The sequence below is a fragment of the Acinonyx jubatus genome, chromosome D3, assembly GCF_027475565.1.
Source record: "Acinonyx jubatus isolate Ajub_Pintada_27869175 chromosome D3, VMU_Ajub_asm_v1.0, whole genome shotgun sequence".
In the NCBI taxonomy this organism is placed as follows: domain Eukaryota; kingdom Metazoa; phylum Chordata; class Mammalia; order Carnivora; family Felidae; genus Acinonyx; species Acinonyx jubatus.
The window spans coordinates 87604607-87748785 of NC_069392.1; the positions used below are offsets into that span (position 1 = coordinate 87604607).

Below are 144179 nucleotides of genomic sequence, written 5' to 3' on the forward strand. Positions count from 1 at the left end.
GCCACTAGTCTACCTGGAATGCATTTTTATGTATGGTGTGAAGTAGGGAGGCTAATTTTAATTTCTTGTATATGAGTCTCCAATTGTCCCACACCATTTATTGAAGAGTCCATCATTTCCCATTTGACATACAATGCAACCTTGCCATAAATTGTTTCCATTATGCATGATTTTGTTTCTGGGTTACCAACTTTGTGTGTTTATAAATCAATGTTTTGCCCTTGAGCTAATTTCACACTGCTTTAATTACTATGGCTACAAAATTAGTCTTGAAAGTATGTCTGCTACCTTCTTCTTCAAAATTGTCTTCTCCATTCTTAGATATATAGTTTTCCAAATGGCTTAATTATCTTAAGTGTAAAACATTTTTGCAATTGGGTTGCAGTTAGATTGCATTTGTAGATTAACTTCTTGGAAACTGACATTGTTAGAGTAAGTCTTTCCATTTATACAAATGGTAACTCTATTTATTTACATTTTCTTTAATGTCTTTTGAGAAAGATGTACATTTTTCCATGAAGATCTTATGTATACTTTGTTGAGTTTATTTCCAAGGACCATAGAGTTGTTTTGTTTTGTGTGGAATTTTTGGCAGCTACAAATAATACATTAATTAAACTTTGTTGGTTTTTAAAAGAAACTGATGTTCACACATAGATATTTTATTCAGAAGCTTTGCTGAAGTCTCTAATTTTAATACTCTTCCAATGGGTTTGGGATTTTGATGTAAAAAAAATCATATCATCTGAAAACAACATTTTGAGAACTTCTTTCTAATCGTTATTCATTTTTTTCCCTTTTTTCAGCCTTACTGCAATACCTTAGACTTCCATCCGAAACAGTTACACAAAGTTCACAAATGGAAAAAAATTAAAGCATTTAGGCAAGCATGCACACTTAGATTATTAAATTATGGCAAAAAGTAAGGATGTGTTAACCAAAAAGTTGGAATGGTGGTTATCTTTAGGGAAAAGAGAGAGTTTTCATTGGAAAGGCAGCTGGGGACTTGTAGGGGTAGAAGAATACTGGGTGGGGAGTTATGCAAGGTTTTGAATTACAGTAATTCGTCAATCTTACACTTTCCTTCACACAGTTTTTCTATATGTGTTACACTTTAAAATTTTTTAAATATTTTTAAATTGTTTAAGAATGAATGGGATACCATTTTGTTTTCACATACTCCAGAACAGTTGGACAAATGTTGGTATGATCTGGTCCTTATGGAGAACAGAGTGAAAAAACAGTTGTAAATTCTTCGAACCTGGTGGATTTTTTTCAATACATGGGGTTTTGATTTCTGAGTTTCTTTAATGATTATAATTCACTCACATGTTCCATTTCTTATTAAATCACTTGGTTATATTTTCACAAAAATTAGTTTGCTTTGTTTTCCATTGAATAAATTAGTTCATAATCTTCTCATATTTTCAATCTGTCATATCCATACTTTTGTCCATTTTTTTCATTGCTAATATTATTTATTCTACACCCTTTGAAGGTGATTTTTATTTTCCTCTTTGTACTTCATTTTGTACTGTTTAAGTTTCTTACAAAAAAAAATCACGTATTGCTTTTATAATCCATAACAGCCTAAGAAGCCTACTTCAGCTTTGGGAGGGGAAAGTCAGGCATCTGGCATTCTTTCACAACGTGAAGCAGCATCTCATGAGGCACCCACTTCACCCTAGTGTCCTAATTAAATATCCAGCACGTCACAAGTCGGGTCTGTGAAAGTGTCCCGTGGTACAGGAAAATGGATGTCACATGGCACTTTTGGAAATACAAACAATGCGTGTCTAGGAATGATTATCAAAGCAAATGGATTCCCCTTCACATTTGCATCTTGCCCTAGAGAAGCCCCAACCTTGTGTTGTCTCCAGGACGAGAAGTGTGTTTACCTCAAGTGTTCACTCTCCTGGTCTCCCCCAAATGAGTATTTCATTGTCTCTGGGACCACTGTCTACTAGAATTAAATTTTTGGCAACAGCCTTAGAAAGGTCACTTCCATCAATGGAAGAAAGTAGACTAAGCTATTTCCACCAAACCCTAATGTTCTGAGGGATTGTTGGAATGCAACATATAGGAAAAGTATTTCATTTTCTTTTTTTTTTTATTTTCAATTTTTTATTTAAATTCTCATTAGTTAACATACAGTGTGGTATTGATTTCAGGATTAGAACTCAGTGATTCATCATTTACATAGGACACCCAGTACACATCCCAACAAATGCCCTCCTTAATCCCCATCACCATCTAGCCCATCCCCCACCCTCCTCCCTCCATCAACCCTCTGTTTGTTCAAGCAGGAGTCATCTGTGGCTCAACTATGACTTCACATGTGCCATGCCCCTTTAGCTGCATCTTAAGCTTTTATTTTAGATAGAAGTACCACATCATCTCGATTTAGCTTTACCTTGTATTTTAAGCTATAGAGTGTAATAAGTGAAAACGTCATCCTCATAGGTCAGTGTTTAACTACCCGTTTCTTTTCCACTTCTCAAAGGCAGACAGGCTCTCCAACTCATAATCCCATCCCCCCTATGCCACACAGTCTGCAGAGCTGCTAGACTGCAAGGTGATTCTGCAAATGACAGGAGCAGTGATGTATCATTTGTAAGGTTCACAGACTGCTCAAAGAGGACTTATCCCAATGTTTCTGAGGTGAATTCCATCCCAGTCACATACATCTCCCAGAGGTTGACTCTGGCCGAGGATTTCGAGACAGCTCATTCCCCAAACTGAAGCTATTAACTTCTTCGGACACACAGCCGTAAAATGTGCTGTGAGCGAGACTTGGGCACAATTTCCAGTATTCATTTGCCTCTGAAAATAACTTGCCTGATCACATAAACAAAGCACCATTTCTCTGATGGATATTAGTGGTTTAATTGTTTGATTCGAGCCAGGAAGAGACGCGTAATTGCATTCACTTCCACAAATTCACTGGGGTTGGACATTTGTCGAGACTGCCTACATGTAAAGGATGACATCGGTTTATTACTGTAATCTCTTCCTTTGGCAAACGTTAATGAAGAATGAAGCTTTCTCAGTTCAACATGTCCGCTCTGTGGGCGTTCTTTAGCATGTGATCTCGGTCATCAAGATCCCCTTCTGAATGACATCCTGGAGGTCATTGTGAAAGTGAACAGCAAAGTTAGGACCAGGACACGACGTCCTCCACTCCCTCAATGCCCAGATGGTTAGAGTAAACACAGTAACCTCAGTGCGATCACAATGCTCTTAACTTTCTAAAATTGAACGTTTTCAGCTGCACCCTGCCTTCCTCATCCACACATTAATGTCTTCCTCTAGATGCGTTCACGGTGTCGCTGCTGAGGAGGAGGGAGAGAATAACGCCACAGCTTTCCATACCATCTGCAGCTGGTTGCTATATATATACACCGGATTTCCGATCCCAGGATGGGCACAACTGACTTCCTTTCATATGGAACAAATTCTCTAAGATTCCAATACGGCAAGTGGAAAACAGAGTTATGAGCCCATTTTTAATTCACAGGGAGTTTCAATTTCCTCACTGACACTTGTCCGGAACTTTAATTTGAGCTCTGAAAATTTAGGCATATCTTCAAGTTAAATAGACATTGAAGGTTGAAAACAGGGCAATTACTGTTGAATCATAGGCAAATTTTATTACAGACTGCAGTAGAGTAAATGTTGTAGAGACAGGTAATAATTTGTACCTGCTATGTACTCAGTAAATATTTGTCGTCCTGGATTTAATAACCTGAGAAGGAGCCTGAATAAAGGCAGCTCTCTTCACTCCATCACAGCTGTGGCTTCTCCTGTATTTCTCAGAATCGGACCCCGTCCTCTACCAGACTTTCTAAGGGCATACATTAGCTCCACAAGGAATTTCTACTCTCGTTACCATGCGATTTGTCATATTGCACCAATGGGACAGTAAGAACACAGTTATCTACCTGAGGCTGAATTCCTGGTGGCCTTGATTTATGATTCAGAACTCTCAGGGAATATTTTCCCGGAAAATGAACCCTGTTAATGTGTCTGGTGGTAGGAGAGGGGAGAGGGAGTGTGCAGACACAATATATGTTTGTGCAGTGAGAGCTGCATTATGTGTTTGTCATTCCAAGTTACTCAGTCTGCAGTTTCCTCTACCTCCCATCAAATCTACACGGAGATGACCTCTGCCATGTTGCACTGTGCTTGTACTACACCACAGGCTTTTACTCGCATCACTCATTTATTTCTTCGGGGAACTCCATTCTGGGTTATACACAGCACGCAGATTCCCACCATCCAGAAAGCGCCCGACTGCCCACTGAGAGAACGCCGTATATTCATTATGGAATGACTGAGTGAGCATTTACGTTTTGGCATCAGGCCCCTGGAATGTTTACTTCCAGCCTTCTCCACCCAACGAGGCAGCGTATGCCCCAGCCCAGGGTGGCCCACCGGGGCAGCCAGGGCCCCTCCATCAGGCTGCGAACAGGTCAGTAGACTCCTTGGCTCAGACAGATCCTAAGAGATCCCCTGGCTAGGCTGTGCATGTTTGGAAGACAAGGAAGGACAGGAATATCCCCTGTATATACAGAGGAATGTCTCCCATGTACTATTAGCTGAGTGAGTGAAGGTTTTGTGAGTGAATGAATGAATGGATTAATGAATGAATATGTCTTAGAGTCCTTCTGCTAACAGCAGTTTCTCAGGGGGAAATGTACAAATATTACCTGATGGATTCGAGGCAGATACGAGAAGGAAAAGTCTTCCTGTCCTAACCAAATATTAGTACACAGAACTCTGACATCTGGTTATGACTTTCAAGAGGGACTTTGTATGTCTATTCAGTGAGCACTTGCTGAGTCTCATGAGTCAGAACAATGAACAAAAAGACGCACTGGCCATGCCTCCGAGTGCAAATCATCTGTTCCAAGCCTCTACTTCTCTTTTCTTGGGCCTTCTTAGGACTGTCCCATGCTGGGTCTCCCCAGTGCTCCCTCACCCCCAATCTTCTTGACCATTACCCTCTCCACCTGCCCTCACCCTATCCTTGAATTAAGAAAGTTATTTCCTGGGACGCCCAGGTAGCTCAGTTGGTTAAGCATCCAACTCTTGATTTCGGCTCAGGTCATGATCTCACGGTTTGTGAGTTCAAGCTCCACTTTGGGCTCTTCATTCAGAGCAAGGAGCCTGACTGGGATTCTCTCTCTCACTCTCTCTCTCTCTCTGCCCCTTTCCCGCTTGTGCGCTCTCTCTCTCTCTCTCTAGCGCGCGCTTTCTCTCTCTCTCTCTCTCTCTCTCTCAAAATAAATATAAACAAACTTGGGGAGCCTAGGTGGTTCAGTCGGTTGAGCGTCCAACTTCAGCTCAGGTCATGATCCCACGGTCTGTGAGTTCATGCCCTGCGTCAGGCTCTGTGCTGACAGCTCAGAGCCTCGAGCCTGCTTCAGATTCTGTGTCTCCCTCTCTCTCTGTTCCTCCCCCACTCATGCTCCATCTCTCTCTCTCTTAAAAATAAAGACTAAAAAAAATTTTGTTAATAAATAAATAAAAATAAACTTTAAAAAAGAAAAAGAAAGGGTTCTTTCCTGTCCTCTCCTTTGGTTCCTGAGGCTCTAGTGACATGGTCAGCTATACATGGCTGCCTGGAGACTGGCCAGGACTTCTCTAAGTGGGGTCCTCATCCAGGAGCCAATCAGAAATGCAGATTCATGGCCCCACTCCAGGTGTTGTGAATCAGAAACTCTGGGAGCAAGGCCCCTGATTCAGACATTAGCCAACACTGTGTGAACCCCCACTCTCATCTAATCCCCCAACACCCTCCTGAGACCCTCCCAGGTGAGCAACGTGGCTCTGGACAAGAAGGACAGCCCCGGAGCACAGGACAAGCCCTCGGGAGGCTGTGTCTCCCAGTGGGGGGGCTGTGGTGGGGGACATGAAAAGGTCACTGAGCAGCAAGAGTGATGACAGAGAAAGGAAAGGGTCCAATCAGCGGACAGTGGGGACACTGGGTCAGTCAGGATTCCCCAGAGAAACAGAACCAACAGGAGGCATACTTATGATTAACTTCAGGAAACGGCTCACTCCATTGTGAGGGCTAGTAAGTCCAAAATCCACAGGGCAGGCCTGCAGACCAGAAAGTCAGGTAGGGGGTGATGTGCGGTCTTGAGGCCGAATTCCTTCTCCTGCGGGAAACCTTAGTTTTTACTTTTCAGTGATAGATGAGCCCCACAAAGATAACAGAGGTTAATCTCAACAGACTGCAAGTGTTACCCACCTCTACGAAAGACCTTCATAGCAGCACCTCAGTTAGTACGCAGCCTGGCCCACATGACATGTAAGACTACCCATCACAGACACCAGAGACAGACCTCACTCGCAGTGAGATTTTCTGAGGACCGGGATCGGATAAGACAGTGCAATCTAAGACTGCAGTTCCCAGGGGACCAAAGTCCCAGCCGACGCAGAAAACCTGCAGTTTCAGCGTTGAGAGCTCAGCCCAGAGATCACACAGCTAGAGGGTAATGTCAGATAGATCAATTTTGCTGCCCACACATGTAATTGAGGTCAACAAATAGTTATTGAACAGCTACTAAAGACACAAAATTAGGCACCTTTTCCATCAGTAGCCAGACCTCATCGCCCACCCTTTCATGGCACAGAGCCAGGCCTGGGTGAGCTGGGCGATCGGCTTTCTCAGGTAGTGAGCATATCTTGTCATCTCAGAAACCGCAGTACCCAGTTCAGGGCTCTGGGCTGAACAGGTGCACAATCAGTGTTTGCTGAATTTCATTCTTAGGATCACTGGTCATTGTTAAGGAGAAAAAAGGTTTCCTCGCTGTGGTTTAGAATGAGTGCCATAAGGTACGAGCAAGAACTTGAACTTGAACGTAAAGTATTTGCTGGAGCTCAAGGAGAAAGGACATGGCTAAACACCCCCGAGCTCACACTGAAGTCTGAAACACAGAGTTTACTTTCATCGGCTACACAGTAATCTCACCCCTTTCACAGAATCCAACATATTTCAAGCCCTTGAAGGCAATCCTCAGTTTTCTGTCCAGGTTTCAAGCCCACACAGAATATGAAGGGAACAACTTCCTCACCTAGCCCAGCATCTACAGATTGGCGGGGATGATGCTGTACACAGAAGTAATGCTCTCTGTTGCTGTTAGGTTTTTAACATAAATCATAGTGATTAAAATGCATGGCTATACTTCCTAATTTAATAATACCCTTGAGGAATAAATGTAAATGGTAACATAAATCCATGAGATTACATTACGCGCTCTGCCTCCAGAATGAAACTCGTAACCTTTTCCTATTACCATGTGGAAGGTTTCCAATTTTGCTCCCCTGCCCCATCTCCCCCAATGAAACTAAGTTCTGCCATCTGGGGACTTTTTCTATGGAGAGTTTTGAGGATCTCTGTAAAAAAAAAAAAAAAAAAAAAAAAAAAAAGTTATAAATGTACCATAATTATCTCCTTGTGAAAAGAGAGAAGAGCCTACAATTTATGGTCGGGCATCACGCGGCCCTATTTTAGCTGCACACACAGCGCGTAGTAAATAGAAACATCAGCATAGCCGTTTTAGAGGGCTGCTTCAGAAACAAATTTCTCTTGCGTGACCACTCATTCCACTTGAGCAGAACAAATAATAGGGCAAATTAGCAATTTAGTTGTGGAACAGTAGCCAACAGAATCTTATTACAAAAAGAAAGTATCGTGTTCTGGGAAGATGGCTACCCAGGGTTTATAAATCTGTAAGGGATACCACTTAGTATCTCATTCCTGCGATTTCTCGTGCCCTAATCAAAGGCAAGAAATCAGTACATGTTGGAAAAGCACAGGAACCAGGGGCAACAGAAAACTACTGGGGTGTGGGCCGGATGTGAATAAAAGATCAAATAATTTTTATTGCAGGCTCCAGAGTCTAGTTACATCAGAATTTTACAGAGCTCATGCAGCTCCAAACTAAATTTCAGATTTTTAAATATTTTATTACATTATAGCGACATTAATAGGATTGCACATAAAATGTACTCATAATTTCGTGACTTCAACAAATCAAATTGCATACATTCGTCCATTTTTCCATCTAGTCCCTGTTACAAAAAAAATAGATAATTTTTGCTTAGCTTAAAGCACAATGCAGTGTGCTTTTAAAATCGATTCAGAATGTTTTTAACCTCACCATTTTGACCCTGAGGATGTGTAGTCTCTATTTATCAATAAAAACATTTTCCTCAGAATTACAGCAACATTAAATGCCATTAAAGCAACGCAAACCTCTGATGGGCTCTCTGGATACCTAAGTGAACTGTGCACAGTGTTTCCTTTTTCACAGCACCAATCCGTTTCCATGTAAATTTCACAACACAAATCTGATTCATTGATTTTTTGGTCCCTATCAAATTTTACAAATTAACATTTTTGCCACTAAGCATTTTCTTAACTGCTCATTATTTCTTCCAGGTCTAATGCTTTTACGTGAAGTTTCAGCTACCATCGGTCTTATTTTGTGCTTACTATTCGCACCAAGTCTAAATTTTCCTAAGAATGTATGCAACCAAAACATCACTGAAGCTAAGATGATAGGGTCCAAACATCTACGTTATTTATACGTACATTACATAATAAGACTTTTGTTTTTCACAGCTATAATCATCCAGGATGGACTAAAATCCCCCAAATGGATGTTAACAGAGATTCCTACACCAGGTTCCTCAGTGGATGTTTTAGGACCTGCCTCAGCTTCACTCTGAAAACAACAGAGGTGAGGGCCACCCAGGGGGCTCAGTCGGTTAAGCATCTGACTCTCGGTTTCATCTCAGGACATGATCTCACAGTTCATGAGTTTGAGCCCTGCCTTGGGCTCTGCATTGATAGTGCAGATCCTGCTTTAGATTCTGTCTGTCCCTCTCTCTCTACACCTCCCAGGTGTCTGTCTCAAAATAAATAAATAAACTTCAAAAAAAAAAAAAAAAAGAACAGAGGTGGAGCCAACTAGGATCAGACACACACTGTGTGCCTCCAGTCTGAGGCACTATGGCCCAAAGTCACCTTTTTTTTTTTTTTTTTGACAGTATTTAGAGGCACGTGTTGGCACAACATGGAGAGGAATACTCGACTAGAGTTATCAAAGGAAGGAGTGTGCTTCCTAACAAGTGAAGGTCCTATTTCTAAAAGAATAAAAGAAAGGAACTTGAATTGAGTCCCCACTGGAAATGCTACCAAGTGGAAGTACTACCCATGTTGTCTTGTCTTTTAATTGTGGTGAGAACACTTAGATCTACCCTCTTAACAAATGTTTAAGTGTATGATACCGTTAACTATAGACACTGTGTTGTACAGATCTCTCCAGTTTATTCATCTTGTATAACTGGAATTTTATACCCACTGAACAACTCCCCTCTGCCATCGCCCCAGCCCCTGGAGGCCACTGTTCCATCTCTAGTCCCATGAGCTTGACTGTTTTAGACACTTCCTATAAGTGGAATCATCAGGATTTGTCCTTTTATGACTGGCTCACTTCACTTAGCATAGTGTCTCCAACGTTCCTCCATGTACAAAAGGATTTCCTCCTGTTTTAAGACTGAAAAATATTCCATTTTCTGTATACACCACATTTTCTCTTTCCATTCATCTGTCTGTGGATATTTAGGTTATGTCCATACCTTGGGTGTTATGAGTAACGAACAGGGAGGGGGTCCAAACCTCTTCGAGATCCTGATGTCAATTCCTTTGCATGTCTACCCGAAGTGGGATTATGATAGCTCTGGAGCATATCATATGGAGGTTCTATTTTTAATTTTTTGAGGACCCTCTATACTGTTTTCCACAGTGGCTGCACCATTTTATATTCCTACCAACAGTGCCCAAGACTCCCGCTTTCTCCACATCTTCGCCAACACTTGCTATCTTCTGTTTTTTTCATTTTAGCCATCCTTGCAGGTGTGAGATAAGACCTCCCTGTGGCTTTGATCTGCATTTCCCTAGTGATTGGTGCTATCGACTCCCTTTTCATACACCTGCTGGCCATACGTCTATCAAGTCTTTTGCCCATTTCTCAAATCATGTTATTTTTGCTATTGAGTTGTAGGATGGCCTATTGTCTCCCGGAAGCCTTCTTACGTTGCTTTAGACACTGAGGTCTATCATCTTCCTGGAATGTGTTTTCTGGGAGTGGTGTCTTTCTTCCAGACAGCGATCTAGTTGTGCAACATCATCCGTTAAAACCCACCCTTCTCCCCACTGCCCCCATGTCACTGCCCTGATATCATACAACACGTGTCTGTGTCTGTTTCTGAGCTCTGCATTCTGCTCCAAAGTCTCTTCTTGTCTTGCACCAAGGAGCACTCACATGCCTTCTGTGGCTCCTACCAAGTCTTCTTACGCAGTAGAGCAGGCCCTGCCTCCTGGTGCTTCTTTAAAGTGACTGGTTACTCTCGGTTGTTTACATTAATACATATCAGTTTCTGTGATTTAAAGCAGAATTCTTTTAAAGCTTTCTTCCCTATTAGGCATAATTGGCTTTGTACACATGTTTATTTATGTTATGCTAAATACTCACTTAACATTCTTTTTCTCAAGTGTTAAACGTTCATGAAGGTCCTCCCACCTGGGGGACCACAGAACATGTGACCATATGCAGCACAGTTAGGCATGGGCTTTAAAGACCGGGGAACCCTAGCTCTGTTACCAGATGTGAATCTCAGGGCATTTAACCTCTCTGAACCTCAGCTCCTCATTGTAAAATGTTGTTAGCACACCACCTACCCCCATGGGGTTTTTAAAGATTTTAAAGATACAGGTAAAGCCTGTTACACAGTGCCCAGCACACAATCAGCTCTCAGTTTTTAAAAATGAAAGTTATTGCTTCATGGTGAATTTCTCACTTTCTCTCCAGCCAACAGCAAGCCAGTAGAGATCAAAGGTGTTTCATTTCAAGTGGATGGGCACTTTTCTGACTTAGACACATAGAAAGGAATATATTTTTTATACCCATTTCACTGTGACTCAATCATATGACTATATGTCAACCAGGGAACAAACATTTGCCTTTGGGGCAATTCCCAGAGTTCATTTCATAACCCCCCAGAGGCCAGAAGGTAAAGTGAGAGGGGTACCCAAGGCCAGCTGTCCAAGTTAGGGCTGAAGCAGTTCGGTAAGACACACGCACAGGTAAACCCAACCGCTGCACATTTCTCACAGCACACGTTCATCCCTGTGCGTCGTGTTCAGGAAGAAAACACAATTTCGCGTGCACCTGAAATGACGGATGTGTGAGCCCGAGTGCTGGCCTAAGTACCTTTGTTTCTCCTGTTCTGCAGGGCCCATCGCTGTTCATAGCTGTGCCCACACCAGCCCTTTCCTCCAGGACCTTCCTGGGGGGACTGGCGGACTTTGCAGGGGTGAGCCTGGGAGAGGCATCCTGCCGTCCCCTTCCTCTCCCCATGGGTAATCCTCCTGAGCTGTGCTCAGGGCAGGTGGCTTTCAGCCCCCGTGGCTTCTGCAGCCCAGGTCTTGTGTAATGGAAGTGCAAAGAAAATCCAGATGCTTGTTATTCCCTGAAGCCGCTGGACGCTACAAAACAATTCAACCACGTTGAAGCTGGATGATGGAACATCCCACAGACGACGTACCCTGGTGTGCGGGACCCACACTTTAACATCCAGCTTTGGATGATTTTCTCATGTGAACATTTTCTTTCTGCAGGGGTTACTGTCATTGGACTTGTAAGAGCTGAATGACAAGGACACGGCAGTCAAGCCACACATAAAAACCACCTGGCTGGTCAGATCTCTGGTCCGATTTTAAATCAGGCACGATTTTACATCTGGGGTACATCTGAAATAAAAATATGTCCCCCCTTATTCCACACTAGTGGTAGGCATAATTAAGTTTGCACCTGTTACTTTTCTTGAATTGATTTAGCTCCCTGAGCCTCGATCCTCTCGTGGTATTTAAGACATCCAGCCTAATTCCTCTTGCTTTTCAGACAAAAGGCTTCCTCTCAGACAAAGGCGTATGATCACTAAATGCTTTTATCTTATGTGTCTGACAATTTAATGTCACTACATATAATACTAAGATGGCCAGTCCCTGAAAAGGTTTATTACTTATGTTGGGCATGATGTGGGAGATTTATGACACATACTAGTATGTCTTAACTCTTGAGAAATGTCTCCACTTCACCCATTGTTGATTCCTACAGCCATGAAGTCAGATCGAACAAAGTGGGCACCTGCAGCAGGGCGGGTGGGGAGGGCTCCTGGTGAGGGAGGAAGCATGTACGGAGGGTGGTGAGGACATCCACGCCGAGGAGAGGTTGTAAGCGGTTGGTTTTGCCGTGGTCTGGGGCTTTTCTTAATGCTGTGGTGAGCCGGTCTTGAGCCTGGAGGCGGATCGGTCCCCTTCCTGAGCGACTGGTTAAGTCCACATCCCACCCACTTCCTTTACCAGAAGGGCTCTCACCCTCCGGTGCCACAATGCACCTGCCCGAGTGGCCCCGGTCCAGGAACCAGATAAGCAGGGACTGCCCCTGTGTCAGATGATGATTCGAATGTGCCAGTCCACGAGGAGCCTCCCAAACCTAGCTATCCCTACCCTGCTTTTCATTCAAAAGATGCCCTTCCGGCTCCAGCTTGTTGTCACCCTGTCCCCAGGTACAGCTCCCCGCAGGGCCCTGCCTGGCAGCCCTCCCTCAGGCCAAGTGGCCTTTTACCTATCTGAGCATCAGTATGCTGTGTCCCAGAATCAAGAGACCCTGAAATCGTATCAACTGGTGGCCATACCGTGATGCCTCTGGACCCACGTGGGGAGAGGGGGCCGCCGAGGCACGGCGTGTCGTGTCGGGGCCTGGCAGAGCATGCAGTCAGTGTGAGAAGGAGGCATCTGGCCAGAGGGCAGCAACGGAGAATGGGCTCAAGTGCTGTCATTCCAGGGGCGCCCGGGGGCGGGGTGGGGGGGGCTCAGTCAGCTAAGTGTGTGACTCTTGATTTCAGCTCAGGACATGATCTCACAGTTCCTGAGTTCGAGCCCTGCATCAGGGCTCTGTGCTCTCTCCCTCACTCTCTCTCAAAAATAAATCAACATTTAAAAAAAATAAAGTGCTGTCTTTCCAGGTTCCTCCATTGTGAATGCACTGTTCTGTCCTCTGCAACAGCAAGTCCCTTGTGGCAAGACGCTCTGAGACCATGTCCCTAACTTGTTCCTCCTCCTACCTTCACCCACACATTTTAGCATCCATTGAAGGTTCTTTGCCTCAAAGAATCTACCACAGTTTTGCCAAATGGTGAGGATGAAAAGCTTTTTGAAAACTAAAAATAACCTCAGAGACTTTTGTGCAGGACTTGAAAACTAAAGCCGCAGGGCCAAGTTCAGCCCGCTGCCTGTTCTAGTAAATAAAGGTTTCTGGAACATACCAGGGCCACTCACGTGTGCACCGTCTGTAGCTGATTTCACGCTGCAGTGACTCAGCCGAGTGGAGGCAACGGTCGCCGTACGTCTCGCAAAGGCTAGACTATTATTGGGCCCTTTGCGGAAAAAGGTTTGCCAACCCTTGTTTTTAGGAAAATACTGCGTTTGTGAGACAGACAAAGAAGGTTTGACAACTAGAAAAATGATTCTTATAAAAACCTGAGCAGATCATCAAAATAAAAAAGAAAATTCAACAGAAACATTAAAAAGCCAAATGGAGACAATATTACAGAAGCAGAACACAAGACTAAGACAGAAGGTTGGAAAGACGAGAGGATCCAAAAAGGATGATGACTAATAAAAGTTACAGAAAAAGATGAGAGAGAAAGTAACAAAATTTTTTAATCCAGAATTAAAGTACAAAAATTCTTAAAATGACCCATAATGAATGAAAAAGATTTACTCCAAGGCACATTCTCTTGAAATTTTAAAATACCAATTAAGAAAAGTGAATTCTAAAAACTTCCAGAGACGGAAGAAAAAAGGGTCACACACGAAAGAAGGACAATCAAAATGGCATCGTCTCCAACAATAACAACGTTAAGATAAAAAGCCATGAAAAAAATGTCTTCACATTCTAAGAGAAAATATTTGTTATCCTACCATTTGTACCCCATTAAACTATCCAGTAGACGTTTTCAGGAATTTGTAGATTTAAAATGTGTCTCCCATGTCTCTTTTCTTAGCTGCATGAGAATGTGTACCACTGAAAAAGGGGCAGAAATCAAGAAAGAGGAAGATAAGACTCCATAAAACAAGATTCTCACAGGAAACTTCCCAGGACGAGAGCCATCTAGCAAGGCTAGAAAGAAGTTTAAAACAAATAGAGGCAGAACTCTGAAAATGAAACAGCCTGGGGAAAAAAAAACAGAATTCATAGATTATTTGATACGATTGATTTAGAGAACAGAAAAACCACTGAAAAAACTGACCAACATAGGAAAGACTGAACAGAACTTTTAAGAAAATTTTAGGTTCACTAAAACCATGTAAGCAACATGGGAGGGCAGTTATTCTTCCAAGAAAAATACAAAGTTGTAAAAGAAAGAAGCGTGTGGCTCTATGTGACTCTGCAGAGAACGGTTAACACAGCCATAATCAACAAACCATAACAACTGTTATAAACCTGCTGTACTTGGTATGATGCAAGAGGGGACGTGGCTGGAGTAAAAGGGCTCATTTTACCTACCGTAGGTCAATAGGTGTCTACAACAGACAAATCCAGAAACTGCCAGAGAAGAATAGTATTTAGAAAAATGTAGACAAATCTCCGAAGAAACGGCTTTAAAATTTTGCTGAACATTATCTCAGACCCATGAAAGGGCAGGTGGGGTCAGGGAGGAGTCTTCTAGCAACATCTGGTGACCCGTGGCACACACACGTTGCTCTGATGAGACACTCAGTCGCCCTGTGAACGTCCCTCCTCCGCCTCGCTTCTCCTTGCCCGGCACTGCCCAGAGTTAGCTCAGAGTGAATGGCGCCCAGGCTCATCCAGTCAGAATCCATCCCTGCCTCCTTCATGCTCCCATAGCTGCTGCTATGTTTCCTATAATAATTTCTGTTGATTCAACAAATAGTATTATGAGCCTGGCATCCTGTTAGGTGCTAGAGATAAGAGTTGCAAACCAGACAGCACAGTCCTGCTCACGAGGCGAGCAGCCTGGCGGGAAGACAGACACTGCGCACACATTGGATTCAACATGGCCAAGAGTTATAACGAGATGCTCCAGCCTAGGAGTTTCCCCGCAGCACTGCCATCCCAGAAGTACCCGGCTTCCCATCCCATCCCAATACTGTTCCACTGCGGGTAAAGGGAACAGTGCCCTTCCTCTGGCTCCACCTCGCTTCCTGTGTTTCCAGGACACCCAGACCCTCTACCATTTAACCCAGTGAGTTCCACGAGTCACCACACACCGTTCTGTGCTCGTTTCCCAGTTCCATCCTGCGGGTGACACGTGACTTCTGCCACCTGCCTCTCGTGACATCTGGTCCTCCACACTGGCCAAGCCGCTGCCCCTCCACCAACCCCCCAACACTCACCCAGGTGAGGCAGGTGCTCCACACCCTGCTGGTGGTGCCGCAAAATGACACCATCCCTCGCTCTCAGCTCTGACACAGATTTCAGGTTTCTCCCTTCCCAGGGCCCCTGAGGTCGGGACGGCAGGGACGGAGTCAGGACAGGAGTCTTCTGTACTGTCGCATTTCTTTGCCCAAGAACCTGATATCTGTCCCGGATCTTTTATTGCACACGCACACAGGCGCGTACTTCAAAAGAGCTGATCAGATTGCTCAGGAGGAGAAAAACAGAAGACAGACAGGAGGGGGAGCTCCCCGCAGCAGGACTAATAAAGCATTTCAAAAGTCACTGCTGGGAGGAACCTTAAGTGGGTGATAAAAACATGATCAAAAATAATCTATACAATCTTAAACTAATTTAGAGCCAAATCCCTAAAAAAGCTACATATGCTTAGATACCTGTTACCTCTATTTAAAGCCCAAGTACCTGTCAGTTCTCTGAAGACATCTCTGCATAGGATGTGCTCACTACTAACTTAGACCCTCCACTAACGTGGGGGGGGGGGGGGGGGGGCGTTACCGCATTTGTATCACACTTTGCTCTTAAGCAGCAACAGTTTGTCCTGATGATTTCAGATACATCTTCCCCTGTGCAGTAGGTATTTTACTTTGTTTCACCAAATACTAACGTGGTTGCTGAATGCCAGGAACACAGCACTTTCTAAGTTTAATGAGGTTCATATTTATATACATTTTCTTATTTGAGGTTCTACCCAATAAGGGGAAAAAAAAAACCCTATCTATACAACATAAACACGCACACACAGTGATCACACACTTGCACATATACACACGCACAGAGTGATCAAACATACACATACACACACACAGTGATCACACACACATATATACACAGGGCAATCACACATGTATACACACACGCAGTGATCACACATGCACACACATGCACACACGCACGGTGATCACACACTTGCACATACGCACACTCACAGAGTGATCACACATGCACAGATACACATGCACACAGAGTGATCACACACACATATATACACAGGGCAATCACACATGTATACACACACACAGTGATCACACATGCACACATACACACACGCACAGTGATCACACACTTGCACATATACACATGCAGAGTGATCATACACATACGCACGTGCAGTGATCACACACATGCATACATAGTAATCACACATATGCACAGTGATCACACATGCACATACACACACACACAGAGTGATCACACACACATATATGCACAGTGATCACACAGATCTACACACACACAGTGATCACACAATCATATGCGTCAGAAGAATTCCTTGCTTTTTAAGTTGTATGGCAGAAGAGAAGCAGATATCTTTTTTCTTATTTTATATGAATTTTCATTGCGACGTTTTTAAATTTTAACTTAGTCCTCTACACATTAGCTTGAACATGACCCAGGAATCACAACTTCTAACATGAAAGAAAAAGGCATCAAACAGGCTACTACTTTATTTTAACTCCCAACACCAAGAACAGGACGATGAGTCCAAGGTAAACAAACAGCGACCCTGATGTGCCACCCGCTGCCAGCACTCAGTATGCCGTCCCAAACCAGCGGTTTATTTTCGCTATCCTCAGGTACAGGACCAGGCTGACGATGAAGTACTCTTCGGTCTCCTTGATCCACACCAGCTCCACGTGCACTCTTCCTTCCGAGTCCACATAGTCGACACAGGAAGTCTGTCCCAAGAAGCTGGGACCGTCAGAGGGCCCCAAAGCCCTCATGCGAACCGGGGAACTGAAACACCAAAACGGTCTCCCATGTTCATCCAAAAGAGTCGTGTCCATTATAGAACAACTCTACAAAATAAACACAAACATTCCTAAGTGTACGGGAAAAACGGCCAATTAGACCTGCTTCCCAGGTCTGATGGATATGTGCCTGGAGGGACAAACGAAGCCATGTCATGAAGGATGCAGTGGGAGGGGAGGGAGACGAGAAAAGAGAGCAGAACGGCAGGCGGAGGCAGAGTGCACACCGAGAGCGTGAAGGACGAGCAGCGGGCGGGGCGAGGGGCACCAGGGGACGGGGTCACGAGGGCGGCGGGCCAGCTCGCCCTCATCACCTCCACCACACGTGTCCGCTGCACAACAGAGCAACAAATGGGGGCGGGAGCAGTGACGCAGCACGGGGATGTTGGTGGTCCTTACACGCCCCCCCCCCCCAGCTACTCCTTCCCTCGTCTGGCACCAGTTCACTCCCTGCAGACAGCTGGGTCACACGGGGGAAGTTCGAGATGCACAGACAGCCTCCTCCGGTCCTCCCCTTCCCAGACTCAGCGGATGAGACCCAGACCCCGCTTCACAGACACAGAGGCCCCCTCCTCCTCTCCGCTGCACTTGACTCCCCATCCAGTCCCAGGAAGCGGGGCTCCTTTCCCATTTGGTTCCTTCTCCATAACAAATCACTTCTGTCTTGGGGGGGGGGGGGGAAGGGGGAGGGGGAGAGGAGGGGGGAAGTGTTTTATAACCTCCCTCAAATCTTCCTCTACCTACCTTCTGCCTTCCTCCTCAAGAGAACTGTTTCCAATTACACTTTCCCAAATCTGTCTCTCTCAACATGAACTTCTAGAATGTACACATCCAAGCAGTAGGCAGAACGCACCTTCCCTGCAGGGCAAGTCCGCTCTCCCTACCTGCACCCCCTTTGCCGAAGAACTCTGCAGCGTCAAAGGCTGAGGTCAGACGCGGGGTGTCGGGTTCTCCCAAGGTGCCCGACCCCCTCAATCACCCAGGCCGCTGCAGCACGGTCTGCAAACTGGCCAACGCGTCTTGTGGGAGACAGGGCGGGGGGCACAGCCATCACCACACATGAGCCTGTGACGCACCCATCAACCACGGCTATACTCAAATCTCTAGCTTGAATTAAAATGGGTTTAGAAGTGAGGTTCAGATAAACATTAAAAACGCCAAGGCAATGAAAGGCTAAAGTAAAGGAACAGACAGAAGAAAAGTCTTAGCAAAGGACACCCCATCAGCCGGCACGTCTGAGAGGAACGGACAGAAGGCAGAGCGGGACAGGTTTCGTTCTGAGCGTCACTGAATCAGACCGAAGACTGAAGCAGGGCTCCCACCCTGGCTGTCAGAACGGTCTGTAAAACAGTATGGCGGCCAGTTACCAAGCAGCTGTCGTGTGGGGACTCAGGACTGACATCAGCCACTGCAGGCGTCTCTAAAATGTATTTGAGATCATAATCTGACTCTAATAAAGAAAAAGAGGGGCGCCTGGGTGGCTCAGTGGGTTGAGCGTCTGACTCTTGATTTCAGCTCAGGTCACAATCCCAGGGTTCATGGGATCAAGCCCCACATGGGGCTGTCAGCCGGAGCCTGTTGGGATTCTCTTTCTCCCTCTCTCTCTCTGCCTCTCCCATGCTCATGCTCTCTTTCTCTCTCAAAATAAATAAATATACATACAGAGAGAGAGAGAGAGAGACAAAGAAAGAGACAGAGTGTGAACGGGGGAGGGGCAGAGAGAGAGGGAGACACAGTATCCGAAGCAGGTTCCAGGCTCTGAGCGGTCAGCACAGAGCCCGACGCGGGGCTCGAACTCACCACCGTGAGACCATGACCTGAGCCGAAGTCAGAAGCTTAACCCACTGAGCCACCAGGCACACCTGATAATTAACTGCTTTGAATGTTTGGTCTCACTCATCATCAGTAATTGTTCTAACTTGTACGTCAGAAAAAAGCCATGTTACTGGAGACAGATCCCACTGGCTCACCTGGAATATGAGAATGCTATTCATCCCACAAAAATAACGATGGCGAACAGGGAGAACCAGGGGCGGCCATGGGCACAAGATCACAGAAGAGAACAAAACTAAGTTACAAGGGCTCTCACCCTCCTCCACCTCCTCCTCCTCCTCCTGCCAACTCCCTCCATCCCTGCCAACCCCCAACCACTAAATAAACTCTCCCGTCCATGTGGCTAACTTCTGATGAGACACCAATTAATGTCACTGTTCAAGGAAGGGTATTCACGGAAGTATCTGTATCCTGACTTTTAACGTGGTGCATGAGCATTTAAGATGTTGAATAAATGCTACTTGCCTGGTCCGACCGAGAGCACCACTCTTTTTCCACAAGACAGACAGACAGAGGGGCTTCAGGGGGGCAAGGGTACAAGAATGTGCTGCAAGCTTGCCCCCCTCCCCACACTCAACGAAAAACAGAAGGCACGCAACAGGCACCTATTGAATGCATCGACCGTCTGTGCCCAAGAGAAAGTGCACATATCTTCAGACATTAGAACAGTCAAACTAAGGACTTTAAAAGCAGGATCACAGATATACATCGACAGACTTCTTTCATCTCACAGAAACCAGGTTACGTTAAGAAAATTAAACAACAAATTACCTTTATACAGCCATCAAAAATATCAGTTCTCCAAGAGAGGCCAACTTTTCCAATAAGAGGTAGGTGCTCTGTGTTATTTTTAAAACTTATAACAACAATCTTCACATAGCCATCTTCAACGTACCCTGAAAAGATTTAAGAGTTTGACAGTTACGACAGGCCCATGCAGGACAAGTCAGGACTCTTCAGGAGGGCTGCTTCATAAAGAAGGCCTCATGGGGCTGAGGCCCAGGTTCGGACATGTGGCCTGAGGCCAGTGGCCCGTACGCTGGAGACATGATCTGAAAGGTGAGTCAGGGAGACACCTGGGGTGCACCTGGATGTCCACCTGTCGCCAAGAGGGAGACTGCTAAGGAGGCAGGGGTCCTTCTGATTTGATTATACCTACGGTGCTAACAACGGTAAAGGAGAACTGTGCAGCTTAGGATAGCAGATGCCAAAGTGGTCCAGAAAGGACACTGAACGTGGGGGGTCAAGGAGGGCAATGGGCCGCACTGAGGAGTTTTGAGAGCTGGGGCGCACGGACGCGATTCAGAGCCGCGCGCACACGCTTCCTGGCGGGTGAGCATCCTTGCACACACAGCAGCCGGAGGGCAGACACCCAGCCCCTGTGACCAGCGAGGTGCTAAGAGCAGCCTGGTCACAGTCAAGAGCCCCGCACGACCTCGCTGCCATGTCCCACTCTCCCAGGCCCTGTGCTCTGTGCTCGGGACTCCCTGTACCACTGGGTGTCCCGTGACAAGCAGCTTGGCATGTCACTGCCCGCACCCGGAAAGTGACTGCCGAACGTGCCGCTCCTTCGCAGGCCACAAGCTTTCTGAGACACCTGCACAGGGTAAGAGGTGAGTCCTGGGGCAGAGCAGACGGAAGAACAGAGGGGAGCGGACGCTCTTTGGCCCAAGGTGGGTGACTGCGGGGGACAGAAGGAAGCCCACGGAAGCTGTCTATGGAGCCCAAGCGCTGCCCTAGACATCCTGGACCATGTGGTCACCGAGTGGAGCTTGAGCGCTGCTTCGCCAGCGGCCCCCTGGGTGACACGGTGATGCGTTCCAGGCAACACATCCCCTCGGAGCAGAGCTCCCAGTCCTGCAGCAGGGCGCCGGGAGCCCTTCTGCAGCAAGGACAGAGGCAGCCCACAGCCCCCCCAGTCCCCTCCTCCACTGAGCGACTAGCAAGAACCGTGCGTTGTCCCCCCCCCTTCTCCCCAGGTGCAGGAGTGCATGCCACAGGACACTGACCCTTCCCAGGCAACGCTCTGCTGTCACCTCGGCAGGGCTCCATGCAAGCAGGGGGGAGAGCTGCGAGAAGCGGGGCCTCAGAGGAGACGCGGTAATGACATTCGGAATGGACCAGATGCGGCTCTGCTCTGCTCTGTATTACTGCACAGCCATGTGCAAAATCGAGAGAGACCTCCGACCAGCTGGCATGTGTCCTGGCAGCCAGACGACGCCATACAGAAAACCGCGAGTTCATTTTCCATGTGGCTTGTCCTCAGGACACTGCAGAAAATGGACTCCGAAGTACAGCAGCCCATAACAGCTCAGTGGCAATTGTCTAAGCTAATAAACATGAAACCTCTGTGGAAGCAAGGGCTGCTGGCATTTTATCACCAAATATTCTCCCACTTTAGAACAACTTTAACATTTGCCGTATCTTGAAAGGTCAGGGCTCTTTCTACGCACTCTGTAAGTGCCTGTATCTATAGGAGAAAAAGGTTAGGCCCTCCCCACAGTTAAACAATCCGCACACAGAACGTATGCGAAAACGTGTATCTATAAAATAGGTAATATTTTTGAGTTCTTACTGTACATCAAGCATTATGTTAAGCGCTTTATGCACGGTAGCTCAAGACATCTTAAGATACTACTATGAACGAGGCATTGTATGTTCTGAATTCACAGGTGAGAGAACTACACACAGGTTAACAGTACCTCGGGCAAGGTCATGCCAGTCATAAGTGCAGAGACACGACTCAAACGCTGTTATGTATCTAGAGTCTTTCTTATAACAGATTAACACATATACAAAAGGGGGAAACATAATCACCTATTTGCTTAAACACTAGCTGAGAATTTACAATATAGATTTAAATTCTCACGAAATCTTGCTTTTGTATTACTGCCAGTAGAGGAAAACCTATAAATTAGCAGACAACATATGCTGGGGAATCACTTATGGCTCCTCCTCCAAATGTGTGGTAATCCCTACAGCTGGGAGTCCAATGCTCACGTATCTCCTCCCCTCCCCAACCTTCCTATAACAAGGCCATAAGTGGCCGGGGTTCCTTCTCTGTGAGATAATGTACCCTTAGCGAGTTCCTGTGTTGCTTAAATCATTCAGAATAAATTCTGTTGTTGGAAATTCCAACTTTAACCTACCAAAACATAAGACCATCCCCAAAATTCAGACAAATTAAATTTGAGGCTCACTGCCCTTGGCTTCCAGTGACATTCAGTTACAGGCATGGCTTTTAGAGTCATAAAGGCCTCATTCCAAACCCTGCCCAGCCATTTATTAGCTGTGTAACCATGGTCAAGCTCTAAGCTGAGTAAAATAAGAACACACACAGAAGGTACTTTATAAGGCTTTGTGAACACTAATGTAACTAATAATATATATTAACATTAAAGGGTAGATTATTATATATCCCAGGCTAAATGTGCTAAGCACCTTAGATGCACTATATCAACAATAATACTCTATCTAAAGAGTCAAGCCTACAGCAGAGGAGACAAAAGATGTGTACCATGTACGTGGATTGCAAGACTCAATAATTATTGAGACATCCATTCACCCAAATGATCTACAGGTTCAATGCAATCCTAATCATAAACCCAGGAGACATTTTAATTAATAATTTATAAATATTAAACATAGAAAAATAAAAAATAAAAATTAACAAGCTGCTTCTAAAATTCACATGGAAATACTAAGGACCTAAAATAGCCACACAATCTTAAGAAGAAAAAAAAAGTTGACTTCTAGACTTACTATAGATGTACAGCAATGAAGACACACAAGAACAGAACAGATGGGTCCAAAAATAGACCAATACTCTTACTGGAAGTTGACCTCTGACAAAGACATCAAGATAATTTAATGAGAAAATCTTTTCACAAATGGTGCAAATAACTTATCAATATGGAAAAACAGAATGAACCTCATCCCTTACCTTATACTTTACACAAAAATTAATTAGGGTTGGATAACAGACCTAAATATAAAAGTTAAAACCATAATACAACTTGAAGAAAGAAAGCATACCTCTATAACCTGGAGTAGAAAAAGTTTTTAAGACCAAAAAAAAAAAAAGACAAAATTTTAAAAACCTGATAAATTAGATTTCATCCAAATGTGAAACTTCTGGTCATTAAAGCATATCATTAAGAGTTAAGAACATACAATGGGGAAAGGATGGTCTCTTCAATGAATGGAGTTGGGAAAACTGGATAGCCACACGCAAAAAAAATAAAATAAAATAAAACTGGATCCCTTACCTTACACCATATACAAAATTAACTCAAAATGGATTCAGACTTGAATGTAAGAAACCATACCAGAAACCATAAAACTCCTAGAAAAAAAAATAATAAGTTCCTTGACATAGGTCTTGGTGATACATTTTGGGATCTGACTCCAAAAGCAAGGGCAACAAAAGCAAAACATAAACAAATGGGACTCCATCGAACTAAAAAGCTTCCGCACAGCATAGGAAACCATCAACAAAGTGAAAAGACTACCTACCGAATGGAAGAAAATATCTGCAAATAATATGGGCAACAAGGGGTTAACATGCAAAATATATAAAGAACTCATAAAACTCAATGTCAAAAGAAAATCCAATTTAAAAATGGGCAGAGAATCTGGGTAGACATTTTCCCAAAGAAGACATCCAGATGTCCAACAGACACATGGAAAGATGCTCAACATCACTCATCACCAGAGAATCAAATCAAAACCACTATGAGGTATCTCCTCACACCTGTCAGAATGGCAATTATTTAAAAAAAAAAAAAACAGGAAATAACAAGTACTGGTGAGGAGGTGGAGAAAGGAGAACCCTCGTGCACTGTTGGTGGTAATTAGCTACATTAATTCATCCTCTCCACCATGGAAAACAGTATAGATGTTCCTCAAAATTGTTTTTAAAAAATTACTATGTAATCTAGAAATTCCACTTCTGGATATTTGTCCAAAGGAAATATAATCACTAGCTCAAAAAACAAATCTTAGCATTGCATTATTCACTAAAGCATGATTTATAACAGCCTAGGCATGAAAACAACCTAAGTGTCCATCAACAGACGAATGGATAAAAATATGTAATACACACACACACACACACACACACACACACTAAATGGAATATTCGGCCATAAAAAAGAAGGAAATCTTTTATTTGCAATGACATGGATGGACCCAAAGAACATTATGCTAAGTGACACAAGCCAGACACAGAAAGACAAATATGTGGATTTCACTTATATGTGTAATCTGAAAAACAAAAGAAATAAATACAGAGAACAGAATGATTGCTGCCAGAGGGGAGGAGTGGATGAAATGAGTGAAGCAGGTGAAGAGACACAAACTTAATGGTTATAAAATAAGTGAGTACAGCACGGGGACTATAGTCAAATATTGGTAGAGCATACTTGAAAGTTGCCAGAAGAGTAAATCCTACAATTTTTTATATGGTGGCAGATGGTAACTAGACTTATGATAGTGATCATTTCAGACTGTGTGAATATCCAATCGTTATATTGTACACCAGAAAGTCATGTAATATGTCAATTATACCTTAATGAACAAAATTGTTAAGATACCTTGAAGGCAATGAGTAAGCCAGCCACAGACCGTGAAAAGATACTTGCAGAACATTTATCCGCCAAGGGACTGGCATTCAGAAAACACAAAAAAGTCATGTAATTCACAAATAAAGAGTTAACTGTTTTTAAAAAGGCAAAAGGATTAACACACACTTCAAAAAGATATGAAAATGGCCAAGAGGCACACGAAAAGGTGCTCACCACTACTGGCCATCAGGGAGACGCAAATCAAAGCCACAAAGTCCTGATCCTACTCCCACAGGCTGGAATGACAAAAATTTAAAAGACGAATAACATCAAATGTTGGTGGGATATGGAACAACCATATAACCATACTGTACGCTGCTGGGGGGGAGGGGGTATAAAATGGTACAAACACTGTAAAAAATATTTGGTAATTTCTCATACATAAAATTTTCTTATACATAGAAAAATGTCTGGCAATTTTTAAAACATAAACTCTCCCTGGAGAGGAGGAGCCAAGATGGCAGAACATGGAAATTTTCTGTGTGTCTCGCGTCCATGGAACACAGCCAGACCAACACTAAACCATCCCACACCTAGAAAACTGACTGGAGGACTAACACAACAATCTGCACAACCTGAACCACAGAATTCAGCAGGTACGCGGTGCAGAGAAGTGAACTTGGGGAGCAAGAAGGCGCAGGAAGGGAGGTGCTTTTGCAAGCGGAGAGAGGAGATGGGAGGGGGGGAAGGGGAGAATACAGGCAAAGCACCCCTCCCCAAAAGCAGCTGGAGATAAAGTAGAAAATTGGAAACAGCTGCAGGGACTAAACTAAAAATGGAGAAAGGAGAGGGTTTCAATTCCATTAAGACTGTAAACAAGGGGAGCGCAAAGGCTGCAACTCTGCAGCTCCCTACCTGGCGGTGCTCTGGTGGGAAGGGCGAATCCCCAGGAACAGAGTGGGGTCCGGGAGGTTTTCGGGCCACACGGGGAAAAGCGGTTCCAGGGCTGAAAGGGCATTTGATAGAGACTGTTGAAGCCACCTGGACCCGGCAGACCCCAGAAGATGGCCACATTCTCTGGTGCTGGAACAAGGTCATGGAGGGTGAAGCCTGGTGCCAGGCGTGTTGTGATTTTCCATAATCCCTGAAACGCTGCTGCTACACCGTCTCATGAACTTTTTTCTGGGGCGGACTGGCACCTGACCACAGTCTCGGGGCACCGGCAGCAGCAGGGTCCAGCGGGCGTTCCTGGGTGCAGCCGACATTCGGCCATTGCTCATTCGGCCACTGCTCGGAGAGACCCTCCCGCAGAGGGGCGGAACGGGTCAAAGCCTCGGTCCTTGGGAAGCAAGGGGCCGGGGAAAACAGCTGCATCTGAGACAAACCTCAGGAGAGAGGTACTGCCTGGGGCCTGGTCACGGAGAGTGGAAAAGCGGGGAGTGGATGAGAGCTGAGGACGGAGGACTGGTGCGCGACGGGTGATCCGGAGAATGGACTGGGTGGCTGGCGGGCGCCATTTTTCACTGCTCCCACGCATGCGCACGCGCACGCGCACCTACGAGCACGGCAAGAATCCACCCCAGGAGGCTGGCAGCGCCATCTAGGGGAGAGCGGAGCCGTTACACCGAGCCCCGCCCAACCGGGCCAACTTCGCTCTTCAAGAACACAAACCTCACCGCCGGCTTAATCTATGGACTGTAAAGAGCTACATGGACCGACCTCTAGGGGAAAACGAAGCAATTTCAGTCCTACTTCAATCTGTTAGTAGGTTCATCTTTTCAATTTTCTTACTTTCCTTTTTTTTTCTCTTTTACACTTCTTCTTGAATACAGAAAAAGAAAAAATTCATTTTTATTTTCAATTTTTATTAAAAATATTTTCTTTAATTACTATATTTTTTACTTTTGTGTAAATTTTTTCAAATTCTATTTTACTTCCGTCATTTTATTTTAGTCTACTTCCATGTATTCACCTTTTCAAATTTTCAAACGATCTCCTTTTTTCTTTTTCTTTTTTTCTCTTTTCCATTTCTTTTCTTTTTCTTTAATGCAGAAAGAGAAAAACTTCATTTTTACCTTCAATTTCTATTAAAAATATTTTCATTAACTTTTTTACTATATTTTTTGCTTTTGTGTAAATTTTCTCAAATTCTATTTTACTTTCATCATTTTATTTCAGTCTACTACAGTGTATTCACTTCTTCAAATTTTCAAACGCTTTCCTTCTTTCCTTTTTTGTTCTTTTTTCTCTTTTTCATTTCTATTTCTTGAACATAGAAAAGATTCATTTTTATTTTTAATTTTTAATAAAAATATTTTTCTTTAAATTTTTTCTATTTACTTCTGTGTATATTTTTTCAAATTCTATTTTACCTCTATCATCTCATTTTAGTCTACTTCAGTGTATTCATTTTTTCAAATTCTCAATTTCCCTTTTTTTTCTTCTCCCCCCCCCCTTTTTCTCTAATCTGTCAAACCACTTTCAACACCCAGACCAAAACACACCTAGGATCTAGCATCATCTATTCAATTTGTGTGTGTGTGTGTGTTTAATTCTTTAATTCTAATATTTTTTTAATTTTAATTTTTTTATTTTAATTTTTCTACCTCATTAATTCCTTTTCTCCCTTCAAAATGACAAAATGAAGGAATTCAACCCAAAAGAAAGAGCACGAAGAAACGACAGCCATGGATTTAACCAACACAGATATAAGCAAGATGTCTGAACCAGAATTTAGAGTCACGATAACAAGAATACTAGCTGGAGTCAAAAATAGATTAGAATCCCTTTCTGCAGAGATAAAAGAAGCAAAAAATAGCCAGAATTAAATTAAAAATGCTATAAATGAGCTGCAATCATGGATGGATGCCGCAGTGGCAAGGATGGAGGAGGCAGAACAGAGAATCAGCGATGTAGAGGACAAACTTATAGAGAATGATGAAGCAGAAAAAAAGAGGGAGATTAAGGCAAAGAGCACAATTTAAGAATTAGAGAAATCAGTGACCCATTAAAAAAGAATAACATCAGAATCATAGGGGTCCCAGAAGAGGAAGAGAGAGAAATAGGGGTAGAAGGGTTAGGTGAGCAAATCATAGTGGAAAACTTCCCTAACCTGGGGAAAGACACAGATATCAAAATCCAGGAAGCACACAGAACCCCCATTAGATTCAACAAAAACCAAGCATCAACAAGGCATATCATAGTCAAAATCACAAAATATTCAGGCAAGGAGAGACTCATGAAAGCATCAAGGGAAAAAAGTCCTTAACCTACAAGGGAAGAGAGATCAGCTTTGACGGCAGACCTAGCCACAGAAACCTGGCAGGCCAGAGAGGAGTGGCAGGATATAGTCAGTGTGCTGAATCAGAAAAATAGGCAGCCAAGAGTTCTTCGTCCAGCAAGGCTGTCCTTCAAAACAGAAGGAGAGATAAAAAGGTTCCCAGACAAACAAAAATTAGAGGAGTTTGTGACCACTAAACCAGCCCTGCAAGAAATTTTAAGGGGGACTCTCTGAGGGGAGAAAAGATGAAAACATAAATTAATTAATTAATAATAAATAAATAAAGCAACAAAGATTAGAAAGGACCAGAGAACACCACCAGAAACTCCAACTCTACAAGCATCATAACGGCAATAAATTCCTATCTTTCAGTACTCACTGTAAACATCAATGGACTCAATGCTCCAATCAAAAGACATAGGGTAACAGAATGGATAAGAAAACAAGATCCATCTATATGGTGTTTACAAGAGACCCACTTTAGACCTAAAGACACCTTCAGATTGAAAGTAAGGGGATGGAGAACCATCTATCATGCTAATGGTCAACAAAAGAGCCAGAATGGCCATACTTATATCAGACAATCTAGACTTTAAAATAAACACTGTATCAAGAGATGAAGAGGGATGCTATATCATAATTAAGGGGTCTATCCACCAAGAAGACCTAACAATTGTAAACATTGATGCGCCAAATGTGACAGCACCCAAATATATAAATCAATTAATCACAAACATAAAGAAACTCATCGATAGTAATACCATAATAGTAGGAGACTTCAACTCCCCACTCACAGCAATGGACAGATCATCTACTCAAAATATCAACAAGGAAACAATGGCTTTGAATGACACACTGGACCGGATGGACTTCACAGATATATTCAGAACATTTCATCCTCCGAAAAGACCATATATTGGGAAACAAAATCAGCCCTAAGTAAGTACCTGTAGTATTCTTGTAATTTTTTCTAGCTTGGAAATTACATCAAAATAAAAAGTTACCAAAAAACCACACTCAACAAAGGTCAACAATCAGCAGCTGTATCAACCTTCCTCTGCTTATTGCAACTAGCTATGCTTTGCCTACCCAACCGGTAACTCTGGGGATGCCAACCAAATCTGTGTCCTCAGATCTTCTTCCTTTGAGGGATTTAGTCCCTCAAAACTTCACCATTCACCCCTATGGGTTATAGCACCTTTCAGCCTACACTAATCTCTTCCTTTTCTAACCCTGCTGCACATATACCTGAAGATTTAATTATAGTGGATTGTTTTTGCATATTAGATATTTCCTAAAATAACCTGCAGTCTTTGGGAATAAAGGTCATGTCCCCTATGGCATGATTAATGGCACTACTAATAACATTTCTCATTTTTCAACTATGATTAGAATTCATTTTTTGGCCCATAAATAGAACACAGAAAAGGCAGGGAGAGTAAAGAATGTTGGCAAGAGAGACTGACTGACCAATTGGTCTGACTGCATGGTCTTCCTATGGCAAACAGGAAGAAGAGGTAAGGGGGTTAAATTGGATTAAAGCTGCCTACAGCTAGAACAGCAACACAGGCTCGCTAAACACATAACTGGATGAGCGGAAATCAAGTAAGACAGGCCCTAGAGCGCCATCTGAGAGGCCGACGTGGTAACATGAATAAATGGACCAGACATCTGGACATTGGGGAGCAACTCTCGGGGCGCAGAGATAAATCTCGGGTAAAGAGGAAGGAAGACCCTACAATCTCAAAAACATTCGCCACCGAGTAGTAACAATGGAAAGCTGCACAGACACCAACGCTACAAAGGAATAATTAATAACGACAAAAAAATGTCCTTAGACTCTATCAAATAGAATAGGCACTATGCTCTTGGGGTGAGAGAATCTTTAGTATTTCCCCCTTTTTCTTGTTAGGTATGGAACACAAATCTCATGGCAAACACCCAGCTTCTCTCTTTTCTTGGCTGTTTCCAGATACCTCTGTTTTCCAAACCCCTGATGCACATGAAATTAAAGTAATTTCACGTAGTTGAACGCAGACATAGATCAGTGGACTATGAAAGGAGAGGTCTCCGAACGTGTTGAGGATCAGAAGTTTCCCCTCCGTTTCACTGGCTGTAGTGGCCACACCAGTGACAGGAAGAAGAGCTGTGCTGGAAGGTGACAGAGGAGGAAAACTTTCAAATCTGTAGGACCATTTCCCTCCCGAGTCCAGAGTTGGTGAGTGTGATGAGTTTAGTAAAAGCTCCTAAGTCTTTTGAGCCAAAGAGTCTCTATTTCTTTCACGTCAGCAAGAACCCTCACAGTCTACATTTGCTGTGAGTATTGTCCCTGGTACTGGTGACAAGAAACTTGATTAAAAACAGGATAAAGTGTGCACTCAGACTCTTTAAAAGCTCCCTGCTCGTTAATTCAATAACGTTTGAAAATAGCTTTTCCCATCGACGTGCATAAAGATTCAGACCGCTGTTTTCACAAGACCTGGTTCTACTTTCCGTACCACTGGACCAATTTTCTATCAGTCCAGTTGATCTGAAAATACACTATTTTTTCTAGGGTAGTCCTTCCACACGTTTAAGGGGAAGGTACATGGATATTTGTTTTGGGCTCTCCGGCAACTGTTCTGCTTCTCTCACTAAGCATGTTCTAATATTCCTCTGAGACACGCTCCCAGCTCAGTCCCAGTATCTCCGGCAGTAGCAGCCAGACCCAGATATGGAGCATCCCATTCACCTGGCACCTGGCTGAGTCAGGGGTGAGTTCAGAACCCGACCAGAGTCAAGAAGATGCAATGAGACTCTTAGGGAGGAGTGCTCAGGAGGAGAACCTCAGACTTGGACGTGAGCTCTCGAGCTGGCCAGAGCTGCCTGGAAAGGAGGAAGCAGAATTCAGAATGTAGGGAAGTAAGAAGATGGAGAATGGACAGACCAAGATGGACAGACAAGCTGTCTAGACACATCCTGTCCCCCTGACAGTCAATAAGCCCTTGCATCAAACTGTCTGAAATAAAACATCTCCTTGAGTTTTTCAACAACATGAATCCTTTCTGCTAAGCCAGCTTTAGGTTAGGTTTTCCATAGCTTGAAACCAAAATTTGCTTTATTTGTACAGAAGTGTTTTGGTTCTTTTAAAATAATTTTTGAGTCAGAAAATATGAATATATTAATCAGTGAAAAAGAAGAAGATGATGGGAAAACAGATTTGAGACAATGCTAAGAGACAAAAGGCTAAACACAGGGCCCAGAGCAGGTAAGAGCAGATATATTTAGGAAGAGAAATTGGGATGTACTTTTTGGAAAGAAGTGGGACATCTTTTTCTCTGAAACAGGAAAAAAAAAAAACCAAGAATACAAAAAGACCGTAATACAGTGACAATGTGGCGGCAGAAGAGAGAGGAAGATCAGGAGGAAGCACAAAGGTGACGATTTTTCTTAGCACAGCAGGTAGTGAGCCCAAGAACCAGGAACAGAGCAGGACGGTGATCATACTTAAAGAGTCTTACATGAAATATAAAGGGGACTTATGAGCTGATTAGAAGATGTCTGAGTAGCAAAAAGGGGTAAGTCGAGTCTGAGAGCGCCAACGGACGTGCACTGGGGACCAAGGAACCGGGGAGCCTTCAAGTGAGGAAAGCAACGTCAAGGTGGGAAGAAGTACTTTAGCTATTGAGGCAGGGAGGCCACAGGGCAACAAGGAAAAAGTCCCCAAGTAGTCTGACTGCATCTGTAAAACCCAGGCTGTGTGCCCCGAAAAATGACGCCAGAAAGGGAACAGAGAGCCAGAAGAAATCAGGAGAAACCCCAAGAGGTCTGTAAAAAACCCAGGAATCATGCATGGTAACATGTTTGTGATCTGAGAAGTGACTCTAAGCTCAACATCCTGAAGATCTAACTTTTACCAATGACTAAATTCATACCAGCGGAAAAACTACAAAACCCATTACTTATGTTTCTTATTAGACTTCCCTTCCTCAAACGGCTTGTTTTAAGTAAGAGATTCTACTTTTCACAATTGCCTTAATAAATACCTAGGGAAAAAAGCACAATGTATTATCTAAACAATATCCTTGAAGATGAAAATATAAACAAAGACCTCATTACCTTCCCTTTAAATGATTTTAAAAATTCAAATCGCCAGAGAGAAAGAACAAATCAAAATCGGAGGTCAAATCTCAAACAGAAGTCACAGTCCAGAACAGCAAGAAAAGATGAGAAGGGCCCTCCCTGGGCTCTGCTGCCACCATTGTGACATCTTTACATTTCCAAGGAAGAGCCCGGTGGCTTCATTTTGCACTGGGTCCCACAAACCATGTGGCCTATCTCGCTTCCAGGTAGAGTGGCACCTACTCTTGATGAGCTCTGACATAATAGATATAAAGATCTGGGTTCTCCTGTTTTGTGAACAATAATCTGTAATGCTGATTTTTCATAAGGGATCACCGGATGGACAAAATAGGAAAAATGTGCTAACAACCAATGAGGAAGATGCTGTAAAGAATTATCTGTTCTAATTTTCATAGGTAATCGCCATCCAGACAGGACTGTACTATTTCTAATGCCTTCCAGTTATGATAAATGCTTAGAGAGAATAATCTGGCCTAGAAACATAGAAAGTAATTAGCATCAAGGAACAGAGAACAAAACAAGTCATTTATTTTTGGAATCACAACAATAAAAACGAGATTAACATGCTACATATGAAAAATATCTGAAACAAACTATTAAAACTTTAAAAGTAGAGCTCTTTTAAAGACAGGTTATCTGGGCTTTATCAGGTTCTGCTGCTGAAGAGCTGAAACCCACTCTTCTGGAGGAAAAAAAGAAGTTTCTGAAACCCATACCTTCTTTTTACCCCCTCAATGTTTTCTACTGTGTCTTACAGAGTAAGGACTGAACATGTATTATTTAATCAGTATTTTAACGAAGACCATATTGAAGAAACTCTGTAGGAAAGAGCCTGAATCTAACAGATCATGGAAACATAACCTAAAAGAATTTACTAGGGCAACACAAAAAGGAAGCATCAGTGAGTGGAGAAACGTGCAGGGTCCACACAGCGAACACTCCTCCCAAGGGCAGTGACAGAGACTTAAGGAGAAAGAGAGTCTGAAACCCTTACTAGAAGAGATTGATGCCTTCCAAATTAACACACACATTTATTGAAAATCTCATCAAAATCCAAATGAGATATTTTAAAAATCTGGCCAAGTGATTATTAAATACACCTAATAGAATAAATGGATTAAAGTAATGAAGAAAACCTAGATTAAAAATCATCAGTAAGAAATTTTGTATGGGCGGGAGGGACACATACTTTCATAACAAACTACACAAGAGGGGCCCCTGGCTGGCTCCATCTGAAGAGCATGCGACTCTTCACCTCGTGGTCCTGAGTTTGAGCCCCATGTTGGAGGTAGAGATTACTTAGATAAATAAAAAAACTTAAAAGGAAAATACACAAGTAAAGCTTGAAACATCTTCTTGCCTGCTGAGGATACAAGAAGAAGGGGTATGGTGATTCTCAACAGAGAGAGAGAGAGTCCTTAGAGGGAAGGGCTTGGGAATCTATAGACTTTATACATTTCATGTTAATGAAAAGGAAGCATGGGTTTACATACAATCAAAAACCTTTGAGAGATCCAAAAGCAACATACACTCAATGAAAAGGCAAAAGACAAAATGGAGAAAATATTTTCAATGAATGGAACTCCTGTAAGTCACAGAAACTATGGAACCAATCAAACTGAACAGACCCATGGAAATTCAATCAGAAGAGAAATATACAAACAGCAGCATATGGCCGGGCATCCTGGAGGCGACCGTTATTACCTCCCTGAGCCTCGAGGAGCCTTGGAAGGCAGGTTCTGACGTGGCCGCCCCTACAAGAGAGGACAGTGATAACCGTCCATGGCCACACGCAGCGCCAAGGTAGCTCCCTTCACACAGCCCACCCAGCGGCCACTACAATAGCCACCACCCTCTGCTGTATTCAACAGCTTGTTTAAACAGTCAAGCTAACATTCAAAGGCACAGGTTAATTTAAAACAATCGGATTCTCGTCACGATAGTGCTACAATCATGAACACCGGAGACCTAAATGCCCAACGTTAGGAGACTGGGTCAATAAATCATGATAAAACCAAACAGTGGGAGGTCATACAACTTTTCAAGAATGAACCTGCTAAAACAGTTTAGTGCCATGGGAAAATGCCCACAATGTGACGGTAAGGAGAAAGAGCAGACTGTGGCATTGCTCACGTTATGTGGTCCACAGATATAAACATAGCTGTATATTTGAAAATGGACTAAAATAGAAACAACAGTTGTCCTGGGTGATTTCTATTTGCTTCTTTACAAACTTTTACTATTCAGAACTTTCAAATCCTATAATAAAAAGACACTAGTTTTTAAATGCATCTTTAGAACAATTCAACAAGGCAGACGCCAGGAGCAGCCTACTTGAAGAATCCTGTCCCTTTGCTTCTTCTGTCTTGCTTTCCCTCTCAATCCCAATAAAAAGGTTACAACGCACTGTCCTGGGCAAAACGCTTTTACTTCAGCTTCTGCAAATTGGCAATAATTAGCTTGATACAAAGATCAAAAAATACACATTCCTTGCTGCTTTGCATTGCTGACATGCCCTTTTTCAAGCTCTACTTACACTGCAAAAGTGCAGTGGGACTATTTGCCGCCGGCTCCTTCCCTGGGCTGCCCACACTCCCATCACAGGGCTCACTGACAGTGGTGCAGGGCAGAGTTAACACAGCAGCTGGGGATGTCTACTCTTGAGAAGGCCTGCTGGCCGGCCCGCCCACGGCTGCTGGGCACTCCGATTCTGGAAGCATCCCCACCTCGTCTTTCCTAACCCATACAAGCGGCTCACTGCGTCCGAACAGTTTTTATCAGCAACGTGGTTTGTGCGGAATATCCCTCCCTCTGGGGGTCTGGAATCAGGGTAGCTCCAGGCAGAGGGTGTCTGCCTCACCAGCCCCCAAGCACAACCCCAGGTACTAGTCTTTAAATGAGCTTCTCCTTGGGTAGACAACATTTCACAACTTGTGTTTTCACAACTCATTGCAGGAGAAAACAAGCCCATCCCGGTGACTCCCCGCTGTCCTTGGCGCTTCCCCACCCCCCACCCCCGCCTTTGCCCTTTGATGATTTTGCTCTGTACCCTTCCACTCCACCAAATGTGGGTCATTAATAATACACATCCTGAGTCCTGTGAGTCCTCCTAGCAAACTGCTCAACCCGGGGTTGGTCCTGGGGACCCAGTGCCAACAGTGCACCCACGTATCCAGAACGGAGCACAGAAAGACAGAAAAACACGTGAGGCACTTCTATACGCTTGACTCACATTTTCATTCACAAACTCCTCCTCCAGTATTTCCTTCACTGTTTATCCCTCCCACCCCTGCCTCTCATATATCCAATTCAGGTGACAAAATGTTTCTTCTCCTAAACTGCCTATTAGCTGGATTTTACTGACAACACACAAAGAAGCAGGTAGCAAATGTGTGCAGGCTCAGGAATCATAAACTTTTCTTTGAACAGAGATGATACGGATCCTTTCAAGAACACTCTTGTCGCAGCCATGACTTGTCAAAGTGGCTGAACACATAAAAATACAAAGAGAAAACGTCTCATTTCCATGGGGGAGGAATAGGACAAAGTGCCAAGGGGAAGGGGTCAAACCTTTAGGGAGACAAGAAAGGACACAGATCCTTTTACTCACTACAAGGTGGTGCAGAGAGGCAGAAACTCCTCCCTCTCCATACAGCGTCTGAGAGAAAATAACGTCTAGAAGCTTGAGCAATGCCTTATAAAATGGCGTCCCTGGCTCCCCCTGAGCACACGGGAGTAGAGCCTGCTCTGACCTGAAGGCGCAAAGAAGGGTGAAGGATACAGCAAGGCTTGTACATCACCAGCCTGGGAACTCAGCCCCCATGCCCCACCCGGACAAACGTTTGGGATTCAAAGTCAAGAGGCATCAGCTGCGGCCTCGGGTGGATGAGGACATCGCGCCCAGCACAGGGGCCTTGCTGGTGGGCCACAGAGGCAGTGCTCCTTCCCCCCCCCCCACCCCCCCACGTCTCCGCTGAGCCAGCTCCGGCCTGGTCCTCCCACCTGTGTGTGTCAGGGGTGTCACTTCAGGCGCCAAGAACTAACCGGGGTCTTCTGCTCTGTGGTTAGCACCATGTATTGTAAAAATAATGACAATAAATAAAAATTTTTAAAAAATCCAAAGGACCCTGTAGCAAAGTCCATGAGACAAAGTTAAGAAAACAGAACACAGGGGTATCTTGCTCAGAGAAAATACAGTTGACAGAGATGAAGAACGTCTCAACTGGCCACTACCCAGTCTGATACTTCCCTGGGCTTGTGCCATCTGAATATAAACATGGCGTGAAACCTTTGATTGTCTGTAGTCCCTAAAGAGTCAATTCCAGAAAGCCTCTTAGGCAAATGATTCCATACAACACATTCTATACTAATATTGCAAAGTGATACAACACATCCTCTGAAGGATGAAGATATACTCAGATACATAGGGGTATCATGGAAAGCTAGTAATTGCTTTGCTGTAAGTTCCACATGTATGAGAATCCTCTGACAAAAGACTGTGGAACCACAAAAGAAGATCCATTCCAGGGACGCTGTACATTCTTGGTTAGAGTGTTTAACATCAGGAAAGGCCGGTCCCTTTAACTATCCATTTTCAAAACCTAATCAAGACCTGGATGGCAATCACACAGGTGTTTGCTTTATGAGAATCTGTTTTATGCATTTCTCTGTGTCAGTTCACAATACGAAGAAGTTCAATTGCAGAAAGAAAGAAAGAAAGAAAGAAAGAAAGAAAGAAAGAAAGAAAGAAAAAGAAAAAGAAAAGAAAGAGTTAATTAATATGCAGAACGGTGGTTAACACAACACACAGAACCAGCAGGAAGGGACACGCAGGTGGCTCCAAAGTCGCTGGGAATGGTCGATTTCTTAAACTGTGGGGTGGCTGCAGGGGTTTTACAGTTTTTCCACAGCCTGTACAATGCAGCATGTGTAGAGAAGAACAGATTATCTCACAATTAAGATTTTAACACAAAAATTCTGTCACCCATCCCCTATGCACATATGTGTATTTAGATGGATTTTAGACTCAACCTTGTAAGCTGAATAAATTCCCACTGGGATTTTTTAATAAAACTGCAGTGAATTTGTGGACTAAAGTGGCACATCCTCATAAATCTTATTTAAAGATGGAATTCTGGCAAGCACCCTACCAAATGACCAAATTCAGGCTCTGTTTGTAAAGCCGTGTCGTATTTGAGGACAGCCCTTCCCACTGCCCCATGACTCCCGCTAACTGGCCTAGACCATCCCCACTAACCTGTCTCCACGCTGCACTGGTCCCTGTACTCCAACCCCAGCTCCCCGTGGTCTGCCCTTCCTCAGAAACCTCCAGGACTCCCTAGTCCCCCGCACATGCCTGTCACCTGGCCCAGCAGACTTCTCTGTACCGAACTGGGGGAAGGGCAGGCACCGTGTCCGACATGCCTACGCCCTGTGCCCCAGCACGTCTCCTGCTTCAACAACTTTTTGTCAATGAATGAATCACATAAACAAATTGGCCTTGTCCCCTTTACTTCCCGCCACCCCCTACAGATGGCCTCGTTAGAATCAGGCCAGGTCTCCTATCTCACCGACGACAAACAGTGGACAGAGGCACCTCAAGGGTAGGGACGCGATGATCAAACATTTTATCCTTGATAGGGAGAGACAGTGTTCTTAAAAAACAGGGGCAAAGTGCTGTCATCCCTAACTGCAATGACACAGCCAGAATTTACTAAATATACCACATGGTACCACAAGAGAGTTTCTCAAAAACCTTAGAGGACATTCCAGCTTGCACGTTGCTAAACTGCAAGCTGACGCCGATGGCAACAGCGCCCTCTGCTGGTTCCTAGTCACGGAACCACACACAGAGGAAATGCATCTCCGTTGAGTGGTCTCCTTCAGGAGGAAATTTGTCTTCTTACTGTGAAAACAGATGAAAGCTCAGCTCCCCACCCTCCTTCGTTTTACTCAGTCTCTTGCGTCTTGTACTAATTGTCCGGCCTCCCCAGCAAGTTAGTGTCATGAACGGGAAGTGGTTCAAGGCTGCTCCCGCAAGCCTGCACAGAGGGCCCTTCCTGACCACCCCTGTGATGCCAACACTTCGAAAAGACACACGAGTCACACACATAGGAACGCGGATTCTAGAAGCATGTCACTGAAAAGTACAAATACACAGAAGCCGGCACAGCCCTGTGCTTGAGACCCATGCTGTGGAGACCGGCCTGTGCATGAGCTACACAGACTTAGAGGATGGACCTACACGACCAGCTCCAGCCACCTCACCAATAACACAGGAGCGGAACCAGTACCCAATTCCCAAGCTCGCTATGAAGATCAAGTTGAAGAATATAAATATAAAACACGCAGAAAGAACCCATAACGAGCACTCACAAGTGTTCTCTGCACACCATCATCCTTACTGAGGGCACAGTTTAGGTATAAAGAATGCATACAGAGCTTAATCAAGGTTATGCTGTTTAGAACTAGGAGAGGGCGAGTCCTCTCTCTGAAGTTCTCCCCTAAGACGGATGGGACCTAACAGACCTAATCCCTGGGGGTTACAATAGGCGCTCAAGGAGAGTGTACATTGTATTAGATAAGAAAGGCTGGAAGTGAGAGGGCGCTTGAGGCCATAAGGGTGGAGCCATGGGAGGGAGAGAGACCAAGTTCCCCACTAACACCACCCAGAGGGCATATGCTGTCCCCTGGGTACAGACTGCGGCCCGTTAGTAGCACCCTCAAAAGAACATACCAGAAAGAGGGAGGAGATTTTATTCTCTGTTTCAAATAACAGAATACAGTTAAAAGGGCTGAAGTAGAGAGAAGAGAGGCAGAACTCTCACACCTTCATAAAATTGGGAGGGCTCTTCCTGGGGCAGGGCCCAGATCCGAGGTTGCAGGGCAAAGTCAAGCTCGTGATCACCTTTCAGTTCCTCCCTGATTCAGAGACTCCAAGATTCTGGGCATGGCAGAAAGGGCACCAAAGAAAAAAAAGAAACTCTGAAAATTAAACCACCCAAGCAGCCAACTCAAAAAGCTTGAAAAAGATCAAAACAAACCTAAAGAAAACAGGTGATTTTCTAGGAAATCATATAAATACTAAAAAATGATTCAATGAAAAGTAGAAAACCTCATTATAACCACATCAGAAGCATGTTTAAAAAAAGGAAACTATAAGTACTCTAATCTGTGAGCGTAAATGGAAAAACACTAAATACCGAAGAAGTGAAGCCAGTAGCTTAAAAAGAAGTATACATACAACATGAGCAGCTTATCACAGGGGCTCCAGGGCGTTTGCCATTAGAAGATGCACTGACGGAATTCGCTACATTAACAGCACAAAGGAGGAAGAACCATATGATCATCGATCGTTGCCCACAGATGGATTTGACAACTTTTAACCACCATTCCCAATTAAAAAAAAAAATCCAACTAATTTAGGAATAGAAAGTTCCTTAACCAAATGCCTTGAATGAACACATAATCAAACCTAGAACAAGCATCCCTAGTAACAAAACATCTTATTAACTGCCTATCCCTATCAAGTTAGAAATAAGCCCTCATAGAGGGGACTGCGATGGTGTCTTTCGAAATTATATGTACATTCACCCGTTGATCTAGCAGTCCTATTCCTAAGAAAGTACTCCAAAGACAAGCTGGCAAAATATAAAAGGATGTGTGAACAAGGCAATTTACTATACCACTGTCTGTAAGAGCAGGGACTAGAAACCACAGCAAGAAACTGTTAACAAACTACCAAACTACCTACCTGTAGCTGGTTTAAAAAGACAATGAGAAAAATCTCTCTGTCATTCTAATGAGTAATCTCCAGAATATATTACTAATGGGAAAAAAGCAAGGAACTTATATGATATGCCTCCTTAAAAAAAACTGGAGGAAATATAAATACATTGGTGTATAGCATTATATATTCAGAAAAGAGCACTTAAAGGATATGCCATAGGCTGACATGAAGGGTCACCTTTGGGGGAAGGGAGAGAGCAGGGATGAAAGATAAGGATAGAAGTCAACTTCTGAACTTCCTTGTTTTATAGTTTCAACTATAAACCATGTAAATGTGGGATGTAAATTTTTTAATGTAAAAATAGAAGCATAGCAATCCTGAAAAATAAAGAATCACCTGAAAAAAATCATTTTGATTTTATGTCATAGTGGCATTACAGCCACACAGAGAATAATTATTTTAGGAGATTGAACCCTCTGGCATGATGTAACTTAAACCCATAAAGAACCATAAAAAAAATCTTAATTAAAAGAACATTCAATGGGTTCATTACTAGTAACAATATCGCTATTATTAAATTATTATATATTTTGATGTTGTTTGCAACAAAGACTTTTGGTGTGAGAAAAGAGATACAAGTATAATCAAAGAAGCTAATTAAAAACCTTAAAATATTTCATTTAAACATATCCATGATATGCTTCTTCACATTACAAAAATCTGCAAACTTCTTAGCCCTGCCTGCTGAAAACCCTAAAAGGAATAAAAACCCGAGAGCAAGGTGCATCTCCAGGATCCAGATTTTGGCTTCTAAATACCATAGTGTGGTGGGAACTAAAAGGAGCCAGAGCTCCTAGGAAAAATGGATAATTCCAGATCTGTGCAACAAATGGGTAAAATGAGCTTGAGGTCTCTTCTCGTGTTAGAACGCAAGCAAGCTACCAGAGATGACCAGAGTCACGTTAAAAGAACACAGAAGAGGATGACTCATGACAGGACAATTTGCACAGCACAATAACTATAAAAGGAATAATGACTGAAAATAGACTACATTTTTCCACCCATGAGTTCACAGTAACACTACCCCCTCCCACAAAAACCTCTAAGTCATCTTTGAAGACTGTTAGAGCATTAATCACTATTCTATAAATAAAGAGAAAGGCTCAAACATGGACCCTGCCTTATCCGTACTAATTGTACTTCAGCTAAGTAAATAGTTGATAAGGGAAAACTCTTCTTTATAGAAGAACTCCAGATAACAGACATAGAAGGAAGAATAGGACTAGGGAAACATGATTTTTGCAATCTCTAATAAGATCATGGATATAGGTATCCACCATTTGGTCAACATTCACGGAGAAATTTGTAATAGAAGGAGCAGGCCAAAAAAAAACTGCTTAACCCACTGGGCCATCTTAACATAGTTAACATTTAGACAAATTTCTTAAAAGACACAAAATACCGAAGCTCACATAAGAAGAAACAGATAACCTAAGTAACCCCTATGTCTAAAAAAGAAACTGAAACTGTAGTTAAAAACATTCCCACAAAGAAAACTCCAAGCCTTAATGGCTTCCCGAGTAAATTCCACCAACCATTCAAGGAGGAAATGCTACCAATTCTATGCAGAATCCTCCAAAAAATTCAAGAGGCAGGAGTACTTCTCAACTTATTCTATGAGATCAGGAGTGCCTGAGACCAAACCCACACCAAATATTACACACCAACTGGAAGATACAATGGGAAAGAAGTAACAAAATGAAGTACTAAAGACCTAAATAAAAAATAAGCAAAACTAGTATGAAGAAAATTCTGAAACACCCTAAAAGACATAAAAGTATCTCTGAACCAAACGAAAAACATACCACATTCTTGGACACGACAATTCAACAATAAAGGTTGTCAATTCACCTCAGGTCAATATATAGATGTGACATATTTCTAATAGAAATGCTAATAAGCATAGAAAAACCTAGATACCCTGGGTCAAAAAGCAAAGACTCAGACTAATGGAGCTGTATCAAAAGCACACAGCAGCCAGCTTGGATTAGATCCCACTGATCAAACGAAGGACAATTTTAGCCTCAAAAAGAGTAATGTCTATAATTATCTATAAATTATTCAATAAAGGGGCACCTGGGTGGCTTGGTCGGTTAAGTATCCGACTTTAGCTCAGGTCATGATCCCGTGGTTTGCGGGTTCGAGCGCCACACTGGGCTCTGTGCTGACAGCTCAGTGCCTGGAGCCTGCTTCGGATTCTGTCTGCCTCTCTCTCTGGCCCTCTCTGGCTCCCACTCTGTCTGTCTGCCTGTCTGTCTCTCTCAAAAATAAACAAACATTTTAAAAAGTTATTTAATACAAAAAAAATCCACAATGGCACTAAACAACAAAGACAGAAAGAGAGGGAGCACACCCAAAATAATTTCCACCCACAGGAGGTAAAGATCACATCAATTTCTTAATCTGAACATTGGTGGCCAAAAGAGACAGGATTAAAGCATTTACGCTGCCACTCCAGGAGTTCACTAGTTGATGCGGGGAAGTACTTTACAAAACCTCAGCTAATAAACGTGGAAATACTGACATACTTAGAAAATCACCATTTTCTAAACTCTAAAAGAAATTGACGTAGGCAGGGGATTAGTAATGGATGCCAAATCTATTAGATGAAACAATTTGGGGGAACAGGGTATTCAGGAAAGGAGTATAAAATTTCCCCTATGAAATTTATCCCCAAAAATGTGAAACTTGAATCCATACAGTTCTTGACACCAAACTTCCTTCTTCCCTTTAACTTGGCTGAGGTCCCCTCCCTTCACTGCCTACTCTAGTCTCTGTCTCAGCGTTGGTAAGCATGATAATCATGGATGCAGTACATGCAGAAGGGTGGTTTCTCTTTATTCTTATCCTGGGCAGGAGATACACTGGCTCTGTGGGCGAGTTTACCAAGTTCCTCGGAGAAAGAAGGGAAGAAGTTTCGGGCAGGGGAAGAGGCAAGGCAGGGCAAAACAGTAAGGGAAGTATCAGCAGAAAAGATGAGTAGAGAATATTCCAGAAGGTAGAGAGATGGTGATGAGGAGCCAGAAGCTAAAGAGACTAGATCCAGCCACGGTATTTCACAAGTCCTAGAATGAGGTATGGATCTAGGAAGACAGAGAGCCAACAGATAATCAGTTAAGAAACTATTCTTAACTCAGATATAAAAATTGGTCCCCTACTGTCTCTAATCTTTTAACTTAATACTGAAGCAAAAACTCAATTATTTCACCTTTCTTGGTAAAGAGATTGCGAAATGTACCACACAGGTAGAAAATTCCACCGCTGTGCATATCAATATGGAGTTGGTAGCCATGCAGTCCATACTCTGGGTTGTCATCCAAAAGGGGGGTATGAGGAGGTAGCTCGTAGGGGCTAAAAAGCAAAACAAAACATACACACAGGTTTGTCAACACCAGAGACAAAATGCTTGAACTGAAAATACTCTAAAAATATCGGCATCCATTTAAACACCAGTTCCTGTCAATCCTCAAAAAGGTTCCTCCCAGTCATCCTCTACACCAGGAACTCAAAAGAAACACTTTGTGCTCCTTTCACCAACTTCTCTAAAACGTCTCTAAAAATGGGCAAAGGCATGAGTTCCATAGGTACCCACGGGCGGAAGTGTTTCTGGGATCTGCCCAGCGCAGCGGCTCTAGGAGGCGCCCCTGCTCCTCAGCGGTCTCAGTCACTGGAGGCCAGAGGTCACCAGAGGACAGAGCTGCTCAGCAGGAAAATGCACCAAAGAACAGACCTACAGGTCAGGAAGTCGGGCAGAAGACCCAATGCTATGACGAACCAAGTTTTATTCAATCAATAAGAAAAACCTTACTACATAAGGTAACAAACTCAAAAGCATTCAGAGCTTTACCTTTTCAGGTAATAAAAAAAAAAAAAAAAAAAAAAAAAAAAAAAAAAAAAGAGTCTGAGAGCTGTAGTGAAATGAAAAGCATATTCCCCACCTGAAGAGCTGCAAATTCATGGAGAGACACACACAGTGCCGGGCTAAGCAAACCACAACTGCAGGCCTTGCAAGATACGAAAAGGCACAAGAGTGCCAAGCACAGCGAGCACCTTGATGCACCAGAACCTTGCAGTGATGGACCCATCCTGCCCCCACTCGGCACAAAATCCTTAACCCGGAACAAAGAAAGCAAATATGTACTCACGAATAATCCAATTATTTTAGCCACAGCTAAGTAATTATGCCCGTTGGCTTGTGTCTACTGATTAAAAACAGAGTATCTTTGTAGCTATTCTCAGGATGTTCAGATGATATCAACTTCTAATCCTTCACATTGTACAAAACGTGAACAGACCCACGTGGAAATACATACACGGTGGCGGAGCCTAACGTGCTCTTCTCCACAAGCTGATGGAAATGAAGATTTGCCATAACAAAAGCCAGTTCTTCCTCCCTCTGAAAAGTTAATTAGAAAGAAGACATTTTTCAACAGAAATATTTTAATTTTTCACCAGGTCGTTGTGAAGATCGCAGCACATTCATCTTACAGATAGACAGTTTCTTGTAACTGTTAAGATTACCCCAGTACCAACGCATTCTTGCTGCTAATACGTTATTACTATCCAATAAGACTTCTTTGTCAACTGACAGCAGGGCCACAATTCACCCAAATGTGCAGTGCGTGCGGTACCAAAAGGATTAACAACCCAGCACTTGTGAAATATCAAAACACTCCGCCAGGATGATTGTGACAATATACATTGTTAGTTCCAGGTTCTGGAACTACAGAGGGACGATACTGGTAAGACCCTCAAACATACAAGGGTAATGCCACAGATACGTAACATGAGTGGCATTCCATGAGGATACATTCCTCTCTTGAGAACCTGTTGACTTGACAAAGCCACTGGGGATGAAAACATTCACCCACCAGGCTGAGCAGCAGAAAACGTGACTGTAGAGGAACAGACATCCATTTCTCTCCAAGCTCACAGCCGACGCTGACTGGTGTAGTTGCCCCAGAAAGGTCGACCTGAGGCACCACCCAGCAGTAGGCAGCCAGGACAATTGGACGGACCAGGGTCCTTGTAACAATGCAGGCCAGCACAGACTGATGAATCCCAGTCAAGGAAACAGCCAGCAAGCAAACTGGCACCTAGGCCACAAGTCACCCTCGTGCAGCGAGCACAGGGACAGTGACTGCCTCAGCAGGTTGAGAAAGACAAAGCTATGTCAAGAGAATGATGCCATTGATCGTGGTTCCATCTAGTCATTGTTTATACACGCGTGCTGTTATCCTCAAAATCAGATTTGTGAACTTCTGTCTTACAACACCCACAGGCCAAAGCCACAGATTTCAACACACGTGTGGTGTACAGAGAAACATCACACTGGTTTGTTTTTCACTGGAGTGACTGCCCAGAAAATAACTCCAGAGGAATTGGGAAAGGATAGGCAGGTTACACTCAAGGCCACATCTACAGGATCAGAAACACAGGGGAGACTGGGTTAAACACGCAGGATGAGAGACTTGGGCAGACGCAGGCTGGGAAAGAGGAAGGAAGGAGCACGGATTGACTGGAAGGAGAAGGGGTGAGATTTTTCAGGATATGAACGGTCTAATGTGAACAAAAGCATCCAGGCAGGAACAGGGAGCTTGTCGTCTACAACAGGAGAACAGAGTCGCCTCCACACAACAAGGGGCCATTTAGTTAGAAAAGCAAAACTGGTAAGAGAGAATTAATGCCATTAGTGAAGAGTCTTCAGGACCTCACATCTGGTGTCACGCACAGCAGTGAGTAAATGTGGAATGGGCAGGGAGGTGGCATCACACAGGCAGGGACCCAAGTCTTACCTTCCACAGCCCCACCAGCAGGCCTGGGCAGAGGCAGAAGATCCGAAGGAGTCTGTCCCCGCCAATCATGGTGGATTCGGTTAAGTTACTCAGATTGTACTTTGCAATTAAAGAATGCCACCGAGGTCTTTGAACATCCATGCCAAAGAAAGGAAGGAGAGAAATGAGCTTTCACACCTGCGGTTATCAATTCTCTTGAGTGTATTTAAAAGTACTTTTGAAGAGCATGCTAATAACATGCACCTTGCTAATGAATGGTGTGTTGAGGGTCAGGGGATGCAAACCATTCATGTAAATAAAAGGAAAATGGATACACCCAAATTTCTCGCCCAACTATGTTTCTTTCCCCTCCCCCTCACTCTTAGTGTCAACTCAATGGCCCAGTCAGAAGTGGAAGAACCATGAGGGTGAGGAACAATCATCTTCTGCTCTCCTCCCCTCAGAGCCCAGCACAATGCTACAGTCAAAAGTAGATTCTCGGGGCACCTGGGTGGCTCAGTTGGTTAAGCGTCCGACTTCTGCTCAGGTCATGATCTTGCGGTCCATGAGTTCGAGCCCTGCGTCGGGCTCTGTGCTGACCGCTCAGAGCCTGGAGCCTGTTTCAGATTCTGTGTCTCCCTCTCTCTCTGACCCTCCCCCGTTCATGCTCAGTCTCTGTCTCAAAAATAAATAAACATTAAAAAAAAATTTTTTTAAAAAGTAGATTCTCATATGTATTGTAACTGTATGTATCCCTAATTAAGGAAACTAAGGCATAAGCAAAGATGAAATATTTTTTAAGTGACAAAAAAGAGCAGGTGGTCTCAGTAGGCTCTTGGAAGCGGATATATATACCTTTTAAGGCTATTATCAAGGATAACTCAGAGAGAGTGAAAATTTTAATATTGGAAAACGAATTTAGTCCAAAACCCTGAGGATTTTCACGGAGGAGATCCACTGTGAACTCTATATTAGAATTACTATCTGAGAGTAAGTAATAACTCAGATGTGTAAGGAAACACAACTCTGCTATTCATCATGAGATTTAAAAAAAAAAACGAATGAAACATTCTAGAAGCACTATAATGGTAAACATAGATGTCCTTTCCAAGGACCTAGAGATAGTTCAGGAAATTATAAAGGAGATGAGATCTTAGTGGTCAATTAGCATAGCTCAGCATTGAGGAAAGTCCCTAAGGAGCTGCGGCCACATGGCATCCAAGCGTTCTCCTCCAGCACCTAAGACACACGCTGGCAGGAGACAGGTATTCAAATGTTCATTAAGTAAAAGAATCAGAAAACGAAGGACTTCAGCTGTTTCAAAGTGGAGGCATGGGGGTGGGAGGAAGACCTGAAGCTTCCAGACTACCTTGGTTCCTCCCTCAATTTTCAAAGGACTTTTGGCACAGAAAACTACATTGCCTGGGGGATGTGGTCAGTGAACATGCGTGTGACATACGATCTCAAAGTATACTCCGCATAGACAGAATACACTGGGAGGAAGCCACACGGTGAGGAACATGAGTATGGCCTCAGGGAAACTGGAGTTTAAACCTTAAAGCCAACCCTAAGGTGCTCAGAAACGGTAGTCCTTGCCACCATGATTCTCAGTGCAGACAGACAAGGTCGGGCGGAGGTGTGAAAACCCTCCTCTTACACTCTTCGATGTGTCCTAAGTAGGGACAGTCGTCGCCATGGCTCAAGAGCCGTTCAAGCAGACTCCACAGAGAGCAGGCTAAGTCCCCACATGCCCTGGCCTCACAGGCTAAAGAGAGAGAAACTAAGGCTGATACCTACTCAACATTCCTCCCAAATTTGGGGAGGTATAGCATAAACCACAGAACGGAGAACATTTCCAGAACAGAAAATTTAATGAGCTGACTAGAAAGGTATAAATTACAGGGAAATTCAAACTGCAAATTACACAAATAAGGCTTTCGCTGTTCTTGAAAAAATCCTCATGGAGGAAACAAAACAGACCCAAATAACCAAGTTTTTCCTTTGCTGTCACACAGATGCACACGATGATTTGTACTTGTGCGTGATAAACACATTTGCTTTCAAACTTGCAATAAAAGAGCCCATCAAAACAAATTCCTAAAAAACACTTCTAGTGTCTCTTCTCCACAGTTTATCAAATGCTGGCTGAAGTCCACTGAGTTTTAATGGAAATAAATTACATGAAATCAATTTTCCCAATGAATTCTAGCATTTGTCACCGCACAGAACCCAGTATTCCCGACCTGGATGGCAGTTGTCAGGAGCACAGCATCTGTAACCGAGCCTCACTGTCCAACACTACCCACTGCGACTTCCGTGACCAACTTAATTGACGTTAACAATGTTGTCCTAATGCATATAATCAATACTTCACGATATGCCAAGTAACATATTGTTCAGTCAAGTTAGTACAGAGATTATAGACTGATTCTCCAAACATAACTTCATAGTGCATAAAACCTAAATACTGCATTAGAAAAATCTAGTGTCCATCATGATACCATATGAAATTTCAGAGATTTATCCAAATAGAGGTCCCATTTTAAAAAGTAAACAAGCTTCCAGGGCGCCGGGGTGGCTCAGTCGTTTAAGCGTCCAACTTCAGCTCAGGGCATGATCTCGCAGTTTGTGTGTTCGAGCCCCGCGTCAGTCTCTGTGCTGACGGCTTGGAGCCTGCTTCTGATTCTGTGTCTCCTTCTCAGCCCCTCCCCCACTCACACTCTGTCTCTTTCTCTCTCTCTTAAAAATAAATAAACATAAAAAAAATTTTTTTAAGTAAACATGCTTCTAAAATACCCTCAGTAATATAATCAGGGAAGATAATTCACATGTTATCCTTCGTAGCATTAAGGCTATTTTCAGAATACAATAAAACCTGGCTTCACCAACACTAAGAAGTGAAACGCCCTCACACTCCCAGCATGACAAGCAGAAGCACGATCACTGACACGATCCTCAAAGGACCAGCCCCAGATTGCAGAAGAAAAACAAGGTCCTGGTTACCAAGCTGCAAAAACGAGTCCAGAGTCCAGGGAAGCCATTAAGGAAAGCTGTCCTGCCATGGACGACACCTGCCATCACAAGGACACGGGTGAGAGAAGCCACAGGTAGAGCCACAGCGCACGGGCTGGCAGGAACAGTGACGTGGTAAGTGCACTGCAATGTCCGAGGATGGAGGGCCGTGGAGAGGGCCACTGAGGGCAGGAAACCAAGCCTGGAGAAGGCAGCTACAACCCGTGTTTTCCAGGCGTTCGATGTAAAGCTGCGCCTGCTCGCTCAGGAAGTGAAGACACTGCAGCTGGCAGCATCTAGCTCTTAGGAGAAAGTGACTAATGGAGAGAAGAGTGAGCAGGACGGACTTCGAATACACGTGGATGCAGCACAGAGCCCCTCAGGACAGAACATAAGGACACACAAATCTGATGCCCCTTCTGGTCTTCACAGCAGCCACACGTGCTAAATACTCGTCGCCATCGTCATCATCACCCCATTTCACACATGAGAAAACTGAGGCACAGAAAGGCTGAGCCACTTGCACAAGGTCACACATCTGGTCAGTTCAACAGAGAGGCACATAAAAATAACTAAGCAGTACTGTATGTCCTAATGTTTAAACTATGGTTACTGTACCATTTACTAAAAGAAAGATATAATAGTTTTTTTATTTTTTTAATGTTGATTTATTTTTGAAAGAGAGGGAGAGAGAGAGAGAGAGAGAGAGAGAGAGAGAGAGAGAGACAGAGCATGAGTGGGAGAGGAGCAGAGAGAGAGGGAGACACAGAATCCGAAGCAGGCTCCAGGCTCTGAGCTGTCAGCACAGAGCCCGATGACGGGCTCGAACTCACAGACCGCGAGACCATGACCTCAGCCGAAGTTGGACGCTCATCCGACTGAGCCAGCCAGGCGCCCCAGCTATAATAGTTTTATATACCTTTGATCCAAAATGGTTAAAACTAAAAAGCTCAAAAGGTTAGCTATCAATCACCTAGGAATTCTGTTAACTAGAACATTATTCTCTTTGTTAACTAGAATATTATTCTCTGTTACAGACAACCAAGATATGAGGAACTTAAATTTAGATCGAATCATAAATGTGATGAATCCATTCTTTTTCTCTTCTATAGTGATCCAGAATGCAAGAGAAGTCTTGAAGATGCAATCAAATTAAAATACACTGGCGGTATCTTTAAATTGCAAGAATAGTAACAACTGAGACAGCCGGTTGCCTCAGATGGTTGGGCATCTGACTCTTGATTTCAGCTCAGGTCATAATGTCACAATTCATGAGTCGGAGACTAGCAGTGAGCTCTGTGGTGACAGCACAGAGCCTGCTTGGAATTGTCCCTCCCTCTCGGCCCCAGTCTGCCCCTCCTGCACATGCACACGTGCTCTAATGAATAAACATTTTTTTTTAAAAAGAATAATAACAACTAGTATTTACATATAAGATGTTCTCACCCAAAGCTTCTGTAGAATTAATACTTACCCATTTTTGGAAGGGGTTTTAGACTGGTCCATAAAAACTGGCGTCACACCACACAAATCTAGGGTTGACAATGTGGCCAGCCGGGGCCAAGTTTTGCCATACCACATAATCGTCACTGATGAGTCATTTATGGAAAGGTCAATGTGCTCCATGATGTATTCTTTTCCATTTTTTTCTCTCAATATAATTACCCAACCTAAACCAGATATTCTGGAGAAAGAAAAGCTAACAATGTTGGCCTCATTGCAGAAATAAAAAATGCTAAAGCCAATTTCATGTATCATCTCTAAAGTATCTAGTTCCTGAAAAGCCAAAGCCAAAGTCCTCAGAAAGTGCCTGACATAAATTTTCATTCCGTCAATGGTCCTCTCTTTAGACTTTTTCTCCTCACCTAACAAACACCCATTGAACATTTACTGTGTTCTCGGAACTGGCAATACATACATGAGACAAAGTTCTTCCCCGAAGGAAGGACACATTAGATGCTCTTGCTTTACTGCAGCAGATGACTAGGTGATTTCTGCTTTTCATGAACACATCAGACCGTTTATGTGAAATAGGAAAACACTATATAACTTATGGATGCACAGAAACACAGGAAAATCCCAAGAGACAGTCCCCTCACGGTATAAACTGCACGTATGTCCTTAAATGTGCAATACTCTGAGCTCACACCATCACTGTTTCTAAAGCAACACACGTGCAGATGTTAACAGCACCCTCGAGCACCCGGCGTGCCCATAGCTCGGGAGGAAGCTGTGTACCTGACGGCCTCCTTGGTCTTCACCGGCAGGCCCGTGTAAGGGTTCACAGGCTTGAGCACCTGGGCGAGCGCCGCTCTCACACGTGCTCTCTGCTTTGCAATATACTCTTTCTTCCAGTACCCAGCTTCTTTATCCTTAACCGACAGCACGTTCACAGATCCAGTGGTCTTCTCCACTGAATTAACTTTCCAATTAGATCTTTTAGGTGAAAAGGCCGCTGAATAGATCCTGATCCAAAGAAAACTGGGGGAGAAGAGGAACGTCGTTAACTAAAAGACACAGTCATGTGCCTGCAGAAGTGACATGTTAAATCAGAGATGCACAATCGTTTGTAACTAGTCCGATTCCATGAACAAAGCAAACTGAACACTGACAGTCATTCACGTGTTAGAGTGAACCGTGGTTTGAGGGGAGTGTCCCAGATCCACTGACCCCAGAAATCTGTACGAAAAGGAAAAGCTTGTTGCCCCCGGTCAAGTTAAAATGAGTGACCTCCTGTCATTTGACATCATCCAAACCACTGTCTTCCTACAGTAATCACTGAATAAGGGATTACAGAAAAATAACAAAGTGACTCCTATTGTGTTATTTTAAATACGTACACTTCTTAAAAGGCTGGAAAGGAAGTATATGTACATACACACACAGAGAAATGCCAACAGCAACGGAACTGTATGTTCCTTTTCCACATTTTAATTTTTCTACAATGAACATGCAACGTTTGCACAAAGAGAATAAAATGAAAAAATTCCCTGCATAATGCAAAAAATGAAGAAAACCAGTTAATATTGTTTGTGCAGTGTTAAGCATCCCTGGAGCACTTCGTAAACATTAACTACTTTAATCGTCAACAAACCCATGAAGTAGCTACCATTATGGTCCCCCCCTCGGCAGATAAGGTCATGAGGCCCAGTGGGAAGTGATCTGGCCCGGGCCAGCCTGTATGTGCCGAGGAGACGGAGACCCAGAGTTGCACCAACACAGCCTCGACCAGAGCTCACACACTCACGCCCTGTGCTTCCCGGCCTCCTCAGTCACAGAGAAATGAACTCAAGGAAACCAAGTAATTTATCCAAATTCGAGAGCCAATCAGCCACAAGGCTGAATTCAAATTCAGCCCTGACCCACAGCCTGTGTCCCTCCCGCTCATCACACCCAGACGAGACGTCACAGGAGCAGTGGCGGTTAGCAGGGGCCAAAGTGAGCCTAAGGCACCTCTCTCGGTGCTCTCCTTCAGGGGAAGAAACAAACTTCTCTTAGGGGAAACTGAGACAGGGGCTCAAATCAATTTCCTACTATAAAAGGTGAGCTGTACATAAGTAAGTGTAATTACTTGCTAATTCATGTCTCCACATTTCTATTTAGTGCAGTGGGACGGAATGGCCAATGGCCAAGAGGCAGCTGGGAGAAGGCAATGCCCCTGCAGAGGAGGTCCAGACGAGATGCCAGGGCACTCTGGAGGTTCCTACGTGCTCGGGTCACCCGGCAGTAACCACAGCGGCAAGGGGCACTTCTCAGACATTCGACCTGCAGACGTGTCCCCTTGATCCAGGTCGGACGTGGACTTTCCATCAAACTCATTTTCTATCAAATGCATAATCAGATCCCTACTGACATCACTCTCTAGTATGCATTTTCAAATCATTTCTCACCCCACAATATCATTTCACACCAAGCTTTCTGCCTTAAGGTATTTCTCAGTTCGGAAATTTCTGAGTTTTCGTACGTGAGCTAAGAATTGCAAAATGACAATTCTTTGAGTACATCTTAGGTAAATCTGAAACCATTTTGCCAAAATCCCTTGCGTAGGCAATTTTTAAAACTCCCTTTACATAAAAACTTGTTCATATTTTCTTCAAAATTTATTTTACTCATCATTTTACTCCACATAAGTGTTCCCAAATCTCTCACATCAGCACCACATGAACTGCAGCTGACTCTATTCTTGTCTGCGGGCCCGTACTCGCCAACTACAAAACACGGTGCCTGGAGAGGACACAGAGCGGGAGCCCCACACACCTTCAGGTACAGCTACACCTGACATCTGTGCCAAGAGCCACTTACACACCATTATCTTACTGCAGTTACCGTAGCGAAGTCCAAAAAGAACATCCCATAAAATTAAAATACTGTGGAGACTGTTCTGCTTATTCATTTATAAAGCAAAAATGTCAGGCCTAAGACGCTTTTAACAAGTACTCAAAATCCAGACACATTCATTTCTTGATCACCCAATGCCCCGTCCTGTTAAAAGAAAGAAAGAAAGAAAGAAAGAAAGAAAGAAAGAAAGAAAGAAAGAAAGAAAGAAAGAAAGAAACTAAGGTGGATTTGAGGACAAGAGCATATTTAGCTATTCTGACTACCAGTCAGGCACAGAACAACTTCAATCAGACAAGTTGTTGACAAAATGGGGCCAATTTAACGTTCTGATAAAGTGTTTCGCAGAGTGCTGGAAAATAAAAGCCCACGTGATGATCCCAATCCAGCCTGGACAAGTTTCCCCCTTACCCCCACGCAGGCGGAGCCTGGAGCTCAGGTTGAGGGAGGCAATACCCACAGGGAGGGGGCAACCTCCCCCCATGTAAGGGGAGCATCAGGGAGACCCCAAGCCTCCAAACAGGTCTCGCCATAAGTCATCAGTGTAACTGGCTACCGTAGGCACTCCTGCCCTCTCCAGAAGTAACGCTTAGAAAATACCATTCACTGTTGACAAACACTTGTTTACCAGTTCAATCGTCAACATGCCCTTTGTGAAGTCTCACTATAAAATCAGACTATGACTCTTAAAACTAAAATTCAATGTACACAATTAAGGTACTTCCTTTAAAAAGAAAACAAACATGAGGATAATTCCTTCAGAAGCCCAGATTTTTAAAGGACAACCCCCAAGAAAGTGGGGCAGGCATGTAATTAATAACAAAAGTATGCAAGGAATATTACTAGAGGTGTGGCCCAAATCCACTGGAACGCCCAGAGCCTGTACCTTCTGGGCCTATGAAGTTCAGTGGGAAAAGGGGACATTTAGAGATACTAAGCAATTTGTAATTGATCACCTTATCCAAGCGATTGAAGTTCCATCCTTGAATAAAGTAAGAACCCTCCAAAAAGCTACAGTTTGGGATACTTGATCTCTCTCATGAAAAATGCCTTACTGCACTTTGCTTTGGTGAAATGTCTTCACCTCTTATAAAGAGTCATTAAGAAAGAGACACAAAAATCACTCTATGTCCATTCTAGAACTACTGTCAAAAACATGCTTATTTGCCTTGAACCCACTTGTGTGAGTATGGACACAGACAGAGAGATTCTTCCACAGAGGAGACAACAGCTACCCCAATAGCAAGTTTGATCACTTTCAGTTCATGCAAAGACACTCTTTTTTTAAGCAAATAAATGCAAATCTCATTTATCATTTATCAAATATCATTTGACCACTTACAGTATTAGACATGTTCCATCTATGTCTAAACACACTTTTGAAATTACTTTAAATTTCAAAAAATGGTTAAAAAGGTCTTACTAGTTTTCATGACTTCCATCAACACGCCATCAAAAGATGATAGAGAGATTTGGTTTTCTCCTTACTTGTCATTGGCCAGATGATAAAAGCGCCTATTCACACATCCCGTACACAGCAGGGTCACAGCATCCAAGTTGCAAAAGATCTTCAGCAACACTTCTGAAGGCATGCTGAGAGAGGGGAGGAGATCGGAGAGGTGGGCAAACACATAAGCTAGAAGTTACCCACAAAACTGGCTGTTCATCTCCAGACAGAAGGTGACTGGCACCTGTCCCGTACAAGAGGCTAACTGCACCCCTACCTTCCCGTTTTCTCAACTGAAATGTTCTGGCTACCACAGTCCTCGTGACATAAACGAATCCAGAGACCCAAGGGTACAGGAACCTAACTTCCTTGGCATGTTAACCATATTCACACGCTGTGAATCAACACGCAGGTTTCCCTACCTCCCTCGTGAAAGTAAGCATCACCCCTTGGTGAGATAGAAGGAAACAAGAGAAAAAGAATGCATTCTTAGCTATTAAGAAGAAATAACACAGAATCCTCCCCCTCAAAGAAGAGACTGGAATAGGAAATACCAGCTTCTTTTCTACCTAGCCCATACCACCCTCACCCACCCTCTTCCTTCATATCCTCATGCTCCAGACCTTCCTCCGGGGCTTTCCAGAGAGTTCAAGCCCCATAAGATTTTCTGAATTCTCTCTTCCTTTTTTTCTCATTTATTGCCTAAATAAATTACATTGAGGTGCATTCTCAATATCCCATTCTCAATATTTCTATGATCTTACACTGTTACAAAACACTGAGAGAACCAGAAATTATCTAGAAAGCCTTACCGATATTACGAAGTCAGGAATGGGCACGTATGGACCTCAGGCAGAAAAAACAACAACAAAAACAAAAAGAAAGCTAGCGAACACTGTTGGGGTGAGGGGTGGGGACCTCAGGATAAAGAACTGAGGCAGTAAACCCTTTGGCCAATTTAGAATGGCTGCCCATACTCTGCACTTGTCATCTTAACTATTTTAAATTTTTAGATTGTGATGAAAATCGTTATCAAATGTTTCATAGGGAGATAATCAGTCCTAAAATCCTGATAATACTGAGAATGGATGGGCGGGGGGGGGGGGTCCTCAGAGGCAAGAGGACAGGCACGAGACATAACTGGCCCGTGTCACTAACCGGAGCTATCCCTACTCAGAAGCTTCAGAGACTCCCTGAGAGTTTAAGCAAGCAGTTTTGCTCAGGGGTTCATTAAATCCCTCCCCCCAAATGAAACTCCTTCTATTCAGAGTCAATAAATTAGACACTTTTAGCGACCAAAAGTCGCTAACGCTAGAGAGGGCAAAGCTGCGGGAAAACACGTTTTGTGACCATCTGGGTTACCCACTGCACAGAGTTTTCACATTTTGACTCAGTGATTTCACAAAAATTCATGGTTATTATTTTTTAAATAATTATAATTCAAAGAATGTAGATTTGGGCTTAAAGAAAACATCTCAGAGAGGCACCCAGCAAATCTTATCCAGGAAAAATTATTTAACTGAACTAAAACCCTACTCACTCTCCTACCCGGCAGACAAACTTAATGAAGGGGTGCTCTCCCCGTACCTTCCAGAAAGCAGAAAACCTCCACTTTACAGCTAGCACAGTTGGGATCAAGGCCATTCTCAATTATTGTTCATAAGGTTTCCTCAAAGCTGGTACAGTCACTGTCCATGCCCATAATGGGTCACTTTCTGCTTGATTCTAATCATTTCACACTGCAGGGGCAGAGGTGCAGGGGGATGGGGAAGGAGACGAGGAAGGTGAGCGGAAAAGAAGCTCAAAGTGTCAGAGGACAGTATCTGGTACTGAGAAGGTCCTCAAATATTTGATGGATGCATGAACCGAATAAATATTTGTTTTGTTTCCATATCAGATTATTGTATGACAGACTGTGTTCTCAGAGTACAGGCTTTAAAGCTTAAATTGCCGTCCATAATTAACTATCCTTTTTGGTTTTCACTTCTTTTTTAAAACACACTAAAGTATGTTCCCTGTTAGCTGAGTTGTAATATACTACTGAAAGCCCAAAACTTGGGGGGCACCTGGGTGGCTCAGTCCGGTGAGCGTCCAACTCTTGGTTTCCGCTCAGGTCATGACCTCCCAGTTCATGAGTTCAGGCCTCGCATCAGGCTCTGAGCTGACAGTGCAGAGCCTGCTTGGGATTCTCTTTCTCTCGGGCCCTCCCCCATGCTCACTCTCTCACTCTCTCTAGCTTTCTCTCTCTCTCTGAAAATAAATAAACTTAAAAGCCCAAAATTTGCAATCACGTAACTTAGCTTTGAACGTGAATTTGGCAATATGTACACTATGCCAGCCCTACCTCCTCCACTGTCAACATCTACAGTGATGCCCTCGGTCCCCCCCGCAATGCTTAGCACAGAGTTGGTGGTCTATGTCAGTAGTACAAATCCACGGGCACCTCAGCAGCAATTTCAAACAATTAGCTCCAAACAGAGACTGTACGGATCTCCTTGCGGAAGTGAGCGGGCAGAACCTTGCCAGGCTGGGTTCCCAGAGCACTGAGGGCGAAGAACCCCAGAGCCCAGGCCCCTGGAGCTTTTAGAAGAACACGCTTTAATCCTCTTTCCCCCTTTCCAAGGGTCTTTACCGACTAGCAGTGAGTAATTTTGAAGAACATTTTTTAAAAAGGAACATTTCCTTGTCACTTGTTAGAAGTTCACTTCATAAAACCAGCCTAATGATGACAGTGGTGACAGGCTGATGACTCACAGCAAACGCTCCACGTTGTGCTTCCGTCCTCCGCAATTCTATTCTCAGCTCAGAACAGCCGCTTGGTACACATGCACCGAAACTGTCTCTGACGGCCCCGCCCCGAGAGCCCGCCCCGGGGAAGCGGCCACGTGCCGCGACTCACCTGTCCAGGGACACAGACCGCTCAGCCGTGGACTCGGCTCGGAGCCTTCCCCGCCCGGCGCACTGCCGCAGGCTAGCACGTGCGAGAGAGAGCATGGAAAAGTCAAATTCTAATGAGAGGTAAACAGCGCAGTGCTCTCTACAAAACTGTAAGGGATTCATAAACTTCGTACACAAACTCACTGTACAACGACACGGATGGAGAGAGGGCGGTGAAACATTCAGTGTCCTGGGTGAACCTGGAAACCGGACTTACTCCGATGTGTTTTAAACATAAGACTCAATACTTGCTCTTATAGGCTGCCAGCCTATCAAAGAGGGGCTGTAAGACTTATTGAATGTAATAAAAGGATAAAAATAAAACGTATCAACAGGCCAGTTTCAACCATACAATAGCACCAACAGGTTAAGAAATACTTTAGGTCTGTGAACCACAAGTTACCCAGACATCTACAACTTGGCTGGTCTTGGAGGGACAATGACTGGCCCCAACCCTCACTCTGGCGACCACGGCCACAGAAACACCAAATACTCATGCACATAATTTTTTCCACATTTTAAATATCCCACATCCAGTGAAATATATTTTAACTGGCCATCTTTCTGTCTTAGTGGTATGAAAAATAGTAAATAATATAATCAATAGCTTTTAAGACTCAATGAAATAAGGTATATTTCACACAGTTCTTTTCAGAAGTTACTAATGTAAATTTTTATTAAAGTCAGCCCTCCAGGGGCGCCTGGGTGGCTCAGTCAGTTGAGCGTCCGACTTCAGCTCGGGTCATGATCTCGTGGTTTGTGGGTTTGAGCCCCACGTCAGGCTCTGTGCTGACAGCTCAGAGCCTGGAGCCTGCTTCGGATTCTGTAACCCCCTCCCTCTCTCCCCCTCCCCAACTAGCACTCTGTCTCTGTACCTCAAAAAATAAAATTTAAAAAAAAAACATTAAAAAAAATCAGCCCTCAAAATGAGCACTACTCAACAGCAGCCTGGTAGGGATCTGAAACACCCAGAAAGGTATGGAGCCCAGAGCCTTCAGCTTCCAGGCAGCAGCCCACAGACAGAGTTACTGGTGGATCTGCTATTTCTCTTGGAAAGGTCTGGAAGCTGCTTCTTTACCACACACACACACACACACACACACACACACACACACACAATTATTGGCCCACCTCCCACCCAGCATGTGACTCAAGTCTAGAGTGTACGTTCCATATGCTCAGTTCACTAATGCCATTGCTCTCAGTACATACTTTGTTCACCAAGAGTTGAACACCCCCATTTTTCTACCAACTGGTTCCCTGGATACATGTGGATTAAAGATCAAAAAGGATATGGGCAACAACTGGGGGCAAAATGAGGGTCACCAGAACTTGGAAGGGAAGCCAATAATCTCTCTGGAAGTGGAAGAATGAAAGCCCCATGGAAGGACCCGAACAAAGGAGGGTTCTAGACCACAAGCACAGCCTGCTCCAGGAGGTACAGGGGGCGGATTGCCCACAGCTCGCCCGCTCGGATGGAACCACCGTGGAGCTGGCGCGCCAACACCTGCACATCAAACTGCCCGATGGCTCCCCGTACGTTTCTGAGCAGCCAAAGAATCCATCTGTCTTCCCTTTATAGGTTTTTCTCCTCAGAAACAGCATAACGGCTGGCACATGATAAGCCCTCAGCAAACATGAGCTAGCATCCGCATGCCTGCACCTCAACCTAGGAGAGGTGGATGCTGTGAACCTTTTCAGATCCCAGACGGTGACAAATTCCCCGAGGTGAAAAAATGCTGGCTACCCAGCCTCCCCACTCCAGCCTCCCCACTCCAGCTTCAGCAAAGCACATTCAATGTGCCTTCTGTCTTATCTGACTTCTAGCCCGTGAGTTCTTGGGAGCGCAACAAGTTAGGCAGACCGGTGGTATCCACTCTGTGCTCTGCACAAGAGGGAGAGGGAGGGGCAGAAGAGGTCCTAATTTGGAAAACTCTGCAACACCCTCCCCCTTTAATCAGAGAATTCTGCCTGTGCAATACATTTTGGTACTTCTGTTGAAAGTACTATTTAAGCAAAGATCTCCACGACGGAAAAGCTCCACCTCCACTGACCCAGCTCTCACGTAGTAATAAGAGGTGAAACACGATCTCCTAATTGTATTAGTTTCCTAGGGCTGTCTTAACAAACTACCTCCAAATAGGTGTCTTAAAACAACAGACTTGTTGTCTTAAAGTCCTAGAGGCCGAGAGTCCAAAATCAAGGTGTTGGGAGGGCCATGCTCCGTCCAAAGTCTCTAGGGAAGAACACTTCCTTGCGTCTTCCAGCTTCTGGTGGCTGCTGACAATCCTCAGTGTCCCTTAGCTTGTGGCAACTAAGATGACTAACTCTAACCTTTCTTCCGTCTTTACCCGGCCACCTCCCCAGTGTGTGTGTATCTCATAAGGACGTCAGTCGCATTTGCCTTAGGATTCACCCTAACCTACTATGTCCTCATCTAATTACATCTGTAAAGACCCTATTTCCAAATAAAATCAGATCCTGAGTTCTGGGCGGACATGAATTTGGAGGGCACCACTCAACATAATACACAATTTTTAAACATACACATTTCAAAATGATTTAAAAGCACTCCTTATTTTAAGTGGTTAACTTCTTATGATTCTATACCAACCTGTATTACATACTCAAAGATCGAATATCTTTAGTGGACAGAAGTTTCTAACACAACAGCTTTAAGTAAAAGGAATTTCTATTACCCCGCCATCAAATAGTACTATCTGCCTGTATTTACCAGCCGGTGACCCTCAGACCTCTGCCAGTATGAAAAGTCACACCAAGAAGTCTGAAGGCCTATTTACACACACTGTGTGAAGACTGAGAAATGCTTCTTTACCTTCAATGAATACTGCTGGGGCCACTCAAATACAAATTTGTTTAAAAGCATTAGTAAATTGATAACAGCTTTTTACCATACATATGTCTTCAATCAAAAAATGTCAAAAAAATAAAACAAAATCTATTACCCTAGGTCCTTTCCAAGGGAATTGAAGAAAAGTAAATTAATATGCTGTATCTATCCATTTCAATCTAGCAAATTGGCAAGGACCAAATAAATGAGAACATCTCATTCACTGCTGGAAGCATAAATTGGCACAAACAGTATGAAAAGCCAAATCTGGTAGTGTTCATTAAGATCTTTAAAAGGCACATGTATTTTTTTAAGCCAGGAATTTCACTTGTACGAATACATCCCAAAGCAAGTAAATGAGCCCAAAAATGCTACTCAACAAAGCCCATCTCAGAGTTGCCTGCACTGAAATACTTCCAGAAACTGTACAGAGATTGGTTAAATAGCATGGCCTCCATACAGTTAACAATGTCCAGACAATTAAAATGGACAGTTTCAACACAGGTGAAAGTGTCTGAGATAGAAATAGGCTCACAGTGCCTTCCAGACGTCTGCACGGCCTGTCCCCTCAGCCCCTTCCAGTATTCACACACACGTCACCATTTCCCTGAGAACTCCTTTGGCCGTGCTGTCTAAAATCCCAATCCAGGGGTGCCTGGGTGGCTCGGTTGGTTGAGTGTCTGGACTCTTGATTTCGGCTCAGGTCAGGATCCCAAGGTCATGGGATCGAGCCCCACATCCTGGAGCCTGCGAGTCTGCTTGAGATATTCTCGGTCTCCCTCTGCCCCTCTCTGCCCGTGTCTCTCCCCCACTGTGTCTCTCCCTCTCAAAAAAACAAAATAAAAAACTCCAATCCATACTACACACACACGTACACTTCAGGCCCCCTCCTGATTTTTTTCCCTTGGCACATAACACCACCCAGCACTACGCATTTTACTTATCCACTCTGCTCATTATCACTGGAATTGTAAGCTCCATATTGGCAGGTCTTTTGTATAAGTTTTGTTCACTACCGATGCTTCAGCTCCCACAACATGCCTGGCATACAGAAGGTATCTACCTGCTAAATTAACAACATATCAATTTTAAAAAATCAGGTTATATCAAGATACACTACATAATCATATTTTTCATATTTCTCTCTTAAAAGTAAACACACACAAAGAAAAAAGGTCTGGAAGGAAAGACAAAATGGCATTAACCAGTAATAAGTATGACTCAAGGATTACAAGGTTTTGAGGTGGTGGTTGATTTTTTTCTTAAGTTTATTTATTCTGAGAGAAAGAGAGATCATGAGTGGGGCGGGGGGCAGACAGAGGAGAGAGAGAATCCCAAGCAGGCTCCTGGCTGTCAATGCAGAGCTGGATGTGGAGCTCAACGAAGGGCTCGATCCCATGACCCTAGGATCATGACCTGATCCAACATCAGTCAGAAGCTTAACAGACTGAGCCACCCAGGTGCCTCTGGTGGTGGTTGTTTTTAAATGGGGGCTAGAGAATTGAAGGACTAGAACTCTGTGTATCAATATTTCTTAATGTATTGAATATGCAATAAATTATGGGATTTTTGTTTTTTTAATTTCAAAACTGAGAATCCCATAAGAAGGAGGTTTGGAATCACAGCACAACCTTTTAGGCAGAAGCAGTGGTTCTCACAGGCATTCATACCATTCTGGAGTACCAGCTGCCCTGAAATCTGGGGGGCACAGCCTACAGAAAGCTCACAAATGCTTTCCAGTCTCTTATTTGATCTCAAAAATTAATGCAAATGTTGCATTCCATTGGATAACTTATCTGTTGTCATCTAATTATACAAATGCATTATAGTACTTACCAGTTACATTACTTAACATTTTTCCCCAAAGCCACTGCATTCATTTTACATGTCAGAAGGATGCCCCATGCATCCCCTGCCCACTGGCACCTGTCTGAGAAGTACAGTCTGTCTGTTGCTGTTTTGCTTTTCCATAATTAAAAGAGATCTCAAGAGTCCCTATTTCACAAATCAGAAGACTATGGTTCTAACAAGGCAATCACAGTGACTCATTTAAGGTCCCAAGCTAGAGGCCCTCATCTCCTGGCTGTCCTTCCAGAGCTCATCCTACCATATTACATTCTACATCTTATCGGTATGGCTTTTGGCGTTACTGAAAGCACATCTCCATTTCTCCATAAAATAAACCAACTGCACATTTTTAAGGCTCGCACAATTAACAAATCTGTAAGTTCCATGCATGTCCTCAGGTAGACCTATAGGTCTACAAAATTAAGTGCACACTTAGCTGATATAATTAGTAAGATGACATTTAGTTTAAAAAGTTTTCAAGTAATACATTTGAAAATTTTACCCTCTAAAAAAAAAAAAGGAAGAAAATTAACCTCTGAGCCTCACTGTGATATTTGATAAACCAAAACAAATTAGATCAAATAGAAATTAAGCCAACCTGATATGCTTTCTGCTACATTTCTTACAGTCTATGACATTTACAAATGTTCACATTTTGTGTTAAAAAGGGAACCACTGAGGGGCACCTGGGTGGCTCAGTCAATTAAGTGTCGGACTCTTGATTTCTGCTCAGGTCATGATCTTGTGGTTCATTAGATCGAGCCCTGCATCAGGCTCCACACTGACAGCACAGAGCCTGCTTGGGCTTCTCTCTTTCCCTCTCTGCCCCTCCCTGCCCCCAAAATAAATAAACATTAAAAAAAAAACTCTTTAAAAGGGAACCACGGATTTCTTATAAAATCTAACTTTTCTGCATTGATACAATAAAAATAACCACCTACTTAGACCATCCACAGTCATTCTGATTTTTTCTTTTCCATAAAGAATGTGTACCTCACCAAATCACAGGCTGACATGCAGGCTCCCATGCCAGGCACTCTAATTACATCATTTCACCAGGAAGTTCATTCAACTTACAAAGTAACAGAAGATTCATCACATAAAAATCATTCGGCTGCCCACCAGCAGAGCTCTATATATAAAGACTAATTTTTGTAATAGTGGCAAATTGATTTAAAGTTCAAGCTTCCTACTTAAATGTCAGTTTTCCTCTCCTGCATAACAGAAGTTTTGAAGGCACTGTCACCACTTTAATTGTCACCAGGCTTGGGGTACGCCTAGCATCGCAGCTATTCTCAAGAACCAACCATCACCATAATACTAAGATTCAGAGCACCACTTCAGAAACCAGGGTGAGTGGGTAATGGACCCTAGGAGGAAAATGGGACATAGTCTCGGAGATTTAGAGAAACAAAAAAGTAACTTAACTTGTTGAAGTGTGAAGGAAGAGAATCATTTTTTATGCTTAAACATAGACATTTGGTTTATTAGAAGCATAATATGGATGAATTTTTATATTGTACAAATCATGAAGACTTGCAAGCAAAAAGAATTCTCAAGAATGCAAATTGTTCTTTGTATTGTCCCTCCACCTGGCAAACTAACTGGGATGATGGGCACAAAGCTAGGAAGGAACCACTCACCATAAAATACAAAGGATCTAATAAGGTACCATGATAGCATGTTGGTACCTGTGACATACTGGAGCATTCACTGTGAAGTGAAGCATTGCCCTTGGAATTAAGCTAAAGCTCCTCATGCAAGGTAGCTCCACCCCCTGCTTCCTGCCCCCTCTCCTGCCATCTGTCGTGGTGGAAGAAGACCACCCTTCAGATCCAGGGTACCCAAGAGGCATGGAGGAGAGACAGGTCCCTAGACACTGGAACAAGAATAGCACAAGCCCAGCACTTAGGGAAAACGGGATTAGGAGCTGAGCACCCAGGGGTGGCTATCTATAGGCATCCCTTCAGGGTTGGCTTAGAAACGCAGATTTGGCCTTGAAGTCTGCCGTGCAGAAACTTCTGCCCCAGGAAAAGATGCGTCTGGACCAACCCGCCCGCCAGAACTATCTGCTTAGGGGTTGTGCCCTCCACTCACGAATTGGGGACGGGACAGAAAATGGGTAGCGTTTTGCTCAGTAGACTCTACCTCTCTAACTTACAGATTCCTAAAAAGGACTCTAGGTGATTTCCGGCCACGGAAGATGCGAGCGACTTTGGGGGAGCGTTCTGGAAGGCTGCAGTCGAGGCGGCCCGCAGGTGCAGAGGGAACGCTGCCCTCTCGGCGGCTTGCAGGTGCGGACCAGCGAAGTGCACCTGCCCTCCCAGGCGGAACGCATCCGCGCCAAGCGCCGCTCAAGGGCTCCCTGTTCCTCACACTGCCTAGAATTCAGTGAAGGAGGAATAACGTCTCCGGGGGAAACTGGTCTACTTGTATCAGGACTTAGGGTAACCCCACGTTTCCAAGTTGAAGAGATTTCCTCCCGCGGTTTTTCAGACCTTTCCCGCACTAAAAAGAGCCGCGCGACGCGCCGCAGCCGAACGAATGAAAACAGGGGGGTAGGGTGGCAGAGCAGAGACCCGACCCACGGCCCCGCGAGAGTCACCTGAACCCGGCGGGCCCGGGGGCCGCGCCGACGCCGCCAGGCGGCAAACGCAGCGCCTGGAGCCCGCGCCAGTGCTGTTGCAGTAGCCGGCCGCGTCCCGTCGCCATGGAGACTCCACAGACACGCCAGAGGCGGAGTGGCAGCTGGAGGGAGGAACGCACCGCCCCGCGCCACGCCCACTCGACGCCGGCACGCTCTCCGCCGCGCGTGCGCAAGGACGGTTGGCGGTACGGCCTTTACGCCGGCTCCCGGAGCCGTTCTAGAAATTTCTGGGGCCCTGCTTCTTCCCACACCCGATGGCCTGATGGTGAGGACGCTGCGCGGCAAGCGGCCTTTGAGTTTCGGGCACTGGCGTTGGGCACTGCGGCCGCCGGGTCCCTCCCCACCTGCTGGGTCTGGGGAAATTTGTGCTTCCTGTCTGGTTTCCTTGGTTAGAAACTCAAACGCAAAGGCTAAGGAACGGCAAGGCCACGGTCAGACTGAGAATTTACCAGTTTACACGGTTCTCTCTAGAGAGTTGCAAGAACACCCAGTTTGTAATCGCTAATTTCTTTCTTGGCACTTGTACGAACCGCCCCGCCCACCCCTACCGGCCCAAATACGAGCAGCGCATGCGCAGGGAACTCTGGGAGGTGGCGAAAAGGCCGGCACTGGCTCTGGCCGCCTTGCACTGTGGGAGTTGTAGTCCTGGCGCCTTTCCCCCTTGCGGTAACTCGGTGAGGAGTGAGGTCTTCGGACTACTATTCCCAGGACTCCCCGAGGCTTCCCAGCTTCCTTTGCAAAGGCATGGCGGGTAGAGTGTGACTGTCAGTATGGAAGGTAATTAAAGTGTTTTAATTCCAGCAAAAAGAGCACCGACGAGAAGAGGAGGTGGACGCAACTTCTTTTGGGAGCTAACGTTTTTGCCGAACACGCCATGCAGAATTAGCGGTGTGAATGTGTAGACCTGAGTACACTCCGGCGGGGTGTGTATTGTGCGGTGAAACTTTGCTGTTCGTAGTTGTCACGTTTCCAAAGCGGAGCGGTTTTCTGTGAACATGATTTGTACCTTTTTACGAGCTGTACAGTGTGCGGAGAAGCTGCGCAGGTCCTCCGGGAAGCGGCTGTTTCTGCCACACTTAGTGCTTAACAAAGCTTGCTTGAAGACTGCGCCCACTTTGAGCTGGGGTCTGCGAGAGCCAAAGAAAACGGTGCGCCCTAAATGTGCCCCTGACGTCACCCAGAAAACCATCTGGACGCAGGGGCAGAGCCCCCCGAGAGCAAAAGAGGACAGCAGCAAGCAGGTGTCTGTGCACAGAGAGACCGGGGAGACCATCGTCTCAACGTCACAGAAAGGTAACAGCAATGGTCGGTCTTTCAACTAACGAGCCGAGAGCCAGGAGTGTCTTATTGCACGAATTCGGTGCCAAAGCTAGAAGAACAGTTCACACGAATTAAAGGCTAGAGCCTTCAACACAGTTGAGAATTTGAGAATATAGGTCTACAATTTTCTTCACAGACTTGAACTCAGATTTGCAAGTTGATTTTGACATAACTTTGTTGAATTATGGCTAAAAATTTTCAGCTTTTATTAGTTTTAGTGTGGAGCTGTAAAACTTAACCATTGTTGGGTGTAAGTAAGTAGATTTCACAGATGTCGTTTCATCTCACTTGAGTGTCCTATTCGCTCTTTCAGACAAACATTAGCTCTTCATGTATGAGGCACACTTCCTCAATTTCCACGAGTGAACGTTAAAACCGAAGTTTCCTCATCCTAATTGTGTGATACCCAGGTCCGTGCTCTTTAGAAAAGCCATTCACAAGTATTTCCTGAGCTTCCGTTTTCCATGCTTAACACTTGAGTGGATGCTCACGGGTGTGCCAGGAACTCCTATACACAAATAGGTTAGCACTTAATGAGGAAGAGAATGGATAAAAACAGTGAAAACAGTAATTGTGCCACAAAGAGAGTACCTGGAAGTATATGATACAGAGTAATTGGGTAGAATAAATAAAGGAGCTACTACCGAGTCATAATCCTAGGGCTTAGCTCACGTAGGTCAACTCAACACTGCTCTTGAATGCCTGCTGTGCCCAGATACTGAGTTAGACTCTTTCTGCTACAGAGTTAAACATGTTCAAAACATCATTTACCAGCAGGTGACACGGGAAGTAATAGGACGTATTTAATAGGAAAGGCGAAATGTAATTCTGTCAGGGAAAGTCAGAGAAGTTTTCACAGATGAGGTAATGAATTTAATTTTTATTTCTTCATTTTACAAGTAATTTGTAGAAAAAATAAGTAGGAAGGAAAGAGGAAGGAGGAAGGAAGATTGATCGATGTCCTTCAGACGCCCATGATCATACCATGCAAACATGACTACTGTTAATATTTATGTCATTTCGATGCATATACTTTTTAACAACATTAACAGAAAAACTTAACTGGATCCTACCCGTTGTTTTGCAGTCTGCTGAATATGTAAAACAGGTAATCATTCCTTCATAATAGCCTGAACAGGGTTGTGAGGGGTGATTAAAAGTTGAGCATGAAGGAACAGCCCGCATGCAGAGGACAAAGGCATAGACCTGTTCCAACAGCATGTGTCAGGTCGTCTGGCTCCAGCGACCGTACTGCTTACACTGCAGTTGGGTCCTGCTGCAGAGTCCGGTCCTGATCTGGACCCCATTCAAAGGTGACAGTCTTCCTGATGACTCGGTGAATGAGTGGGAGCAGCATTCCCAAACGCGGAATGTGCTGCACCTAGAGTCCAAAGGGACCTGTCACACGTTGTGGTAGGACATATGGGATGCAGTGGTTTATTTGGGATAGGGGGTCTCAACATGCCCCATAGAGTGAACCCCTAAGACTTTTGTTTGTGTGGTTGGTGAGCCCTGGATCTATTTTTGAGGCTAATCCCCCCCCACACACGGTACATGTGTTTTCAAGCTTCGCAACACATGTCCCCCTTACTACTTTTGTCTCTAATATAATGGCATAGATAGAATGGATAAATGTGATGTTATGCAGAATGTCCAAACAGCATTGTCCAAATAAAACTTTATGCACTGATGGAAATATTCCAGATGTATGCTGTCTCAGTATGGTGGCCAACGGCCACACGTGGCTATTCAGCTCTTAAAATGTCGTTAGTGTGATTGAAGAACTGAATGTTTATTTAATTTTAAGTTAACTTGATTTTAAAATTAAACTCAAATAGCCATGTGTGGTGTGTGGTTACTGTACAGGACAGCCAAAATCCAGAAGGTCCAGGTCCCTTAAAACTACACTGTAACAGAGTAAGAGACCTAACAAATCCTAGGCAAGACCGTACATATACATGTTATTACCTGGTTCGTGTTATTGCAGACTGCTACCGCTGCTTCCTCTCAGTAGAGTTGGAAACGAAGGCCTTCTCCAGATCAGTGGCCAAAGCCATGAGTCTGTTAACGTGCTCCTGTAAGGTTACCATATCTGGCATTGCATCTGTATTGGGATGACTACGTGGTTGAATTTCTAGTGGGTCACTGTCCTACTCCAGGTTCTGCCTGATTTTTATAAGGGGCAGACTGGTAAGTTACATGGGAATACGTTGGTGACCACCGCCTCTGTATCTTTGGGTCTTCTTAAGGTAGCACTATGGCTGACGCTCCCCCATGGATGTAATACTGTTTTGGATTTACTGTCTCCGTCTGGGGAGGGGCAGGGGGAGTGCAGTTTCAGAGGCTCCCATTCAGCTTTTCCCATTATGGTAGCTTTCAACCCACCCCCAGAGGAACCAAAGTAGGAATTGTTGTTGTCAATTACAAGTATATCCATTCAGTTTACACACTGGAAATAAATGATAACCAAATAAATCTGTGGACCCAGCTGTGAGCCTATTACAAGTCACACTCCATATTACATGGCCACTATGTAAACCTAAAAGAGGCGCCATGTGACTTTGGGTCCAGGGGTGTCACTGTCATCTCAGACTCTGTCCAACAGACCCTGAAATGTTTGGGTGTTCCCCTTCTTCCAGTGTATGCTTACCAAGTTGACGACTATAGGGCTCTTTGGTGAAGGCCCAGGGAATCCTATGTATGTGGTCAGGTCCCTCCTAGTGGGAGTCTGGGTAAGTTTCAGGTGCTCAGGTCCAGAAACTGAGCCAGTCCTCATGACTTTGCGTCGGGGCATCTGCCTTCAGCTTCCTGGTCACCCATAATTAATTCCTTAGGATTGTGCAGATTGATTGATGTCCTTGTCAGCTGCCCGTCAGTCTTGCCCTTGGGAACACCAAGTTGCAGTGGCATCACCAGGCCGGACACCCCTGGCTGCCACCCCACCCTTGCCATTCATTGTGGTGGTGGCACCCACCTGGCTTCTGATGGTTCAAGTGTCACGGCCGACCATCAGGATACCCTGTTCTGTGTCCCCGGGTCCTCTGACAGGACAGTCGGCTGGTGGGTTTCAGCCTTTACTATACCCATCCTAGCATGCCCGTTCTCTGAGCCTTTTCATCCTTTCCTCCACAATTTGCCATTTCACCTCACTTAATGTGGACCATCCTCTCTCCATGTTTCCAAGAGCATAGAACCTAACTGCATCAGCTTCCGGGGTGCTTGCCAGACTTCAGTTCGTGACCACAGAAGAGTGTTCCCGTGTTGACCAACTCTCACTAGTCTGTTCTGTGTCCCTTCATACTGGCCTCAGGACCCCGTCACCTGTGTGCTCTCTTAGCACCTGCCGGTGGGGCCTCCAGCTCCCTCTGGTCATGGTCCTTTCCTCCTTCCTCCCAGTTATGCTGTAACCTGGCCAGAGCACATGTCTTGCTAAATGGAAGCCCCCACCTACTCTTAAAGGAGGAGAAAGAGCTGATGCTTCAAGGCCAAAGGGTTCAGGAGATCCTGAGGACTCAGGATTTTTAAGTGCATCAGCCTAGATGTCCCCACACCAAGCCTCAGCTCCTCTTTCCTCCCACATCAGGACCCGGGACTCGGCATGAAGACCTGTTGGGGTTGAGAGTCCAACCTCTCTGCTTCGCTTTATGCCCTGGGCCTCACAGCTTCTCTGCCCTCTGGGTACAACAGAGGGGCATCGTTTTGCTCCCCAGGAGGCCTCTGCCTTTTTGGCACTTCATCTTCATTGGTAATTATTCTCATCTTCTCTCTTTATCCAGTGCATTGGTGGTCCCCCGACGACAGCCATCCAGTCTGAGTTCATAAGATTGCTTGTTCCCAAAATGTGGTACCAATCCGCATTCTCTTCTACCAGTACCACATCCCAGGTCACCATTGGGGACAGCTGCGAGCGCACCAGCAGCGCATGCAGTCCTGTCGGCTGTGCTCTGCCACCAGGGACAGGGGCCTCGATGCGGCCAGCGGCCACTGGTCCAGCTCCGAAGTCCCAGTTCAGAGCTACTTTCTGGGACCGCTCCTGGTAGCAGGTGCTGTAGGTGGGATTTGCATACAGGAGGCTTGTTGGGAGTGCTCTGAGAACACATCTGTGAAGGTATGAGAAGCAGGATGACCCAGAGGGACAAGTTGGGTCACATATTTGCCTAGTCCCCGGGGAGCCCTGGGACTGGACTGGCACATCACAGTCCTTCCCTCTTCAGGTGTGGGGGCTGCACCTTTTACTTCAGCACCAGCCAAGCATCGGGTGTGAGAACGGCCCTGACCCTGGTGAGAGGGCGCCTTCCAGATGAAGGAATTGCCTAGTGGGGAGCTTGGCTGAGGGAATCAGGAGGCTCAGTCCTGAGGGGAGGATCAGGGTGGCTCACCGCAGCACCCTGTGGTGGGGGGGGTAGAGAATCACAGGAAGGTGGGCAAGGAGCAGCTTGTGTTGAAGACAGCTGTGAAATGATGCTGAAACAGACTCGGAAAATGTGTAGACTGTGGATAATAGCTTTGCACACGGTAGATCCACAACAGATGTTTGTGGCTGCATAAATAGAGAAGATGGCCTTCCAGGTGCCCTGAGCAAGACTGGTGTGATGTTGGATGGGCAGTCAGGATTCAGGTGTTGGGGCCAGAGGCCTGATCTGGGAACAGGGACTAATACGACAACTTACAGTATAGCCATTAGTGTGTCCTCAACTTGGGGCTGGCACACACCTGGCAGTTAACATTTGTTAAGTATCTTTTGTGACCTTAATAAAATGAGAAGTTCTCACTGTTGGCCTCTCTACACCCGAGGACGTGGACTGTGGGCCGACAGCGATTGTGGGGATCAAGCCATGACTTAGGTTTGGGCCGATGCAGTCTTTTTATTTTTTGAATCCCCTCTTTGTGGTTAGGAACCTGTACTGGAGGAGTTGAGGATGACTCTTTGCTAGAGTGCTTTTAAATAAGTTTCATTTTGTGGAAGTAATAGAAGCTCAGTGTACAGAAGGGGAACTTGGAGAAAACAATAGCAACAACCACTGTTAACATTTTGTTTTTCTGAAAAGTCTGTAAATTTATATTCCAGAAATCTGTGTTCTTACTGCAGCCAATAAATTAACTTATAGATAGAACATCGGGCCGTGAGTCACGTTTTCAGCACCAGTGAAGAAGGTGCATTTGTGACTGTAATGGTAAAACAGCTCAAACGTGTAGATCCTTCCATCAGCGCATGCAAATACGTGCACGTGTGTGCCGCGTCCCATGGTGACACCTTGGATTCGTTTCGCTCTCAGAGCTTCCGGTTAGTCCACACACTCATCTTTATCAGCATTGAAAACACAAAGTGCAGTATCTGTGCAGATTCCCCATTTTCTAAGTCATTTGATACACAAATCTGTGTGGCCGGGCGAGTTCCTGTTGGCAAATCCTGTTCTGGGTTTATCGTGCGTGGCCAGGAGAGGAGGTGGCCCGCCCACCGGGCGGGAACGTGGCCGTGAAGAGCCAAGACCAAGTTTGAGGCCTTGGACCGCCGCCCACAAAGCAGACACTTGCCTTGGTCTGCGAACAGCACAACGTGTCCAGGGTTGCCTAACCTGTTCCAGCCGAGGGCCTGGATCACTTGGGAAAGTAAGGAGGCAAATTTTATAATGCAACAAATGCAATAAAAGTACGGATTCCTGGGTCCAGAATTCTGCCGAGGTTCTTTTGAAAACTTTGCTCAGGTGGTTCGGCTTCCCAGAACCAGGATCCTGCGCCCCAGAACACAGGCAGGGGTCCCGCGTGTGGGCTCATCCCCCGAAAGTGCTGGAGCAGGAGCTCACAGGGCGCATGCGTAACTGGGCGGTGCTTTCTCGTTACAGTGAAGGAAGCTGGGAGAGATTTTACCTACCTGGTGGTGGTTCTTATTGGAATCGGCATCACAGGTCAGACACAGCAAGTAGAACACCCCCAAAATTGTTATGACTCCTCCTTTGTCTTGCTCTTGCTTTGCCTGATCTCCTTTCTCTACAATTTTCAGGTGGCCTGTTTTACACGATTTTCAGAGAACTGTTTTCTTCGTCCAGTCCTAATAAGATCTATGGGAAAGCCTTAGAAAAATGCAGATCACATCCAGAGGTGAGTCCTCGGGATCGAGTTACACATGCTCTGAGGATGCTGAGAAAACTTCGGTGGGTGGAAGTGGGCGGAACCCACTTTGGTTCTGAGGCTAGTGGTGGTTGTGTGATAACAAAGGCATAATGGTTGGATGGTGATTGTTTTTAGCTCTCTGTTCCATACTTGACATGCTTCAAGACCTCCGTCGCCCAAAGGCCTGTAGGGGGATTTCATCCTAATTATGCAAGAGAGGCACTTTACTAGTTGCCAGTAGACATTAAGTGCTTAGACCTTTAAACTCACGTGACGTTTCTAGTCTTTTAAAAAGCCTGATTCACGACCTCCTGATCCTAAGAATTATTGACCCTTGGGCACATTAGACACCAGGCACTAGGCTCAGCGTGTCTTTCTTGGATCTCACAAAAACCATGTGTGTTAGATAGTATTCTGCTGTTTGCAGAAGGGGAGACCCACACTTCGGAGATCAGGTAGTCCCACTGAGATCGCTGAGCAGGAAGTGGGCCGATCAGGACCTGAGCCCAAGTTTATCTGACTCCAAAGCCTGTGCACTTAAGCACAGCCTGTAAAGCATTCCTGGAGGCGGCCGACGTGTGGAAAAGTTGCCTCGATTCTGTTACGGGTCCTGTCCAGAAAGAGGGCTTTCTGTGGTGCTTTCCAGTCACAGATAGAAAGCCTGTGAAGTGCCCGATTTCCTACCCCCCTGGATGGAAAGCTTCAGCATTGAAAAATACTGCTCACTGAAATCTTAGTCCTCGTCCTGGGAAGGAAGATGGCAGATGGCACCATAACCACCGGGGTGGTTTTGTGCACAAACCCGGGAGTGATGCCCGAGATAGACCACGCACTGCCCAGTGAGGGGACACATGTGAGGCCACCCTGACCGGTTTCCCTGGGGCCCCCCTCCGCTCGCTCCACCGGTTTTCCAGTCCTGTCAGGGAGAAGACCTCAGGCTAACGGTCTCTGGCATCTTTCTCTTAAATCTGTGGATTTCTTGTAGTTGGACTCTGGGCCTGTGAGAACGGTGGAGGAGGAGGCAGGGAGACCCAGCGCTGAGTAAGTGGAAAAGCAGCAGGGAGTACAGAACATTCCAGTTGTAGTTCTTTCTTTGGAAAGGCTCCAAAGTATTTGCACCTTAAATTCAGTAAAAACTACGTTTCCATGTGATTGTGAGTTTTCCCTTCAGAATCACTTTCATGCCTCTGGGTCTGGTTTGTTGTAAACAGATCGTTGTTAGGGTTTCCCCTGCTCTCCTCAAGTGAGGAGGCAGCTACCATTTCGTAAACACCAGAATCCTTTGGATTTTTCTCAGAACAGCTGTTCACGTAGGTCTTTGTCAAAAGCAAAGTGGTGAAGCGAACGTCCACGTAGCTGCCAAAACCTGTACTTGTTTTATTTCACTGTGTTTAGTGACTCAAGAAATGTTTTGTCCTTGTAGCTTTTAGTATTAGACCCCGTTAGATAAATGTCACTAAAAACGTCCAACCATTTGAACACTTCGTGGTGTTTGGATTTTCTGCGGGAAGAAAGAACAATGTGGCTTCGGCCTCCACTGCTCTGCAACTACAGGTCACACGGTGAAGTCCCGTTTCCCTCTCTTTGTGGGAGGGTTTTGCATAATTTCATTTTTTCCCGTGTTCTCGTTGGAGTTGTCATTTTGAAAGGGTCGCAGGTTTAATGATTTTTTTTTTCTCAAAACTGACTTGATTTGTCAAAAACTGTTTCCCTGGGAAGCTTACAAGAAGGCGCCCTTACAGAGCCGGTGTGTCCCACAGGTGATCAGTGTCTTTGGTGAGCCGGTGAAGGGCTACGGGGAGGCGACCCGCCGCGGGCGAAGGCAGCACGTCAGGTACCGCGGGTCGCTCGTATGGGCAGAGCTCGGGTGAGTTCTAGATGCAGGCCATTCAGGCCGTGCTCTTTCATCTTCCCGGCAGTTTCATTGAGTACGTCAAGGATGGGCTGAAACACATGCGTGTGAAGTTCTACATCCAGGGCTCCGAGCCTGGGAAGCAAGGAACAGTGCATCTCGAAGTGAAAGAGGTGTGGGGACTCAGGGCTCGGATGCAGCGGGACGTAGGCGCTGGGGAGAGAACTAACACCTGGAAATATGTTTGTTTTTCAGAACCCAGAAAGTGGCGAATATGAATTTCGATACATATTTGTTGAACTTGAGTCCTTCCCTGGAAGAACTATTGTCATCGAAGACAATCGATCCTGAGGGGATCGTGGGACTCAGGCACACGCGGCTTCCGGGGGGGGGATGTGGAACCCCGCACACCCGCAGGCTGGTCTCCCCACTCTCCTCCCGAGTCTGCAGAGTAAGACAGGAAAGAACACACGGCTCATAAAAGTGAGTGTAAGGGTAGTAATTGCATTTAGACACACTGAAGTGGCGATTTTCCTGTAGACGGCAAAATCATGAAATGGAACGTATTTTACGTTCTCTCTGAATCGATCGTGGACAGTGTTTCTGCTCTAGTGAACATCATCTTTCACGATAAGAGATTTTTGTTATTAAATGCTTTATACCATGTAAATGAGGAAAACGAGTTCAGTATTTTATGCTTTTATGTTGCGTAACTATATAAAATCTGTGAAAAGTAACAAAAAGGTGTCAGAAGTAGCTTCCTTCCATATACTTTGGAATCTTGAACACGTGAAAGCATTTGAGGACTGAAGGAAGTTCAGCTCACAGATGCACAAGGTACCCTCTCCAGGATTGCTGTGGAAAGGCTGCACACGCGGCATGGCTTGTAGTAACCTAGTACATGCTGTGCTTTCTCAGCGAGCTGGAACACGGTGTATGCAGTGGGAGGAGCCCACGCCCGCAGACCTGGGGGACTGGCCCTCACCAGGTGCGTGGGCCTGTACAGATGGCACAGCCACGTCAGATCCCACCGTCCTGGCTGGTAGGACGACCGAAGGAGAGGCAGGTGCAGGCACCCAACAACAGATGGCATCATGGAGTGTCCCCACGCCCTTCAGAACATGCACACCTCTTAAATGCCTGAGTATCATGGAGACCAATGAGCAAGCGTGTGTGGAATGCCTTTCTGGGTGATGACGGTTCTGTTTTCTCTGCAGTATATATACGGGCGATCTGGAGACATATTTAGGGGGTAGGAGGACAGGACTTTGCCAGCAAGTGGGTGAAGAGGGCGTTGTCCAGAGTAGCCCTCAGGTCTGCCTGGAGTGAGCACGGGAAGAATTCGGGGAGGGGGTGCACGATAGGAAGTTCCACATCGAGCTTGATGAGCACCTGAGGCAGCCAGGTGGCAGGTCTGGAAGCAACGGAACATTAGGTCTGATGCTCAGGACACTGTCCCGCCTACAGAAGGAACTCGAAAGCCCCGCAGGGAGGAAGCAGCTGAGGCCGATGGGGTGAGGGGGCCGTGTAGGGGGGCATGCGGGGGCAGAGGGGAGGGTGCGTCACCCCACACCCCTGGTTCCCTAGAATTCTTGACCGACACTACCGAAAGGATTTCTGTTTCTGCTTGGAATTTTGAACTTGTTTCATCCTATTTTTCTTTCACTGTTAAAGATGAAAGAAATCTGGGGACCTAGAAAAGGAAGCCAGCGAGGAAACTGTGAAGTGCAGGGAAGAAAAGGGACAAGGATAGAGCAAGGCCCCTGGGGCTGGATTCGGAGCAGAAAAGGAGGGAGGCAGGATGGCAGCCCAGGCAGGGAAGTCTGTGTGGGGGGGAAAGGCGGAGTGTCCCCAGCTGGTCAGCCCAAGTCTGCCAGCAGTTGTCAAAATGCTCAGAGTGGGGTAGGGGGTGAAGGTCTGGAATAGCAACCGGAGGACAGGAGAGGGGACTGAGCAGGGGGTGGTGGCCAAGGTGAGACCAGACCCAGAAAGTGTGTAAGATGGTCCCCTGCACACACATGCGATCCACCAGCTCGGGGACGGACAAGGCCAAGAGCTGGATGCACTAGTATGAGGCCGCTGGGCCACCCGACGAGTGTGAGCCTCACAGGCCATCAGGGAGGCCTTGTCTGCCCAGATGGCAGCTCTCACCGGAAAGCTGCAGTGAGTGACTTCGTGTGGCTTCCGTGCAGCCACGGACCCAGATGGACCACACATGTGGAAGCTGGTCCTCCACCAGGAAGGATCCGTGTTCATCCAACAGCTCTGGGGCGCCTGGTACCCAGGTGGGAATACGGAGTGGGATCTCTGCCTCACACCACACAGGCATCCGATTGGGTAGGTTAACACCTTGCAACTTAGATGGTCCTTGTGACATTTTTGGACAGGATTTCGCAAGACACAAAATTAGAAACCATGATGGAAAAGGGTGATTTTAAGATGAAGAACTTAGAAAAAAAGTAAGCCACTAATGAGAAAACGTTCCGGCACACGAAGCAAAGAAAGCATTACTTTTCAGAACATACTAAGATCTCCCAGCCAGCCAGCGAGCAAGCGAAAAGCAGCAAGCGAGTGCCAAAGCGGGCAGAAGCCCAGGAAGGTTCTCAGCACACAGGAGAACACATCAAGCTAATGAAATTCTGAGAATATTCCGGCCTCACTGAAGAACGTGCAGTGTGGATTACTGGTTTCCATCTGCCAGATTGGTGAAAGAAGGCGATTGGAGCTAGGGAGCTCTTCTCTGCCACTGGGACAGGATCCAACAGCACTTGCTGGGCAGCCTGTGGGCCTTTGGAGGCAATTAGGCCGTGAGGGTGTGGTCCCCAGGAATGGGATTAGCCCCTCTTATAAGAGACCCCAGACAGCTTCCTAGACCTGTCCACCGTCCACCACGTGAGGACAGAGAGAAGTCTGCCCCTCCCTGGGCCCCACAGGCCCCCTGATCTCGCACCTCCAGCCTGCAGGAAGGTGAGCAGTAAACCTGTCCGTCTTTGGACTTTTGTTAGAGCAGCCCGGACGGACTGACAACTCGGCACCGTGTGAGCGGAGGACACGGTGCCCACGTGAGCACAGGTCGCGGTGCCGTGCGAAGCGGAGACGATGAGGAAAAGGAACCAACGCCAGCCACATACGTCAGCACGCTGAAATCTCACAAATACTTTGTGCAAAGAAGGTGAGTTGCAAAGTAATACGTGCTTGTGACACCATGTTAAGGAAGCCCAGAAACACACAAAAGGGAATAAAATACTGCTTGGAGATGCATACCTCTGCGGCAGACTCCGTGAAGGAGTGCAGGGGAAGACCAGCCCACTTCTGGGGACATGGTAACTCGGGCAGGAGGGGAGCTACGTGGGCTTGGTCGAGGACATGATCTCAGGCCGGGGACGGGGACAGGGCTGGCCACCTGCCACCACACATGGGCAAATGTATGGGGAAGTCAGCGAAGCTTAATTAAGTGCAGGGTCCCTCACTGCCATAGACCCCAAAGCCCAGTGCTGCACTGGGTATTATCCCCTTTCTTACAGAAAACTCCAAAAACTGCCAAGGACTTGGGGCCCTCAGGGTTCGGACTCACCCCTACCTGAAATGATGTGTCCAGCATTTCAGGATGGAAACGTGAGAGCACTTCCCCCACCAGGCTCGTGTTCCAGGCCGAAGTGGGTCCTTCAGCCTTGTCTCAGATTTGACTTCCCTTGTTACACCAAATGCTGGGGTCTCTCCAGACTCCCTGTGCTAACAGATACACCCAAGCCGGTAATACCTTTGTATTTGTTTCCTTCACTTATTCTCTCTGTATCCTAAGCTGTATCTAATTTACAATTTTGGCTACACATCTGTTTTTCCTCCTTAGTGTTTAATCCATCCCTACCCCCTGCCCATGGTAGGTGCTCCGAGGGGCTGTCAGCATCTTCTCCTAAGTCTCTGCCCATCTCCCCTCCTCGCTGCTCAAGCAGTGAGGCTTTCTAAAACCAGATCTGATTGCGCTCTGACCCTGCCCACACCCTTCAGGGACCCTCAGCTGTGGATCAGGCTGAGTCTCCTTTGCAAAGCCCTCATGATGAAATCTGGCCCCCAGGCTGTGCCCGAGTCTCCCCAGCTCCCTACACGGGTTCCCCCGCCCCCAGCGTGGGTCCAGCCACCCTGTTCAGGCCCCCCTCCACGGGCTCACTTCTTTATATCCTCATGTTCAAACACATCACTGATGGGTTAAGACTTGTGTGTATTTTGCTGGTAAACATTGTCGGCTACTTGGAATTTTCTTAACACTGGGCCACGTGCACATTCCTCTCTTACCAAAGCAGTTACGGAGGCTACACTTTAACTGGGTAAGATATCTCCTTCCCTCAGCATTTTCAGACACCATCTACAGAATTCCATAAAGTTCCACACAAACCTTGGGGACACAATGCATAGTTTATGTCTGCTCCTTAGCAGTGCCAAAAAAGCCAAACCCCCCACATTCGCAGGCCGTATGTTTGCATAGCCGAAAGTACCCCTTACCTGCATGATCTCACTGGGGCCGCACAGCCACGTGGGCTGACCAGGGGCTCCCATTTAACTGATGGGCGGTATGGGGCCTCATTAGTCCCAGGAACCAGAAACAGTAATTCTCACTCAGGCATTCAATCTTTTAGCGCCTCCTGGGTGCACCTGTGTGGCGCACGGGTGAGGGGCTACTCCCCACGAGGGGTATGGAAGCCACGTCCTGTGATTCCCGCTGGGTTCACCTCCCAGCGCTCGCCATAGCACAGATGCGACAGAGACTAGACGTCAAAAAACAGGAGTCGGTGGCCGACTGAGGGAGAACCACTAAGGAAATAACGCGTTCCTTCCCGCTCGAGGCGATCACCATGAAACCGGTCAACCCTGGGCCCCTCGAGTGTGAGACGTCATGACAAAGCCTCGGCGGCAGGGGCCTGAAGCCCGGGGCCGCCGTGCTCCCTCCCACGGACACCCAGGGCGGCTGAGTCCTCAACACCACACGTTCAAGGCTGAACCGAGCAACCCAAGATCCTTAACTTAATCACATCTTTTGCCTTATAAGATGATACGCACTTGAGATCTGAACGCGGACATAGCTTTTGGGACCCACCATTCTGGGGGCAACCAAAAGCGTCGGCTAAAGCCATCTGCTTTGTGTGACCTCACAGCCAGGGAAGTGAACCCTGGGTGTTTATTACTTCACGTTGCCTTTCGTGCGTCTTCACCTCGCTACAGCTTTCTTTGCTCCTCTCTCAAATTAGGGCAATGCTACTACCTACGGTTTTTGTAGGGATTCTGTGAGGCGGTGTGGAAGGTGTTTCAGCAATATTGCAGCTACCGGTGAAAGAGCAGACCTAGGCCGGCTGACTAGTGACTGTGTCCCCAACTTGGCCCCAGAAAGAAGTTCCTGCTCAAACCTCAGAACATGCCTCCTCCCCTTAAGTAACTTACCGATTGATGCATTCTTCCGAAGTCTAAGGTGGGAGGAAGGGAGTGTGAGAGGCGTGGAAAGTGTGAGTAGAAGAGGGAGGGCTTCTCTCAGGTAGGGGCCAGAGGCAGGAGCCCTCAACCCTGTCCAGGCTTAGAATGACCTGGGAGCATTTTACCCCTTCCCAAACCAATTAATCAGAGTCTCTGGGGATGGTGTTTGGTGCTAGGTATTCATATAGCACAGCAAGGCTCACAGCCAATGGTTAATAGGTGACCAGTGAGAAACGTTCTGTATACACTGAGGCCAAACATGTTAGAGATCCTCAGACACGGTGGTTTTGAAACTTCAGGTGCATCAGAATCTCCTGGAAGACTTGTTCAAACACAGATTGCTGAGCCCCACCCCCAGAGTTTCTGATTCAGTGGGTCTGTGACCACCAGGCCCAACATTTGCATCTTTAACAAGATCCAGGTGATGCTGATAATTGCTGATCTGGGACCACACCTTGGCAGCCATTGTTCTATCCTTCCCCAGCCAATCGGCTGAGGCCACGACCCTTCCCCAGCCAATCGGCTGAGGCCACGACCCTTCCCCAGCCAATCGGCTAAGGCCATGATCCCTATAAAACCTTTGTGCTTTTGAAACTCGCTCGCTCTCCCTGGCATCTCGCTGCTGCGTCGGTGCAGGTAGGGGATTGAGCTCGAGCTAGCTTGAATAAAGGCTCTTTTGCTTTTGCATCAGACTCGGCTCCCTGGTGGTCTTTGGGGGATCACGAATTCTGGGCATAACACTGGTGTGCCTCTGGTCTTCCCTTCAGACTGCAGTTACAGAAGGCACTGTTTCCATTTTTGGATATCCAGTTCTTGGACTGTTTGGAAAGAGTAGGTTCTCGAAAAATGTTTAAATCCAAGCCTCAGAAACATGTAGTTCTAATGCATAGGCAGCACATCACTTAGAAGGTGACTGAAAAAGCTGCGGAATTTCTGGTACGCCAACGATAAGAAACAGAATTTGCAGGTGTAGCCCCCTCGTGTCCCAAAGCAGCCCTGCATCAGTGAAACAAAATAACAACTGAAATAACATTCACCTAGATGCCTCTGGAAGGTTGACATACCTCCAGGAGCAGGGTCGGCGGAAGGAAAACACACCACTCTTCAGGGTTGTGCGCACACACACACACACATATGTGGCAGCAAAAAATGGTTTATGGAGCAACCAACTGGCAAGACCATGTCGTAACATGACAACAAAAATGCAAAGAAAAGCAAGTAACATTCTGATTAAATAGTTACTAGAATCACAGTAGGTGGCCGCATGCATATCTATTGATTTGACTGGAGACAGCGCCGTTCTTTTAGGCAAGAGTATTTTCACGATAAAACATTTCTTTGGCTGCAAACGCTGTGACCATTTACTTGGAAACTCCCGCGTGTGCGGCTCCGAACAAACACTTGCCTTCATCAGTTGCGGTGGATAGTGTGCGGGTGTCCACTGACCGTCCAGGGCGGCTTCCTGACCCCACCTGGGGTTTCCCCGTGTACCATTTATGCTACCAGCTCTCATTTATGTGTAGCTGCTAGGGAAGGTTCTGTCTTTGCTGAGGCCCCGTGTCCCCTTTTCCATCAATATCCTGTGTCCGGATTCCCCACTCAACCTAGAAAAATATTAGTCAGCACTTCTCTGGTTGGTAATCATAATACCAAGATCTTTGATAAACTTTCCTCTCCCCTTATTCCCAGAATATGTGGTGAGCTTTTATTAAAAAAAAAAAAAAAAAAAAAAAAAAACCAGGTAAAAGAAATGCAAATAACTCATACAGTGTTTAACATGTATTGATTTTATTTAATACTTTGAGATCTGAGGGATTAAAAAATAAAAAAGCCAAAAAGGCCACATTCATCAACTAGAGAACCCAGACTTCCTTCCTCGCCCTGGGCATCCCTCCCTGCCTCGACTGCACACTGTTATTTGGCGTGTGTTGTGGCATCGAGTCGCGGGAGGGGCCGCACGATGAGTGAAGAGAAGGATCAAAATCATTTTTGTCAATAAGGATGCTCTAGTCCCAAGAGGGGTCTCATGGTTGAGAACTCATTGTTTGTGTTCACTTACTGTTCCCGCGACATGAGACTGTGGCCGTGGAATGTTCATGTATTTAGGCAAAATTGTCAGTCTCGTCTTGGAGAGGAGGAAATGCTACCAACAAGTAAATGCTGAGCGAGGCGCAGGGCTTTCTGTCTATAGAGGAGACTCTCAAAGAATATATTGATTTCTCCATGAACCAAGCAGGACTCTTGTCTTCGGCACAGATGATGAAAATCAACTGTTTTTCCTGGAAGCTGCCGGCTGCTGTTGTAACGGACCGCCAGTCCGTTAGCCACAGTGCAGATAAAAATGATAAGCTTATTAAGCTACAGGTCACAGTCATTGATATAAATTGAGATTTAGCCTATAGACACATGAAATGGACTGGATACCTAAAAACAATGTATGTCATTTCCGTTTCAAATAATATACAGACAGTAATAGGCTCATTGTTCATTTTGAAGCATTATAAAAATGTTCATTTCTGTCCTTATCAAATGCAATTGCATCATTATTTGTGTATTAATATTGATTTACTCTATTTCTGATTTACTTAATCCAGGAATGCCAGTGCGTCGGCCAAGGACTTGTGCAGAAGCTTCTCGTTAATTGTCCCACCTGGAGGCTGTGTGGAGGGTTAGAGAATGTGGCCTAGGGAGCCAGTGCAGAGTGTGGCTTGATTGCATCCGTCTTTGAAGTGTTCTTGATGTGGTTCCTGTGGCCGCAAGCCTGAGGCCCCCTCTCCAGTGGCCGCGGGCATGCCTCCTATGCAAAGGGCACCTGCAGACTTCTTGAGTCTCGACGAGGGATTCGGGATCCCAGCGTGTGGGGAGCTCTGAACAGTAGTTAAACAGGAGCCAAATACCTCAGTATCCAGGTTGACTCCAAACGGATCTCCTGCCCCAGGGAAATAGCAGGATGTGATCGCTCCCGTTTAAAACCCATCAAGCCCCAGTTCGTCCATTTTCCCCCCGTGTGTCCCCTTCTCTCCATCACTACCTGACTCTCCATCTCTTCTCTCTCATCTCCTACCTCCTCCTCTCCTTCCTCTGCCTCCTCGTCTTTTCCCTAGTCGCTCCCAAACAGACTATGATAAAGACTTGTGTCTACCCACATGCCCTCTTGACACACGTTTATGTTCCTTCTTGTTGACTTAAACCAGGCAAGATCAATCTAGTGGGTCTCACCGGATCGGGAGAGGTGAGGACGCATCTGGCCGGTTGGAAGAAGCACAGAACTAGAACGGAGCCACTTCATGAAGTCAACTGAGGGGTCCAGAGCATCCCATCGATCCTTGAAGGCCAGCACCATGACCCCATCCCACTTGCAGACCAGCTCCTCAAATGTTTATTTTGTTTGCAGTGAGGAGATCCAGGGACTCGTCTACTTCTCTTAAAGAGAAGCAATACAGCTTTGCCATCAAGTATTTCAGGGGAGGGTGGGCTTGAGGAAGGCTTCATGTTCCCATAGGCGGGACCAGGGGATGGAAAGAACAGACAAGGGCTTTGCACCATCAGTGGGCTGGACCACAAGGCCCATGGAGGGAAGCAGCTGAAGGTGGACGCAGGGATGTTTTCCTGGTCTCGAGAGAGGGTCACAGTCTGCACAAAGGAAAGTCCAGCAGCAGCCAGCTCATCTTCAGTCACTGCCTTGTCTCATCCCTTCCAAGGCCACCTCTCTGCCCACCTCCTCCCTCCTTCCTACCCTTTCCTTCCACGGCCTTAATCTTCCTGTTCTCTCTGCACCTGACCCTCCTTCTGGCCTCGGGCTGTCCTGTCCTTTCTCCCCTCAGCCTTGTGCTCCCCAGTCTGCTCTCCCAGGTGCAACCCCTACCCCCATTGTCCCGCCCACCTCACCCCTACCTGGAAACCTGCAGCCCTACTTGCATTCCCTCAGAAGCCTCCCGCTCAGCCCGTAAAGGCCTGGGGGTGGAGCACGGAAAAAAGGCAGGAAGGAGGGCTGCCGATGAGGCAAAGTTTCTGCTCCTTGGCTATGGAGACTGGATGTCCTTCTCCAAGTAAAGGGTAGCCATTGAAAGTTTTTAAGAAAGAGACTTGTGTTGAAGAAGATTATTCCGACAGCAAAGTAAAGACTGGAATAAAGAGGGAAGACATGAAAAGGAGGGAGGCCCTTGCTCAGACACAATACAAGAGTCATGAGAGGCGACAGAAATGGGGAAACCAAGGCAGAAAGAGACCGGGGAGATATTAGGAAGTAGCATTTATAAGGATTGGAAACATACACAGAGATTAGCCAAAGATGGTCCTGTGGTAATATTTCTCCAAATTAGCTCTGTGGATTTTCATTAGGTTTTCTACTTTATTTTTAAAAAGAGTTTTATGGTCAAGTAATTTTGAAAAATGCTGAATATATTTTAATTTTTAAACATAAGGTTACAATGACTTCTTGACTGCAGGACTTCTAAGGGCATTTATGTGGAAACTTATACTGGTCAGCATCTAAGGGAAAGTTAGAATGAAGACTGACAAATTTATTTGATGATGGAACCTCCCCGGACAGACACACATCCATAATATATACATGTTTACACTTCAAGCGACAGTCATAGAACACAGCCTGGAAGGTGTAACCTTAAAGTGTCTAATCTTATATTTGACGAGGAGGAGAATTCAAGGTGGATACGAAAGTTGTAACACAGAAGCGATAAGAGGTTTGGGGAGTAAAATTGTAAGTTCAGTTTGGGAAATTGAAATGCCACCAATACACAGATGTCCAACACTCAGCTGCAAATTCAGACCTCGGAAGGAAGGTTGGGGATAGAAACACAGCATTGGTACTCATCAGCATAGAGAAGGTTCTTTAAAGATTGGGAAATTAAGGGGCGCCCGTGTGGCTCAGTTAAGCAACTGGCTTCGGCTCAGGTCAAGATCTCCCGGTTCGTGAGTTCGAGCCCTGCATCAGGCTCTCTGCTGTCAGCACAGAGCCCCCTTCAGATCTTCTGTCCCTCCTCTCTCTGCCCCTCCCCTGCTTGCACTCTCTCTCTGTCTGTCAAAAAACAAAGAAACTTAAAAAAAAAAAAAAAAAAGATGGGAAAGTAAAGACCCAGAGGGAAAGGAGAGACCGAAAAGGGGAAGGAATAAAAATACCTGAAGACACAATGTCCAAAAACAATTCTGAATGTAGTGAAAAGCATGAGCCCACAAATCCAAGAGGCTCAGGGAGAGAGAAAGACCGAGAAAACCACGTGGGGTATGTCGGGTTCGAATCAATGGAAACCAAGTAAAGGGAACCGTTTAAAAGAGGCAGAGAAAAGAAGACAAGTTACGTGAGGGGAACAAAGCTAATGTGTGTTGACAGAAGTCATGGCAGTCTTTACTTCTGTGGGCTGGGAGAAACGACTGGAACTGGGATTCAAAACATTCTGGGATGGAGGGAATAGGGTAATGGTTGCACAGACACATGCAACTGAAGAATCCTTACCTCTATGGGTTCCGTATACAAATAACACTTCCATTTAAACAGAAAGGGGCAGGCAGAGGGAGAGAGGGCAGCAAAAAGTGGGTAAGCAACCTGGCCAGAGCGGGGAAGACCCAGGCTGCAGGGATCGGGTGAAAGCCCCAACAGGAACCCGCAGCTCTTAATGACATCTGTATACCTTTAGCGTCCCCGCAGCGAGAGGCTCACACCTTCCTGCACATTGTGTCATGGCGGGGGGGTGGGGAGGGGGTGGCAGGGCTCAGGTCCACTTCAGGCCCCCCGAATCAGCATCCGAGGTGTGGCCTGGGCATCCCTGCTTTTAAAAAAATTTTTTTTCAACGTTTTTATTTTGGGGACAGAGAGAGACAGAGCATGAACGGGGGAGGGGCAGAGAGAGAGGGAGACACAGAATCGGAAACAGGCTCCAGGCTCCCAGCCATCAGCCCAGGGCCTGACACGGGGCTTGAACTCACGGACCGCGAGATCGTGACCTGGCTGAAGTCAGACGCTTAACCAACTGCGCCACCCAGGCGCCCCTAGGGCATCCCTGCTTTTAAACCCTCCAGGTGATTCAGTGTATAACAGGTGACGAGAATCTCTGAGTCTCACCAAGGGCCCCAATGGTACCTCTCAAAATTATCTCATCATCAGAATAGATGGATCTCAGCACAACAGGGTGTCCCCCCCACCCCCACCCCGGTGGTCCTGGGTGGGGCCCGCACGAGTCTCCTACAGCTGCTGAATCGAATGACCACAACGTGGCTTGCCAAAACAGAAATGGAGGCCAGAAATCTGAGACCAAGGCCAAGTCAGGGACACACCTGGCAGGCTCTACAGGGAAAACCGTACCTTGCCTCTTTCCGCCGCTCGTGGTGGCTGGTGTCCTTGGCTTCTAGCTGCCTCTCTCGGGTCTCTGCCTCCCTTGTCACATGGCCTCGCTCCGTGTGTCTGTCCCCTTCCCTTCTGTGGATTTAGAGCTCCTCTCTATCACCTAGGATGGGCCCACCTCAAGATACTTAATTACATCTGTAAAAGAGTCTTCCCAAATAAAGTCACCATCATGAGGTCCAGATATTAGAACACGGACATCTTTTTTGAGGGGCCACCATTTCATCTGCCACAGGGCTAAGAATCTGTAATTTTTTTTTAATTTTTTTAAATATGTATTTATTTTTGAGAGACAGGGACAGAGCACAAGCAGGGGAGGGGCAGAGAGAGAATGGACATGGAATCTGAAGCAGGCTCCAGGCTGTGAGCTATCAGCACAGAGCCCCACGTGGGGCTCAAACTCACAAACTGTGAGATCACGACCTGGGCCGAAGTCGGACGCTCAACCAACTAAGCCACCCAGGTGCCCCAAGAGTCCCTAACTTTGAATGGATTTCCTGATACAGATGAATCAGAAACAACTGGCCAAGGGAACGCCCACCATTGGCCCTCAGTGCTTTGCAAGCTCACGGATCTTTCAGTTTCCCTGCAGGTTGTGGACTGGCACCTCTTCTAGCATCTACTGGTGTCTTCCTCCTGGGGCCAGGGGCCTGGGCAGGGGCCGCGCCAACACACCGTCCGGACGTAGTCCGTGTGTGAGACGTGCAGCACAGGCCGCACCGAGGCAGCTCCCTCTCCGGAACGCAAACGCGCGGGGCTCCCTCCCCGCGGCCACGCTGCTCAGAGGGCCGCCCCCATGTGCTCACACGACGTCTGCAGTGATTTCAGAAGAACCGCACCAGAAGGTATCTCAGTTTCGCAAGGACACGTAACCTGCCGCAGAGGTCAACTATTTCGCTTTCCCTGGTGCGAGCCAAAGAGGTCGACCGTGAACGCAGCTTCCCTTGGGCTCCTGGGGCAGCCCAAGGGAAGCAGCCTGCTGCGGGCCGGGAGAATTTCCAGAACCACTTTTCCTCCAGCCGAGCCTTCCTGTGCCCCAGGCGGTGGAGGCGCCACTCGGAGCCAAGCGGCAGAAAGTGATGGCGAGTAATGAACCATGTAACTCACAAGTCGCCGCCAGAAACCTCGACTTTAATAGAGCGGCGTCTTTTCTCCCCTGAAAACCATCAAACCACAGATGGTATCACTCCACAATCCCGGTGCCGGTACCTTGGCTGATCCCACGTAGGGACCCAGAGTCAGAAGGAACCACAGGGAGCCAACAGCAGATCGGGGCCACGGTCACCCATCTGCTCAAGGTTAACGCCGCAGCGCAATTCTTGAGTCCAGAAGCACAATTCAGGCCTTCGTGCCCCTTAAGGCCTTTCACAGATGTTACCATGAAGTCTTTGTGACATGATTGCCAGAGGGAAATCCCACATGCGAGTTGTCTGCTTACCTGTAATGGATTTCAGAAACACCCGTGGCTCTTTATGGAAATTGCGGCATTATGAAGTGATAGCCATAGAAACCAACAGTATGTCACAGTTCATAGGGGACCAGCCTTCGGCTGTGAGTGTATTTGCAGAACGAGGAGGGAGACTAAATAATTACTGTACGTAAAGGCTTTAGCTTAATTAGATTCTGTTTTCCGGCCAAAATAATTTACATAGCAGAAAGGAAATAAGTCCTTAGCTCTGCAGCATTTTTAATACGCCATTCAAAGTCCTTGTTTGAGATTATATTGAGCAGAACTTTGGAGAAGTACTAAAGCTGTTTTGTATGTCTATTTTAAAGCCTTGTCATAGGGTTCAACCACGTTCCAAAACTTACGGCCTGAAACAGAGGAATGGTTCCTTTCTGCTATGAAATCTTTCCTCACCCACCGCACTCTGAATATAACATTTTCTCTCGTCATTATTCTCTTCTCCCACGACTCTTGTGCATGATTATGATTGAAGTCCTGGCAAACCTGGTTTTCCTGCCCTGTGATTGCACGTGTGAGAAGACAAGAGCTCCACCCAGGAGCACAAGGAGCGGGGGTCACAGCGTCCGAATCTCACGCCCCACTCGGTGCAAGACGAGGCCAGGAGCACGGGGCCATCCAGCCGATAGGAGAAAGAAGCTCCCACGTGCGGCTTTCCTTCTACAAATAGCTGCAAGGACACAGTAGCAATCAATTACCAATCAACATCCACTCCCCCTCTTCAGGGAGAGCAGTCTTCAGAGAAATCTTGACAGTACTGGAAAAATCAAGATAGAATGAAACTATGATCCGGACATCATTCGGTGAATCATGGTGCAGTCGGTAGGGGTATGGCATTACAGCGAGCCAGACCAGCGATGAAACCATTGCTCTGCCCCTCACTTGGCTGAGCGCCACGGGTAATGTCACTTAATCTCTCTGAGTCTCACTGTACCTCCAGGTGGCACGGAGATCAAGAAGCATGAGGGACACAGAGGGTCAGAGGCGCACACACGTGTGCAGCTGAGCATGGGGTCTGGAATACGGGAAGCTCATAACTCAAACGCGACCTGCAGTTTCCACAGCCAGGGGCTTGCCTTTCCTCAAAAATAACGATTCACACTGACGACGACTAGATGTTTTAAAACCAACGTCACATTTTTCGATACAGTGGAGATGTGTGAGAATAGGAATTCCACTTTGTTTTCCAAGGACAGTGTAATGCATGTAACCCACGTATGCAATGTGAAAATGCAAAAGAATAAAAAGAATACGGTGGAAATGAGAAAATGGGAGCAATCTCAACACTACCACAACGCTGTGTGACTGTTCTTAAAGAAAAAGTGGGCCCCTCACCCCCCTCCTACTTGATCAAATAGCATTTTTTAAAAAGCTATCTTGGGGCGCCCGGGTGGCTCAGTTGGTTATGCACCTGACTTTTGATTTCAGCTCAGGTCATGATCCCAGGGTCATGGGATCAAGTCCCGCATGGGGCCCATGCTGAGTGTGGCATCTACTTGGGATTCTCTCTCTTTCTCCCTCTGCCCCTCTCCCCAGCTCATGTGCTCTCTCTCTCGCTCTCTCTTTCTCTATCTCTCTCTAAAATAAAAATAAAATAATAAAATTAGATTAAATTAAAAATTTAAAAGCTATCTTGTTTTCTTATGACTTACCCTCTATAGATGACCTTCCCCCTGTTAGTGGTAGCCATTAGTCCTGGGTTTTAAAGACTTGGAAAGTAGAAAAATTATAATCTTGTCTAACTGAAGCCTTGTGCAATATAATAATTGACAATAATCTATTTACCTACTCTGAGCTAACTTCATAATTTACCCAAAAGGAATACACCTTCAAAGGAAACTCTCCCCCGTAATTTCTGTCCTCAGTCAGCCTATAATAGGCATGTGGCTTCTCTTTCATTGCCATAAATTCTCAGAGTTGCTATACCACAGACGACCCTAAGAATTTTAGCCCGGACAATACAAGAGTGAGATGCCTCTGACACACTGGAAAGTGCACATACATGGCAGGGGTGGGCAGAGGGACAGAGTAAGAATGAGTTCACACCAGACATGCTGCACTTAAGAGTCAGTCGTGCTGGGATCTAGGTCAGGCAGCCGAACCTGCCGGTCTTTTGCACCACCCAGGACTGGAGACTAGAACTGTAGGCCAGCCATATGCACACTCCAAGTATCTGACGAGCCACGAGAGTAGAATGAACACAGCCATCCTTCTGAGGGTGGGACTGCGGTGGAGGACAGTGGCCCGATAGACACCGTGATCGGGATGGATGTTGGGAAGCACAGACAAGCCTCGATACCGACCCCGTAGTGAGTTAGAGAGTGTCCTCCAAAATTCCTGCTCGCAGGAATGGAGCATCAGAATGTGACTTTCGTTGGAAATAGGGTCTGTGCAGATATAATTAAGGTAAGGATTGAGATGCTCTCATGCTGGATTAGGGCGGGTGGGCCCTGAATCCAAGGAGAGCGTCCTTATAAGAGACAGAACGGGGCACACGGAAGAAGAAAGGCCATGTGAGGACAAAGGCAGAGACTGGAGGGATGAAAAGGCAAACCGAGGCATGCCTGGGGCCACCAGAAACTGCGAGGGGCAAGGAAGGACCATCCCCGGGACGTCTGGGGGGAGTGCGGCCTTGCCAACATCTTGGATTTGGACTTCCATTGAGAGAATACTCTCGATGTGCTCAGCCCCCCGCTTTGTGGTCATTTGCTGGCAGCCCAGGAAACTAAGCTGGAAGCCAAACGGGGGGCAGCCTGCTCTTCAGGAAGTGAATGGGGAGCAGTGGCAGAAGCTTCAGGGGGTCAAGAAGAGAAGAACGCAGGGGAACGTTACCGGGGGCCTTCAAGGAAGCACTTGAAAGAGCAAAGGGAGCAATGAAAGGGGACAGTGCGCAGGAAGCTCAAATGCACTGATGGACGACCACAGGCCCGACACGTAAGGCAACGAAAAGGAGGAACGCCAACGAACAGGACACAGAAGTGTCGTGGGGCCAGGAAACAGAGGTTAAGGTAGAGAAGGACTGCCATTGCTCGCGAGCAAACGCGGGAGGCGTCCCCCTACGTGGGGGTGAGGGACGGCAACGGGGGGCCCAGGGCAGGGTGACGGGCAAACACGATGCCTGCAAGTGGGGCTGTGGCCTGGTGCGGGCGGCCGGGCCCCGAGCACAGTGAGAAGAGCGTCTGTGGGTGTCAGAGCCCGGACAGGGAGGAAGGAGGCCACCACGTGGACCGGCCTGTCGGGAGAGTGTCGGGGCTCAGGTGGGTCCGGAGGGGTTGCTGGAGGAGGCTGCGGGCGACTGGTCACAAACCATGGCTGCTAATTCACATGGACGGATACAGAAATACATGCAAATATAAGCACAGACATGTATTCCCTAACTCACACGGCAGGTGCCCAGGTCCCACTACAATATTCTCTGGAGAAATGGGTGATTCCAGGACTGGGCCAGGTGAGGCCTGCAATAAACCTAAAACATCTTTTATATATATATTAATGTTTATTTATTTTGAGAGAGAGAGAGAGAGAGAGCTCACACGAGTTGGGGAGGGCAGAGAGAGGGGGAGAGAGAGTCCCAGGCAGGCTCTGCATTGTCAACTCAGAGCCCAACTCGGGGCTCAGTCTCACAAACTGTGAGATCGTGATCCGGGCTGAAATCAAGTGTTGGACACTTAACCGACCGAGCTACCCGGGCGCCCCAAAGCTAAAACGTCTTATGCCAAAACATGAGAAAGTGCTCACAGGCTGATGGGGACAAGTCAAAAGAACACAGGAGCCAGCTTGAAGGGCGTCCCCCTGGCCAAATCCGGGAAGAATTGCGCATCGAAGTGAACAGCAGCGGAGTCCGATCCACGGAGTAAACAGGGCGCTCTGGGTCCACACTGATAACAAACAACTAAATGAAGAACTTGACAGTTTCCTGAGAAATGGAACATCTACATGATCCAAAGCACCCCCCCCACACACACACAATTCAGTATTATTAACTGTGCAGCGGGAAGGAGTAACTTTCGGGGGGGAGAAGCCAGGCCGATGCCACCTTCACCACAGCCGCAGGGGACAGCAAATCCCGAGGCCCCAGAAAGAGGCGTGAGAACATAACGCCTCTCCCGTGATGCTCCTGCCACCGATGCGAGGCATCAGACACGCCCAGACTGAGGGACATCCCACTACTTACCCGGCCTGTGATGTTCAAGAGGATCAAGGTCATGAGAGCCAGGGAAACCCAAACTCTGGGAAACTGTTCCCACCAGAAAGACCAAGAAGAGAGGAGAGGGCCGCGTGCAGCCTGCACACCCAAACTGGTGCCCCATCACAACAGAGAGCCACACGGTGGCTGGGAATCCGCGCTGGCCCTCTGCTCCTGGCGGCCCCACTGGGCTTGCAGGTGCGAGCCGCGGCCAGGGCTGCCAGAACCGAGTACCCCTGAGTGGCTTACACAACAGACGTTGATTTTTGTCACGGTCCTTGAGGCTGGAAGTCCAAGATCAAGGTGTCAGTGGGGATGGTTCCTTCTGAGGCCTCCCTCCTAACACGCTGACGGCCCTCGTCCCCTCTGCCTTCACGTGTGCGGCCTTCCGTGTGTGTCTGCGTCCTGCTCTCCTTTTCTTTTAGGGACACCGGTCACGTTGGATCAAGGCCCACGCACATGACCTCATTTTAACTAAATTACCTCTCCGAGGACGCTCTCTTCAAAGAAAGTCACCTTGTGAGGTTCTGGGGGTTGGGACTTCAATACATGAATTGTGAGAGGACACAACTCAGCCCATAAAGGTAGGAGAATGTCCTTGGTAGTAGGAAATAGACACTGAAGAATCTGGAAATAAGGTGACATCTGGACAGCAGTTTTTTCTCAGAGAATGTAAAAAAAAAAAAAAAAAAAAAAGACTTCTTTGTGCGGCACTTACTTGCAACTTCCCTGTAAGTTGGAGATTGTTTCAAAACAGTATTAAAAACAGTCACTCACGAGGGGCATTTAAAGTTCCGTTACTGGGTAGGGATGTCACAGCATCTTGAACTCTCAGCTCTGCGTTTATTCAGGCTTTCTTCCTATCCGTTATCAAGACAAATGTTTGACTAAAGCAGAACATTCTTCAGGTAACCCATCATCGAACGTTGGCATGAATTCTTGATAGTCTGAAAGAAAATGATCCTGGAAAGTATAAAATATTTACAGCCTGCTGTCTGCTCTCCTCACTTGAGGAACATTCTCGTCTGTACACAAATGCTCTTTTGCTCTGGGAGCAGATGGTGGAGGGCAATAAAGACAGAAACATTAGAAGGCAGGAATTGGAGCACGAAGCCCAGCAGAGAGAGACCGGTCCCCGTGGGGAGCAAGTGTCTCTATGTTCTTGAGATAAAGAACTTGAACTAGCCTTGCTGTTTCAGTCCGTCCGATTCCACCAGTTAGTCCTCTTAATTTTACATAAATCTCCCCCGTGTGCCCAGAAGATGTGTTATCACACACGGCAATGCCTGACTGCACCCTAATGCTATCATTCCGCAGGGCCACCGAGCAGGAACGCTCTGTCAAGCCATCAAGAATCTCTCGCCTCCACAAGACAGGACATAAATGAAGAGGGGTCCATCTAAAATATCACCACCTACGTCACTCACCTTTGTTCTTCTAGAGATTGCCAGCAGCCCTCACACTAAAACCTACCCCCTTACTTTCTTCAGGTCCCTCTGGCCCAATAACAATATTGTCATCTTTATAATTTAATTTTTTAATGTTTATTTATTTTTGAGAGAGAGAGAGACAGAGCATGAGCCAGGGAGGGGCAGAGAGAGGGAGACACAGAATCCCAAGCAGGCTCCAGGCTCCGAGCTGTCAGCACAGAGCCGGATGCGGGGCTGGAACTCACGAGCTGTGAGATCATGACCTGAGCTGAAGTTGGATGCTTAACTGAGCCACCCAGGCGCCCCAACAATATTGTCATCTTACCTGAAATGTGCTTCCAAGAGATTCCAGCATCACATAATAAGCTATGTTTAGGACTTCACTGACTCATTCCCCTAGACCATGTTCTGAAACAAGAACCCCCCCTGTACTTCATAACTAGATACGGACCTAAAAGAATAACCACACACGTGCATAAAGGCACTAACATTCCCCTGCTCTTTAAGACCAGTGCAAACCAAGCACGTCCTATCATATTCACAGTGGTTATTGGTGCATTTCATATTGGCTTTCCTTTTCTGAGCATCATTATAAATTCACAGAACTTCAAATTTTATCTTATTTGAATTTAAAGGTGTCACTTTCTTTTTGATGTCCACACTGTTGTAGTTAGATTAGCAGAAAGCCCTTAGGCTACCTTGGTCTCAATACCATTGAGACTCCATATAGAGAACACAACTGTGGGGCAGTAATGGGAATCTGGGCATTGGGCGCACACGTGGCATTTGAGCAGGCGGAAGTGATGGGAGGCATCTGGGCATAGTTCATTCGGTTAAGCATCTGACTCTTGGTTTCAGCTCAGATCATGATCTTGTAGTTGGTGAGTTTGAGCCCTGCATCAGGCCCTGTGCTGACAGTATGGAGCCTGCTTGGGATTCTCTCTCCCTCTCTTCTCTGCTTCTCCCCAACTTGTGCTGTCTCTGTCTCAAAATAAATAAATATTTTTTTTAAATATGGGAAAAACATATTTTTTAAAAAAATGATGATTCTGCTGCCCTTATCAGGCCACTTGTTTACGATGAAACTGGAGAAAATATTTCTTTCAAGTTGTAATTTTAAATTAAGTTTATTTAAATTTCATTCCATTTCAATGAAATCAATTAGAATTGAAATTGTATTAGTTTATTTTTTTTAATGTTTATTTATTTTTGAGAAGGAGAGACACAGAGTACAAGCTGGAGAGGGGCAGAGAGAGGGAGACACAGAATCGGAAGCAGGCTCCAGGCTCTGAGCTGTCAGCACAGAGCCCGATGACGGGCTCGAACTCACGCACGGTGAGATCGTGACCTGAGCCGAAGTCGGATGTTTAACCGACTGAGCCACCCAGGTGCCCAAAGTTAAGGGAGTTTAAATAACTTAATTAAATATTTTACACTTAAAGAAATTTCTGTTTCTACTTTATTTCTTCTAAACGCTATCCATTTTCATTTCAAAACGTCTCTCTGGAGCTATGTAAACCTCCTTCCCTTTCCAGAGTTCTGTGCTGCTCCTCAACGCCATTCTGCAGTCAGCATACTATATCGACAGTTCATTCAAGAAGCCCGTTGGTCTTGCGTTTGTGGAACTAACATCTAAAACCAAGTACAGGAGACAAACTAGAACCTACAGCAGAAGCCAGCGTGGAGGGAGTTTTGGTGGGAGAAATGGCCCTTCCCAGTTTCCTAAGTCCCTCTACCCCAGAAGGCTCAAGGACGATACCTCTAAAGCTGCCATTTTGAGAATGCCTTGGGCCACCCCAACTCCATGAGGCCACTCCACAGGGTATTTTCTGTCTCACCGAAACGTAGCAGAACCACGCTCTTCCCTTTGGTTTCCGCAAAGTCAGTTTAGGGGGTGTCACTGCTCATATGTTTTAATGAAGATGGAAATGGCTTTAAATTTTTACAAGTCCTCGGTAACGATAACCCCTTCTATTTCACTAAGAGTATTTTGGAAGATCTTTTTCAGCTTGCCTCATTACTCTTTAACACATACCTATAAATAAACGAGCCTTGATTCTTAGAAGAACAAGAGGAAAACGCTCTTCTCGAGGTGTGACAGCTAGCAGACTTGAAAGGGACAATTTGCTTTATTTTATTTACTTCCTTTATTGCCTGTTCTTCTCTGAAGAAATACAAATTGCCAATTAGAGAAGGATGGTGTGCAACACGGAAGGACTCCACTGTTTACCAAACATTTCAACTTAGTTCCTTTTAAAAACCAAGACTCTGGACTAAATTTAGAGATGGTTTCTATACCACGGATGTGATTAATAACTAGGCAGGAGTGCAACATTAAAGGCCTAATAGCACAAAAAGGGGGAGAATGCAGGTGTGACCCTTCCGCTAGCCAATGTCATCCCACGTGGGGCTGGTGCTCCACCTCCTACCACGTGCATCAGAACATTCTAGAAGGGTCTTTCATGGTTGCTTAGGGTGACTTTCAGGCCCATGAGAACAGGGTGATGTGGGAAAAATGAAAATGAGTGCCTTCCTATGTGGCACGTTAAATGGAGGCAATTTGGAAGTTTCGAGGTTTGCATGGGGCATCTAGGGATTCTTTGTAATATTTTTTTAAAATATTTATTTATTTTGAGAGAGAGAGAAGGGTGGAGCAGGGCCAGAGAGAGAGAGAGAGAGAGAGAGAGAGAGAGAGAGAGGGAAAGAGAGAATCCCAAGCAGGTTCCATGCTCTCAGCCCAGAGTCCAACGCAGGGCTTGAACCCATGAACCGTGAGATCGTGACCTGAGCTGAGACCAAGAGTCGGACACTTAAGCAACTGAGCCGCCCAGGTGTCCCCAACTCTTTGAAATATTTAAATGCTGGCAGGCTCACCAGGGCTCGGGGAGGGGAGCTGAGAGGAGGGCACAGGAACAGTTTAGGAACGAGTCTGGTGACGCCTCAACCAGGACAGCTCCTGCCGCAGGCAGATTTCCAGATAATGGTACTGAAACAGAACAGAACAAAACAAATCCCCTACGATTCTGTCTGACCACGGCGTGAGCTGACAGTTAATCACTGGCATACAACGAACACTTCCCGTATGCCAGGCATGATGCTAACTTGCCTTTTATTCATGATCTCATAGAATACCTAAAACACAAGGGACGCAGGTGCCATCCTCACTTTGCACAAAAGAAACTGAGGCACAGAGCCATAAAGTACCTGCAGGAAGTCACAGGGACGGCAACTATAGGTTTGTGCCCGGGATCTCCAAAAGGCGGAGGCACGGAGGCTGGGACGCGTCCTTGTAGCTCTAACAGTGAAATAAATAACAAGTCCACGGCAGCGTTGTTCAGGTTTTCTACATACATCTTCGCTGGACTGCTGTCTAGCTGTTCCAACAACTGCCTGACAGAGAAGTCTTGACGCCTCAGATTATATTACGGGACCGTCCCCTCCTTTAAACCCCGTCAAGTCTCTTTCCCCTCACGGATTTTGAAGCTCTGTTACTGAGAATGTGCACGTTTATGAGTGGAATGTCTTCCTGTTGAATTGACCCTTTTGTCCTTGTGCGGCGTCCTTCCTTATCCCTAGGAGTACATTTTGCTTTGACATTTACTTTATCATATTAATACGACCACGCCAACCTTCTTTGTCGTGTCTGCTTTCCATTCCCATGCTTCTCCTTTTCCACTTCTCTGGGATTATTTTGATTTTTCTTTTTTTAAGAATTTCTGCAGGTGAGAATCACAACTGACACAGCTTCAAGAAAGAAAACCTGGTTATACATGTCAAAATCCTTAATAAGATAGCTGTCCTCAGTCCAGCCGTTCTACCTCTGCACATTTATGTTTCAAAAAAGTAATGTATAGGTTCAAGGCTAGACCCCAGACTTATTTTTCTGCCCCCAGAGTTGACAATAACTGCTGTTATTGTAGTAAGGCTATTAGGGAACATCATCACTTAATTTCTCATGATAACCTTGGAGGATCTTCACCTGCTCTGTGCTCCCCCCGCCCACCTACCCCTCCCACCTCTTGCCCTTTGCAAATCGCCTTGACATCCCATTGGCAAAAGCTTACAGTACAAATTGCTGTAACTTTTAAATTACTTTTAACTCTTAGAATGGTGTGCAAATTAAGGGGGAAAAAAGCTTTTGAAAAAGCGACACATTACCTTCAAACAATTTCATTATGAAATTCTTCAGGCCCACGAGAGAATGTTATAAAGACAGTTGTGTGCCCATCATCTGGCACCAGAAATAAAATGATTCCTCAGCTCCTTCTCCCCTTGAGCTACTCCATTCAGTTTTCTTTCCTCCTCAGTCCCCAAACTGCTCTTGTTAAGGTCACCAACACCCTCCCTGTGGCTAATCCAGTCATTCCCCATCTGCCTTCATTATATGTGATCTGCCTGCGGTGACGGTGGCCAGGGACAATTTCTCTTGTCCTCCACAGCGCTGTTCTCGTGGGCTTCCCTTCAACCCCTCTGCTATCGCTTTGCATCCCTCCTACTGGTTTATTCTCTTCTCTTCGACCTTAAGGGTGAAAAATCCCATGCTTTGCTCCACACCCCCACCTCGTCTCTTCTGCACACTCTCTCCTCAGTTGTTTGCCTCTGGTCCCGCGGCTTTTAATAATACTGATATACGTTGGGGCGCTTGGGTGGCTCGGTTGTTCAAGCGTCCGACTTTTGATTTCGGGTCGTGATCCCAGGGTGATGGCATGAAGCCTGCTTGAGATTCTCCGCCTCCCTTTCCCACCCCCCCCCCCGCCCACCCCTTCCCACTTGTGCATGCTCACTCTCGCTCTCTCAAAAAATAAAATAAAACAAAATAGCATTGGTACATGAATCTTGTTTGTCTTCTGCACTGGGGATGCAATTGGCAACCGATTCTGTGACATCTTCCCCCAGATGGCTAATTGGCATCTTGAACTGAACACGTCCAAAGCACCGAACTGCCACGGCTCAAAACATCTTCTCCAGCCTTCTCCATCTTGGTAAAAAGCATCACAACCTCTCTTGCTTGTACCTCCACCTAACTTTTCAATAAACGTTACCCGGTGTCCCTTCCAAATACCCCATGTAACTTTCCTTCCCCCCACCTCCCGTGCATCCTCTCTGATCCACACCCTGCATCTGGTCTCTACCCAACACGGAGAAGGGAGCCTTTATTTTCTTATTATTCTTTAAAAGTTTTCTTTGTAATATTTATTCATTTTTTGAGAGACAGAGACACAGAGCATGAGTGGGGGGAGGGGCAGAGAGAGAGGGAGACACAGAATCTGAGGCAGGTTCCAGGTCTGAGCTGTCAGCACAGAGCTCGACGTGGGGCTCGAACTCACAGACTGCGAGATCGTGACCTGAGCTGAAGTCGGACGCTTAACCCACTGAGCCACCCAGGTGCCCCGAGAAGGGAAATTTTAAAGTGCACATCGGGTCATTGCCACCCACCCTACTTAAAATCCTGGAATAAGACAGAAGAAACTAAAGCTGTCACAGTCTGTATGCCCCTCTGGTGAGAATTTTAAATCCTTGGACAGAACCCTTGGGTGATGACTCGGGGTAACAGCCACATGTCCTAACTGCCACTCCAGCTATCCGCCCAAGGGTCTTCTTCCAAATTTACACTTTGTCCCCTTATCTTTATGAGGAGTCCCTAATGGGTTTTTATTGAGTAAAAATTAAGTTGGCACAGCCCTCATTCCCAGTTCAGCCACTGGCAAGTCAAACATTCACCGGTGGGTCCTGTAACTTCTCTGTAATATATGATTTCCCAGGGTTAGACCCCTTCCTGAGTTCATGTCTATCTGACAAAACAGAGTCTTTCCTGTACATAGAGATTTCCTTTACAAATATATTCTTGGGTTCAAACAGTCATTTTTTTTTTAAGTTTAATTATTTATTTCGAGAGAGAATGAGTACCAGTGGGGGAGGAGCAGAGAGAGGGAGAGAGAGAGAATCCCAGGCAGGTGCCTGGCTGTCAGCACAAAGCCCGATGCAGGACTCAAACTCATAAACCATGAGATCATGACCTGAGCCGAAATCAATGTTTAACCAACTAAGCCACAGTCATTTTTTTATTGAGCCTAAGGAGTTGAAAATTTTCCATATGGTTGGACTTGAATCTAGGAAATTGTTTAAGCATTTTCCAGTAGTTTCCAAAATATATAAAAATGTGCTTATTTTCCTTCTGAATCTGTCATTACTCTGCTCAGAAATATGCTATCGTTCCAAATTGCCCCTCAAAGTCCAATATCAAACATTTAGCTCATGCTTATAAGAGTCTCTAACTTCTTCCCACTGAATGTCCACTTTCAGAATGTCCACTGTCCCCAAGTCAGCCACACTCAAACTGCTACACCCACGCCTGTCTCTCTCCCTTCACAGAATGCTGTCTTCTCACGCTCCGTACCACAACTCCAGCACGCTGACCACCTTCTCTGCATTTTAAAAATAAAAGTCATTCTCGGGTTGCTGGGTGGCTCAGTTGGTTCAGGTCATGGTCTCCCACTCTGTGAGTTCGAGCCCCGCATCAGTCTCTGTGCTGACAGCTGTCTGCTTGGGATTCTCTCTCTCTCTCTCTCTCTCTCTCTCTCTCTCTTCCTCTGTTCCTCCCCTGCTTGCTCTCTCTCTTTCAAAATAGATAAATAAACTAAATAAACAAACAAATAAATAAATAAATAAATAAATAAATAAATAAAAATAGAGGCCATTCTCCAATTTTCAAGTCTTTGTTTTAAAAAGTGCCTTCCCTGCTTGATCCCTCCTGGTAGGAATGTTCTAGTCAGTCCAGCAAGACTTTTAGCACACACGCTTGCGAGAATTTCCTCTTTCTCTCCCTCTCTCTCTCTCTCACACAGACACACACACACACACACACACACACACACACACTCACGCAAATCTCTAAGATCTGAAACAAAGACTACCATGAAGAGTGAATCATAAATCACACGAAACTGAGGGAAACACACACTTCTACTTCCAAGATCACCAGATTTGTAACATGGCAACAATTAGTAAGCAATCCTTCGATGTTATTTAACTTATCACCATGGTAGTGGGAGGAGCGACAAAGGGACTAGAAACTAGCATTTCCACAGTAATTTAGAGCGTCGTTGTCACCACGGTGACCCCACGACACAGTGTTAGCAATGTCTCCATTTTACAGGGGAGGCTCCAGGTCTCAGCTGGCACCCCAGGTACTGGCTCCCCACATCCCGTGCTCTGTCTCATACACTGCGTATGGTTTTAAATTAAAAAAAAAAAAAAGTATATCCACAAAGTGGATAGTAAAAATACCTCATTGTTCAATTCGTCTTGCTCATGTGACTTTTTTAAAAAAACTGCAGTTTCTTTGGAACGATCAAAACTATGGAAAACACCTCAAAAATCCGAGAAGCCTAAGAGGCTAAACCCCAATGTCCAAAACAAACGGTGAAAATAACTGATAATAAGAGCCATTATCGATAAGGAAGTGAAGACTTTCCTAGTGAAGAGGCAGACTAAAATCTCCACCTTTCATTTATTCCACATTGAGTACCGACTTCGTGCCGCATTTTAGGCAGAGCCCAGGCAACAGAGACATGAGAAGGAATCCATGTCTGTCCAGGAGGAAACTGCACATTCCGATGGGTAAGACATTCCAGAAAGTGGCCATCACCGGACTATAAAAATTGCTTCCGTCAGGGCAGGGAAGTATCAGCCTTAAGGGCACTGTTAGGTAAGCCGAGGACAAAAGAATAATGGGGCCATGCAGGGTGAGTGGGAAGACAGCATTGGAGATGGGAGGTACAGGTGCAGCCTGTGCAAAGGTCCCAGAGGAGGAGAACTTGGTGCGAACAGCCCAGGGCGGCTGCCGGGGCTGCAGGGCACAGGAGTCCCGCCATGCACTCTGCAACCCGCCACACCAGGGGCCATCAGCCACTCCCATCCTGGACCTCTTCATTATCTGAAATTTCTTACATCTTTAGTATAATTTTGTCAATCCAAATTGGATATGTCTTATGTTTCTAACTATTTTCTGGCAGATAGCAGCAAAATGTCTTGTTCTAACAAAAATGAATGCATTATGACAGCTCTCTGAGGATGGAAATAAAGTATATTATTCTAATACTATATATATATAATATATCATATTATATATAATATGCTATACAAAGTGTTATATATCCTAACACTATATTATATATTATATATATATAATAATATAATATATATAATACATATATGTTTGCTTCAATTTACAAAAGAGAACTACATCTGATCATCAAAAAATGTTACTGCTAAACGAGAACTGCATTCTAGCTGATACACTGGTGAACATTTTAAGATTAAAAAGCACGCCCTACTGGTATGAGATGGATGGATAGATGTAACGTTGCACATTGCACTTCCTATGAGTATTTCTCGGAATGGCATCACTGAAATGCCAAATGAAGTCTTCTATCACTTTCCTTGTGACCCACGTTCCTCTGCAATAGCAGCCCTGTTTGCCATGATTACCCAGATGCAAGGATCACATACAAGTTAGCTATATTATGATAATGATGCACTAAATATGGAAACTATTTATTGTTATGGAAACTTCATCAAAGTGATAATTAAGTGCTGTTAAAATTTAGAAGCATGTTGCATACTTTTACACTGTCGCGATTACTAAGATAAAATACTTGTCAGGTGTCAGGAAACAGAACTCAGGATCAGAAAATGGAAAACTGAAAGCCATTAGAGAAGAAAATGAAGCAATGCTATTGAATAAGCATTTGGGGATAACAAATGAAATGTTGGGGAAAGCGCACATCATGTTATCCCAGCAGGCATGAGGTGGAATTTACCATCGGCTACTTCCTCGTCCGCTGTAATGTACAAATTGTATGAAATGTTGGAAAAGAAAAACCAGATGAAAATGCATCAGGTTAATTATTATATCCTAGTGACTTTGAGTTCCTAATTATTTTGATTATTTTTTAAAACTTTTAATTAGGTTCAACAATTTGGTTTATATCACTAGTGTGGAATGATTTCATGTTTTTAATCATTCCTGTTGAGAAAATGTAGTATTCCAAATTACACCTTTTTAATTGGAGAATGGTCTTTTTTTTCTAACTCTCACGAACGTGCTTTGTGGACTGGGGGCGGCCTGGGGCTGAAACACAGGGCGCTGGGGGCCATGGAACTGAGCAAGCTGAGACCATCACAGATTTCTTAAGTGTGCAAACAACTCTTAATTTAGCTTTTAACAGGCAAATGAAATCAACTGAAGGCTTTATTTTCTTTAGCTCTTCACAAAAAGAAAAAAAAAGCAACACATGGGATAGCAAAAGAAAAAGCAACAGCTGTTCATTAAGTGAATATTACATGTCCGCGTCGGGCATGGCATTTTATGCCAATGTGTATGCAATAAAAATGAAGAAAGCAGAGAATGGCGTTTAAAAAGCTTTTAAATTTTCAGCAACTTTGGATCTCCTGCTGCCTTGGTAGAATGTAAAAGGTTATATGAAGGTGGTGGGCAAGGACCCCCAAACTGGGCTTGGGGATGGGGGTGGGAACAGAGCAAGGCAGATGGCACAAAAGCTCAAGGTCTCAGGACACTCGCTATCGGGAACAGCTTCAGCTCTCCACCCCCAACCCCCATCCCGCGCGTTTTCTATCTTCCGCGAAGCCTTCTCTACAAATGCAAGCACGCTTGTATTCTTTCTGTCTTCACCGTGCCCACCGTTTTGCCCTTACTCGTTTCTCTTGACTGCTCCTGGTGATGGTCGCACGTGAGTACACGAGGCTCTTTCCTGCAACTCACCAGCTGCACGAGAGGCCTCTGTCTGCAGAGTTCAATGTGTGCGTATGCTGGTCCCATCAGAGGTACTCGCCGGCCTTTTGCTGTCCCAGCAAAGCTTCAATGGTCGCCTTAGCTTTGATTTCTCTCCAAAAGGTGAGGCTGTTCATTGTGCCAGCCTCTCTTCTTGACCCTACCCAGAAGTAGCTACTTCCTCCAAGTCCTGGCCCTTCAGCACCGCTGACCACCCAGCACACCCCCTTAATACCAAACAAGGAATTTGTCAAGAGGAGACACGACTGTCCTCTCTTTTGCCATCTGATGATTGAGAATCTCTGGGTAGACGATCTACACTCTCTGTCTCCTCCCACAGTTGAAAGCCTCCAATCTAAAATCAAGTATTTTTAGATTTAAGAAAATAAGAAGAAATAATAATGTTCTTCCAAATATAAAGGAATAATTCCTTAAGGAGACCTTTTGGTGGCTCTTGGGAGTATCTGCATTTCCTGCAGGGGAAGAGATATCTGTCTCAGCTGGGAAGCTCCTGCCCAGTAGTGAGGGATTGTTGGCTGGTGTGTGACCTGGAAGCTATTTTCTAGGGGACAAAATGGAGTGAAGGCCTTCCCCCAAGTCAGACTAAAGTGGGACCCAAACCAGACACAGAGACACAGAGAGCAGACACACACACACACACACACACACACACACACACACACACACGCACACACACAAAGAATGGGAAATAAGAGAAAAAGAGGGAGACCATTCTCAAGAATATTGTTTTTCCGAGAAATACCTCCCAGTCCAGTAAGGCAGGGATCCACATGGTAGCGGATTCGGAACAGAACAGGCAGAGACAGAGTCCCGTGCAGCTAGAATGAAAGCTCTATTCCAGGGACACAGCCATCCCGCTTGACAGTCCCCAGAGGCTCTGAGGGCAGGGAGACATTCCATGAGGCAGATTCTAGAAAGGAGGGGTAAAGCCGAGCAGGGCAGGGCATGCACAGAAGACACTCGGTGAATGTCCTTACCCACCAGGGTAAGGGTTACACTTTGTCTTCTGGGAAATCGATGACTTGTTAGCAGAGGAAATGCATGATTAAATTTAGTTTAGGGAGGTCACTGGTCCTCAAAGTGGGAAATCTAGTCTGTCATGGACCACAGGGTCCCAGCTTTGGGACCTTAAAGGACCCCCCAAATTTGTTTGGGCCGTATGTCTGCCAGGATACTTTTTATGGTGAGTAACTTAAAGTCCAAATCAAACTGGCTTAATAAAGGGAAATTCTTGGCTCATACAACAGAAAAGCCAGGGGTAGATCAGGCTGTAGGTGGGGTGGAATCCACGAGTCCAACTTCGACAGTGACCCAGTGTTTTCCAGTCTCTCCCCTTGGCCTCCCAAAGGGGATCCCACGTCCGCTCCCACGTCTGATGTTCTCCAGCCTGAAAGACGTCTGTCAACAGTGCCACGGACACCTGGCTCCCCACTGACATGCAGAGGGATAAAGAGCATCTCTTTCCCCGGCCACCAAAGCTTCATTCCCACAGCCCCGTTCCGATTACTCACTCCCCTGAATCCCTGTGGCTCAGGTGAGGCAGGCACTGAATGGTCTGGGAGGAGATTCTATTGCTTCCTGAACCAAGTCCCTGTGTGATTAGTGCTCACAACTGGGTTTGGGTCTGTATGAATTCAAACAGCATGGTTACTAAGTCATGGCGAGGGGGCAGTGGATGTCACTGAGGCAACCACACTTCGCCAATTTCCTCCCCTAGTTATTTTTGGACTGAATATTGGCAATCGAGCAGTATGCAGAATCAACAGTCTTTTCTCCTGCTCATGAGGGCAACGATCAAAAAGTGAGAGGTGGGGCGCCTGGGTGGCTCAGTCGGTTGAGCGTCCAACCTCGGCTCAGGTCATGATCTCACAGCGTGAGTTCGAGCCCCACATCGGGCTCTGTGCTGACGGCTCAGAGCCTGGAACCTGCTTCGGATTCTGTGTCTCCCTCTCTCTCTCTGTCCCTCCCCCGCTCATGCTCTGCTCTCTCTCTGTTAAAAACAAACATTAAAAAAAATTTTTTTAAAAAGTGTGAGAACCACACAAAGTTTGATGCGGTATCCTCCAAAATGTCCTCCAAAAATTCATGTCCTCCCAGAGCCTCAGCATGTGATCATAGTCGGAAATTAGGTTTCTGCACATATAATTGATTAAGTTAAGATGAGGTCATACTGGATTACGGTGGGTCCTGAATGAAATATGACTGGTGTCCTTGTAAGAAGGGGAGAGGACTCGGTGACACACAGAGAAACAGCCACGTGAAGATGAACACAGGGAGCAGAGTTAAGGAGCTAGGAGCCAGGGAACGACCAGAAGCTGGACGGGGCGAGGAAGGATTCTCCCCTAGAGGAAGCATGGCTGTGCCAGCACCTCGGCCTCAGACTTCGTGCCTCCAGCGCGGTGAGAGAGCAATTATCTGCTGTTTAAAGCCACCGAGTTTGTGGCAGTTTGTTATGGTAGCCCTGAAACTATACAATATTTATCGCAGGGATATTTTATAAATTAAAACTGTATTCAGCTTCAAGTACCAGAAACGCTTAGAAATGTGGCTTAAGGGGCGCCTGGGCGGGCGTCTGACTTCACCTCAGGCCATGATCTCGCGGTCCGTGGGTTCGAGCCCCGCGTCGGGCTCTGTGCTGACAGCTCAGAGCCTGGAGCCTGGAGCCTGCTTTGGATTCTGTGTCTCCCTCTCTCTCTGCCCCTCCCCTGCTCATGCTCTGTCTTTCTCTCTCTCTCAAAACATAATAAACAGTAAAAAAAATTTTTTTTAGTGTGGCTTAAACAAGGTTATTCTCACGTGTAATAAGGAGGTTTAAAGTCAACAATCAGGGACAGTCACAGTGTTTCTAGGTGCCTTTGTGGACCTAGGACGCTTCTATCTTCCTGCTCTGCCATCTTGACCATGAGGCACCACATGAGCCCGAGCAGGGGGAATGCAGCCGGTGCCTTCTCCTTAAAAAACATGGTCTTACTTGTAAAGCGACGCCTTCAACAGGCCTTCTGCCTATATGTCATTAACCTACATCTGCCTATAACACATTAACCACTGTCAGACGGTCACTCTGGATGCAAAAGGGTCTAGGAAATCGAGTGGTTTAGTGAATGAAAGTCAAGAACAGCATTAGCCACATTATTAGAAGGCTTCCCTCGGTGGGGTAAAATTTCACTCAGGTTGCAGCAGGAAACCGTGTTGGAAATGGAGTTTGTTGCATCCAATGGATCTTACAGCTGAATGTGGTTCCAGGTTCTCTTTGGCCACTAGGAAGCTTAGAACTAAATCTGAGACCCACTTACCATTTTAAAGGACCAATTAACATTTGTTTCCGGGCCAATCTCACCTACTGGCTTTTAATATTTCTCCTTTGGCCAGACCACATTCAAGTGTTTATTTTGACCTTTGATATAGTCATGTATTTTTATAAACTGAACTCCTTCATCACAGGACAGAAAGAAAAGAGACAGAGATTGTCCGAGAGAGACAGAGAGAATGAGAGATAAGTCTAACAGGATTTCTGAGAGGGGGATAATGAGTTCTATTTTGGATGTTCAGGTTTTGAGATAACCATGAGATATTGAATAACGAATAATATATAGGGGCACCTGGGTGGCTCAGTCGGTTAAGAGTCCAACTCTTGGTTTCAGCTTGGGTCATGATCTCACGATTCATGAGATGGAGCCCCTTATAGGGCTCTGTGCTGACAGAACAGAGCCTGCTTGGGATTCCCTCTCTCTGTCTCTCTCTCTCTGTCTCTCTCTGTCTCTCTCTCTCTGCCCTTTCCTCACCCATGCTCACTCATCCTCCCTCTCTCTCTCTCTCTCTCTCTCTCTCTCTCTCAATAAACAAATATTTAAAAGAGAATAATATGTAGATTGGGTAAAGATTTGAAAATGGCAAATAAATATTAAATTCATGGGAGTAGCTGAGGCTACCAAGGGAAATGGTAGAATGAAAAGAGAAAAACAATCAAAAAGAAAAGGAGGAGGAGGTCCTGCAAAGAAAGAGAACGAGATACTTATTTACTCAAAGCACCTTTCTGGATTCAAGAAACACCTGCTTGGGCTGCCCATGGTTCCAAGTCGACAGTCTGGCACCACCTGTCTCACGTCTGCTGGAACTTTTGCTCTCATTTCTATTTTATCAGTTTCATTTAACTCTTTACAATAGATACAACTCCCCAACTCCAGACAGAAAGGAAGAAATCAGTATGAAATTATTTAGCATCACTACACATGTCCTTTATCAGTGACTATTGGAAATTTGATTCAAAATGTAAGACTCTGTCTATGAGACGACGACCCATTTTCCATCTGCTACTGAAACAGCCCCCATAACACATCCTGGAGTCTGGACAATAAGTCCATTTACTGTTATTCTCTAGTGAGTTTTGAAATCAAACCTACTTGGATTCCAAAATGAAGATGATGTCTGATTGCTGCTGACATGTCCCTCCTGGTTTTGTATGTGCATTTGTGAGTGTGTGTACCCATTTTCATTGACAACACTGGCAGACGATAGTGGTGCCCACCCATATCCCCTCACTCCCACCCAATTAGTGCCATTACCTGGTATTAACTGCCAGCACCTGCAGATGTTAGCAAACCACAGGTGACAGTTTCTGAGCACTGCCCTAGTTTCTGCCATGTGGTAACCACATTTGTTTTCTATGGCTGTCGTAACAAATCACCACAAGTTTAGTGGCTTAAAATAACACGAATCTATTACCTTAGATAATACGCAGTACTATTATCTTAGATAGTACACAGCTCTGTGTACATTATTAGCCCAACATGGGTCTCACCAGGTTAAAACGAAGGTGTCAGCCACGCTGCAATCTTGTCTATAGACTCTAAGGGGCAATGTGTTTCCCTGATCATTTGCTAGGGATTGCATTAAGTGTGTAGATTGCTTTTTACAGACATTTTAACAATATTTATTCTTTCCAATCCATGAACATGGAATGTTTTTCCATTTTTTGGTACTGTCTTCAATTTCTTTCTTAAGTCTTCTACAGTTTTCAGAGTACAGATCTTTTACCTCTCTGGTTAGGTTTATTCCCAAGTATCTTATGGTTTGGGGTGCAGTTGTAAATGGGATCAATTCCTTGATTTCTCTTTCTGCTGCTTCATTATTGGTGTAGAGAAATTCAACAGATTTCTGTATGTTGATTTTGTATGCTGTGACTTTACTGAATTGGTGTGGGGAATAAGTTTAAGAATTCCCTCAGCTTGCACCAGTGGGTTAACAAGGCTTAGGGCAGAAAGCCGCCATAGGGCGAAAGCGCTCCCAGCACAGAACAAAGCACAGAGCGGAAAGCCACTTCCACAGGAGGAAAGCGTCTAAGAACAGGTAGAAACGGAAAGCCCCTGCAGCAGGGCGAAAGCATCCAGAGCTATTCTGCAAGAAAAATGCCTTGTTAACCCTGAAGTAGCATGCTCTATCTGTCTTAGCCACTAGAAAAGTTAGGGTAAACAGACACGGTACCTGGTGCCTGCAGTAAACAGCCGTCTGCTTGGTGCCGTGACTTAGATTTGTCTTGACCCTAACCCCTAACACTGCATACCTTCAAAACCCCCTTTCTCTCACACACATGAGTTAATGATCACTGTTTTATTGTCTCTTTCTGCATATCCATCATGTTTATAAGCCTTCTGATCCTAATAAATACAGAGCAAGGACCCTTTCTTGGGACACTTGTCTCCTCCTGGACATTAGCCTCTCTCATATTCAATTCTGTGTCCGCTCTCTTGCTGGGTAAGAGAGAACTCCAGACTCAAAGTCTGCGACAAATTCATGTATCAGTTCTAGCGATTCTTGGGTGGAGTCTTTCAGGTTTCTACACAGAGTATCATGTTGTCTGCAAGTAGTGAAAGTTTGATTTCTTCCTTGTCGATTTGGGTGCCCTTTATTTATTTTTGTTGTCTAATTGCTGAGGCCCTGCTCATTTGGAATGTAGGCAAATTCAATTCTTGTAGTTATAGGACCAAGGTCACTGTTTCTTTGCTGGTTATCATATGGGGGCCGTTCCCATTCCTTAGATCCCAGTGTCTATCTCTGCCCAAGGTTGGGTCAAGACCCTCTCCCCCTTTGAATCTCTATTTCTTCTTCCAACTCCTCTGACCCCGCCAGTAAATTCTTCCACTTTCAAGGTCTCATGTGCTGAACTTTGTCCAGTGTCAGGCTCCTAGTAAGTAGGATCATCTGGTTTGAAACCCAGGCATTTCAGCTACTGAGGCTGGGCCCTTAACCACTCCAAGATCATGCTTCTCTAACAAAACTCATTTGGGGCAAAGAGAAAGCAGTGCCATGTTGAGCCAATTGGAAACTGAAGCAAAAAGAAAAATCAGTCTACCGATATTGCCTTTCCTCAAAGTGTTGATATTTTATTATGGATATTTTTAATTAATTTCGATTTTTAAAAAATATTGCATAAAATGTTATCTTCATTATCATATTTTCAATCCTACCCACCCCACCCCACATATAGCATATGGCTGAGGTGAGGGCCTCACTCTCCTCCCAGGGCCCAGAGAGAAAAGAGCACATTGCTGGTTGCCCTGTATGGGAACCTATGTACACAAACACCTTTCCCAGATCCAAGTGTCCAAGCTGCTTAAAATAATAAAATGATTCTGTATGAAAGAAAATGGGAGAAGAGAGCCAAAACTGTTGATAATATTCTGAGACATACAGGACAATAAATCTTATGTTTATATTCCCCATTGGTCCCAAGGAGAGTAATGATGGTAAAGGAGACAGGACTCATTCTATTCCTTACTACAGTGTGTCTGACTGTTCAGGAAATGTCACCAAACATGTTCAGAACCTCATTTGATCAGAAGGGGGAGCTCATGTTTTTAGTTTTGTTTCCCCAGTACCCAATGCTTCAGGGTCCTGGTTTCTTTTGTAAATAGAGGAAGAGTAAGAAGATTAAGGATTCTATATAAAAGGCCAAGTTACAGTTTGAGCTGATTACACCATTGCTGCTTGAAGTATTTGTCTTTTGCCTGTGTTCTGTTCTGTCCCCAAGTGGTTTTGCTCTGCTCAACAGAAGACTTGTGTCTCTGATAAGCAGATGGCCATCTTGAGAAAGGTTCAGTGTTCCCCGAGTCTTAGAACTAATGCTTTAACCCTCTGGGGCCACTAGAGGGCCATGGACACTCACCACAATGAACTTCAGACTCCCGAAATTTAATAAATTGGTCATTATTTACTTTATAAAGGCATGTTTTAAGACAGTTTCTTTAGAATAGGCTTTTAAAGACATTCATTCCTTGGTGCGTCTGGGTGGCTCAGTCAGTTGAGCATCTGACTCTTGATTTCGGCTTGGGTCATGGTCCCAGGGTCATGAGATTGAGCCCCTCATTGGGCTCTGCACTGAGTGGGGAGCCTGCTTGGGATTGTCTCTGCCCCTCTACCCTGCTCCCACTCATATATATATGCATATGCATACGCATATATAAGATATTCACTTCTTTCATATTCATTTGTATAGTATTTATTTAAATTTCAAGACCACCTAGCAAGTCCAAGGAAATGTGATGGAAAAAGTGATTTACACAGCTTCCATGTACTGAACAATATTTAAATGTTTCAACCTGCATTCTATTCTCTATGATTCTGTGCTGGAGAGTGAGGCCACCAAATTGAGAAAGGCTCAATCCTTATCTTCAAGAATAGACAAATTAGAAGCATAAATAATGTATTACAATCCTGGACGGTGAGTGTCCGAGAGATCTATGCATGGGACAAGGTAGTGCTGGCAAGACCCTAGTCAGCATTTCAGCGAGGGAGGGGCTTCGGCTGAAGCCTGGAGCATGAAGGATAGTGAGCAGGATTTACGGCATTTAATAGAGAAATTGAGGCAATCTTTATACCCTACAAGTGTTTATTGCTTGAGATTTAGGAAGCCATTCCTACACTCTCCTAAAAATCATTCCCACAGCCTCCTAAAGAGAAGATTTTCTTTACCGTTGGATTCATTAGAGAAAACAAAGAAACAGGGGAAACCCCCCAAATCTGACTCCATTAGAAATCTAAAGTTACCTACCAAACACCACCGTGACGTTGTATCCCCATAAGGAAGTTAACTGTTTTAAACCCTTTAAAAGATATTTTTTAGTTTTAAAAAAGGGTGAAAACGGGGCGCCTGGGTGGCTCAGTCGGTTAAGCGGCCGACTTCGGCTCAGGTCATGATTTCGCGGTTCATGAGTTCGAGCCCCGCGTCGGGCTCTGTGCGGACCGCTCAGGGCCTGGAGCCTGTTTCAGATTCTGTGTCTCCCTCTCTCTGTCCCTCCCCCCGTTCATGCTCTGTCTCCTTCTGTCTCAAAAATAAATAAACGTTAAAAACAATTTTTTTTAAAAGGGTGAAAATCTGTTTTCTCCCGACGCCACACTGTGTAGCCTGATCCGGGGACACTCCCCATCCTCTGGCTTTGAGGAGCCAGCACAAGCCTGGTCTCGGCACCGGGGCTCCTGCTCCGTGAAGCAAGTGTGTCTTCTCCTCTGTTTTGCACAACAGGGAGCCGCAGGGGTCACTAAACAAGGGCAGAGCAGGAGCCTGGCAGCTCCCACCAACCCAAAGGTCTGAACACTGCCCTTTGTCCGCTTACCTGGGTCCTGGGCTCTGAGCCAGCTCAGATCAGAGAGCAAGCACTCAAGGGACTTCTGAGCCCCGAGGCCTTGGCTCAGCTGCTCGGTCCCCAGGAGCTCCCAGGATCTGAAATCAGAGGCCTAAGTCAAGAGGATGTAGGCATCAACCTGAAAGTAAGTATCGGACACCCAGCCGACTCTCGCGGTCACCCATCAGGGTGGGAGGCCGAGGAGGCGTGCCTGATGGGGGTGCCCTGAAGCTCTGACTCCCGAGCAGGGGCAGCGTGGATTCGCAGCAGAGGGAGCGGAGAGAAGCCAGGACCGGCAGGGTGAAAGTGGGCGGTGTGAGCGGCAAAGGCCGACTGAGCCAAGCGGGGCCAGACGGCGCCCGGGGGCACCTCGAGGTCCGTTCCCTGAATGAGCGGGCACTCTGGAGGTAGCAGGTCGTGGCTCCGCACATGGGCAGGAAGGGTCCAGGGCCAGAGCAGGAGGCACCTGTGGACTGTATGCAGAAGAGAGTGTCGGGGAGGGGAGGGGACCACAGGTGAGGACGCCCCAGAAGGAAGGCCGGCTTGGGGAACACTTCGGCTGGGTGAGCCAGCTCCGGTCCTGCGTGTGAGGCCCCAGGGTCTCAGGGCCGGGGCCGGGGTGGCACGTTCACACAGATCAGCGGTGCGGCTTCAGTGCTCCGATGACGACGGCAGGGACACGGGCCCAGAGGGATGCCTCCCCGCCCCCTCGGAACGCAGCCCTGCCGTGTGCTCAGAGGCCTCAGAGAGCAGGCTGCGGTCCTGGGGGCGGAGGCCACAGAGCCACAGTGGAGTCACCCCCCCTGGTGGGACGCCATACCTGGGCGGGTGCCCGAGAGGCAGATGGATGTCTGCCGACAGACCCCGTCAGGCGGGGAAGGCGTGGGAAAGGAGGTCGACAGCGGGCCCCCAGGAGGTGCCCCAGACCCAGACCGCACAGGCCCACTGGGGCCTGCAGACGGAATTATAGGTGTTCTGAGGGGACCTGAGTCCCCAGACTCATGGGGGGCAGGGGACAGGCAGGGGGCCAGTGAGGCCCAGCTGACTGTCACAGGGCGAGCTCTCTGGCCACCGTGCACAGGAGGAGCTGACACTCCAAGTCCCTTAAAAGTGGTGCCCACGTGTCTTCCGCGTGTCCCCGTGACGCACCCCAGTTGGCACAGGGCCTGGCGCCAAGGGGCAAGGGATGCTCTTCTTCAGGCGGGCCTGGGGCAGGAGTCTGGTTGGGACACGGTTGTCAAGGTGCAGGGGAGACTGCAGGGGCAGCGAGGGGCTGAGCGAGGGCCACAGAGCGAAGATCCGCCGCTGAGAGGAGACACGTTTGGGGAGTAAAACCAACAGAGGTGGCTTCAAATGAGCGGGAAGCAGATTCGAAAATGTCAGCAGGCTTGCCGCCTTGGATGACAAGGGGCAAGCTGTCACAGAGGAGCTCAGTCTGGAAGCCCCCGAAGGCAGGGGGCCGGGAAATAAGCCGACAGGACGCGGTCAAAGGCCTGAAAATACTTCGCGTCCAGCATCGAATGGGACTACCGTCAGCTGTGTATGCAAACGATGGAGACCGGGGCTGGGGCTGCCGGCCACACACGATGGCCAGTGAGCGGCACGCCAATCGGGAGTCACGCTTCGGACACACTCGGAGCACATAAAACATGCCATCTGTCGCCTCCGTGTTGGGAAAAAACGTCTTTGGAAGCGTGTTTACACCTCTACCCTGTTCTGTCGACGGAGAGAAATTTGGCTGAAGAAAGCCTGGTGTAGTTTCCCCACCTCTGAACCGGTCCACGGAGGCTCAGACTTTACTGATAACTCAACAGGAGACGCAAAAGGCTGCCGAAGAATGAAACCGAGTTCATGGAAGTAGAGGTAAAGACGGAGATGTTTGGAGTTGACATCCCGAGGTTAAAAACAGCATCCTTCTTCTTTGGAGGGTGGGAGCTCTGCTCCTGGGGTATTTGTCTCTCTAATGTTGAATAGCATCTATTCCATCTACATTTTGGTGCAGTCAGGCCCCAAGCAGAGGCTCACAGCCTCCAGATATTTCAATTGGGATGCACAGAGGAGAAGCAGAAGAGCCTTAGGTCAGGGAGGGGGATTTCTGGTCTGTCCTTGGGGCGAAGGGTGCACGGAACTCACAAAATGACCCTGAGCTCTCGCTTTCCAAGTGTCTGTCGGCACATTCTGCAAAGTCACACACACCACTGATTTCAGAGCCAGTGATGAACTGACGCCAGGCCTCTCTACGATCCGAATGATGAGCGAGGGAGGGCGGAGGGCCATCCTTTCTCTACACTGCTCTTTCCAGAGTCCGTAAGTGAAGGGTTTTACTGCCTGGACAGGGGGTCGATAGGAAGGCACAAAAGAGAAGGAAGACCGAGGGTGTCCTGCCAGCCTGGAGACCATGAGATGACCCAGGGAGTTAGAGAAACTTTCTCAAAGTTCAGTGGTGATTATTTTGGCTTGGACGGCGAGGAGGAGGAAACAGGTGTCACCTCAGACACAGAGAAGTTTTCTACCTAAGCAGTTTCATGGCAGTTGAAAGCATGAAGCCTGGAGTTCTCAACTGTAACACTTGGAAGAAGTTCCTCAACCTCTGGCTGGCTCTGTCGCCTGTCTGTAAACTAGGGGTATTTGCAGTCCCTTCCTCAGAATCTTACTGGAAGGACAATGATGATGCAGCAGACACAGTATTCAGTGCCTGGCACGTGAGAATAACCCAACAGACGCTAACAATTGTGATTATTATCTGCTCCCAGGTAAGAGAAGTGAAAGTCAAACCAGTTACGTGCCGCGTGCAAATAATAAAAGACTTCGCAACAGTCAGCATAACTAGACGAGAAAAACATGCTTTGGTATAACAATCTTACTTCACACGGTCACATTCTGCGCCATTGGTACTTAGGCTAAGGGCACAAGCCCCCAGTGTTGGGAAGAAGATACGAGAGAAGCAGGTGCTGCCCTGTAGGACAGGAGCAAGGAGGGGGCCCACAGACACGGTGCCCATTTGGCTAAGAGGGTGCCAGGCTGCAAGCGTGTCGGCCACCAGCCACAGTCTCCCCACGGGAAGCATGATGCTTGCGTTGTCTCCCCTGGGGTCTGGGGAGGGGGCAGGAGAACAAAGTACCACTTCTACCTTCGTCCACAAAATTCAAATGCACAGATCTCATTTTCTCAAGTGCCCGGTGTTAAAGACGGCTTGAGTCAGCCGAAATCATGGGGAGAAAATCAAAAGTACTGTTTATAAAATCTGTGGGGAAAGAAAAATTGAAATTTGGGGGTCTGTGCATTGCTCAGATTACTGGCACGAGGAGCAGAGAAGGGCAACGGGAAGCTCATCAGCTCATCTCCACTGCTTGTCACTTAGAACGAAGGGAACCCATCCCGTCGTACGGGCCACCCCTCCTTTCTGCGCAGGTCAGGACAACCACTCAGACATTTGCTGAGACACTTGCTAAATGAGCCGCCGGGATCGCATTTCTTCGCACTCCTGCCCCCGATTTGCTAAACGGCGCGAACACAAAAGGCTCTTCACTTCCAGTCTCCTTTTGTTCTTGTATCCCTCACACAATTTCTCCTTCTGTTCCGAGAACTTAAAACCAGCCCGAGCGTTCCCTGGAGACCTGGGTGAGTGACAGAACAGCGATGCTCCGGACAAGGGTTTATTCTCTGCTCTACGAACTCCGGGTCCTGAGGCTCCCTCTCCCCTCTGTGAACTCGCTTTCCCTATCTTGGCCGGGGCCCCACGGGGCCAGCTGCTCTCACCAACCAGGATTCATAGGACGCACTGGGCTTGGCTCTCCCAGGGAGGGTGTGCCGGCAACAGGGCGCCTGTGGATGCTATCCCGAGCGTGCTGCGTGGACAGAGGTAGACGGCAGTGGTGTGCAGGTGGGCTGGTGCCAGCCACCTGCCGTGCCACACCGGAGGCGACGTGCTCTACCTAGGCCAGCGTGGGTTTCGAGTCCCGGCTCTGCCGTCTTACAAACTAGAACCTGAAAACGGACTTTGCCGCTCGAAACGTCGGCTTACTCGCTTGTGAAACGATGCTAATTGTTGAGGGTTAGTTCTGTCCCCCCAAAGATATGCAACTATGGTCTTATTTGGCATAGGGTCTTTGCGGACGTAATTCATATGTAAATTAACATAGGCAGACTGCGTCATGTCTGACTCGTGTCCCTGTGAGGAAAGGAGGCACGGAGAAGAAGGGACGCAGGTTGGAAGCGTGTGTCCACAAGCCGAGAAGCGCACAGGGGCTCTGGCAACTCCAGGAGCTGGAAGAAGCAAGGAAGGATCCTCCCCGCAGAGCCTTCAGAGGGAGCCGGGCCGGGCCGGGCCCTGCTCCCTCTGTTGTTGGGGGATCGTGGCCTCAGGAGCTGTGACAGAATGAATCTCTGCTGTTTTAACGGCTTATCTGGGACATTTTGTAATGGTGGCCCTGAGAAACTCACACAGTCATAAAACCTGGTTCACGGGCTGGTTGTGGGAATTCGATGAGATTACGTAAGTAACTGCTTATTAATTATTAAGTGTTAGGTACCGTCCTTTCCTTCCTCTTCCCCGGGGACTGGGCATAGAAGTGAATTCAGCAAAGGGTTTGATAGCTGTGCTGTCATCTGAGAACCCAAAGGTGGGTGCTACTGGGCATTGGTCAGTCTGATTTTAAATGCACGGCCCAACTCCACGTGGCCACAGCCTGTTTCTCCCCTACATCTTGCCTCACAGGGAAGATTCCAGGTCTGAGCTGGGGCTGGATGCCTCTACTGGGGTACATGCCGGCCAGCTTGCCCCGAAGTCTCGTGACGAGCAGAAGGCAGGAGCGAAGCTGGCGTCCTGACCTGGGGTGACAGAGAGATCTGCCAGCCCCCTTCTAGTCCTCCAGTGACTGACACAGGCCAGACAGTCTCCAAGTGCCCTCCCAGCTCTGGCTTCCAAAACTCCATGACGTCGGGTCAGCGACCCCAAAAGACCAGCCCCAAGGTGGTGGCAGCTTAAATGTTGTGCTGTTCCGACAAAAACACCTCAAAACCATATTTATATTTGACACTCGATTCTATGAAATCTTCTGTGGTCATGAGACTTCCTCATTTGCTGAAAATCATTTACTCTGTTCGTGGAAGATCCATTGACCCTGCGGCTCCAGTCTATCAGAAATGAAGTCAAGGTTTGAACAGACGGAGGGAGAAGGCCTTTCCAGAGCTTCCCCGTCCCTTCCCGTGGGCCCCTGTCCGTATCAGTCCAGCTGACAGCCCAGCTGGAACAAAGCCCTGAACAGGGATGGGGGTCTGGCTGCTGGGGGAGGTAAGAAGACTCCAGAACACAGAAGTCCATCCTAAGAGAGGGAAGAGCAAAGGCAGGAAATCCGTTCAAAGGCGACAGGTCACCGTGGACAGAAGCAGTGATTCTGAGCATGCATCTGACCTTGGACAGAGTTCCAGGGCCAGGGAACGTGTTAGGGGTTGAATTGTATGTCCCCCAAATTCATATGGGGGGCACCCAGGATGCGACCGTATTTGGAAATAGGGTTGTTGAAGTGGGGTGGGCCCGTGTGGACACACACACACACACACACACACACACGCACACACAGAAAGCCACGAGAACCTGAAGGCAGAGATCGGGGTGATGCTGGAACCAAGGAACTCCAGAGACCGTCAGCAAACCCCGGAGGCTGGGGAGAGGCCGGACACATTCTCCCTCACGGTGCTTGGAAAGAACCAGTCCTGCCGACATCTTTCTCTCAAGTTTCTGGCCTCCAGGACCACGAGAGAAGAGATTCTTGTTGTCTGAGGCGCCCAGTCTGAGATTCTTTGTTCCAGCAGCCTCAGGGAGCGGATACAACGTCACCCCAATCATGATGGCACAAGAGCAGGACCTGGGCCCAGAGTATGTGACATCTGGGGACACTGTGGCTGGTGACCCACAAGCTCCATGCACACTCACAGCCGTGGGACTGGAGGACGTCTCAACTTCTCTGGCTAAGTCCCAGCAAGAGCCACACCGTTGTGGCCCCAGCAGCAAAACAGACGTCGGGGGCTTTTGCAGTGGTAGAAGGAATCCGTAGGTTAGTCATGGCCCAGGAAGCAAAACCAGGTGGCCCTGGTGTGACCACCGGCTAGGTTCCAACCCAGGCCCTGCCACACAGGGAGCTCTACACCTGGCCTCTGTGCATTCCTGCCAACACTCTCAAATGGGGTTGTTGCGAGTGGTGTTGTACAGAAAGCATCTAACACCATGCCCCACACGTTGAGCAAAGTCATGACAAATGCTTTTCTAACCTGTCAACGCTGGGGAAAGCCTAAGGCACAGGAGAGCCCCACGTGGGAGCCACATAAACTGTGTGGCAGGATCTGAGTGGCGGCAATGGGGACACCTTGCTCGAAAAGAGGGGCTGGAGGCTGCAGGAGGCAGAGCCCAGAGAAAAGCTGATCACCACTGCTGGTGTGGCTGGACAAATATGGGGTACACTATACCCGCAAAACAGGGAGAGCTCCCCAGTGAAAGTTTTGCTTCAAGAACTCGGTTTATAGCATTTACTTTAACTCAATATTAGTGCACAAACTTATGTCACTCTATCACAGGATGCTCAAGAGTCATCTGCATTGTCCCCCAAGTTCTGAGAGAAAAGTACCCAAATTGTTTTAAAACGCAAACATACCCAAATATAGAAGGCACTAGTGAAAGCAAATTAATGTGTCAAGGGAAAATTATAGTTTGTTATAATTGAACAGATAAATCACCTATAACGGTGGGAGGCTCCCAAAAAGAGATTCTCTCATAACAAGAGTCATGAGAGTAATGCATGATTCAGTCACCAAAATTCAGACAACAGACGTATTCCTTATTGGAGCGCCTTTGCTTTATGGAGTCCATGCACTGCTGAGGGGAAAGAGTCCTTACATTGAGTTTTTATTAAAAAATAGAGTATACCCAAATAAGTTGGAGTTTTAGGTCCCTCGAAGCTTTGAGATACTGAGATATGAGATATGATATAAAATATATAAATATTTATTTACAATTATATATATACATATATAATATATAATAAATATATATAATATATTATATATATTAATTATATATAATATATTTTATATATATATATATATATATTTATACTTGTTTGTTTTTAAGTAGGCTCTATGCCCAATGTGGGGCTTGAACTCACAACCCTGGGATAAGGAGTCACATGCTCAACTGACTAAGCCGGCTATATGCCCCAGGTCCCTCTAAGCTTTGGTTTAATCAACTATCAGTCTGAGAAGAACGTTAGCATGAATCTACATATCAGGGAAAATATCAAGTGCATTCTGAGAATATTTCTAAAAGTGACCTCTTCAAGAAAGAGAAGTTTAAACTGCTGTCTTAAGAAAATAATCAACGCATCTTGCATAGTTGATGAGTATAAAAATAAGTGTTTTTCCAAATGGCAGAATTTCCTTCTTTCTCAAGGCTGCACATCTTTCTCATCCATTCATCCGTTAACGGATGTTAGGTTGTTTCCATATCTTGGTTACTGTGAGTAGTGTGGCAATGAACACGGGGTACAGGTATCCCTTCCATATTCTGTTTTCATTTCCTTTGGGAATGTTCCAGAAATGGGGTTGCTGGATCACATGGTTTTCCTATGTTTATTTTTTTGAGGAAACTCCATATTGATTTCCCACCAATTTACATTCCCACCAATAGTGCACAAGGGTTCCTTTTTCTCCACATCTTTGCTAACACTTGTTGTTTCTTGTGTTTTTGATTTTAGCTATCCTGACAGGTATGAGGTGATATCTCCTTGTGGTTTTGATTTGCATTTCCCTGATAAGTGATGTCGAGCATCTTTTCATGCATTGCATTGGCAATAACATGGATGGACATTGAGGGCATTATGCCAGACAGAGAAAGACAAATACTGCATAATATCACTTAGATGCGGAATCTTCAAAAATTGAAAGGAACAGAGAGCAGAAGAGTGGTTGCCAGGGGCTGAGGGCTGGGGAAATAGGGAGAGAGGGCTTGGTAAAAAGGCACAAACTTTCAGCTATAAGATGAATAAGGTCTGAGGGAAGGTGACTATGGCGAATAACACTGTAATGCATAATTGAAATTTGCTAAGAACACTTTAGTGTTCTCACCAAAAAAACAAACTATAAACATGTGAGGTGATGTTGGCTAGATGGGGACCCCTTTCACAATGTGTATGTATATCAAATCCCCATGATGGACACTCCAAATATCTTATAATTTTATATGTCAATTTTGCCTCAAGAAAGCTGAAATTTAACAAAGTTGTTTTTTAAATACATCTAAACGAAGAAGGCTGTTGTTACACTAAGAAATGTGTCGGGTGGGGGGGGGGGGCTGGTGAGCTGCACAGATTCTAGAGGACAGAGAACAGGAAGGCGAGGCTGTGTCACCCTCGGAGTGCAGGCGTGAGAACGAGGTCACCAGAAGCCCGCTGTACCCCACCCCGCCCCCGGCTGCCAGGCAGCCAGATTCGTTCTCATGGATACCTACTCACCTTCTAACTCATTTTCTCCAGTGTCTGGATGCTAATCAGGAATAAACCGACATTGTGCCTGAGAAATTAATCTCACGTGGGTCAGGCCTTTTATCAAGTGTCTGACGTCAGAAACCAGTGCAGGCAAGTTTTGTCATAAAATAAACTTAACAGCCCCTGGAATCCAAAATAAGGTTGAAAGAGCCAAATGTTAGGAAGACCACAGATGCAGATCAGCCTCAAGGATATCCAGAGCCCGGCCTTCACACCTCCGGGAATCTCTCTGCAACTTGGTTTTGTTTGCTCTCAATGCAACTGCCTCCCTCCCCTTCCCAGAAACAGCTGCAATGCTCTGGCCTCTCAGCCCACAGCCTCCGTGCTCAGGCAATGGTTCCTCCTCAGCTGGACTGCAGAAAGTCCTAGGAGACAGCCACCCCCAGACCACCAACAGTGGTCTTAGTAGAAGGGCAGTGATCCCACCAGAGCCATGTGGTTGGAGTCAGGATTGACGGGGGCAGGGGGAGCCCTCCCCTAGACAAGTGGCAAGTTAGTGGGTGGGGGGTGGGGGGTGCAAAGAGGAGGGGAAGTCGTTCTTACTAAGCAATGCACAAACATCCATCACACGGGGAGCTGGGAGCGGGAATCGCATCACCAAGGTGTAATCAGCTCCCAAGAACCAGTTAGTGAAGCCACGGGCCTTACGTACTAAAGATGAGGATGAGGATAAAACTGTGAAGGAATCTTATCACCAAGGCTGCCTAAAACAGCTTGGAACCTTGCCCAACACATTACAACCAGAATAGGATCATATTCTCCCAATTTCACTTCAGCACTAAAAGTATGAGAAACTCAGTGTTTATTCAGCACCCAAATGACAAGTAAGCTGATTGGGGAGGTTTGGGGTTTTTTTAAAACAACATCCTGGGACCACAAAATACATAACTCAGTCTTCTATACGACATAATCAAGACTACTCTACCTTGAGAGCAGGTCCCCAGAAACACCCTTCCCTCAACAGCTACTGAAAACATGCCTAGTGTATTTCAGGTGTTGTGACAAGTGCTAAGGACCGGGTGATCAGAAAAACCTGGGCTTTCCTCGGGAGACTTCTTACACTGTCCCTGAGCGAATGACTTAGCCTGTCAGAACCCCAGTTTAGAATAATTGAGGTAATAAACACCTAGTTTCCCCACAGCAATAAGGAGACATAGTATAGCACTCACCACCCTCTAGGACATCCAAGATAGCTCTGGATAGTTCTATTAACTCCCTGATGTTAAGCAGGGGTTACTCTGATTTATTGTCATTTCAGAAATCCAATTATGGGAAGTACTGTTTACTTCCAGTTTTCCACAATAATTGAGTTTATAATAATAGTTGTTTCAATTTCAAATAACATTGGAAATGTGTTTGACCATTTGGGACAGTCTCAGTTCTAATTAAACTAGCCAATAGTTTATCAAAAATACCATGCCTCAGGGCACCTGGGTGGCTCAGTCGGTTGAGCATCCGACTTCGACTCAGGTCATGATCTTGCAGTTCAAGGGTTCAAGCCCCATGTTGGGCTCTGTGCTGACAGCTCAGAGCCTGGACCCTGCTTCAGATTCCGTGTCTCCTCTCCCTCTCTCTGCCCCTCCCCCACTCATGTTCTCTCTCTCTCTCTCTCTCTCTCTCTCAAAAGTAAATAAACATTAAAAAAAATACCATGCCTCAATCATTTTGAATAATTAGAGACTTCCAGTAAAAATAGCAGGACAAGGAAAAGTAGCCTTTGGAAACGAAGTCTAAGAAAAGAGGGTTTTAAATGAGATTTAAAATCTTTTCCAGTTTTTTTTTAATGTGAATAATATCATTCAAGCAGAAGAAACTCCACATGAGGTGCAAAGAGGTAGACTTTGACAAGCTGATATATTATTTTTTTTAGTCAAAATTTGAGAAGTCATTGGTCACGGTCGTCAGGTTTTAAGAGCATTTTTGAACTTCTGTGAGATGAAAAGCTGACACACTTGTGTGACCTGGAATGAGCAACTCACTTTGTCTCAGAGCCATGAAATTAGTAGGAATTTTGTCTTTCATTGACTATGCCTTAGCAACCCAGGAATCCCTTCTAGAAAATTCGACTGCATATAGGGCAGCAGTGATGGGGGGTGGTGGGAGAGAATGTAGTAGACAGTCGTGTTTCGTGCAGATTTTCCCCCAAGGCATATCAGCAGGGGTCAGGTTGAGACATTCACCTTCTCTTTTCCAAAGAGTAGATGTTAGAAGATCTTGAGTGTTGTCACCCAAAAACAAATCAGTACGAAGAAGGAAAAGTAACATTCTACTAGAAAAACTATACTATTTGCGTGATACGGAAATATTATTTCCAAGCCCACGACACATCATCAAAAGAGAAGACCACGTCCTTCCAACAGGAGGAATTTAAAACCCTGAAAGAGACGATGCCCATTTGTTTGATTCAGTGACCAGGGGACACTGGAATTGCTCTGTTCATGCCTCTGCTCAACTCAAGTCAGTGCTTAGAAAACAAACACCCATATCTGATAATAAAAATGCTGGATACTTCACAATAATTTTTACTTAGTTCCTTGTAAACACTCATCAGTAAGGTGATAGAATTGTATTAGGCTCAGAATGAAACATCTGCGTAGAAGAGACTTGAGTCGAAATAATAGAATTATTACATAATGTTTAATTTGAACTAATGCTTGCTGTGCAATTCACATTACTTTTGAAAATGCAATTCTAGACATATCTCTAATTCTAGACATATCTCTAACTGTGGGAAATAATCTATAAAAGAAATCTTATTTTTAGGTTTATGTGTCCAATAATGGTCATATCATTTCAGATTTGGTCAAAATTCCAAATTTAGAATACTTTCCACTCTCGAAATAGAGCATGTGCTGGTATGTGAACTATATCTCAATAAAGCTGTTGAACAACAACATGGGGCATGACCAATTGCAGATACAGCATGGATACCTTCAAAGAATGTTCCTGAAACTATGCCTCACTATTTAGGCTTTGCCAGTATAAATATGTTAAAATTCCAGCACAGAACATGTGCCTAAACAAAAATTACCTTACTACCAAATCCCCGAGAATAGCTAGCATTTATCGAACATTTACTAAGTACCATGAAATGCCCCAAACACTTTTCATAAACTCACTGATTTCTCACAATGATCTTAAAATGTGGGTGCCATTACTTTATTACATGAAGGAGGAAGGTAAGACACAATTTGTGCAAATTGCGGAAGTTCGCCCAGGTGGTGGGGGACAGAGCCAGCATCCGAGCGCAAGCAGTATGGTTGCCAAGAGCAGACACCCAACAGTGGTGTAGGTTAGGACAGAACCAGATGCCAGTGCCTGAGTGGGCTCTGTCACCAATCAGAGCCCACGGGGAGGCCCCTCAGTGGGCCTCTGGCCACATCTCTCTATCGCCATTCTCCCTTTCAAACCTCCATGAAAATGCCATGGAAAAGACACTGAACTGGATGGAAGTCACAATAAGAGGCCCTGGAATGGAGCAGCTGTGAAATGCTGGGGTCGTCCCACAGGACCGCGAGGATACCGCCCCGCATGACCATCACAACATCTATAGCCCTGGGGACTCCAAGAACTTCCCTCCTTCCAGGGTCGATGTGGGTCAGAGCCATCTGAAGGGGTGAATTCAGACCAGGGATTCTGAAGGCAACATGGAAACAAGGCAGGACAGACTGATGGCAGGTGCCAGACTGGCCCCACCACAGGCTGCCTGGATCAGAGGGTCCTCCATTTGTCGCTGTCAACGCTCCCCTGGGGCCTGTTCCCCCCCTTTTCTGGCCCCCAGAGAGTGATTCAAGAGGTTAACTCTCTGCATTCTTCTCTGTTGGCACTCCTACTATGTTGGGTAATTCACAGGGTCCTGTCATGTGTCTCTGTGATGGGTGAAAACTTTTTCTAGAGAGGTTACTGGGCTGGGCCCCAAAAGATCCACAGATGTTTGCTGGGTAGAGAGAGCCCTATCTAGCCCTGAACCTCTTTCAAAATCATAAGGTAAAACAACAAAAATCGGGGCACCTGGGTGGCTCAGTCGGTTAAGCATCCCACTTGGGCTCAGGTCATGATCTCCCAGTCTGTGAGTTCGAGCCCCGCATCGGGCTCTGTGCTGATGGCTCAGAGCCTGGAGCCTGCCTCCGATTCTGTGTCTCCCTCTCTCTCTGCCCCTTCCCTGCTCATGCTCTGTCTCTCTGTCTCAAAAATAAATAAAAACATTAAGGAAAAAAAATTTTTTTTAAAACAACAAAAATCAGTTAAAACAAAACAAAACAAAACTCCTCCTTCCCCACTTCTGCTCAAGTCCTGCTGCTGCACTGAATTCTCATTTTCTCCTTTACATTCAAACCTTTTCACACTAAGATTTATTAACAGTTTACCCAATTTCAACATTTCCCCATAAGTGGTCAAAATGTAGCATTACCCCAACTTCAAAGCTTCTAGGTCGCCAAAAACAAAATCTGAAATGCTGCCATATAAAATAAAAGGTTTGTAAAGATAACAGTGAAATGAACTTCTAAGACCTGAATTCTGGAACACATGGGATGCTTCTGTAATCTTATCCACCCACACAGAAACTATTTCATTGCCAATAAAGAAGGCCGCAAATACCACAAAGACAGAGCACAAAGTCAACTTTCTTGCCAGTAGAATTTAACAAGACACAGGCCTTTTAGCTACATCTACAGACTGTATTTAAAATACATGCATACAGGCACCCACGCACATAGACACACACATCCCGCACACAACACATACACACACATCAACAAGGAAACATCTTCCTTTCTTCTGGATCTACTCTCCATCTCTTGCTCTGGAACTTTAATTTAGCAAAGCTCTTTTCTCTTGTGATATGATCGATATGATTGTTAATACTTAACCTACAAATACTTTTGGCCATTACATTGATCTCTAGTATCTTAACCAAACAGTGAGCAGAAAGGATTGAAAAACTTAAAAGGAGCATCATGGTTCTCACTAGTGGTATTACTGAAAGTCCTGGTCAGTGAAGAAATGATCATTTTAGAAACCACTGGCCACTCACTGTGGGACAGCCCAGCCCTGGACAGGAAGCTGCCAGGGTAGGGGTGGGGGCAACCATGACCTTGCCCCAGAATGAAGGATGGGACGAGATGAAATGTTCAAAAGTTACACTTCTATGTCAGGAAGTGATAATATCTCACAGCCTGTGTGCATTTCATCATCCCCTGCGACCTTTTCAGAAATATGCTTTCAAAGCTAGCTTTCATTGATAATGAGGGATATGTGTCAAAAATATATCTAAAACAATTTACTTTCTGCATTCCTTTCAACTTGACTTAAAAAAAAAATCACTCTATGTGTCTAAACCAATACACCGGTAGTTCTAATATTATGAGACAATGTGAACATTGAATGGTTCCCGTCCAACTTGCAATTCTATTGGGCTTGAGGTAGTCTGGTCTACAGGATATCTCTGACATTGGGGTCTGAAGCCTGGATTTGACTTTCCTTGCACCTTAATCAACTATGCAATCCCTGCCTTTGTTTCTTCAGCTGTAGAATAAGGCTGTAATCCCACCCACCCCCGACCCGCCACCCCCCCCCCGGCCCCCACCATCTCCCTCCTCTCTCCAGCATCAGTCAAGGTCCAGCCAGGAGAGCAGAAACCAGGCAAAATATCTGAGAACAAAATCAGTGCTGGTGAATTTGCTAAGCTGTTGATTAAAGAACCAAAAAGCCATGCAGGGGTGAGGGAGGCAAGACAGAGCACAGAAGCTGACAGAGGGAAGAACGGAAGGACACAGGGAAAGGCGGGGGAGTTACAGGCCTAACCGGAACTGGAATCACTATCGGCCTTGCCAGAAGAGTCAGAGCCACTCCAATGCCGCCCCGAGGCAGAGCAAAGACCACAGGTCCTGCCCCTGCCCTGCTCTCCTGCCTGGTGCCCCTGCCCCTCCCCTGCTCTCTTGCCTGGTGCCGAGCCAACCGAGCTCAACCAGAGCTGGTGCGTCCAGAACCAGGAAAGCGCACGCGATACGGGTGCTCTTGTGAAACAGGTCATGGGCAGGGCAGGGGACAGGTGAGGAATCGATCCAAGTGTAAAACCTGCCAAGGACCAGCAGCGACCTGCATCGCAGACTTGGAAAAATCAAACAGGCACACACTTCTGTCTGATAAGGAGTTCGTCATTCCCAACGCAATGTTGTGGGCACAGTGGGTCCCTTTACTACAGAATGGAGACACCGATCACTTACTCTGTGTTGTCGGAATGGGGGCCAGGACAATGGCCCACCCACCCTCACACCCGAGACATCTCCAAGTTCACAGGCGTATTCAGAACTATACGAAGGTAAACGCGGGTCACGGATTTAAAACACCTCTTTGGCAACCCTGTACGTATCATTTTCCAGACATACCAAGCACCTCAAAAGATGTCAAACTGAACCCTAGCCACTCCATGATAGTGATCGCTAAGCCCGGAAAGCGCGAGAGGTCTTCGAGGCCACCCGCGTGAAACACACGATCTAATTTCAGGAGAAAGAAATCACAGATACCAGGCCGACCCAAGACTGCAACTCCTGATTTTGGAAGTTACCACTGCTCTCCTTGTTTAAAATAGAATTGTCAACCATGCTCTTCTTGAGCTGGCTTCTGCGTGACAAAATGCTGCCCACCACTGGCCCATTCTTTCACACTTGAAGAAATCTGGGCTCAAAGAAGCGGCATGACTTGTTGCTCAAAGTCACAGTCAGCCAAAGGCAACACCAAAACTTAAGACCCGCTTCTGCCACGCCCTAACTCAGGGCTCCTTCCGTTTCAACCGGTGGCGGTGGCCAAGAACAAGGGATGCGCTGTCAGTGGTGGCCCGGGGAACTGGAGGCAGCAATAGGGCACTGCCTTCCCAAACGGCCCCTGAGGGTCTGCTCCCACTGTGCCAATCCAGCCTGGGTTGCAACACAGCCTGAAATAACGATCGAAATTGCAACAGGACGTACTGCAAACGAAAATTTTGTTTGAGGGGAAGCCAGACTGCACAGCTCTGATGCTCATTTGGAAAGAAAGCATGTTCTATTGCTAATACCACCCCTCAAGTACACTTTCTTTATGTTTTGTCTGTCTGTCACTCCAGGCTCTCTGAGAAGGTCACAGCACATGCCCCACCCCATTGTTTCCTCCTGACGACTGCCGTCCATGTGCTACGTGCTTGCAGCCCTGTATCTCTACTCACTGTTCCAGCACCTGGTAGCACTCGATAAATATTTGCTCAAAAAATGAACGCGTGAATGAGTAAGATGCAATGACCAATCATCACACTGTCTGGAAACAGGAGTTCCTGTAGCTATAAAGATGATGTATGTATTCTGCAGACGTGTTCCATCAACCAGGCAATCTACGTGAAGCAGTAACACATTAGATCAACAGTCCTCAATAAAGACACCTAGCAAACCAAGAGCTGACGAGTAATTCCTAAAATGCCTGTTGGAAGAATATTTACGGGTAGTTTATTATCATGTAATAATATTATGTACCATTAGTATTATATATTAGTATTATACAAAGTGCTGATATGAACGTTCTTGCTTCTGAGAAATTTTTTGTATGTTAACATGCCCTTTTGATATCTTTTTTAATTTAAGATTTTATTGAAAGATTTATACAAAAATGGTTTCTTTTTTTTTTTTTAATGTTTATTTATTGGGGGTGGGGGGCAGAGAGAAAGGGAGAGAGAGATTCCCAAGCAGGCTCCGCAATGTCAGCGCAGAGCCCCACGCGGAGCTCGAACTCACAAACTGTGAGATCATGCCCAGAGTTGATGTCAAGAGTCAGGTGACTGAGCCACCCAGGCACCCCTACAGAAAATGATTTCTAAGTAAGAAAGGGAAATATAAACTGTGTGCAATACAGATTTGATGGGACCTAGGCTAGTGAGGTTGAGTTGTTATCAGAAAAGTCTGTGTGTCTCAGATGGGGTGTCCCCTGAAAGTTGACCCTGGGACATTACCTCCCTGACACATCACGCCTGCCCACGAGCAGGCCAGCCACAGTCCCAGGCAGAGCCAGAGAGTGCCCCAGGCAGACAGACACAGGAAGGCACTGGCTCCCATGAGAGCTGCCCCACAGCTACTTCCTGGGCAGGCTGGAAGGACACGGGTGGGGCCGTGACAGGGTCCGCTCTGCCTGAGCGACCTACATGAACTTAGGTACCACTGAGCCCTCCCAACAGATGAATGCCCCCTGCAGCGCTGGGTTCTTCTCTAGAACCTGAAGAAGATAACCTCCCAGAGACGGCTCATCAAGGTGAGGTGTGGTGTGTGACCATAGTCCCATTATGGGACAATGATTTCGAAATACCATATGTTTACTAGTGTGTTCCAATTATGTATCCTTCTTTATCAGAAATGTCATTGCAGAAATAAATATACGGAGAACCCAAGACACCAAAAGAAGAGGCTCACTCTTAAAAAAAAAAAAAAAAGAAGAAGCTATTCCTTAACTATTTGCTAAAATAATGTCAAACATACCGCAAAACAAATAGGTTTTAGATTATGAATTGGTAGCCCACCTACAAAGTTAGAATGAGCTGTTTGCACCTTCTGGCACTTTCGGGAAACCTAGGAGGAGGAGAGAAGGCCTGGCCTGTACTTGGGTGACAGGAGGAGGGGTCGGAAGCAGCAGGGCAGGAGCGCCCTGGTTCCCGAGGGGCAGCTCCCAGAACCGTGTGCAGCAGACGCGGTGAACTGGGTCCAGCCCACACTGCACTGGCCGGGGCTCCCAGGACACGCCATAGCCATCGGGGGAGCATCCCAGCCGCTTCCCGTCATCGTCCCCAGCAAGGGGACCGTCTGTATTCCAGTCCTGCCAACTGCCCCTGATAGTCCTTGTAGCACGTGTTCCTCCAGTACAGGGTCTGACCCTCCGTCCATTTGTCTCATCTCTGTAGTCACCTTCAGTGCAGAATACTCCCACAGCTTTTCTTCATCTCCTGTGACATCACATTTCTGAAGAGTAATCTCCTCTCCCCTTCCGTGGAACAGTCCTCAGTGAGGGTTTGACGCGGGCCTGGCCAGTGAACCACGCGAGCGAGGCCGCGTCCCTCTCAGGGCACCCTGCGTGGACGCAGGCAGTTTGTCAGCCCCTCACTGCTAATGCTAATTTTGAGCACCCCATCAAGGCATTGCCCGCTTTCCCCACTGCAAAGTTACCGTCGCTTCCCTTGCAATGAGTAAGCAGTCTAAGCAGACAAACACGATGACCAACACATACGTCGATCCTCATGAAATACCCCGCTTACCCTCGGCATCCATAGTGATTCTTGCCAGAGCCAGTGTTCGCTTTGAGGACTGCAGATCTTTCGCCCCCAGCACTCAAGAAATGGATCTTTCTCTACCTCTCTCTACCATTTATTTATCCTTTACTTAGCATTACGGATGAAAGGATTCCTATTTTTTCTAATGGTTTGTAGGTCATTACTGTACTTAGTTGTCTGCCTGCTCAGGGTGGGCTAGATTTGGCCCACGGGAGCCCAGCCAGGTTGGCTTCAGTTTCCTGACAAGCCCCATCTTTTTTTAATGTTTAAGAGAGAGATAGAGTGTGAGCAGAGGAGGGGCAGAGAGGGAGACACAGAATCGGAAGCGGGCTCCAGGCTCCAAGCTGTGAGCACAGAGCCCGACGCGGGGCTCAAACTCACAGACCGCGAGATCACGACCTGAGCCGAAGTCGGACGCTCAGCCGACTGAGCCACCCAGGCGCCCCTTGGTGCGTCTAGTTCTTAAGAGTAGTTTAACCAATAATTCCTCCTCCATTTTTAATGCCACTTACTTGTTGAAGACCCTGAGTCCTGATAGGATTTCTCATCCTGCATGTGGCTGGTGGTCAAATCAGCCCTTGATATACGAGGAGAAAAATTCCAGACCCAGGGAGACAGAAACCTGGTGGATGATGTGGTGATGAGAATAAGAGAGAAAGGGTACAGGCCCGGGTGCCATCTAGTGAGTGACAAAAATCCAGAGAGACATTTCTGACTAAGGGCACCCCTCAGGAATTATGACACAGTTTGGCCAAAAGAGCTTGGCCCTCGGAGGTAGTTGGTGCTCCTATAACAACAGGCTGGGACACACTGATCACAGGACAAGCAAAGTCCTCTTTTTCAAAGCTGTGGAAGGAAGCCATCAAGTCTCTCCAAGGCATCCACTGTGTGTAGCCAGCACTGATTTCTGACAAACCACTCTCTCCACGGTGGTTCAGATCCCCAGAAAGCATCACGTGAGCCTCGAAAATTTTAAACACGTCTCAGTTCATCTTACAGCTTTCCAAACAAAACAAAACACTCCTCAAAATCGCTGTCCTTTTATTTTTATTTCACTGACACCTTTACCTTAATCTTTTGTTTGCATCAATATCTGGCTATGTTATGAGGCCAAGATCCAGGGGTACAGAGAGACCCCTGACTGGTTATCATACAGGAATATGCGGGCTGCTTGGAGCTCCCTGACCCGCTGCCTTGAATAGGACACTTCCCGGTTTCTTCCCGGATTATTTCCTGGGGCTGCCAGAGCAACACCATAGACCAGGCGGCTTAAAACGACAGAAATGTATTCTCGCATAGTTCTGGAGGCCAAAGGTCCAAACTCAAGGTGTGAGACGTGCAGGGGTGGATCCCTCCTGCCTCTTCCAGCTTGTGGTGGCTGCTGGCAGTCCTTGCCGTCCTTGGCTTCTGGCTGGGTCACTTGTACCTCATCCCTCATCAGCACGAGGCATTCTCCACGTGTGTCCCTGTCTTCACACAGCCATCTGCTCATGACGACATGCTGAATTACGGGTCCACCCTTCTCCACTTGACCTCATCGTAACTCATTACATATGCAGCCGCCCTATTTCCAAATAATCCCATCCTCAGGTGCCAGGGGTTTGTATTCCTTCATGTCTCTTGGGGGGGAGATGTAATTCAACCCTCGACATCGTCTTCCACGTATGAATTCAGTATAACTGAAGCATACATATGTAGCTCCAAATAAGGTACAGACTATCAACCTCCCCTCAACTTAAGGTAACATGTCTGCCTTGGGGAGCTTGGGTGGGTCAGTCGGTTAAGCATCCGACTCTTGATCATGGCTCAGGTCATGATCTCACATTTCGGTTCCTGAGTTCGAGACCCATGTCCAGCCCTGTGCTGACAGCGCAGAACCTGTTTAGGATTTTCTCTCTCTCTCTCTCTCTCTCTCTCTCTCTCTCTCTCTCTCTCTCCCTCTCTCTGCCCCTCCCCCACTCGCTATAAATAAATAAATAAATAAATAAATAAATAAATAAATAAATAAAATGTCTGCTTTATCCAGACTGATCCAGGAAATTCTACAGGCCACCATTATCTTGAGGTCATAGCCGATGCCACTAGTCTAGAAAGTAGCACATGGACCTTCAATTGTCTGTACAGGATAAACGTATGAGCTCCTCTCAGCTGGGCTGGATTGGCAGTTGTGAGGAAGCATAAGATGCTGGCACCAGATGGCGGAAACAGTTCAGAGAGCAGGGCCAAGACCCCAGAGCACAGACTCGTGGACTCAGAGACTCAGACTTGTGGACCCACTGCGCGGGCCTGCACTGCTGAGCGGTCTTCTTGAGTGTGGCCGGGTTTCTGCCTCCTCTGTGGGTGACGGAGCTCAGCTGCCAGGGCAGTGGAGAGGGTAAGGTTCGATGATGGGGTGCTGCTCAAAGAGTGGTAGTTATTGACGCCCTCCCCCAAATTCTGTAGGTTTGTAAAAAGTTAGGGGTCACATCAGAAATATGAGAAAAGATGCAATCATTCTTTGGAAGAAAGTAACTCATATTCATATTATGAGACATGGCATTTACAGGTTCTTGACCTATCAGAGCCCCCACCAACCCACTTAAAACCAGTATTTTGTAATGCTATCTTTATCTGACGACTCCTAGGTGATACAACTTACACATATTTTCAGAAAGAATGATCATAATGACCTAAGTCTAACATAAAGAAAAAAATAAAATGAAAGCCCTTCGTAATGAATAATATTTATTTCAACATGTAAATGCTTGGGTACAGTTATGACAGGAGACAAAGGTCCCCACACATTTACAACCACCCCGAAAGTACCATCCCCACGGAGAAGCACTGGGGCCATGGACTGGACCACAGAGATCCCCAGACCCAAGGGGACGCATCCATGGGGTGCAGAAGGCTTTGGCAAAACTTAGCCGACTCAGAAAGCTAGCTCCTCCCAGCACGTGCACCACAAGATGCAGAGAACACTGGCCAGCTAGAAGAAAAGGAAGGGGGAAAGAGCAAACTCACTGGGAAAGTACCGCTACAAGAAAGAGAACATGACAGAGAAACAGGGAGACACTCGTCTCTGGAGGTGGCTCAGACCCTGCTGGTTTCCAGGTTCAGTCTCATCCCTGAGAACCTTATGCCGTCCTACCTTTCCTCTAAGATGTCCTAACTCAACTTCCGTGCCTGAAAATCAACACAGTCCTAATACTGCAGTGAAAAGGAAGTTTGGATGAGGTGTATTTTTGTTAAGCTAAAGAAGTCTACTCCTTTGCTGGCATGAGAAGTGATGTTAACGGGAAGGTGAGAACTAGGTGGTGAGGAGGTGTAATTTTTAGTGTTTCCTCACTCACGAACTCAATAAAGAGCTTTAGGCAAAAATAGAGAACACCGCATCATGGCAAATGCCCCTTCCCCCCCAGTTAAGGACTGAAAATCCTAGTCAACCACTAGTGACCTTAGGGATGGAGCCCCTTGACACCCCACTACGCGTGCACCGGGGAAAAAGCACCCCGGTAAGCCCAGCTTGATTCTGCGCATTAGCCTCGCGTCAACTTTTGGCCAAACTCTGCTCCTGGCAAGGTGCTGAGTCATTGGCATGGGTACTGCCAGTCAGGTCATGTTTTCAACTTAGAAGGGACAGCAGAGCCTGGTAAAACCACCCGTTGCCCAAGCCGCCTGTGATGATCAGCTTTGTCAACACAGGCATGTGGAACTCTGTTCTGTGTTCCGCTCCGTCCAGTCCAGCAGCTCTCCGATTTGTAGGGCACGCATGGCAGCTGTGTGCTTCACCACAGCAAGGTCTGTTTTACTTGCTTCTCCTTTCTGCCAGTCTTGCTCTCGCTCACCGAGGTTTGTGAGGACAGACAGAGCCCAAGGAGCTCCACAGATGACGTCCAGGCCAGCCAAGCTTCAGGCAGCACTCCCCGCATGGGCGGCCACCAGATTGTTGTCACGATGCCATTTTTTCATGTCATTCTGGATCCAGTGGTCGTTTCATTGTCACATTCCTACCCTCCCCCCACCCCCAAGATAGTATCACCAATTGCTGGTGCAGTATTTTTCTGCTTTAAAAGATCACGAATCGGGGCGCCTGGGTGGCTCAGTCGGTTAAGCGGCCGACTTCAGCTCAGGTCATGATCTCGCGGTCCATGGGTTCGAGCCCCGCGTCGGGCTCTGGGCTGACGGCTCAGAGCCTGGAGCCCGTTTCCGATTCTGTGTCTCCCTCTCTCTGACCCTCCCCCATTCATGCTCTGTCTCTCTCTGTCTCAAAAATAAATAAACATTAAAAAAAAAATTTAAAAAAAAAGATCACGAATTAAGGAGTGCCTGGGTGGCTCAGTCGGTTAAGCATCTGACTCCGCCTCAGGTCATGATCTCGCGGTTCATGGGTTCCAGCCCTGCACTGGGCTCTGTGCTGACGGCTCGGAGCCTGGAGCCTGCTTCGGATTCCGTGTCTCCCTCTCTCTCTCTGCCCCTCCCCCCCGCTCCTGCTCTGTCTCTGTCTCTCAAAACTGAATAAATGTTTCAAAAAAATTTAAGTTAATTAAAAAATGGGTCCTGGGCCACATTCGCCCTAAAATTCTGCTCCAGTATGAGGTTTCCTGACTATTAGGGGTTGAATTTTTCCTCCCAAATTCATATGTGGGAAGTCCTGAACCCCAGTGCCTCAGAGCAGAGCCTTATTTGGAAACAGGGTCATTGCAGATGTAATGCATCAAGAGGAAATCACACTGGAGTGGGGTGGACCCTAATCCAATATGACTGGGGTCCTTACAAAATGTGAAGACAGAGACACAGAAGGGTAACAAAGGCAAAGATTGGTGGCACAGAGCAGCAGCCAAGGGACACCACAGATGGCCAGCAAAGCACCAGAAGCCAGGAGACAGGCCTGAAGCACATTCTCCCTCCCAGCCTCAGGCGAAGCCAGTCCTGCTGACTCCTTGATCTTGGCCTTCCAGCTCCAGAACGGAGACAAATTCCTACCTAAGCTGCCCACCTGTGGTATTTTGTTAAGGCAGCCCTAGCACACGAACACGTTTATTGACATTGGTTTTTGAATTTAAATACTGGCCATCTAACAAATTAGAACCAATTATTCGTATGTAACATGTAAAATCCATAAGGAGAGTCATTTCTCATCACCATAGTTAACTGCTTTTACTTAAAAGGACTAGAAATGCTTGGTCTCTCAGAAACTGCACCTATGGGCCCGGCTCATCCAAACCGGACTCTTTCTCAGGAATATCCCTGGCATTCCCAGTGGGCCCATCTGGTGTGTTTTGAGCAGAAATGATGAAGATGTGGCCAGTAGAAGTCGCACTGGAAGTCACACGGACCTCCAACTCTGAACCAGTCAAACCAATGGAACAGAATATTTGCCAACTAACTGGTGTCCAAATCAAACAGGTACAATGTCAGGTGCTTCCCTCCCACTCCTCCTCATTTCTTGGCCTCTTCCATAAAAGTTGACTATAAGGTGGGTCAGCCTTGAATCTGCCCCAGAATAACCTGCCTCTGAACTTCTGGTTTGTAGCAGAGGTTTTGTTATCTACTAGTTGTTGGATTATTGTATGTTTTATTGTACTAGTGACTCATGGCGATTAGGAAATTCGCTTCCACTTTGCCCTTCTCGCTTGCATGATCTTAGAAAAGGTTTCCAGAAAGACCTTCCTGGCCTGTTTCCTCAAAGGAGAGCGCAATTATTTCCTGAAAAGTAAAAGCTGAAAGGTTTATGTCTCCTGAAATTATATAATTATAATTCAATGGTATCATATGCAAAACTGTAATATAAATCCTATTTATCAGTTAATTGTTTGCCTATACTTAAGACCCACTCTTAATGGCAGGCATACATACAAGATATGAAATATTATCTTCGTTCTTTTCTCCTGCCCACACAAGAGTTAAAGGCAGCTAGAGCAGTGCAAGCAGGGCACTGGTTCAGACTTTAGCCTCTAAGGGGAAGTGGTTACAATGACAATACTTTCCTCATCCAAATATCGAACACTGCCACAATTCTGGGGACTCAAATCCCCATATCAGAAGGGCAAATGACAAGAGATGCTTGGAATCTGATTCTCACTATTCAAATCTCATGCATGGGGCACCTAGGTGGCTCAGTCAGTTGAGCATCTGACTTGATTCGGCTCAGGTCATGATCCCAGGGTCATGGGATCAAGCCCCGCATCAGGTTCCATGCTAAGTGTGGAGTCTGCTTGAGATTCTCTCCCTTCCTTCCTCCCTCCCTCTGCCCTTCTCCCCTGCTCATGCTCTCTCTCTAAAATAAAATAAACTAATTAATTAATTAAAATAAAATCTCATGCAATTCTTCATTTCAACCCCTTAGAAAGAAGGTGTATGGATTGTAATAGCTGCTTGAACTTCAGCCCTGGCAGTGGACGTGATGACCTCACTGGGTGTACCAACGGTTGAGCTGTCCTGCATACACTTGGGCTCAATAAGGAGCGTGTCCTCCTCTCTCTGGGGACAGGGTTTGAAAATGACAAATCGGGGGGACCGTGTTTCACGAATAAACAAAGCTCAGTTAAATCTCCCTGCCTTAAGAGAAGAACTGGGCCTTTGATTTGACAGGTTTGGGCAATGTGTGCCTCCAGATCACAGTGCTGAACTTCTCTGATGGCTGGGAAACCAGGACGTGCCGGACGCATTTCCTTTGGTGAGCTGGGAAAAGCCAGCTCTGCCTTCTTTGGCTTATGAAGCAAGTATTGTCCCTCCTGGGGACTAGCTCCTATCCCAGTAGGGGCCACCAGGGTGGCGGTGAGATGGGGGGGCAAAGGGCCCCTCCCCAAGCACATCCCCAAATGCCCAGGAGCTCCTGGGACTCTGTCCCCCATTCCGCACAATAAAGGAGCAGTTAGACACATTTTGTAGAGGACAAGCTCACATACCATCTGACTTAGGGTTTGTCTTCTCCCAAATAAGGAAATGCCCATTACCTGATGAAACATAATGACTGTATGCTAATTAATTATGGCTTCTCATTAAGCCTGCAGTTCATCAGAGCAACATCAACATTAACAGGAAACTCTCTGGTCTACAGAGGACACAGTCTAACCTAGAAACTCTTCCTTCAGCTGCCAAAGGGGCTTGGGTTTGACTTAACCCCACCTCACACAAATCCCTCCAGCTATTCCCGGGTATTCACTCAAAGTTAAAAAACTCAAGTATCTTTGTGAACCTTGAGAACCCCTTGTTTTGGGCCATGCTAATGTTTGAGGGACCATCCACGACAGAGACAGCAGATGCCCCCCAAAGAAACGTGTCCACCCCCCACCCCCTGAATGTGGATGGTCCCCACATGAAGGGGGATCCTGAGTGCTAACCTGAGCTGCGATTTGCTCTGAATGGTAACTCTTCCAGGCTGGGACTGACAGATGTGAGGTTCAGTGAAGCCAAGAGCGCCCACACCTGTCTCCTGTGGGCTCGCCACCACAGGTGCAAACCTTTGCATCACTGGCACCACCCAGGCACCAGCAGCAGCAGCACAGAGAGGGTTTTGAGCAATCAGCTTAGTGGGGAGCCTCCTCTTCCTTAGGCCACAGTTCTAAGCTCCATACATGTTTTTTGAGTAGCAAGTGATAAAAAACTCAGCTAAAACTAACTTAGAAAATCAAGGGGATTTATGAATTTCAACTCTCAGGTTGACTCGAAAGAAACTGCCAGTCTTGTAGGTCAACATTTGTCAAATTACCAGCAGTATTATATGCTTCCAAGCTTTATAAAAAGCCCCATGATCAATCATGGTAGCTTCAGGAAAGGCATGATCCAGCAGCTTAGCAAGAGCCTTCAAGGGCACAGATTTCCCATTCTTTCCAGTCTGCCTTCTACAGGGATAGGCTTGTCTCAGACCTCATGAGTCCTCACCCCAGCAGGACCCAAGGTACCTCACGGTGTCAAAAGGGCTGCAACACTCCAAACACACAACATCTTTACACCCTATCATCCAGGAGGGGAGAAATGGTCTCTTTGGAAGCACACACAGAAGGAAGGAGTCCACCTTCCCACAAACACCTTCCCACTTGATTCTCACAGAGTGAAATATTTTTTCGCTACGGCCAGGAGACAGGAATTTTTTTTTAGCTCAAGCTAATCCGGGCTCATCCTGGGGTTAGGAGTAAGGTCAATCCCACCCATATCACAGAGCTGAGAGTAAGGGAGGCTGGTCTCCTGCCAGTCAAATCTGGGTGCTGTGACCAGATGGGAATGGACACTTGGTGGCAGAGGACATGTCCAGGGCAGGTGGCTAGCACTTTGGTGAGCGTGACCAGGACAGGCCCTTATGCTGAGTAAGCACTCCAGGGCGTCAGCAGCCGCCTCAGGGGAGAAAGGCTGTGGGGTCAGACGAACTTCCTTCCTGCCAATGGAGGCATGCGGGGCCTCAAGCAGATGTCTGAGCGGGCCCTGGACAGTGACGTTTGTTCCTCGCTGGGGACACCAAGCCCCCCACGTGCGTGGTCCAGCAGGCATCTTGCCACTGCCCAGGCACCTCTCCTCTCCTACCTTCCCCTCACACAAGACTCGTGGATTCCACTTTCCCTTTCTCCTCTTTCCGGCTCTTCGGGAACATTCTGGCTTCCTCGGTCCTTTCAGCCCAGGGACCTGTGGTCCCCAGTCAGACCCTTCTGCCAAGCCCTCCAGCCCCTGCCCACCGCTAACCTAGGGCAAGTTTCCAGTCTCAACCCGAGCACGTGAGTTCGGAGCACAGACTTCACAGCCAGCCCGATGGGAGTCGAGCCCCAGCTGTCATTGTTGGTGACCTTGGATGGGTTCTCTGTGCCTCTCTCTGCATCTGTTGTTTCATCTTTAACACGGAGATTATAGCACGTTCCCACCTCCTGTCTGTGAGGAGGATTAGATGAGGTCATAAATGTAACACCCATCAAAGCGTGCCTGGTGCCCGCAAACCCCGCCAGTGCTCCTGAGGCAGCACCTGCTGCTATCCGTGACCGCCCCCCCCACCCAGGGACACTGCTCCCTGTGGCTCCGAGCCCTGCCTCGCCCCTACCTCAATGCTCAGCCTCCCTCCCAGGTTTCCTCGTCCAGGGGGCTGATGCCTCCACACCTGTGTCTCCAACCTGGATGGCAGGGCATCGCCACCTCCCAGATGCCCAAGCCAGCCTCCCGGAACTTCTCCCACTTGCTCTATGCCTTGACTGGCTTTTCCTCCAGGGCTTTCTACAAAAACTGACCTATGGAAGCTTCTCAGTAGGCTGAATGGATGGATGAAAGGTCTCTGGTTAAGGGAGTCAGACTGAGAATATGGAGTCACAAGGTGATGCCTGAGGTCATAACAACTGACTTCCTCCAAGTGGCATCAATAGGGGAGAGCAGATGGCACAGGACGGAGCCTGAGGGACAAGCGCGGGAGGGCTGCTCTTCCAAGGGCCCCTGAGGGACACTGCCGAGGCCAGGGCTTCAAAATCTTTGGGGTGGGGCCTGAGACCCTTCACCGTGTAATAAACTCTCGGACACTGCTGGTCTGAGGACACACGCTCAGTAGCCAGGGTGCAGGCCTCGCCAGTTTCCTTTGAAAGTGATTTCACAAATATTTTACTACAATAAAAACAGAAAGAGTTCCTAATGGATTACATTCAGCAGTGACGCAGCCTTGTGTTTTTTGATAGAGACAGATCTCTGCTATTTATTGTGACGTGAAAACCAATCTCTCCATGTGATTGCACTTTTCTAAAGGAATACGAGACTTCTGGGAGGGTATATATTGAAATGCTAATTGTAGTTATTTTTAAGTGGCCACCACTGTAAATTTTCTTTTCATAGATTACTGATTTTATATGTCTTATTTCCTTTTTTCTATAAATATGTGTAAAATAAGAACTCTATAGTAATTTAAAAATTGCCACTTTGAAAAGTCTTAATATAGAAAAACATATTTATAAATACATGTATTATTTCTAGGCCTAGGCACCTGCTCTTGGTCACCCATAGTCTATAATCTGCAAATAGATCCCTCAAAATGCAAATCAGATCACGGCTGCGAGGCCAGGCTGGCCTCCTGGTTCTTCTTCAGATATGCCAGGCACACGGCTGCCGGAGGGCCTTTGCACTTGCTGTCCTGCTCGGAAAATGCTTTCTAACAGACACCTGCATGACTCATTCCCTCACTTCACGCACATCCGCACCCAGATGTCTCCAACTCACAGCAGATTTCCCGATCGCCTTAGAATCACACCCCTCTTCCCTCCACCCTGCCTACCCCACTTGATCCTTTTCAGAACACTGTTCACTGACTGGTGCCCCACACAGGTCTCTTATTTTCCCGTGGGTGCAGCTTCCTGAGCGTGGAGACTGTGGCTTCGTGTTCAGGGCTGTGTCTCCAGGCCAAGAGGGCTCCTGGCTCAAAGCAGGCACTCAATGCACAGTTGGAGGATAAATTCTAGGGACAGTTGTGACCTGAAAAGGGATGACTTTTCCTTCATTCTTACACTTACAGCTACACTTGATCTTCAGGGAAGAACAGGCCCCCTAAGAATTTAAGGACAGTTACTAATACCTTTCTGAGAAAAATATGCATATGAGCCAAACGTTTCATGTAATTTCTGGGCTTCTAATGACCTCCTGGAGCTACTTTCTAATCTGGGATCTGCTGCCCAAGCTATAGATGTCACTCATTTAAGCCCAATTTGCTACTCAGCTGTAGCGAAAGTTACCAGAAAGATCTTTCTTTGGGGTTTCTCCTACTGGGAGAGAGGTCACGACTGCTGTCAGAGAGAGCCCAAACACCAGCACGAATTGTAGGTTTCCATTTACAATCTGAAAAGCTTGAGACGGGTGAGAACAATCAGTCGAGTCAGCAGAATAAATTATAGCAGCTCTACGGTCCATCTCCACCTGGTCTAATCACCGGATTAGCTGTCTCTCTCCATGTCCCCTGAAATATATCACACCCAATGCCCACGACACACTGATATGCTCAATTAAGAGCCAGCCTTCCTGAGTGCCTACACGCCTCCCTCTAACTAGCAGGGTGTTTCTCGGCTGTATCTGTTTCTAGTCTATTTATATTAGTGTATCTGTATCTGCAATCACACTATTTAATTCAATACAAAGTAACTTGAAAAAAAATACGGTACAAAAGAAGAGATGTTCCTATAAAGACTGCAAAGACTAAGCTGAATGCATTGGAAAGCTTTTTTTTTTGAATGTTTATTTATTTTTGAGGGGGGAGGGGCAGAGAGAGAGGGAGACACAGAATCCGAGGCAGGCTCCAGGTTCTGAACTGTCAGCACAGAGCCCTACGAGGGTCTCGAACTCACCAACTGCAAGGTCATGACCTGAGCCAAAGTCGGAGGCTTAACCAACTCAGCCACCCACGTGCCCCTTTGACTGAGGGATTGTTAAAAGGGCTGGTTAGGGGTGGACAAGACACTATAAAGACCAGGTAGAAAATTCTAAAACTCTAAGGAATGCTATGGTACCACAAGAGTGATGGAAGCTGCCTTGGCAAGGTAAGGGAAATTTAAATGCTGCATTATTGATACAATTAGTAGACCCACACTCAAAGAAAAGCTCTTGACAAATAAATAAACCACTTGAATAAACTTAAAATAAGTTAAAATAAAATGATTTTCCACTTTACCTGACTTTGAGTAATCAACCACCCAAATGTAGTTAAAGGGGCTTCAACTATGTTCTAACAATAGGGAGGTGGCCAACCTGAAATCCTTCAGAAACCCTATAAGCATAATGGAATTAATTTCTATAAAGATGCAATGCATCGGAACAGTTTTGTTCTTCCCCTGGCCTGACTCCACAAACTGACAAAGAATAGGTCTTCAGGAACACTTGAGGAGAGCGAGTATGACACTGAAGAGGGCCCTAGATGAGAGCCACAGGCTAAGCATTTGCTCTGGTGACAAGAGCTTCCAGAGGACGCGGAGGAAAGGGCTGTGGAATCCAGTTTGAACTTGAAAAATGCAGGAACCAGGCAAGAATGGGCATAGTGCTCAGCAGGGATGATTCTGAAAAATAATTAACAGTGACAAGCAGTGGAGACAAGAGCAAAGATCTACTCCGCGACTTCCCTGAAAGGATTTTGTTTTCTCTAATTTATGAAGACTTCAACCAAAAACAGAGTTGCTTTAAATCCTATCCACTGAATTATTCAGTATCTCCTTCGAGTTATTCAGTGTCTGGGGATAAACCAGTGACCAGGCTCACACCCAGAGGAAAGAGAAACAGTAGTAAGTCTTGAATGCTGGAATAATCAGTTCTCCGAGGAGGAGAGCATCACTCAAAGCCCTGCCAACCAACAGGTTCTAGTTAAAAGGAAGGCTTTTAGGTACTGGGTTTGCCATCAAGTAAACTTTACCAGCCTGGAAGAGTCCACAGACTCAGGTCTGGGGCAGGTTTGCTGAAGTCATGAGATACTGCAGCTGGCAGCGATAAGTGTACTTTAGCATAAGCTAATCAAATTCAGTTCCAGGAGCACTGAACTTCCCTGACCCTTGGGTACACAGGCAGCCTTGCCCTCGCTCCTGTTTGCGACTGATAACCTTCCGCCCTCCCTCATCCTCCATCTTTTGGACAGGCTCCAAGATCTAGGCCATCTGTTGGGTTTCACCAGCCAACAGGATCCGTCCAGCAAGTTAAGGATATCAGAGCTTTGTCGGCTGACATCTTTCTCTGCCCCGTGCCATGCTGAGAAACTACTGGAGTCTAAATGCACCTGTGCTCCAATAGACAACATTCAGCCTTCTGGCTGCAGTTCTGAAAAATCACTACCTTTAAAGGCTAAGGAGGAGTTGGTCAAGTGCCTTCTGCACTGCCTTGGACTTGGTGACATTGCCAAGGCTTTGGGGCAAGAGTGGTTATCAAAGTAGTGACTTTGTAAGAATCATCTGATGGGGACGGGGACAAGAGATGAGAAAGAGAGAGGGGGATGGGGTAGCAGCCAAGGGACTTCACTCATTAACTCAGTCATTCAGTCAACACCTCCTTTGTTCCAGGAATTGGAAGAGGCTCTAAGGACACAGCATGGAACAAAACAATAGCATGTGATAGCAGGGCCAGACCCATGTGGGAGAAGCCAGGGAGCACTTACAGCAACAAATCGGAAGAGCTGAAGGCCGAAACTAAGGTGGTGACATGTGAGGTAGAGAAGGGAAATGCGTTATTCGAACAGATCAATCATGGCAGCTATTTCTTACTATCAATTGCAAAAGTCAACCATTTTCTTATTTATTTATTTATTTTGAAAGAGAGAGAGAGCACATACACATCAGTGGAGGGGCAGAGAGGCAGACAGAGAGAATCCTAAGCGGGCTCTGTGCAGAGCCCAATGCAGGGCTTGAACTCAGAAACCGTGAGATCATGACCCGAGCCAAAACCAAGAGTCGGTCGCTTAACTGACTAAGCTACGCAGGTGCCCCCCAAAGTCAAACATTTTCATTCAAACTGTGTAACAGGACAAAATATAATGAGCCCCTCCTGTAGGTTCACATCCCATAGGTCACAGGAGTCCACTTTTAACAGATGGCTGGTTTTAGGAAGCAACACTGAGGGGGAGCAGGATGTGACTTCCCATTTAGGACATGACCTGGATAGATGCTTCTGAGATAACAAACAAGAGGACAACTACTTCTTAAGAGAATGAGTCTACTGGGACCATGGTGAATTTCTTACATAACAGCTTTACTGAAATGTAATTCCCATACCATATAGTTCACCCATTTAAAGTGGATTACAACTCCACAGTTTTTTAGGGCATTCATGGATACATACCATCACCGCAATCAACTTTAGGACATTTTCATCGCCCCAAAGAGAAACGCTGCACAAAGTGGCTGACTCTCCCCATTTCCCTCTAACCCTCTTCCCCAGACCTAGGCAACCACGTTCTGTCTCTATAGATTTGTAACACTGCCTATAAATGGGATTGTACAATATGTGGTCTTTTGTGACTGGCTTCTTTCACTTACCATCCTGTTTTCAAGGGTCAGCCATGTTGTAATGTATGTCACACTTTTGGTGGTTAAACAATATTCCATCCCATGGATACAACACACCTTGTTTATCCATTCATTTGGTAATGGATGTCTGGGTTTTTTCCACTTTTTGGCTATTATAAATATTGCTATGAACATTCATGCACAAGTTTTTGAGCGCCTGTTTTCAATTTTCTTAAGCACGTATCTATCCATGGAATTGTTGGGTCAAGTGTAATTCCATGTTTAACTTTTTAAGGACCCGCCATGCTGTTTTCCATAGTAGCTACACCATCTTGCATTCCCACCAGGAGTGCAGCTTCTCTACGTCTTTGTAAACAATTATCATCTGACTTTTTGACCACAGCCTTCCTAGTGGATGTGAACTGGTCTTTTACTGTGATTTTGATTTGCATTTCCCTGACCACCAGTAATACTGAACATCAACTCATGTGCTCGATGGACATTTGTATACCTTCTTTGGAGAATGTATATAATCACATCTTTTACCCATTTTTCAATTGAGTTATACTCTATTGAGCTGTAAGAGTTCTTTAAGGATCCCTTATTAAATTTATCATTTGCAAGTATTTTCTCCCATTCTGTGTCACCGCTCACTTACTCGATGGTGTCCTTTGAAGTACAAAAGTGGTTAATTTTGGTGAAGATCAATCTACCTATCCTTTTGTAGCTTGGGTTTTTGGAAACCACTGCCTAATCCAAAATGAAACATTTAGGTCTATGTTTTCTTCCATTATGGATCTCGGACTGTGTTCTTGAACTGGTGAACTAAGAAATGAATGGGAAGGTAATGTTACTTCCCTTTGAAACAATATTAATTTTTTCTGACAATTCTCACCTGAGATCTTCCTAAAGAGCTACTGACATGACAAGCACTATCATGAACCGAAACTCAGTTCAGAGAAGTATTAGGATGATGAAACAAGAGCTTTCAAAATTACTGAGTGTTCACCACAGGACAAACATCACTCAAAATTAGGTGAATGTCATATTCTTTCTCCTAGAACTTCTAACTGTTCAGTTATTTCCAG

The 144179-nt window shown here is 46.1% G+C and overlaps 2 protein-coding genes across 4 annotated transcripts; one reads left to right on the forward strand and one right to left on the reverse strand.

Moving 5' to 3' along the window:
• Positions 1-16964: 16964 nt before the first annotated feature.
• Positions 16965-65284, reverse strand: FBXO15 (F-box protein 15). Of its 3 annotated transcripts, none has more exons than XM_015080424.3 (10): positions 64706-65282; positions 57364-57435; positions 54506-54610; positions 50921-51163; positions 50157-50366; positions 45692-45818; positions 44210-44292; positions 43105-43247; positions 19913-20037; positions 16965-17356 (listed from the first exon to the last, which is right to left on the reverse strand). In XM_015080424.3, the coding sequence occupies exons 1-10, from the start codon at positions 64810-64812 to the stop codon at positions 17090-17092; spliced, it is 1482 nt and encodes a 493-aa protein (XP_014935910.2). In that variant the 5' UTR covers positions 64813-65282; the 3' UTR covers positions 16965-17089. The 3 variants fall into 3 exon arrangements, with proteins under 3 accessions (XP_014935910.2, XP_053062013.1, XP_026924982.1); XM_053206038.1 differs by having other exon boundaries at positions 65197-65271; XM_027069181.2 differs by having other exon boundaries at positions 17109-17294; positions 64706-65284.
• On the forward strand, positions 64862-74700 carry TIMM21 (translocase of inner mitochondrial membrane 21). The gene is made up of 7 exons (XM_015080415.3): positions 64862-65012; positions 65549-66040; positions 71911-71973; positions 72069-72166; positions 73939-74012; positions 74098-74203; positions 74286-74700. The coding sequence occupies exons 2-7, from the start codon at positions 65743-65745 to the stop codon at positions 74379-74381; spliced, it is 735 nt and encodes a 244-aa protein (XP_014935901.1). The 5' UTR covers positions 64862-65012; positions 65549-65742; the 3' UTR covers positions 74382-74700.
• The last annotated feature ends 69479 nt before the right edge of the window (positions 74701-144179 follow it).

What these genes read in the sequence shown, in the direction of transcription:
- TIMM21 (XM_015080415.3), top strand. Translation starts at nt 65,743, where the DNA reads ATGATTTGTACCTTTTTACGAGCTGTACAGTGTGCGGAGAAGCTGCGC. An exon ending in CGTCTCAACGTCACAGAAAG is followed by an intron (nt 66,041 to 71,910) that starts GTAACAGCAATG and finishes TTCTCGTTACAG; the next exon opens with TGAAGGAAGCTGGGAGAGAT. An exon ending in TGCATCTCGAAGTGAAAGAG is followed by an intron (nt 74,204 to 74,285) that starts GTGTGGGGACTC and finishes TTTGTTTTTCAG; the next exon opens with AACCCAGAAAGTGGCGAATA.
- FBXO15 (XM_015080424.3), bottom strand. Translation starts at nt 64,812, where the DNA reads ATGGCGACGGGACGCGGCCGGCTACTGCAACAGCACTGGCGCGGGCTC. An exon ending in TATCATCTGGCCAATGACAA is followed by an intron (nt 51,164 to 54,505) that starts GTAAGGAGAAAA and finishes CTTCTCCCCCAG; the next exon opens with TTTTCTTTGGATCAGGATCT. An exon ending in CAATCTCTTTACCAAGAAAG is followed by an intron (nt 20,038 to 43,104) that starts GTGAAATAATTG and finishes AAATCTTTTCAG; the next exon opens with GGTACGTTGAAGATGGCTAT.